Here is a 131,977-nt window from a genome sequence, read left to right as displayed (position 1 = left end):
GGGGCTGGCGCGAGGCCGTGGTGCAGATGCGAAGGGCGTGGAGACCGCGGAGCGCGCGAAGCCAAGCCGCGCAAAGCCGGGAAGCTGCGCAGATGAAAGAGGCGCGGGCTGAAGCGGCTCAGCCGGGAAGCCGCCGAGAAGTAGCCTCGGGGCGGGCAGCGGGAAGCTGCGGGGATAAGAGAAACAGAAGTTTGGAAGTGGAGTGAGAGAAATGGGAATGTTGGCAGACAGAAGTAAAATGGGAGAAATAGGAATGCCCGGAGATAGAGAAATAGAAAGGCCTCCCTACAATACAACAATTAGAAGGCTTGGATTCGGTCTGCCCGATTAGTGAGGCGATGAGCACCTGGGCGGCTAGCAGCTTATGCGCCGCAGGTCACCGAAGACAGGCACGAATTAACATCAGTAAGGCTTCCCCACAATGTAACAATTAGGAGGCTTGGATTCGGTCTGCCTGATTAAGGCGGTAAGCGCCAGCAAGCAACTCGACCAGAGTATGAGCTGCAGGTCACCGAAGATAGGCACGAACCAACACTAATAAGTCTCCCCCACAATAAGGCAATGAGAAGGCTTGGATTCGGTTTGCCTGATAGGTTTTGTAAGCCCCTGCAGGCAGAGCAGAGCATGCGCTGCAGGGCACCGAACACAGGCACGCATCAGCGCCTAAAAACCTCCTCACAACATGGCGAAGAGAGGACCCGGATTCGGTTTGCCTGATTGATAGGACTTGTAAGAGCCTGTGGCAACTCTAGCAAGTAGAGCAGAGTGTGTGCCGCGGGACACCGAAGACAGGCGCGTATCAACGCCAAAAATAAAAAGAAAGGGGGATCTGTGGGGAGCAATCCGGACTGGACTGAGTTACTGGAATTAAGACTTATTCTATGCATCTGCTCTCCCACAATATGGTGCTGGGAGAGAAGTAAACAGCTTCCGCGCAGCTGCCTCCAGTTCAACCAATTAACTGTAGGACTTGCTCCTGATTGGAGAGCAGCGTACTCGGCGTGTGGGCAGCCGAGTTGGGATTGGCGGAGGAGGACTATAAAGGAGGAGAGAGACGGCATGCACCGGGAACATCTATGGGGAACATCTAAGGGAACCCGTGCAGCCCCCGAGAAAGCCGGCCGGCGGTGTGCCGCTCCCCTGCGGAAGTGGGGAATGTGGCCAGGGGGAACTGCCCTTCCACGGAGGTGGAAGGGATAGTAGCCAACCCGGGAAGAACCAGCAGCAAACCCGGGGAGGGCCGAGCAGACAAAAGAACAGCACAGGGTCCTGTGTCGTTCCTCCATGAAGAGGGGGAGCGACAGGCTTCACTGCTGAATCCTACCAGACTTTTAAAGAAGAACTAACTACATTTCTTCTCAAGCTGTTCAAAACATCTGAAAGGGAGGGAGTCCTCCCAAAACTCCTTCTATGGAGCCAGCATCATCTTAATTCCTTTTTTTTTTAAAGATTTCATTTATTTGAGAGATAGAGTTGAGGACTGTGAGAGAGTGTGAGAGAGAGAGTGTGTGTGTGTGTGTGTGAGAGAGAGAGAGAGAGAGAGAAAGGTCTTCCATCTACTGGTTCACTGCCCAATTAGCCACAAAGGCCAGAGCTGGGCTGATCCAAAGCCAGGAGACAGGAGCTACTTCTGGGTCTCCCACATGGGTGCAGGGGCCCAACTGCTTGAGCCATCTTGTACTGCTTTCCCAGGCCACAGCAGAGCGCTGGATCGGAAGAGGAGCAGCTGGAACTAGAACCAGCACCCATATGGGATGCTGGCACCACAGGTGGAGGATAAACCCACTGTGCCACAGAGCTGGGCACACCTTAATTCCTAAACCTGAAAAAGATGCAAACAGAGAAAGAGGACAGACCAATTTCCTTGATGAACATAGACAAAAAAAATACTCAATAAAATACTAGCCAATCAAATCTAACACATCAGAAAGGTAATTCACTCAGACCAAGTGGGACTTATCCCTGGTATGCAGGGATGGTTCAGATTTCGCAAATCAATCAATAGGATACATCACTTTAACAAACTGAAGATCAAAAACCATATGATTATCTCAATAGATGCAAAGAAAGCATTTGATAAAATACAACACCCTTTCATGATGAAAACTCTAAGCAAATTGGGTATAGAAAGAACATTCCTCAGAACAACCAACACGTTTATGACAAACCCACAGCCAGCATCCTATTGAACAGGGAAGCATTCCTACTGAGATCCAGAACCACACAAGGATGCCCACTCTCACCACTGCTATTCAATATAGCCTTGTCTAAAGCTCTCCACCCGGACCATGTCTGCTCTCCATCTCTCCCGTCCTGCACTGCTTAACTTCTATTTTTGTTATTTCTCATTTCCTTGTGTTTTTCTCACTCCTGTGCCCTTATGATTCTTTTTCCTCTTTTTTTTTTTTTTTTTTTTTACCTGAGACAGTCATCCCATCTGCCTTTTCACTGCCATACAGGTAGCAGGAACCCAGATCCCTGAGCCAGCACCAGTGCCACCCAGGGTCCGCATGAGCAGGGTGCGGGAGCCAGGAGCCAGTGCTGAATGTTGAACTCAGGTCTCCAGTGTGGGACGTGAGCATCGTAACTGCCGGACTGAATGCCTACCCCAACCCTGGGATTCTCTGTCTGCTGTTTCAGTTAGAATTGAAATACAGATTAGTACTTCCTTTAATTTCAAAAATATAATTTAACATTTTTCTTCTCTTCACCCTTCTCTAAACTGAATTAAATTTCCACCTTTAAAGCCTGTTTAGCCATTCCGCAAACACTTCCTGAGTACACACTTTGTGGCAGGCATTGTCTTCAACACCAGAGAGCACTAGGGTTGCAAAATGAACCAAATAAAGTTCCCTGCCCTTAAGAAACTTACATGTTAGCCAGGGAGGCCAGCAAGAAAAATACTCTGCAAAGAAGGACTTGTGAGTGCAACGGCATCGTCGCTGAGTTGTGTGTTTGGGGCAGGTCCTGGAGGATAAGAGTCCTTACCTATATCACGCACTGAGGGACAAATGCACTTCTGACCTGAGGTGCTGAGGAGGAGGAATTAACAAACTAGTAGAGGCCAGAAAGGGCACATGCAACGCACAAATGCAAACCTGCGGATACTCATAGACCCCAAAACATGCCGTAAGCTAACCCAAGGATCGTTTGCATAGGGGTGGGGGCCGGGCTTGCTGAAAGGAGCCCTTTTAGAATACCTGCTGGCTCCATGGCTTCCGCCTTGGGGTTGGAGTGGCACAGAGCCCTAAAGCATGTGTGTCACCCAGTGGCTAGAAACAGTGAGTTGATTTATTTCTGGTGCCCAAAGCAGCAGCAGGCACTGAGAGTCCTCCTGGCCCAGATCTCGTGGGAACCACCAGAAGGCTCAGCTGGTGCCGGTCCTGTCTTTGCTTCAACCCTGCTTCTTGTCAGCCAGCTGGCCCTGTTCCCACGGCAAAGGTGCAGCACCAGCACGCTGGTTCTGACGGGTAAGCCTCGCAGCAGAAGGAACGCCGAAATCCGACAGGACCTGAGTGCCAAGAACTCAAGGAATAGGGGCGGGCGCAGGCGAGCGCTGTCTGCCCGAGGCTGAGCAGGGAGCAGCGGCGAGCCCGTGAGGCCTGCAGTTCCGTGACTAAGAGAAGTGGGACCCAGGACACTACAGTCAGGAAGCTGATGGCTAAGGGCCTCCCCAGCTTTGCTTCTGCACAAAAGCAGTGAGTCCGCTTTCACGGAAGTGAAAGAGATGGCGTCGGAGAGAAGCCGCCGCACCTCTGCGGGACAGCCGCCTTGGCCCCTGGTCGCGCCCTCACTCACTCTCCGGCTCCGCAGCAGCCTTGAGAATGGAGTCTGCGTGCCTGGTGCAGCCGAGCAGCCAGCCGGAGGAAAACAAGGCTAGGGCTCCCAAAGCCTCACTCTCAAAGACGATGTTACCAATGCGCTGAACAGCAGCACCGGATACATGAGGCAAAAACTGACAGAACTTGGAGAATTCAGCACCCCCCCCCCCCCAACACACACCACGAAGTGGAGAAAACTAGCAAGGCAGGAAACCAGGGAGGACGTGGCTGAGCTCGGCGCCGTGAGCCACCCGTGAATGACGGACAGCTACCGGCTCCAGGAGAACACACCTGGGCCAATCACCCGGGTCATCCGTGTTCCGGGCCTTACAATGCTTTAACGAGAAGCGAACAGTATCTGTGTGGGATTAAATCAGAAACGAGTAAGACTCTTACCGCACTTCAAACACAACACAGGCCAGAGAAGAAACGTGAAGAGAAATTTTTAAAACATTTTGAACTAAATGAAAAGATGTGTGGGATGCCACCCAAAGCAGAGCTTGGAGGGAAATCCATGGCACTGAACGCATGTGTTAGGGAAGAAGGAAGTCTAACATAAGCACCTAAACTGCCGCATTAGGAGAATCAGAAAAAGAAGAGCAAATGTAGGCCAGAGTGAGTCGCAAACAAATCATCAAAGACATAAACCAGTGAAACGGAAAATCATTTCTGTAGAGAAAGGCAACAAAATCCAAGCTGCTCCTTGGAAAAGATGGATAAAAATCAATGAACTGTTAGCCAGACTAAGAAAGTCAAAGGACAAAACCAAGCAATGTCAGAAGCGAGGGCTTTCCGCATAGTCCATCAACAGGAAACGGACACGAGCCCGGTCCCTGAATGGCACGGTCTGCAGAAACACGAGCCATCCGTATCCGAACAGCCCTGTGTATGGGCCTTCACGGGTCGTGGAGGGGCAGGTGCTGAAGCGTAGCAGGTTAAGCCACTGCTCGGGACACCTGCATCCCACAGCAGCTGCTCTGCTTCCAATCCGCCTTCCTGCTAAAGGATCCTGGGAGGCAAAGATAATGACTCAAGTGCCCAGGACCCTTCCACCCACATGGGAGACTTGAATGGAGTTTGATTCCTGGCTTCAGCCTGGCCCAGCCCTGGTTGCTGCAGGCATTTGAGGAGTGAACCAGTGAATGGAATTCTCTACCATTCTGCCCTTCAAGTAGAAGAAAATAAGCATTTTTTTAAAAACTTAAAATATAGAAAATGATACAATTGACAAAAAAAATCTGAAATCCGTGCACACATAACAACTGAATCAATAATAACCTTCTAAAACAGCACCAAGTCCATGTGGATTCACTGGTCCATTCTACCATACACAGAAGAAATTATACCAGTCCTCTATAATCTTCCAGAAATGGAAGCTTCTAGACAAGCTCTTCCAGCGATAGCTCATACGATGGGTTCCTAACTCATTTTACGAGGCTGGCATTACCCTACTAAAACCAAAGATACTACGAGAAAACTACAAACCAATCTCTCTTGAACAAAGATGCTGTAATCCTCAGTACAACAAAAGCAAACCAAATCCAACAATATAAGCAGAGTTATACACCATGTGCAGAAATGGCTCAGTATTTGTTTAATGTACTATGCTACAGCAGTCACATAATCACATCTAAATGGAGAAAAAGCATTTGACAAAACCCAACACTAATGCATGGTAAACAGTCAGTTAACTGGAACTTTAGAGGTACTCCCTCAGCTTAGTGAAGAAGGCATGGAGAAATCCTGCAGCTGGGGTCAGCACTGTGGTGCAGCAGGTTCTGGTCCACGCTACATCTGCTCCAGCTCTCTGCTAACGTGCCTGGGAAAGCAGCAGAGGATGGTTTGAGTACTTGGGCCCCTGCACCCACACAGGAGGCCCAGGAGGAGTTCCAGCTCCTTACTTTGGCCTGGCCCTCCCTGGCTGTTTCAACCATTTGGGGAGCCTTCGGGCTAATCCTCCACCTGCAGCGCCAGCACACCCGGTTCTAGTCCCGGTCGGGGTGCCGGATTCTGTCCTGGTTGCTCCTCTTCCAGGCCAGCTCTCTGCTGTGGCCCAGGAGTGCAGTGGAGGATGGCCCAGGTCCTTGGGCCCTGCACCCGCATGGGAAACCAGGAGAAGCACCTGGCTCCTGGCTTCAGATTAGCCGGCCACGCAGCACACCGGCTGCAGTGGCCACTGAGGGGGGGGGGGGTGAACCAATGGAAAAGGAAGACCTTTCTCTCTGTCTCTCTCTCTCTCACTGTCCACTCTGCCTATCAAAAAAAAAAAAAAAAACATGTTTAAAATGTTTAAATGTTAAAATAGAATACTAATGTTAAAATAGAATACTAAAGGGAGGGAACCAAGATGGAGGATAGAAATCATCTGATGTCAAGGCTTAATGTAGGGGCCAGTGCTGTGGTCCAGTGGGTTAAAGTCCCAGCCTACAGTGCTGGCATCCCATATGGGCACCAGTTGAGTCCTGGCTGCTCTGCTTCCAATCCAGCTCCCTGCTATTGTGCCTGGGAAAGCAGTGGATGATGGCCCAAGTGCTTGAGCCCCTGCACCCACATGGGGAACCCAGGAGAAGTCTTTGGCTCCTGGCTTCAGATTTCTTAGCTCCAGCAGTTTCGGCCATCTGGGGACTGAACCAGTGTGGGGAGCAACTGAGACTAGACTAAATTATTGGAACTGCTAGGACTAATTCTATGCATCTGATCTCCCACAATATGGCGCTGAGAGAGAGCAAACAACTTCCACGCAGCTGCCTCACCAATTCAACTAACAAGCTGCAGGAGCTGATCCTGCTCCTGATTAGAGGAGAGCAGCGTGCTCGGCATGTGGGCAGCAGAGCATGGATTGGTGGAAGAGGACTATAAAGGAGGAGAGAGACAACATGCACCAGGAAAACATCTGAGGAACATCTGAGGAACCTCTGAGAGCCGGCCAGCGGTGTGCCGCTCCTCTGCGGAAGCAGGGAAAGTGGCGGGGGTGCCGCCCCTCTGCGGAGGCGGGGGGCCAGCAGCAAACCCGGGAAGGGGCGGGCAAAGAGAACAGCGCAGGGTCCAGTGTCGTTCCTCCGGGAATGGGGGAGCGACAAACCAGCAGATGGAAGATCCTCTCTGTCTCTCCTTCTCTCTTTCAAATAAATAAAATAAACCTTTTTAAAAATAGACAATGTAAAGCTACTGTAATAGTGTTATTGACCCCCTCCCCCCAAAAAAGATGACAAATAGGTCAGTGGATAGAGCAGAGAGCCAAGAAAATACCAACAGTGCAGTCAACTGGTCTTTGACAAAGGAGCCAAATAGTCATTGCCACAAATGATACTGGAAATGACATCTGCTTGCACAGCAATGTTAAACACGAAACTTCCAAAGGTAACTCCAAGTAGATCAGAAACCTGAACGTAAAATGCAAAACTATCAAACTCTTAGGAGGAAATCTAGACGGCCTGGGGTTTAGCAAACCCATCCGAAGGTGTGATCCAATGCTATTCAAGATACACAAAGTGCTTTTAAAACTCCAGAACACAAATCTGGTTTTTTAAAATTAATTAATTATTTGAAAGGCAAAGGCACAGAAAGACCTTCCACTCACTGGTTCACTCCCCAGATGGCTGCAATGGCCAGAGAAGGGCCGATCTGAAGCTGCCAGTGCAGGGGCCCAAGCGCTTGGGCCATCTTCCACTGCTTTCTCAGGCCATAGAGAGAGCTTGGTGGCAAGGGGAGCAGCCCGGTCTTGAACCAGTGCCCATATGGGATGCCAGCACTGCAGACTGCAGCTTTACTGCTACAACACAGCGCTGGCCCCCACAAATCTGCTTTAAGAAATGGACCAGTCAAGACCTTAAGAGACGCCTCACCAGAGAAGATACACAATAGTTCCCCCGTTTTCTCAGTTTTGCTTCATGTGGTTTCTGTTACCAACTGAGGGCTGAAAATACGAAAGCTGTTCCAGCCAGCACGCATCAGCGCCCTGAGCAGTGTGATGGCGTCGCACACCCTGCACCCGCCCTTCGTCCAGCGTGCCCATGCTGTGCACACTGCCCACCCGTTAGTCGCGTGGTGGCCCTCCAGGTCCCTACATCAGTCACTACAGGACGCAGTGCTTGGTTCAAGTGACACTTATTTACTCAGTGGCCCCTCAGCGCTGGAGCAGTGACCCTGGCCACTGGGATTTGCCAGAGAAGCCAGAAGGGGCTCTTCCTTTAATGAGAAGGGGAAAGCCCACTCCCTGTTGAAGGGCCCTGTCATTGCCAATCAGGCAAACAGCTCCTGGGTGTGGCCCAGGCCCATCAGGCCCACCTGGAAGGCTACTAGGCAAGGTGACCTTCAAGTCGACTGGAGAGGCACAGCGGCGCCAATATCGGCTTTATCCTATGGAGTTAGTGCTGCCCTGACCTAGCCTCGGCCCCTCTGCCTGCCCTTTAAAAGCTTGAGATTGACTGTGACTAAACGGACATGTTCACCAAAACTTGTCCCCGGTGCTTCTTACTGAACAACGCCGTCACCCCACCATCCCGACAGTGCGCGGGCCTCTCAGGACAAGCCCGCACCTAACTTATAAACCATCAGAGGCATAGATGTATAGAAAAAATAACTAAAACTATACCTACAACTCAGTACTCCCCATGGTTTCAGGCACCCAGTAGGGGAGATGAGGGGGTACTGCCACCATGCAGATGGCGGATGAGCCAGGAACAGCTGCTCCCTGTCCTGCACCGTCAGGGAAAGGGAGGAGTGCTAGGACACCCACCCCTGTGAGAATGCTGAGAACCCAGAAGGCTGACGACAGCAGACGCCGGGGTGGAGGGGGGAAGGGGAACCCGTCCACTGCCTGCGGGAATACAAAAACAAACGCAAACCCCCTCTTGCGATCGCACCACTTGGTATTTACCCAAAGGAATGGAGAACTGACGCCCACACAAACACCTGTGCATGGATGCTTATAGTCACTTCATTCATAACTGCCAAGACATAGAGGGACCAAGATGTCCTTCAGAGGCGAATGGATGACCCGTGCTGCATCCGGACTACAAGTATGTGTTAAGAAACCAGGGCCCGGCCGGCGCCGCGGCTCACTAGGCTAATCCTCCGCCTAGCGGCGCCGGCACACCGGGTTCTAGTCCCGGTTGGGGCGCCGGATTCTGTCCCGGTTGCCCCTCTTCCAGGCCAGCTCTCTGCTGTGGCCAGGGAGTGCAGTGGAGGATGGCCCAGGTGTTTGGGCCCTGCACCCCATGGGAGACCAGGAGAAGCACCTGGCTCCTGGCTCCTGCCATCGGATCAGCGCGGTGGCCATTGGAGGGTGAACCAACGGTAAAAGGAAGACCTTTATCTCTGTCTCTCTCTCTCACTGTCCACTCTGCCTGTCAAAAAAAGAAAAAGAAAAAAAAAAGAAACCAGGGCCCGGCACTTCAGGTTAAGCCAGGTTAGTAGTGAGACACCAGCATCCCATATGAGTGCCAGTCCAAGTCCTGGCTGCTCCACCTCCCATCCAGCTCCCTGCTGATGCACCCGGGAAAGCTCTGGAAGGTGGCCCAAGTATTTGGGGCCCTGCCACCCACATGTAAGACCCAGGTGGAGTTCCGGGCTCCCGACTTCAGCCTGGCCCAGTCCGGGCTGTTGGGGCCATTTGGGGAGTGAACCAGCAAATGGAAGATATTTCCCTCTCTCTCTCTCTGTGTCTGTGTGTGTGTGTGTGTGTGCCTTTCAAATAAATAACTTTTTTAAGGGGCAAAACCAGAGACAGCGGAAACACAGGGCTTGTGAGGCTTGGCGGGCAGGACGCGGACGGAGCACAGGGATTTCCGGGGCAGCAGAGTACCCTGACTGGGAGGGGCACTGCCTGCCGCACACTAAAACTGCTTTTGTGTTTCCCTCCACTGTAATTATTAATGAGTCATATTTCATGGGCTGATGTTATGTATCATGTGCACACATTTTTTTTTCTTTTGCTGTACTCTAAATTCCTGTGCTAGCACACTGTGCACAGATATAAATGCAATAAACACACATGGTGCTGAGTGGCTTCCTAGCGTTCCCGTGTCAGGCCCTGGAAGCACCAGCTTTTATGTTTTATGGGAATTCAGACTGAGGCAGGGGGAAGCAGAGGTGCAGCGCTGAGAAGCCAGACTGGAACCATCTGCAGCCACGGAATCGGGCGAGGGAAAGCGAGTTCTCCTAGGGGCCGGGGCAGGCCCGCGGGAGTGAGGTACAGCCACGGCCGGAGGCAAACTCTGAGCTGCCCCAGTGTTCCGCCTGCTAAATGGGGCCAAGGCAGGAGATGAAGGAGAAGCTGCCGAGTGCATGGTAGGCATGCGGGGCTGGTTCTTGCTTTATGGGAAAGATTTAATGAGGTAATGAGCAGTATAGCATCTGAACTCTGCCGCTTGCCGGCTGTGTGTGACACGTGGACAAGTAACTGACCCTGCTGGAACCCGAGATGGTCCATCAGCGAGTGAGAGCCACCCTACTGTGTTCCAGGCTGGGGGAGCTGATGCGCCCACAGCACTGTTCCCTCGTGTAGGCTGCTCAGAGGGGACAGAAGCAATCAGCGTGAACTATCTGTTCTGTTAGTCCGAGTTCTCCCAGAAGCAGGTGTCAGGATAGGACCTCACAGGCCGAGTGTGAGTGGAGGAGATGCAGTAGGGGGTGGCAGCAGGGCTGTGTTACCAGACTCAGGGGCTTAGGAGGCAGCTGAAACAAACTGGGTTTGGGCAAGTCTCACAGCCTCTCCAAGCCTCATCACCGCTGTCCAACGTGGAAGGAGGCACCACGGGGTCCCGGTGAGGCGGCGGTGAGTGGGCGCCCGGCGGTGAGGGCTCAGGAAGCTGTCCCCAGGGCGCTCTGGCTGTGGACGGGACACCAGGTTGCTTCCCCACAGGGCTGGGAGAGCAAAGGGGAGCAGGAGCCTTACCAGCCATGACGGGGGCCTGAGCCGTGTGCAGTGGCCTGTCTGCGGTGTTTGGGACCCTGGATTAAAGGGGTGCAACTTCCAGAAGACAGCTAGTGGCCTCAGGCCATCTGCTCAGCCCCTCAATATGTCGATTTCCTCAACTGAAAGTAGGAACGAGAAAGATCCAGGGTGGCTGGAAAGATGAAATGAGTTACAGTGCCCGGAACAGTAAGAGCTCAATAAAAACCATTATCAGTGCAGCAGCGTACACGGAGGGAAATTTAAAACCGCCGCAAACTGAGACCCTGTCCCCCCCAGGAAGTGGGGTGTGTATCCTCCCCTTGAATGTAGGGAGGCTCCATTGCAGCAACTTCCCTCCCGAAGAACACAGCGGAAATCCCCGCTGAGCTGGTCTCTGGCCCCAGTCCTTAAGAAATTGGCATCTCCTCGAAAGATGTCCCTGGGAACCCTCAGCTGTGCTGGAGCCCACACCCTGGCGGGCCACTGGGCGGGCACCGAGGAGCCCCAGCTGCCCCAGCAGCGTGCCAGGGACGTGAGTGGAGAAACAGCCCGGAAGTGGGGTCTCCAGCTCCAGCCGCTCGGGCTGGGAAGAGGCAGGCTGCACAGCTGAGCCCTCCCCAAGTTCATGAACAAATGAAACGGCTGTCACTAGCCATCAGGTTTCAGAGTATTCCCTTTGCTTAGCAACAGATCATCACAACGCTGATTATCAGAATCTAAACACATGAAGCAGATGAATGGGCCGGGAGTGAGATGACTCATGTTTCAAACCGAGCCTGTTTCTGTTTGCTGTACAAACCATTCTGTCAGAGCTGCTCGGCCACGCGTGGCTACCGCTCGCCGCCTCATTTACTATCGGAGCAGGCAGCCGGGAAGGGATGAGTCTCCCAGGGTGTCTGGACCCACAGCATCTAGCTCCGCCCCTTTCGTGAGGACAGGACCTGAGGCCCGGAGAGGTAAGGGGACACAGGTGCCTGAGGCCACACAGCCATAGGAGGGAGCTGGGCTTGGTGTCCGGACTCCCAGCTCAGCCCTTTCACACTCTGCCCTCATTATTTGATGGCATGTTTATTTCTGCGTTATGTAACATTGCAAGAATAAATCTGTTTTGTGCGTGGGCCTATTTTACCCACTCCACATACACTGCCCCTCCTGGGACAGCTCTGAAGCAGAATCAGGGAGCAATCGAGTACAAGGGCCCCACTGTGGTGTCTGCGTTGCAGAACAGTGAGATTCAGACGCGTCATCACGTTCAGATTCCTCCAGCATGCCCAAATGCTGCCCCTTACCCTAGGCATATCTTTGTCCTTCTACTCAATCAGCCCAGTACTCGGACTTGGTGCCCCAGGCTCCCGTCCCGGCAGCTCCGCTGAAATGCCCGCTACCATTCAGAAGCCTCAGAGCCGCCTTTGTCCTCTGAAAGCCTCGGACGGCATCGGTGCCAAGCCCGCTCCCTCCTGGCCCCTGTGCAGTCAGGACTTTTCCCCTTTTCAAAGCGGATGTATTAGAACGTGCCCAGCTCAAAATAACTCCCAAGAACCTTCGTCTTTTTTCTTTTTTCTCTTAAATGACTATTTGTTGCAGGTTGTAAAAACGTGATTCTCCCCTTGACAAGCGCTCTCTTCTCGGGGGGCTGAGCCCTCAGCGCTGGCCATGCGGTGTGCCTGACTCACAGCTCTGGGAGCACGCCTGGTCTGCCCGCTGTGCGGTGCACCCCCCACCCCCCCACACACACACCCGCTCCTCCCTTCCCCCTCACTGCCAGAGTGCAGCCTCACTGCCTTCTATTTTTCTACATGTTTTAGTTCCACAGCTATGCCAAGACCGCTTGGAGGACAGCACTCCAACACAGCCTGACATTTAGCGGCTCTGACCCGCCGCGGTCGCTGAGCGCGCTAAGTCTGCAGCGTGGGCGGCCTCGCTGCACTGGCTCACCAATGACCCTAACAGCCAGAGCTGTGCCAGACCCAAGCCAGAAGCCAGGAACTCAAACCAGGTCTCCCACGTGGGTAGTGTTAGCTAGGAAGCCAGATATGAGCTTATGTGTGTGCGACAAAGGCCTAAAGAAAAGACATCTATGTCCAGCATATGCTGCATCTCAAAGTCATCCCAACAATGTTTCAGGGGCAGCCCGGTATTCGTATCCTGCCCTGCCCCCTTCTACCCGATAACCTGCCAGGTGGGGGTCCCTGCCCCTTCTTCCTGACAATCTTCCACAATCTCGCAGATGCAGCCCAGTATCTGCATTTCAAATACCCTGCTCCTGGACCTGCTCCGGACCCTGGGTTAGGACAGCGCCAGCTAGGCTTCCTCCTGTCTGATACCTTCAGGGGAAAACTCAGATAGGAGGAGATGTGTGAAGACAAAGACCCATCTCCTTAAAAACTCCCGGCCTCAACTGGACTGCGCGCTCAGCCCTCTGCCTCTTTGCTGAGTCGCCCGCCTGCCTCGGTGTAACCCCTCTACTCAACCATGTAACCTTGCTCCTCCCCCCAAGTCCGAGTGACTGCGCACTCTCTCTCAGGTCCTGTCTGGAGAGGTGCCCATCTGTCCTTACGGATGTCCCTGCCCTAATAAACCTGCTATTTTACCTCCCACTACTCTCTGTCTCACGCCTGAATTCTTTCTTGCGCGAAGACAAGAACCCTGCCATTCTCCGGTAACAGGTAGCAGGGACCCAAGTACTTGAGCCATCATCTGCTACCTCCCAGGGTGCAATATTAGCAGGAAGCCGGATCAGAAGCAGAGCCGGGCCTTGAGCCGGGAACTCCAATACCGCAAGCCACATCCTAACCACGGCACCAAATGCCGCCCCGGTACTTATCTTCCCTTGGTGACGTTGCCCTCCACATTCTATAGTTGCTAGCACATAAATTTTTAAAAAAGATGTATTTATTTGAAAGGTGGAGTTACACACACAGAGAGAGAGAGAGAGAGAGAGAGTCTTCCATCTGCTAGTTCACTCCCCAAATGGCTGCAACAGCCAGCGCTGGGCCAGACTGAAGCCAGGAGCTTCACCTGGGTATCACAGGCCCAAGCACCTGGAGCCATCTCCACTGCTTTTCCCAGGCCATTAGCAGGGAACTGGATTGGAAGTGGAGCAGCTGGTGCCCATATGGGATGCCGGTGTTGCTGCAGCACAAAGCCGGCTCTAAGCACAGTATTTTTCACAGAGCTAATGCTTAATTGTTACTCCTGGTTTTTTGCAAGATGCAAGCTATCCATATTTGAATACAAAACTTTTAAAGAATTAAGAGCCAGGATTGTTACTCAGCAGGTTATCCTACCACTTACAACTCTGGCATCCAGATCCAAGCACTGGCTCAAGTTCTAGCTTCTCTGCTTCCAATCCAGCTCCCCGCTAATTCGCTGGGAAGCAACAGCAGATGGCTCAAGTCCCTGAGCCCCTGCACCGGCGTGGGAGACCTGGAAGAAGCTCCTGGCTTCGGATTGGCACAGCTCTGGCCGTTGTGGCCAACTGGGGAGTGAACCAGCAGATGGACAACCTCTCTCTCTCTCTCTCTGCCTAACTCTGACTTTCAAGTAAATAAATAAATCTTAAAAAAACAAAACAAAACACACTGAGCATAATTTTATCTTTCTTTGATTATTCAGGAATCACTTTAGAGCACTGGTGTTTCTAGATTAGGGTATGCATTTCAACCATCACATTCTAACACCTGGAACAAAATGGAAACGTCTGACCATGCACACACTGTGCAGGTGCACCTAGTCCTAGGGTGGAAAAGCACAGACTGGTGTCTCTGCCCTGAGGGCCGGCGTGCTTTCCAACAACCCACCGGGAGCCTGTGGCAACAGACTCGGGGTTCACGTGGCAAGACTACACCCCAAGTCTTGAGCTTGAAGGGTACAACATCTGGGATTTCAGTCTCCCCAAATCAGGTGACATTTCCTGAAATTTTAAACACTTACGGTATAATAAAGCTGGTCACTGGACTGGTGTGGAAGGGCCAGTCCATGGGAGGTTCGATATGGACAGGTCCCCTGACCATAAATACCACCCTGTGTGTTTTATCCAGACTTCCTGAGAATCCTGCTGCCCGTGTTTCTTACACTGGAACTACATACACGGATTATTCTTAAAGTGACAGCAAATAAACTGGCTGAGTCAGCAAAAGTTGCGTATTCCCAAGAACTTTCAAGTTCACACAAAACCTGATGGCGGCAATTCTCCGGCTCCACGTGGCATTTTCCCAGTATCTGCCTTGAGCCAACGAAACAGAGCAATCCTGGCAGCTGGGAAAGCCACCCAGAACGGGTAACGGGCACAAGCCAGTTCTTCCGGCTGGCGATGGGGAAGCTCTAGCTGGGCACTGCGTCTGGCCTGGGACTCCCAGGCCCCAGCTCTGTGGCCGAGATGCGGCTGGGTCTCGGATGAGGGCTGGCCTTCCCCAGCCTCAGCCCCCTGCTCCGCGTGGAAGCACCTGGCTGCTTCAGGCTCTGGCGTGGGAGCTGCGGGCCGAGGCCTGTGTGTCTGCTCGGGGAGGCGCTCAGCACTGCAGCAGGGGCTCGTGCTCCCCAGGAGGCCTTGCTGGCTGCTCGCTGGACTGGGGTCCCCAGACCCCAGAGAGGCTGGTGGAGCCCGTACCGGTGGAGCCAAGAACTTGCTTGGCTGACAGCTTCCCAGGGGCTGCTACCCCCCGCCACTCACTATCAGAGCCCCTGTGGCCAGGCCTGATGTGGGCAATGAATATATTATTTAAAAAAAAAAAAAAAACTTATTTGAAAGAGTTACAGGAAGAGAGGAAAAAGAGACAGAAAGATATTCCATCTACTGGTTCCCTCCCCAGATGGCCTCAATGGTGGGCAAGGAGCTTCCTCTGGGCCTCCCACGCAGGTGCAGGGGCTCAGGCACTTGAACCATCCTCCACTGCTTTCCCAGAAGCATTAGCAGGGAACTGGATGGGAAGTGGAGCAGCCAGGACGTGAACCGGCGTCCGCACTGCAGATGGCGGCTTTACCCGCTACGCCACAGCGCCGGCCCAGCATACAGGAATTTCTAATCCAAGTTCTTGCCCCCCGCAGATGGGTGCGCAGATAGGAACAGAACTTACAGCGAGGAAATAAACACACATTCACGCGTAAGAGTGGGCCAGAGCTCCCTGCGAAGGAGAGAGAACTGAGCCAGTTACCTCCAGCGAGGGCGGGAGCAGTCCTTCAACGGCGACCCAGTCCGGGGTGCTCCAGGGCTGGGGACTGAGCATGCGCCCTGGTCCCGGATGTGACGGGTGCATGCTGGGAAGGTAGGTGGATCAGGCCCGCAGTTAAAGGAACAGCATCACTTTGCAGGGAAACGAGTTCAGCTCATCTAAACCTTAACATCATAACAGGCCTAGCACTTAAGACGCCTGGGTCCCATGTTGCCAGTACCTGGGTTCGATTCCCAGCCCTGGCTCCTGACGCCAGCTTCCTGCTAACGTCCACCCTGGGCGGCAGCAGGTGATGGCAGAGTGGTTGGGTCTCTTCCAGCCATGGGAGAAACCTGGGCTGAGTTCTGGGCTCCCAGGTTCAGCCTGGTCCAGCTCTGACCATCCCAGGCGGTCAACCAGTGGGTGAGAGCCGTCTCTCTCATTGACCTTCAGCCTGTCAAATTCAAAAACCGGTGTTCGGCCGGCGCCGCGGCTCACTAGGCTAATCCTCCACCTAGCGGCGCCGGCACACCGGGTTCTAGTCCCGGTCGGGGCGCCGGATTCTGTCCCGGTTGCCCCTCTTCCAGGCCAGCTCTCTGCTGTGGCCAGGGAGTGCAGTGGAGGATGGCCCAAGTGCTTGGGCCCTGCACCCCATGGGAGACCAGGAGAAGCACCTGGCTCCTGGCTCCTGCCATCGGCTCAGCACAGTGCGCCGGCCGCAGCACACCGGCTGCGGCGGCCATTGGAGGGTGAACCAACGGCAAAGGAAGACCTTTCTCTCTGTCTCTCTCTCTCACTGTCCACTCTGCCTGTTCAAAAAAAAAAAAAAAAAAAAAAACCGGTGTTCAGGGCGATTATAGGCCACTGGGGCCTGGGGTGCTGGTTATGTGGGAGTAGAAAGCTAACACAGGCAGAGGGCTTAGCAACAAGGGGAGATGGAGGCAGTGGCAGGGGTTTGGGGCGCTCACAGATCCTAGGGCACAACACATTACAGAGCACTGCAGCTCTCTCTAGTTTGCTCTCTGTCCCCTGTGGGCAGGGCTCAGGGCTGTGCCTCCCCGTGAAGCTGCTCCCCCAACTCTGACTCGGCCCAGCCTCTCTGTCTGAGCAGGTTGCCCTTTGCCCCCTGAGCTGGGAGGCCACCGCTAACCAAAGCTGCTCCCAGCCACTAGTCCCAGGGATATTTTCCTTCTAGAAAACGAGTTTTAGGACCAGCGCTGTGGTGTAGTGATTGAAGCCACCACCTGCAGTACCGGCATCCCATATGGGCGCCGGTTCTAGTCCTGGCTGCTCCACTTCCCATCCAGTTCTCTGCTATGGCCTGGGAAAGCGGTAGAAGATGGCCCAAGTCCTTGGGCTCCCGCAACCACATGGGAGACCTGAAGGAAGCTCCTGGCTCCTGGCTTCAGATAGGCACAGCTCCAGCTGTTGCGGTCAATTGGGGAGTGAACCAGCAGATGGAAGACCTCTCTCTCCCCCTCTGGCTCTGCTTCTCTCTGTGTAACTCTGACTTTCAAATAAATAAGTAAGTCTTTTAAAAACTGAGTTTTCCTGTCCTGTCGCCATCTTTCACTTTGCTCCTCCCTCTGTGCCTTCTTTTCAGGGCAAAGCCATGCTGTGGCCACCACGGCCACTTCCAGAGCCGGCAGGCAGCGAGAGGGGACCCAGCAGGCGCTTCCTGGGTGTAGCCTGCGCACTGGCCTCCCGGCCTGTCTCTTGGCTCAGGGCGACGCCAGGCGTTTCTAAGATAATTTCTGTGTCCCTGGGGTTTGGGAGGGAAGCAGGGTGGGCGGCCGACAGCCACATCCTGCCTGCCAGCTCCCTCCCGCTGCCGGTCTGCACGGGAGGGTGGGAGAGGTCCTGCTCCCGTTCCAGGGGGACTTCCCGGGGCGTGGGGATCCCAAAACTTCAGGAATTCTGAGTCATTCCTGCTTATTTCCTGAAGACTTGACTCATTCCAGGCCTTCGCAAGGAGCAGTGAGTCAGCGGGGGCCGGCGCCGGGAGGCTCCCCACACATCCCAGCAAGGAGAAAACTGGGGCAGGAGGTTTCAATGAAGCGCCCAGCGCCACGGCCAGGGCCAGGGCTGCAGGCCTGAGGTTGCCACCCCAGAATCCGCCCTCTGACCCTTCCTGCCTCCAAGCCCCAGGGGCTCCTGGAAGGCTGCAAGGCAGTGCGGACCTGGGTGGCCGTGTTCACCCCAGTTTCGAATTTTTAAAACTCAACCGCCACAACATCTAACGGACTATCCATGCTGCCCTTAGGAATCTGAAAACAGTCAGTAGGCAAGGAATGGAAAGACTTCTCAAAGCAGCTTTGCCACTCCCGCGCCGCCTCCGCAGCAGCGCCGCCTCTCGGCTTCACAGACCTCGGTGCCTGGGGCCGGCACGGGCGGGGCGCACGGCCGGACGGCGCAGGGCTGTGCCCCTCACACCTTCCCCACACTTTCCCGTGCCTCCCGCCTGCCCGGAGCCTGCCGCATTCCATTCACCGTGAGCTGCCGCGCTATTTTTGAAAGCTGTTTGCTGGCAGCCCTGGCGTTGCCATTTTGTGGATGGTGTTAGGGTACAGAGCGAGGGAGACCCCACAGGGCTGTTTCTAACGTGGCTTCTGCTCTGGTCCTTCCCTGAGAACATGGCTGGGCTTGGAAACCACTTACACATCCTGGGGGTCACCTGATCAGCGACAAGAGAACAAATCCAGCCCCCCCCCCCTTGCTGTGGTACTCGGGTCAAGTGGCCACCTGTGGTGCCGGCATCCCATAAGAGCACTGGGTCGAGTCTCGGCTGCTCCACTTCCGATCAGGCTCTCAGCAGAGAGATGGCTCAGGTACTTGGGTCCCCACCACCCACGCTGGATACCCAGATGGAGTTCCAGGCTCCTGTGGCCATTTGGGTAGTGAACCGGCAGATGTGATTCTCCCTCCCTCCCTCCCTCCCTCCCTCCCTCTCTCTCTCTCTGCCTCTCTCCCTCTCTCTCTTTCTCCTAACTCTGTTTTTTGAACAAATGTATCTCTAAAAAAAATAAATAAATAAATCCGGCCGGTGCCACAGCTCACTAGGCTAATCCTCCGCCTGCGGCGCTGGCACCCCAAGTTCTAGTCCCAGTCAGGCACCGGATTCTGTCCCGGTTGCTCCTCTTCCAATCCAGCTCTCTACTGTGGCCCGGGTGGGCAGTGGGAGATGGCCCAAGTGCTTGGGCCCTGCACCTGCATGGGAGACCAGGAGGAAGCACCTGGCTCCTGGTTTCAGATTGGTGCAGTGCGCCGGCCGTGGCAGCCATTTGTGGGGCGAACCAAGGGAAGGAAGACCTTTCTCTCTGTCTCTCTCACTAACTCTGCCTGTCAAAAAAAAAAAAAAAACAAAAACAAAAACAAAAACAAAAACACTGCTTTGTGGATATGTAAAACATACACCGACATTTATTTCCGTTTTAGTTCTTAAAGCCAACTGCCTACTGAGCCATCCGCTACAGGAAGGTGTGGTTGGGCAGACGCAGGTGCACGGGAGAAGCCAGAAAACGTCTCCATCCCCGACACCTAAGAGGACGAGGGCAGCCGCGTGTTCCGCGTCTCCCCAGGCTCCCGGGCGCGAGGCAGCGCCGGCGCCCCGGTGCCAGGCCGTCCGCACCGGGGGCGCACCGCATCCCTAGTCCCTCTCGTACCACCGGCCGTACAGGGCCGCCGTCACCAGCCCGGAAGACAGCCTTCTCTTCCTCAGGAAATAGCGGCCCCGGTCCCAGCCGAGCTGGTCGGGGGTCTCCAGGCGCATCCCCGAGGCCAGCAGCAGAGGGAAGACGTAGGCCGTGCTGAAGTTGCCCCACAGGTCGAAGTCGAAGCTCCCGGAGGCCTCCGTGACCTCCCGGCCGCACGTGTGGAGCTCCGAGCCCCCGCACTTGACCAGGGCGCACACCTGGAGGTAGTAGGCGCCGTTCACTGTGTGCAGGCCGTCGAAGACCCCCAGGGCGTACAGCTCGGGCGACGGGGCGGGCCGCTCGTAGAGCAGGTGACAGCAGAGGCCGCGGGCGCACACGCGGAGGTAGCCCGCATCCTCGCGGGCGGGCACCAGGGTGAAAGTGTCGTACATCATCTCGGCGCCGAAGGTCGGGGCCCCCTCGCAGCGGCCCTCCCGGGGGTCCCGCTCGCAGGTCGGCTCGCCCCGCGGGGCCTGCAGAAGCCGGCGGGGCGCGGGGTCCGCACCGACGAGCCCCTGCGGGCTCGCGGCCACCCGGGCGACGAGCAGGCGGCCACCGGGGTCCCCCGCGGCGTGGTGGTACCAGGACTGGCGCGGGGTGTGGATGCCGCTGCCCGTCATCCCCAGGGCCGGCTGGTGGATGTTGGCCGCCAGCACGTTGACGCCGAAGGCTGTGGCGAAAGCTCTCTGGATCTGGATGGCGGCCAGGAGCGGGAGCTGGTTCATCCAGGCCGTCGGGTAGGCCACGTGCCTCACCTGCGCGCCCAGGAGCAGCCGCACGGCGGGCTCAAAGAAGAGGATGTCGAAGCAGGTGAAGATGCCGAACCGGCCCGCGAACGGGGTCTCGAAGGTCGTGCGGTCCGCCGCCGCGGGCCTGTCGAAAGCTGCCTCGAAGTACAGGTTGTGCTTCCGGTAGCGGGCGACCAGGGTGCCGTGGCTGCTGAACACCACGTCCGTGTTGAACTGGTATCTCCCGTCCGCCGGGCAGCCGGGGTCGCCGCGCGCGCACGGCTGTTTGGTCCCGAGGTTGGCCACCAGGAACATCTGGCCCCGGATGGCCATGCAGCTCAGGCGCCGAAGGACCTGCGAGGGAGACAGGTGCGCGTGCACGCGATCGGAATCCTGCTTTACTGTGGCCGCGTGGTTTTAAACAGAAAAGCTCCTGCCGTGTGTCTCTGAGCTAAGAACAGCTGGCAAGAGGGCTGGAAAGCACGTGAACAGGTGAGTTCCCAGGACAAATCCAGAAAAGAGGCCCAACCTCACTACTAACAAGGCAGCGAAAGAATTAAACTCATGAGCCATCTTTGTGCGCCCGCTAGGACTGGCCCAAATTCAGAAAGTTATTCTATCTTGCATAAGAGAACGGGCACCCACCGTTACTACTGAGATCAAAGTCTTTTAAAGGCAAAACGTGGCACTCTTTAAGGTAATCTACCGTTTATGAGTATGCTTGGAAAAATTCGGTTTCTAGAAGTTTCATCTTAGAGAACAGCTGAAACATGTTTACAAAAATCACACAAACAAGAATACTCACTGGACAACTACTCAAAACAGTAAGAGTTAAAAAACAATAGGCACAGGGCCAGCGCTGTGGCGTAGTGGGCAAAGCCACCCACATCCCATGTGGGCGCTGGTTCAAGTCCCGGCTGCTCCACTTCCGATCTAGCTCTCTGCTATGGCCTGGAAAAGCAGTAGAAGATGGCCCAAGTGCTTAGGTCCCTGCACCCACAAGGGAGACAGGAAGAAGTTCCTGGCTCCTGGCTTCAGATTGGCGCAGTTCCGGCAGTTGTAGCTATTTGGGGAGGGAACCAGCGGATGGAAGACCTTACTGTCTCTCTGCCTCTCCTCTGTGTAACTCTTTCAAAATAAATAAATAAATCTTTAAAAAAAAAATCCAGTGTATCGCACAGCAGATAATGGGGTGCAGGGCAAGGCACTGAGGGCAGGGTCTCTAGGAAAGGATGGGGGTGGCCTCGGGGAAGGGGAGGGGGAACTTTCGCTTTTGTTACTTCTACTTGGCCAGGTTGTTCGATATATTTAGACTCTTGTATTTCTGTACAATAATACCAAGAGAAGTTCCCCGGATCCTCAAGATGACCAGCATTCCCTGATGGGATGAGTGGCTTGTGCAGTCTGGGGAGTTTGGGTCTGGCTTTGTGGACCCTAGAGTCTCCTCTGGGTCTCAGCCCGTTGTGGGCTTGGCCCAGCCCCGCCCATCCCCAGGGACCCTGAGAAGGCGGGGGTCCTCACGCACCTCCGTGTCGTTGTAGCGCTGGGGCTCCAGGCACGGGTTCCACCTGACCACCTGGGGGTCCGGCATGAAGTCCAGAAACGGGTAAATGGAGGTCCTCGTGAAGTTGAACCCGTGAATGCCATCCTCCGGAAACACTATGATCTGTACGCCCTGGAAACCCAAACAGCCAGGCATGTTCTGTTACCAGCAACACCGCTCATTTGCTCACGCCTCCGGGAGCCAGCAATGCAGAGATGGCGGCCCCACTCTCACCGGGGCTTGTGGTCTGGGGGCCGCTGCCTCACTGGGCCCGATTCCAAGGGGACAAGGTCCTCCAGGAACGACGCCCACCTGTGCCCGAGGGCGTGTCAGGCCAGCAGGCGTGGGGGGGGGGGGGATGCGGACCAAGGTGCAGGAGTCTGCGAGGCGCACCTGCAGGGAGATCACTGGGCCAGCCCAGGGCTGCTCAGCCTCCCCTGTGCCTCTGAACCAGCCGGGGAATTTCTGAACAAACTCTGAGGCTGGGGCCCAGCAGGCCGGTGGGTAGGAGTTGGGTGCGTGGATGTCAGCATGGAAACACAGACTCGCTAGAAAGACCAACTCCCCCACGGGGAACTGGGAGGCTCCCCGAGGACTCTGGCTTCCCTACCTGCCTTTGCCGCCTGGGCTCTGAGCACCACCAGCGCATTCTTCTCTTGCGCTCCACTCACACAGCTGAAAATGCCAAGGCCCAGAATGGCAGGTGGAGAAGGCAGGCCTGCAGGCCCGAGTGACCCACAGCAGCAGGCAGAGGCACGCACCTCTGCACTGCACTGCACTCTATTTCTCCTGGTTACCAACGCTTACAAGTTTAAGTGTAGAAAACTTGGGAAACAGACAAAGATATGCTGATCGTATGACCCAAGGATATTCCTATCCACTATTTTCATCATTACTCTCTGCACGAAAGGGTTCCTCAAAGAGTTCACGGAGGGGTGGGCCTTGGGTGAAGCTGTGGGATGCTGCTTGGGACATCTGCATCCTAGCTCCGCTCCCGGCTGGCTCTCTCCCTGACTCCAGCTTCCTGTCAGTGCAGGTCCCAGGAGGCAGCGGGGTTGGCCCCAGACACTGGGCCCCTGCCACTCCCAGGAGACTGAGTTCCCAGTCCCGGCCTGGCCCGGCTCTGGCCATCGCAGGCACCTGGGGAGAAAACCAATGGACAGCAACTCTCTCCCTCTCTACCTCTCAGATAAATAAGAATTTAAAAAAAAAAAAAAGAACTGTGGGATGCGGAACTAAAAGATAAGTTTGTTTTGGAAAAAAATTTTCAAAACCCAGGTATGCAGAAGTCTTCAAAAAGTTTACATATTATGGAAAAAATTTGCATTGAATTTAAAATTGTTTTGCGTCAAATAAAAAAAAAAACACCTGTTTTAAATCCATTCTCTGTGACCCTTCTGAAGTGCCCTCGTGTGTGTGTGTGTGTGTGTGTGTGCGCACATAACTGAGAGGACAATAAGTATGTGGCCCTGCTATCATTTGCAATGGCCACACTGTGTCTAAGAGGACACCCCGTTTATCCTCTGTTGCTGGACACTGGAAGCAGTCCCAGCTTTTTGAAATAAAAACTGTTGTGAACATTTGTATTCGGCATGAAAACTTACCGACAGTTGCCCACAAATCTTCAGGTGAGTACCTCTTTCTTCAGAATAAAACCAAGTGAAATTAGTGGGTCAGAAGGCATAAAATTTGTTAAGTTTTTAACACATGTTGTCAAAAAGCTTTAGAGAATGGTTACACCAACGTGAGCTCTCCCCAGAACAGTATGAGACTGGCTATCTCACTGCCCACTGATGAGAACAGAAAAATCATCACAATCGTGGAAACGGAGCAAGATGAAGAGTGGGCACTCGGTGGAGTGGCTACAGCGCTGCCCTGGGTGCCTGCAATCCAGATCGGACTGCTTGGGTGTGGGTCCCGGCTCTGCTCCTGATTCCAGCTTCCGGCTAAGGCTGCAGAGACTGCTCAAGTGCTCGGGTCCCTGCCACCATATGCAGACCTGGATGGAGTTCCTGGCTCCTTGCCATTGTGGGCATTTAGGGAGTGAACCAGTGGGTGGGAGAAGTTTGTGTGTCTTCTGTCTCGCTCTGCCTTTCAAATAAATAAAATTTTAAAAAATTAAAAAGTGCATATATTTCCAAATTACATCAGTTACTGTTTAACAAGCTCACTCAAGGATTATTTAATTATCTAGAGAATGTACTGTGGCTTGTTTTTATTTAAAAGATCACTTCAAAGATTAGAATTACATTGCCTTGTAGGACATTAGTTGTAAGTTTTTTTTTATCAATTAGCAATTTTTTTAAATGCTCACTGCTCTAATACAATTTCATTTATCAAAATCTTTTTAAAAATTATTTGAAAGAGCTAGAGAGAGAGGGGAAAAGACAGAGCTCGCCTATCAGCTGGATCACTCCCCAGATGGTAGTAACAGCTGGGTCTGAGCCAGGCCGAATCCGGGAGCCTAGACCTCCACCTGGGTCTCCCGCATGGGTGGCAGGGGCCCAAGTCCTTGGGCCATCTTCTGCTTCCTTCCAAGGTAACTTAGCAGGGAGCTGGGTCAGAAGTGGAGCAGCTGGGACTTGAACCAGCGCTCATGAGGGATGCCAGTGTCACAGGCTGCGGCTTAACCTGCTGTCCCACGACACCAGGCCTTCAATTCTCTTTTGATTCAGCTTTGCCATCTTGCTGGTTCCTTTATTAATTAATGAGTTCAATAAGGCGGTCTAATCATGGGGGGGGAGCCAATGTAATCCATAAACTGTACTTTGGAAATTTATATTTACCAAATTAAAAAAAAAGTCATGTTTTTAACTTTTTGTAACTTGTACTTGGATATCTGTTTTCCTTTATTAAAAATAAAATTCTGAGTGCAAAGAGTGGTTTCTGGTGGAGATGAACATTTAAGTTGTATTTACATATCACGTGAGTAAGGAAATCAAATTTCGTTGCCCGAGCACAGGCCAGCCAGGAATGGGGACGGGAACCAAACCCAAGCTGGGGCAGAGGGTGGCTGCGGCACGGCTGGGAATCCTGGACGGGGAGCTGTTAGCATGTCTGAGAAAGGGCAGCAGCAGCGACTTCTGATTGCCCTTGGGGAGATGGAGGACTCCTGCGGAGCGAAAGGCACCAAGCCGGCGAGCGCCCGGCCCAGTCCTCTTTAAACCGGACTCCTTTTCCTCCCTCCAACACCTCTGCCAAGAGAGAAGGGCTCGGCCGGCTCGCCCAGGAGCCTCCGCCCCACAGCCAGGCCCGTGGGAAACTCCGCTGTCTCAGAAGCTGCTCTGGCAAATACAACTGCACGGGAGCTGAAATATCTGGAAGCGCCACACGTGGAGGGGGAAGCCGCTGCCTTCTGTTTCCTCCCGGCAGGTGGTTAAACCGCAAAAGCAGGGGGCGTGCACCCGGAGGGCCGCGGCCTTGCGCATAGCATGTGCCCAGCGTCTCGGGAGGGCCGTGGTCGGGAGGAGGAGGAAGAGGGAGGTGCTGTCAGGTGCTGGAGCCACGTGGGCAAATGCTGCGCCAGGAGAATGCATGCCCTTGGAGGGTCGGTGTCATCCGGAGCTCTGAGGGCACAGCCCGGGTATTTTTACACTGACTTCAGCATAAACATAAATCAGGTGCGTGTCAAATATATGCGTGAATGACGTGAAAGAAACTGATACGCAGGATTCCTAAGTAGCCGTACCTGTGAAGTCCTGGCTCTTGGCTTTATAAGTACAGGCTGTGTGTGGGCAAAGGGCACGGATGCGGTCAGCAGCCGTCGCCCTGTGAATCTACGGGGCGACATGGCTGCCAACAGTGTCCCGGGGACCACATCTACAAGGAATCGCCAGGATTGAGAGGGCTGCACAACTACAGGTGGCAGCCGCGGGCACTGCTACAGCTGCTCATTGAGCGGGAGACCCTTCCAGAAGTTCCCGCTGCTGGAATGAGTGCACCTGCGAGAGTCAGCTCGGGGCCACTGCAGTGTCCCAGGAGAAACGGCCGTCAGGTTGGAACAAGAGCGAGAGGTGTCACCTGTCAGAAGAAACTAGGCCAGGTCTTCAAGCTCCCTTCCAGCACCACCCGTGTGTCTGCCATGAGCTACAACTTTAAAATGCAGGCGCCAGGCATCCTCCATTAGAGCGCCTTGGTTCAACTCCTGCCTGTGGTCCGGGTCCCAGCTTCCTGCTAATGTGCACCCTGGGAGGCAGCAGGTGATGGCTCAAGGAGTTGGCTCTCTGCTACCCTGTGGAGGCTTGATCGAGTTCCTGACTCCTGGCTTTAGCCTGACCCGGCCCTGGCCATTTCGGGTATCTGGGGAATCAACTAGCAGTTAGGAGCTCTGTTTCTGCCTCTCCAATAGATAAAATAAATTTTTAAAATGTAATGTGGCAGTAGCTGGGGGGGCTGCAGCTGCCACCCCGACCAGCTGCTCCGGAACAGGTGCTGTGTGGGGGACCTGTCGGCCTCACTGCGCCTCTCTAACTTCCACATTGAGTTTACCTCCTGGCCAGGCGAGGGCGGGGCTTCTCCAGCAACTGGGCTGGGGCAGCTCACCCCCTGGGGTACAGCCCGAGCCTCCCCTTGCTCACGGGTTTCCCAGGCCGGCCTTTTTCCCCCCAGGTGGCATCTGGCACGTACATTCCCCTTTCTAGAGCCCCGAGAGGCGCCTCTCCTTCGCCCCACCCTTCCTGGTGCGAGGGGGAAACACAGGCCGGCAGGAAGCCTCCACAAAGGCTGGCCCAGCCTTCCCTGTGTGGGTTGGGGTTGGTTCTGTCCGGGCTGAGGTCGCAGTCTGGCACAGAGGCCAGATCATCTGAAGACAGCACCCGGCAGGCTGGAGGGCGCGTGCTACTTCAGCTCAGCTTTGAGTGCCTCACAGAGCGTGAGAGCTCACAGGGCTCAGTGGTTTGCAGATTTTTCTGTTCCTTGGAATTCCAAGCAGAGCCTTAGAGGCATCCCAAGGCCCAGACCTCATCCCTCCCTGCCCCCAAGACTCTAGGCCATGGGAACCCACACTGGAGCCCAGGCTCCACAAACCTCAAGTGCAGAGGCAGCTCTTGGAGAACCTGCTGCAATGCAAATTCTAATTCAGAGCTATGGAGCTGCGGGTGCTGCTGCCCCACACTCCATCTCAAGACTGGCAAGGCTCAAGCCAGCCAAGCGACTGACTCAACTCAGCTGGGCCGATTTCCAGGAGGGGCCGGAGGGAGCCTGGGGCTATTACTAATACTGGGGCTATTACTAATACTGGGGTATTACAGAGCAACAGCGTGTGTGCTGTGCTGCGAAACAAGCCCAGCTCGTAACCTAGAGCGCCCCTTGCCTTGTGGGCCGCCGTCATCACTTGCTGCTCGTAGATGTCCAGGTTCTGGTTCATCAGCTCCAGGGCCTGCTTGCGACTGGTGAGCGCGAGAGGGTCAGGACTCAGGATGGGTTGGTGCTCGTACACGGCAGCCAGGTAATAGCCAGCCTCGTGGCGGTCAGCCGCGCGGTGCTCCCCGGCGAGGACGCCCCGGGCAGCCACGTAGCAGCCGAGGAGGAAGAGAGCGAGCTGACTGCTGGCTCCGGACATAATGCAGGCCATAAATCTGGAATGTAAAGGGGCAAGGGGAAAACAGCTGAGTAAAGAATTTAACTTTCACAGCTGTGATTCATTCATCCCCGCAATTAAACTCGCCCGCAGCGGCACTGCGGCTCAAAGCACTTGCTTCGTGTTCCTGACAACAGATTCCAGGTTTCTCTCCAAACACGTAGCAAGCTGTGTCTAAAATGGCTCGCCGGGCCCACAGGCTGGTTTTAGAATGTTTCCAAAACAGACCCACTGTTTGCTATGATTTTCAGTGCTCAGCAGGATGGCAGTGCGTCACAACTTGCTTTTCTAGCTGTGCCCTTAAGTTTTAAGCAGCGGCAATTATTCCAATGATTTGACATTAATTCCATGATGTCTCCTGCCCTCTCCACACACAACCCACCGCAGGTCACCCATCTATGCTGGCCATGGCTGTCATGAGCCTAAAAATACAGCTCAGCTCTCCTGGCTGCAAAAACGCAATGGATTAAAATTCTCCGTGCATTCCTTTGGTTAGTTCTGAACATGACGCACGACTTCATTCAGCGCAGCACTCTCTATTTGGTGCTGTGGAACCACTGACTCCTACTTAGTGTCAGCATCTGCACTCTGTTAAGGGACAGGCAAAAAGCAGCCTCCCACTCAAAGCACAGCTTCCCCCACCCCGCCTCACCCTGAGTTTAAGACATCATCCCTCGCTCAACCTTTGTCTCTGTGATGCCAAACCTCTGCCTCAAACGCCTGTCTGTTTAAAAATAAATTCCTCTGTCCCCTTTGTTTTTGGAATGACAGAATGTAATCTAGAAAACACCCGAATTTTCTAGAAAGTAAACCCAGGTTTGTAGCCCTTGCCATGGGTGCCAGGAGGTAAATGATCTTTCTGTCTTCTCCCCTCCCCTCAAGATCAGCCACGTTTATTTGCGACAGTTGTGTGCTTGCGAGTGTTCTACAGTGAATAGTCCAGCTCCGGAAAACGAGCCTGGCCGCCCAGCTGCAGTCGCTTCCCCTCCCCCACCCGCAGCACTCAGCCTGGCCCAGCTGGGCCACCTGCCCTGCTGAGATGTGGGCGTGCCCAACCGCCCAGGCATCTGGATTAAACAAAGACAAATGGTGGCATCACAGTGCGGACCTGAGCAAGGCACCCCGCTGCCCTGTCCCAGTCTCCCCTCCTAACCCCACACATTTCAGCTGGAATTCCCTGGTCTGCAGATCTCACGGGGCTCATTCAGAACCCTTGGCAAATTAAACGCTGAGAACCACAAGCGATCTACCACCCCGACCCTGCCCATCTTAAACGGTTAGTTCTCTCTCCAGGGAGCACAGGTGCCGCCCAAGTCCCCCTTCCAGGATCTGCTGCCTTCATCTGGGACCCTGTCTACAGCATCTTAGAATGGAAACGGGGCTTTGGGTGAGCTCTTTTATCCGAATTTTGCCTCAAAAGCAGAGCAGGGAACAAGGCTAAATGTCTGCATCTCATCTCTGTTTGCAGAGCCGGGATCACAGGGCTGGGCTGCGGGGAGTCCTTTCAGCTTCCAAGTCACGTTGACAGTGTTTATGTGGAAAGCAGTGGCCTGGCTAAGAAGCGTGGAAACTGAGGCTGAGCAGTCCCTGGTGGGGGCAGGCCAGGAGTTCCTGGAGCAACCGGTGACATCCACAGGGCCCCCTTTCTTAACTGAGAGCCTAGTCCACGGGACATTTGTTTCAGTCCAAGGAACTTGCAATTTAGCAAAGCAAGGGAAGTGCAGAGCCAGCAAGATCGCACTGTTTCTTTCTATTTTGAGAAGACACAATTGACATTCTTTGCACAAAGGTGGCAAGCTTCTGTGTGGTAAGCAGACTCAGCCAGGTAGTCGGGTTTCAGAGAACCACGGGTAAGGAGGTAGAAGAGACAGGAGTAACTGCAATAGAAAACCGTCTGCCCTTCCCAGGAGTGGGGGAAACACAGGAGACCTTTGAATCCGATGTCCAAGTGCTGGTTTTCCCTCTTTATCTGGCACCACAAAAACTGTCGCAGGAGAAACAGAGCCTGGCAGGGGCAAGGACCTGGAAGGGCTCAGCTGGCCGCAGAGGGGCTGCTGACTCTTAAAGGGTCAGCGCTAGAGAGGCCCAGGCACTCCCCGCCATGCTAGCCAGGATTTTCGGATCTGGCTCAGGACAGGATGTGTGGGGGACTGGGGTGCAGGCTCCCTGGGAACAGTGGGCTCTGGAAGTCATGCGGTTCTTGGAAACTCAACAACTGACCCGTCCTGAGAGCTGGTCGGGACCTGACAGTTAAGGAAATGGTGACCGGAGGGCCTGACTGGACGCCCAGTGGGGTGACGAAGTGCTCATCGCCACAGCATCTTCTGCGGCACGAGGCGGGCTGTGGCTCAGGAGGACACCTGCACCACCATTGCCCTGGGCTACACGGTGAACAGAGACCTCACGGGGCCCACGCTCAGCCATAATGGAATATAAGTACCAAGCGAGTGAGCCGGCAGTCGGCGGCAAGGAGAAGTGAACGCAGCCAAGGGGCAGGGGGCAGGGGGCAGGGCAGAGCGTGGCCTCCACCAGCAGGGGAGGGCGCGCCAGGGCACGGGGCCTGGCAGCAGAATCTGAGAGACAAATCACAGGGCCGCCGCTGGCTTCCCAGGTCTCCCTGCCTTCGCCCTTGTCCTCGCCCTCTGGTCTCCTGCAGCAGCCATCGAGGTCCAGGGCGCTCCCCTCAAAACCCTCCAGTGCCTCCCCATTTCCCACAGAGATGCAGCCGGGGTCCTTGCTGGACAGATGCCCAGAGAGAGGCTGGGGGCGGGGGCAGAGGCTGCTGGAGGCAACGACAGGAGCCCTGGCAGCCTGCAGAAGCTGTGCATCTCGCGTCACAGAACTCTTCCGCGCTGTGAGGGAAAGAAAGGGTTAATTGCACAGAAACCCGCTTGGCGGGCGTGTGGCCGCGTGCCAGCCTCTAGGCATTTTTACTTCCCCCCACCTTGCTAATGATTCATCTCCTAGCTGTGCCATTTATTATGTGTCTTTAGCAATAAAATGGAAGGTTATGATTAAGGCATTCTTAATAAGGTAACTTCACAGGCAGGTAGATAGATTTTTAAAAATTATATGTACACCTACTGATCTTTTTAATGAAACAGCTTGTCACTCTTTGTCAGGGAGAATGATGGAGGCAGGAAAAGGTGGCAGAGGAAGAACCCAGCCTGGGGCACCTGCTAAGAATCTAGAAATCAACAAAGTATCCGCTTCTCTGTAGAGATGACAGGATGCCAAGAACATTCTGTAAAGTCCCATGCCAAGAACATTCTGTAAAGTCCTATGTAGTTTGAAATCTAGTTTCATTGGGGCCGGCGTTGTGGCATAGCAGGTAAAGCTGCTACCTGCAGTGCCGGCATCCCATATGGGTGCTGGTTCTAGTCCTGGCTGCTCCACTTCCAATCCAGCTCCCTGCTATGGCCTGGGAAAGCAATGGAAGATGGCCCAAGTGCTTGGGCCCCTGCATCCGCCTGGGAGACCCGGAAGAAGCTCCTGGATCCTGGCTCCTGGCTCCTGGCTCCTGGCTCCTGGCTTCAGATCAGTGCAGCTCTGGCTGTTTCGGTCAATTGGGGACTGAACCAGTGGATGGAAGACTCTCTCTCTCTCTCTCTCTCTCTCTCTGTGTGTGTATACCTCTTTCAAACAAAATAAATAAATCTTAAAAAAAAACTAGTTTCATCAATTTTGTGATTTTCTCCTCCAAAGGAGAATGATGTCCATCCCCCACCTAATTTACATTATCTGAATTTAAAGAAATCATAAAAGAGACCTTTTATTTGTCTTTCCCAGAAAGTCTTTTCATGCCACTTTTTCTCTGGTCCTCCTGCTGCAGCAAGGACCTTAGATCCGTGTTAACCTCTCACCTACATACAGCCAGCAGGCCCCCATTTCTCTGCCCTGCAAATACAGCCCCACCCTGCCTGGACTGCTGGACACACCCTATCAGAAGAGTCCAGCCGTCAGCCTGAGCTCCTCCCAAGCTCTCTCCCCCCAACCCAGCAGCTCAGCCCAAGTCCAGCCCACGCCCCTCCCAGCCCACACTGTGATCTTGCAGGACCTTTAGAACAAGCCCAGGTCTCCCTCTGTCTCGGCAGCCCAGCTTTAGCTCAGACCCCCAGCCCCTTCCCGCACTCTGTACTATATAAACCGCTGCTCTGTAAGGGAGGGGGCTTGCTCTCTGCTGTGTGTTCGCAGGCAACTCTCTGCCCGCATTCACCCGCAGTGAGCCCCTCCCAGGCTTCATTCTTCTGAATACACCAGGTCTGGCTTTGGCTTTGTCTCTGCCTCTTTGCCACTGTCCATCTGGGTGTGCTCGCCATGAACCTGGCGGCGCCTAGACTCAGAACAAGCTCCACAAAGGGGTTAGCCTGGGTCACACTGACCCACCGACAAGAGTTCTGACATCCCAGCTGGAAGGTCGAGCGAAACTCTTCACACTTCCAGACAAAGAGGCTTTTCCCTTAAGTGCCCGGGCATTCTATGTAAAGCGGCGGCGGCTTTTTTTTTTTTTTTTTTTTTTTTCCACTTCGTGTTTCCTTTCCCCTTTGTAAGGGCAGAGAGAGCCCCTGCCACAGGGGACTCTGCAGGCTCCCTACTGCCATCCAGTGGACACAAAGCATCATTAACCCACAGGCAGGATAGGAGCCTGTGTATCACAGACAGTAAATGGGTGGTTCTCCCTCCTTTCTTGCTGCTTTTTGTTTCCAATGCTTTACTGGTCTCATTTATAGTGTGTGTGTGGGGGGGAACCCGGGAAGAATTGATTTTCCAAAATTTGGGTTTCATGAAAATTGTTTTTCCTTCCCCTGCACTCCTACAATGGTTGCATCTCACATACTCACAAGTCTAAATTTCTTGCGGTATCTTATTTTACAGTAGTACCCCCATATAATGTGACTGGGTGTAAAAAGTGAGCCTGCTCACCCACACTGTTACACATGGTGTTCTGCACATCCAGAATGAAGGCTCTCTAAGGATCTACAGCTGGACATCCTGGAGAAACACAACAGGTGTACAGAAAACAGGATGACCCAACAGCACACCTCCAATCACGGTGCAGTGCTCGGAACACAGCGTAAAGGTTCTTTGTCTGGTGGCCATGATGTCTCTAAGGGTGTGTGTGGTGGCTGCAACATCACCCTTGCACTCTTAGCTGCCAGCTCTCAGGAGAGAGGCATGGATGCCCACGAGGTAGAGCTACTGGATCATGGTCCCTCAGTCAGGACGACAATCCTTAATGGGATAGTCTAGAATCGCTGGTATTGAATGAAAGGAACAACCAAAGCACCCAGCACTAGAGATGACTAGAGGTCACCATCTCCCGGGGTGGGGGGAGGCCAGGAAGTGTGTGTCTGGGACAGGCATTGTCAAGATGGCCAAGAGAGAAACAGCAAACAGCAGGCAGTGATCCTTCGAAAACCTGCTGGGGGCGCTCTTGACACACGCACGGCGGGAAGATGTGTTGCCAGCACGCTGCTGGCCTCAGTGGTGCTCAGTGAAAGGGCGGATCACAAACCTGGCGGCCCTTTCTGCATGACCTTGCAGCTGCAGAGAAACGGTCGGCCTTCCAACTCCGTCTCTCTTCCTGGAGCCATGGAGCCTTTCTACTTCCTTCCACTTTGTTAAACCAGAAATTAGTCGCGTGCCTTTTCCCCTCTGGCAAAGGTGCCAGCCTTAGGCACAGCTGGCCCCTGGTTCTAACACGACTCTCAGTGCTCTGTGCATCCACTGGCCACCTTCCCTACGTCCTGGCACACAGACCCAAGCCCTCTGGTGGTGGGAGACGAGGTTGGGCAGGGCGGGCTGCAGTCTCTCCCAGGTTACCTACAGGAACTCCACTCCTTCCTGTTTCTCTCAGCACGAGAGACAAAGCAGAAGGGGCAGAATAGCTCCCTCTGGGGAGGAGGCTGCTCTTACAATACAAAGGGTGTAATCTCCAGAGCCAGGATTTCACTCACATGTGTTCTGTTCAAAAACCCACACTGTTGTCCGGCGCCGCGGCTCACTAGGCTAATCCTCCGCCTTGCGGCGCCGGCACACCGGGTTCTAGCCCGGTCGGGGCTCCGGATTCTGTCCCGGTTGCCCCTCTTCCAGGCCAGCTCTCTGCTGTGGCCCGGGAAGGCAATGGAGGATGGCCCAGGTGCTTGGGCCCTGCACCCCATGGGAGACCAGGAGAAGTACCTGGCTCCTGCCATCAGATCAGGGCGGTGCACCGGCTGCAGCGTGCCGGCCGCGGCGGCCATTGGAGGGTGAACCAACGGCAAAGGAAGACCTTTCTCTCTGTCTCTGTCTCTCTCACTGTCCACTCTACCTGTCAAAAAAAATTTTTTTTTAATTAAATAAATAAATAAAAACCCACACTGTTTTTGCCACCACACTCAAAATAATGGGAGGGAAAGTTGATTTAAATAAGTGATGTTCAGGTGGCTGAATTACAATAACCTTAGGCCATTCACAAAAATAAAGTCCAGATGAGGAGTTTAATACCAAATGTTAGGAAAACTGGCATAAATTAGAATTAGGTATCAGATATTTGCTGAATCAGCTTTCTAAAAACTGAAGCAGTTAAAATAACAGAAAAACAGATTGACCAATTAAAGTTTACATGTAAAATATAAACATCAAGACAATAATTATAAACTGGCAATAAATAAGAACAGATTTGAACAAGAAAACAAATCATAAACAAAAGCTTCGAAAGACTAAATTTATGTACAAAAATAAAAATGAAAACTGGTCCTATTAAAAACACTAAATTTGTAAAAACATTAATGTAAACGAGTAATGTGATAATGAATACATTATCTTACTGGTACAAACAGGTCATGGCCTACTCCTGAGACTTTACCTTAGGAAGTCATTCAAAAGGAGACAAAATGTATTAGATAAAAGTGATGGCAAACTATGACAGTAAAGAAATCCTGGTTCTGATATTTGTTATAAATTTGTTATGTTTTACACAGTGAATTCTATTCCTGTATCTATAAACTGGAAATAAGAATATGTGATGTAAATAGTACTTTGTGTTCAGTGAATTGAAGCTACAGGGCCAAGAACTCAATCTGAGTCTCTCAGGTGGACGACTGGGGCTCACGTTTGTGAGCCATCATCTGCTGCCTCCCAGGGTGAGCATTAGCAAGGGAGTTGGAATGGACAGGCACTGCAATCTGGGATACAGGCATCCCATGCAGTGTCTTAACCACTGTGCCATACGCCCTTCCAAAACAAAGATAAGTGGGGGGGGGGGGGTTGTAGCACAGCAGGTTAAGCTGTGGCCTGCAATGCCGGCATCCCCCAAGCACCAGTTTGAGTGCTGGCTGCTCCACTTCCAATACAGCTCCCTGTTAAGGTGCTTGGGAAAGCAGTAGGAGATGGCCCCAGTACTTGGGTCCCTGCCATTCACAATGGGGGTTCTGGCTTCTGCCTGGCCCAGTCCTGGCCCTTGCAGCCATTTGGGGAGTGAACCAGCAGAAGGAAGGTCTTTCTCTCTCTTTCTTTGTGTGTATGTGTCTCTCGCTCTAACTCGGCCTTTCGAATGAATACATCTTTTTAAAAGATAGTTATGAAGACCCTGATAATGAAATCTGCTTAAGATGTATTAAAGAGGAGGCCGGCACTGTGGCATAGTAGGCTAAGCCTCCACTTGCAGCGCCCATATGGGCGCTAATTTGTGTCCCTGCTGCTCCTCTTCCAATCCAGCTCTCTGCTATGACCTGGGAATGCAGTAGAAGATGGCCCAAGTGCTTGGGCCCCAGCACCCATGTGGGAGACCTGGAAGAGGCACCTGGCTCCTGGCTTCAGATCAGCCTGGCTCTGGCTGTTGTGGCCATCTTGGGAGTGAACCAGCAGATAGGTAGAAGACCGCTCTCTTTCTCTCCCTCTCTCTCTGTAGCTCTACCTCTCTAATAAATAAATAAAATCTTCAAAGATGTATTAAACAAACATAACAGGTGGGGCAGGCTTTTGGTGCAGTGGCTAAGATGCCCCTTGGGATGCCTGCATTCCAAATTGGAGTGGTTGATTTATGAGTTCTGGTTCCACTGCTTCCTGCTAACATGGACCCTGACAATCATGAGAGAGACCCAAATCGAGTTCCAGGCTCTTGTCTCTGACCTGGCAAATGCTGCTGTGGGCACTTGGGATGCCTTTCAAATAAAATAAAAATAACTAAAGCAGAACCAGGCATTGTGGCACAGTGGGTTGAGCCACCACTTGGGATGCCCACTCATATGGGAGTGCCTGGATCTGCGGCCTGCCTCTGCCTCTGATCTAGCTTCTTGCTAACACACCTGGGAGGCAGCAGATGACAGCTTAAGAATCTGAGTCCCTGCTGCCACTCCCGGGGGAGATCTGTTTGGAGTTCTTGGCACCTAGCTTTAGCACATCCTGGCCCTGGTCACTGCAGACATCTGGGGAATGAACCAACGAATGCAGGATTCCTCTCTCTCTCTCTCCTCTCTCTGTCACTCTTTTAAATAAATAAATAAATGATTAAAAAACAAATTTAAAAATATAATTGGAAATTTTCTATATTTACTGTGATAATAGCTAAGTAAAATTTGTGTATGTGAAAACAGGCTGGAAAAGAATGAGTACATAAAAACATGTGAATCAGTTTATGGAAGTTTAAAAGGTTTTCCTAGATGTTACATAGTTCTAATAGTAAGAACCTGAGGAAATGGATAAACAGCTGAGACTTCAGGCTTCTGGTCTGGCACATGAAGAGCTTGGACGTGGCCACTCCGTGGTAACAAGTGAAATCTGAACACACCGAGAGCCAACAGCTCCTCACACCTGCAGAATTGAGATCGCAGGACAAAGCAGCGGCCCCAGACAGGAGAGCACAGAGCTCCACAGTCAACCAGAGCACAAACCTCCCTGGAACCAGTACCTGGACAGGAAAACCTGAACCGTGGCTGACGAACTGCTGGAAGCGCAATGTGGACAAGCCTGTGAGCTAAAGACTCCAGAAGGCCAGTCCCGGACGGCGCACCAACACTGCTGAGTTCCACCTAGAGGAGCCCTCAGGTTCTCACAAGAAGGAGAGGGTTCCCCTCGTGCTGGCAGCAGGAGCAGGGGAGAAGCAGCCCGACCACTCTCTCCTCCAGCAGGCCCGCCCGCCATGAGGACAATTTCGCCAGAGCCAACCTATCGGGCTTTAGCAGAGCCTAACTGACCCAGGGGGAGAGAAGTAGTCTCTCACCCCTCAAGCCCTCCCCACACCCAACTCCAGCCTGTTCCAGCCACTCTCTCCCGCCAGAGGCAGGGGCGGTGGCTAAGAAGCACTTGTGAGGTCCAATCCAAGGGCACAGCTATGCTAAGACTGAGACCTACCCATAGGAATTTCTAGACATGGCAGGGATGTTGGAATCATCAGCTGGCGATCTAAAATAACTGCGGTGGACACGCGAATAAGGCTCTACCGAAGCAAACAGCACACAGGAGATGAGTAATATGAGCAGAGAGATGGGAATTCTAAGAAAGAATACTCGAGGACAATTTTGGAAACCTCCAATATTGAAAAGCAAAGGGGGAAAAAGGAGTAGAAAACATGGAACAGAATAGATCCAAGAACTGGGGCAGCTACGCACCATGAAAACAGACGTAACAGGAACGCCAGGAGAAGGGCGGGTAGGGACAGGAACGCTACTCAAAGCAATCATGATGGAGAGTTTCCCAGGTTGAATCAGCTTGGAGAACTCGGAGCAGGATAAACGCCTAACAAGACATAACAATCCACAGGCAGGAACACCATACTGAGGCTGCAGAGCATCCCAAGAAAGGGAAAATCCCAAAGGAGCCAGAGTGTGGGTGGGCGGGACACCTTCCCTACAGAGGAGTAAGGGGAAGCATCTTATCTGGCTTCTCAGACACACTGTAAACAAGAGGGAGTGGCATGGAATATTTAAAGAGTTGAGAGGAAAAAAGTGCACCAACCTAGAGTTCTATATCCCATAAAATTTATCTTCCGACGTGAAGGAGACGTAAAGGTACTTTCTGGGGCCAGCATTGTGGCTCAGTATGATGCTGGCATTCTGTGTTGGCGCTGGTTCAAGTCCTGGCTGCTCCACTTTCTATCCAGCTCCCTGCTAATACTCCCAGGAAAGAATCAGAAGATGGCCCACGTGCTTGGGCCCTTGCTACCCATATGGGAAATCTGGACAGAGATCCAGGTTCTGGACTTCAGCCTGGCCCTGCCCTGGCCGTTGCGGCCATCTGGGGAGTGAACAAATGGATGGAAGACCTCTCTTCTCTGTCCCCTCTATCTCTGTAACTCTGCCTTTCCAATAAACAAATACATTTAAAAAACAAAAAACCTAAAATGCAAGGAGAAACAGACAAATCTTATCTAGTCGGAGACTTCAATATCCCTCTCTTAGTAATGGACAAAACAAAAGGCAGAAAACCAGTAGGGGCATAAACTCAACACCACCATCAGTCACTTGGATATGATGGACATCTGTAGGCTGCTTCATCCAGCAACTGCACAATATACTTTCTCCTAAAGTTCACCTGGAACATTCATCAAAATAGAGCACACCAGGGGCCACAAAACTCAGCTAAACACATTTATGAGAATGGATGCCATACAATGTCTACCCTAAGGTCACAATGGAATTAAACTAGAAATTAGAAACAGAAAGATAGGGCCAGCATTGTGGCATAGTGGGTAAAGCTGCCACTTGCAGGGCCAGCATCCCATGTGGGCACTGGTTTGAGTCCTAGCTGCTCCACTTCCAATCCAGCTCCCTGCTAATGGCCTGGGAAAGCAGCAGAGGATGGCGCAAGTGTTTGGGCCCCTGCACCCACATGGGAGACCCAGAAGAAGCTCTTTGCTTCAGAATGCCCAGTTCCAGCCACTGGGGCCATTTGGGGAGTGAACTAGCAGATGGAAGATCATCTCTCTCTGTCTCTCCCATTTTCCATAACTCTGCCTTTCAAATAAATAAATAAATCTTAAAAAGAAAAAAAAAACAGATAAAAACAGAAAATCTAAAAACATTTGGAGACTAAATAACAGATGGATCAAAGAGGAAATTTCAAAAGAAACTTTATTTATTTTTAATTGGTTTTAACTGTTTATTTTATTTGAAAGGCAGAGTTAGAGAGAGAGAGAGATCTTCCATCTGCTGGTTTACCCCATATGGGATGCCAGTGTCGCAGGTGGCAGCTTTACCTGCTATGCCACAATGCCGGCCCCAAGAAATTTTAAAAAACAAGATGTAAAATAAGCAATCTAAGTTTCCACTTCAAAAGAAGACAAACAATTCTAAACTAATCAGAAGAAATAATAAAAATTAGTATAGAAATCAATGAAAGTTAAAATAGGAAATCAATAGAGAAAACCAATGAAATAAAAAGTAAGTTCTTCAAAAAAGATCAATAAAACCAGTAAGTTTCTAATCAAGCTAAGAGAAAAAAAAGAAGACAGAAATTGTTGATATGAGAAATGAAAGAGAACATAACTTCAGATTCCACGGATATTAAAAAGATAAGAAAGTGGGGCCATGTTTGATACGGTGGTTAAGTTGTTGCTTGGCATCTACAAATGTCATATCAGAGTGCCCTGGTTTGAATCTCCAATACTCCACTTTTGATCCAGCTTCTTGCTATTGCACACCCTTGGAGGCAACAGATGCTGTCTCATGAGCTTGGGGAGACTGGGATGGAGTTTCTGGCTCCTTGCTTTAGCTTGGTCCAGCCCTGGTTGTTGGAGAATGAACCAATGGATGGAAGATCGCTCCCTGTCTCTTTCAAATGAAGTGAAACTAAATTTATACAAGTGAAGCTGGATATCTTTTCCTTGATTACTGGTTATAGCCCTGATCTATTTTCCTTCTAGAATCTGGTTTTTTACTTTTTTTTGTTTAACTCTTTATCTAGTACAGCCATTAAGCCTTAGACTATAATTTTAAAATGTTATCTCAAAAAAATTAAGGTAAAAAGAAAATAAATGCAACATTTGTAAAAAGACAATAATGCACTATTATGAACAATTTTATGCATACAAATTTAATAACCTAGATGAAATTGACCAATTCCTGGAAAGACACAATCTGCTAAATTCACCAAGAAGAAGCAATCTGAATGTTATTAAAGAAATCAAAACTATAATTCATAAACTTACAAAATAGAAAGCAGTTCCAAGATGGCAGAGTAGGGAGCTTACTGCTCTAGTCCAGAAGATAGTTCTTAAAAAATGGAGAGAGTATAGTCTCAGGGAAGAGTTAGGGAGAAAAAGGCAGAGGAAATGTTACCAAAATTAGAGGGACACAGTGGACCTACATGGAGGGCGTGGACGCCCACATCTTGGGACTCCAGCAGCTGAGAGCCTCCACACCAGCATTGGAGAGTGAGGGGAGACCAGACCGCAGCGGCCCAAGCCACTGGTGATAAAGCTGCAGGAAGAGCCTAGAGGGAACCCGGCTTGGGGCCCTGTGGGAGATAGTGTACCTGCCAAACTAGAGGAGAAAAAAAAAAAAAAAAGATGGACACGTTTCTTTCTCATCTATCACTTTACAATGGCGTCCTGTAACAAGCCAATAGACTGGGCACCATTTTGGGTATATGTAACAGCTGCACCAGCTTGTGTCTGTGCCCAGCAACCAGCCAAGTAGAGACTCCCAACTCTGGTTGAGAGAACTAACAGGGGGCTAGGAGCTTGTGACTGTGAGAGGCTTCTGTACTGGGACTCTGAAAAAAAAAAAACAGGGTATGTGGGAAAACCCATGATATGGCTGGGAATGAAGCTGGAAATCAGCAACTCAGGAATCTCTAAAACATATGCAAACACATGGAGACTGAACAACATGCTCCTGAATGAATGGTGGGTCATAGAATAAATCAAAGGGGAAATCAAGAACTTTATGGAAGCAAATGAAAATAACAACACAACATATCAAAACTTATGGGATAGAGCAAAAGCAATGTTAGGAGGAAAGTTTATAGTGATTGGTGCCTACATCAAGAAATTAGAAAGTCACCAAATAAATGAACAATCAATGCATCTCAAGGATCTAGAAAAACAACAGCTAACCAAAACCAAAACTAGTAGCAGAAAAGAAATAATTAAAATTAAGAGAAATCAACAAAATTGAATCAAAAAGAAAATAAAAAAGATCAGCATAACAAAGAGCTGGTTTTTTTGAAAAAAATTTTAAAAAATTGACACACCATTGGCCCAACTAACCAAAAAAAGGAGAGCTTAAAAAGGAAATGTAACAACAGACACCACAGAAGTAAAATGAATCATCAGAAGTTACTACAAAGAGCTGTATGCCAACAAACTGGGAAACCTAGAAGAAATGGAGATTCATGGACACATACAACCTACCTAAATTGAGCCATGAAGACATAGAAAACCTAAACAGACCCATAACTGAGACAGAAACTGAATCAGTAATAAAGGCCCTCCCAACAAAGAAAAGCCCAGGAATGGATGGCTTCACTGTTGAATTCTACCAGACATTTAAAGAACTCCAATACTTCTCAAACTATTCAAAACAGTTGAAAGAGAGGGAGTCCTCCCAAATTCTTTCTATGAAGCTAGCATCACATTAATTCCTAAACCTGAAAAAGATCCAACAGAGAAAGAGAATTACAGACCATTTTCCCTGGTGAACATAGTTGCAAAAAATCCTCAACAAAATTCTAGCCAACAAAATCCAACAACACATCAGAAAGATCATCTACCCAGACCAAGTGGGATTTATCACTGGTATGCAGGGATGGTTCAATGTGTGCAAATCAATCAATGTGTTACACTGCATTAACAAACTGCAGAAGAAAAACCATATGATTATCTCAATAAATGCAGAAAAAGCATTCGATAAAATACAACACTCTTTCATGATGAAAACTCTAAGCAAATTGGGTATAGAAGGAACATTCCTCAACACAATCATGGAAATTTATGACAAACCCACAGCCAGCATCATATTGAATGGGGAAAAGTTGGAAGCATTCCCACTGAGATCTGGTACCAGTTAGGGATGCCCACTCTCACAACTGCTATTCAATACAGTCCTGGAAGTTTTAGCCAGAGCCATGAGGCAAGAAAAAGAAATCAAAGGGATACAAATTGGGAAGGAGGAAGTCAAACTATCCTTATTTGCACAAGACATGATTCTATATATAGGGGATCCAAAAGACTCCACTAAGACTACTGGAACTCATAAAAGAGTTTGGTAAAGAAGAAGGGTATAAAATCAATACAAAAAAAAAAAATCAACATCCTTTGTATACACAGATGTCGCTCCCCCTCTTCGTGGAGGAACGACACTAAGCCCTGCCTAGGCTTCATATCCGAGTCACGGCACCATTATGTCACTCCCCGTCTTCGTGGAGGAACGACACAGGACCCTGTGCTGTTCTTTCGTCTGCTCGGCCCTCCCCAGGTTTGCTGCTGGTTCTTCCCGGGTTGGCTACCGACCCTTCCACCTCCGTGGAAGGGCGGTTCCCCCTGCCACATTCCCCACTTCCGCGGGGGAGCGGCACACCGCTGGCCAGCTCTCTCGGGGGCTGCACAGGTGTTCCTTCAGATGTTCCCCTTAGATGTTCCTGGTGCATGTTGTCTCTCTCCTCCTTTATAGTCCTCTTCCACCAATCCCAACTCTGCTACCCACACGCTGAGTACGCTGCTCTCCTCCAATCAGGAGCAGGTCCTGCTGTTTATTGGTTGAACTGGAGGCAGCTGTGTAGAAGCTGTTTCCTCCTCTCCCAGTGCCATATTGTGGGAGAGCAGATGCATAGAATAAGTCTTAATTCCAGTAACTTAGTCTAGTCCGAGTTGCTCCCCACACACAGACAATGCCACGGCTGAGAAAGAACTTCTAAGATCAATTCCATTCACAATGGCTACAAAAAAAATCAAATACCTTGGAACAAATTTAACCAAGGATGTCAAAGAATTATAAAAAATTAAAGAAAGAAATAGAAGATACAAAAAAATGGAAAAATCTTCCATGTTCATGGATTAGAAGAATAAGTATCATCAAAATGTCCATTCTTCTGAAAGCAATTTACAGATTTAATGTTATACCAATCAAAATACCAAGGACATTCTTCTCATGTCTAGAAAAAATGATGCTGAAATTCATATGGAAGCACAGGAGACCTCAAATAGCTAAAGCAATCTTATACAACAAAAACAAAGATGGCACATCACAATACCAGACTTCAAGACATACTACAAGGCAGTTATAGTCAAAACAGCCTGGTACTGGTACGAAAATAGATGAACAGACTAATGGAACAGAATAGAAACACCAGAAATCAATCCAAACACCTACAGCTAACTTATTATTTGATCAAGGAGCTAAAACAAATTCCTGGAGCAAGGACAGTCTCTTCAACAAATGGTGCTGGGAAAACTGGATTTCCACATGCAGAAGTATGAAGCAAGACCCCTACCTTATACCTTACACAAAAATTCACTCAAAATGGATTAAAGATCTAAATCTACAATCAAATACCATCAAATTATTAGAAAACATTGGGGAACCCTGCAAGACATTGGCACAGATGAAGAGTTCTTGGCAAAACCCCAGAGGCACAGGCAGTAAAAGCCAAAATTAACCATTGGGATTACATCAAATTGAGAAGTTTCTGTACAGCAAAAGAAACACAAAAGTGAAGAGGCAACCAACAGAATGGGAGAAATTATTTTCAAACTATGCAACTGATAAAGGATTAATAACCAGAATATATAAAGAGATAAAGAAACTCAACAACAACAACAAAAATAACCCACTTAAGAAATGGGCCAAGGACTTAAACGGGCATTTTTCCAAAGAGGAAATCCAAATGGCCAACAGACACATGAAAATGTTCAGGACCACTAGCTTGTCAGGGAAATGCAAATCAAAACCACAATGAGGGCCGGCGCCGCGGCTCACTAGGCTAATCCTCCGCCTAGCGGCGCCGGCACACCGGGTTCTAGTCCCGGTCAGGGCGCCGGATTCTGTCCCGGTTGCCCCTCTTCCAGGCCAGCCCTCTGCTGTGGCCAGGGAGTGCAGTGGAGGATGGCCCAAGTGCTTGGGCTCTGCACCCCATGGGAGACCAGGAAAAGCACCTGGCTCCTGGCTCCTGCCATCGGATCAGCGCGGTGCGCCGGCCGCAGCGCGCTGGCCGCGGCGGCCATTGGAGGGTGAACCAACGGCAAAGGAAGACCTTTCTCTCTTTCTCTCTCTCTCTCACTGTCCACTCTGCCTGTCAAAAAAAAAAAAAAAAAAAAAACCACAATGAGGTTTCAACTTACCCCAGTTAGAATGGCTTTCATACAGAAATCAACAAACAACAAATGCTGGCGAGGATGTGGGGAAAAAGGTTCCCTATTCCACTGTTGGTGGGAATACAAACTGGTAAAACCAATATGGAAAACTGGCGATACCTCAGAAATCTGAATATAGTCCTACCATACAACCCAGCTATCCCACTCCTTGGAATTTACCCAAGGGAAATGATATCATCAAATAAAAGAGTCATCTGCACCTCCATGTTTACTGCAGCTCAATTCACAATAGCTAAGACATGGAATCAATCTACATGCCCTGTCAATAGAAGACTGGATAAAGAAATTATGGGATATGTACTCTATGGAATACTACACAGCAGTTAAAAAAAAAACTAAATTCAGTCATTTACAACAAAATGGATGAATCTGGAAAACATCATACTTAGTGAAATAAGCTAGTCCCAAATAAACAAATCCCCTATGTTCTCCCTGATCTTTGACAACTAACAGAGCATCTAAAAGGAAACCTGTAGAAGTGAAAACAATACTATGAGAAGCAATGACTTGAACAGCCCTTGTCTTGACTGTCAAGAAACAGTTCATTATTTTATTTTATTTTCTACTTAGTACCACTGGTTGAACTCTTTACTTAACATAGAATTAATTATAGGTGTATAAAGTCAGTTGAAAATAGATCCCAGTAAAAAATAAGAGCGGGAATAAGAGAGGGAGGAGCTGTACAGTTTGCCACACATTCCCACAGACTTATCCCTAAGGATAAAGCTAAAAACTTTCCATGGGACTCTAAATCCCTTAAGCTGGGTAGTACTAATGCCATCTTACATGTTAAAGTGATGATATTAAGTGTGTAATCGATCATATAGATAGGACTAAGTATCAAAGGGGTCATATAAATAAGACCAAGTGTTTGGTAATAATAATAGATAGAATTAAAAAGGAGAGAATGTTCCAACATGGGAAGCAGTCCACACAGCAGATTCATAGAATGACAAATGCCATAAACAGCACTCTGACCTCAGAATCAGCCCTTAAGGCATTTGGATCTGGCTAAAAAGCCCATGAGAGCATTTCAGGCATGGAAAGCCAAGACACTGTGGCAAAAAATGTTCTATATGAAGGAGCTCTGTGATTGAGACCCCAGTGGAAAGAAGGGGCCATCGAATAAGGAGGTACTTTTCTCTGAAGGGAGGAGAGAACTTCCACTTTGCTTATGGCCCTGTCTAAATACTGATGGAGTTTGTGGACTCAAAAGGTTTCGATTGCCTTGGCAGCTCATGGTAAAAGCCTCGGGTGATCATTGACATCATAAATAAGAGTCAATTGTTAAATCAACAACAGGAGTCGCTGTGCACTTACTCCCCATGTAGGACCTCTGTCCTTAATGAGGTATACTATGAGAATTAACTATAAAGCTTGTTTTCAAACAGTATTTCATACTGTGGGGGGGGGGTTGGGGGGTGCAAACGGTGGGAATCTTTACTTAGTATAGAGTTGGTCTTCTGCATATAAAGTTAATTAAAAATGAATCTTAATGAAGAATGGGATGGGAGAGGGAGTAGGAGGTGGGATGGGAGGGTGGGTACAGGAGGAAGAATTGCTATATTCCTAAAGCTGTACCTATGAAAATTGTATTCACTACATAAACGCTTTCTTTTTTTTAAATTTAGAAGCATTTATTAGAATCAAGGACCTCCAGCCAGAGCGGCATGGATGGGGGCTTCCAAGAGAGGAAAACCCAAAGGGGACTGGTGGCAGTTGGCTTTAAGTACAATTTCGAAGGAAACAAAACTTGACAATTAGATTGGCATCCAGTTACCAGGTGGGGACAAAACCATCAAAAGACATCATTTACAATTCTCCATCATGTCTGGCCTGCTAAGGGTGGGGTAGAGAACTTGTTTTCACAATAAGCTGTGAGCTCTGGAGGAGCTTCCTTGCTATTCTCATGGAAGGAGGGCAGCCTGTTTATTCTTGCTAAAAGTGATGTCTTGGGGAAGGAAGCCAACATTTTACATGCCAAATTCCGCTGGGATCCCTGACTATCTATTAAAACATCTGACTGCTCACATTCCCTCCTCCTGGAGATGGAAGCCCTAACATCTGTTGGGGGAACTGGGCGATGATCGATGATCACTCTGGCTGCTTCATGCAGAAAAGGGGCATCTTTGGGAAGGGGAGTCAAGACAGGGTTGCAGGAGGGGCGGGGGTGGCTTCTCAGCAGGAGGTGGCTTCTCCAGGGGGATGCAGTGCCAGCTTGCAGAAACTGCTTCCATCAGAGGTTTCACGTGCATGGCCACCTAGAATTTTACGTTTTTAAGTCCAGAGAAAACAAATCTATTTTTTTTAAAGTTTTTTTTTGACAGACAGAGTTAGACAGTGAGAGAGAGAGACAGAGAAAGGTCTTCCTTCCGTTGGTTCACCCCTCAAATGGCCGCTATGGCCGGCACACTGCGCCGATCCGAAGCCAGGAGCCAGGTGCTTCTCCTGGTCTCCCATGCGGGTGCAGGGCCCAAGGACTTGGACCATCCTCCACTGCCTTCCCGGCCACAGCAGAGAGCTGGAGTGGAAGAGGAGCAACTGAGACAGAACCAGCTCCCCAACAGGGACTAGAACCTGGAGTGCCGGCACCGCAGGTGGAGGATTAGCCTAGTGAGCCGCGGCGCCAGCCGAGAAAACGAATCTAACAAGCAGTTTAAACTCACGGGATCTAAAATCACAGGATCTAAAACCGAGGACAGAGTCATTACTAGAGACCCTAAGAAAAGTGTCTAAACCATGAGCAAGTTTTTTCATTGAGAGGCAAATACAAACTGACAGAAAGGGCTTGAAAGTAATCAGGTGGGTTCAAGGCCTTGTCAGTTATGAGGCTCAGACCTATCTATATCTCTTCACATGGGGTACATAATAAAGGAGGTATCCTATGGACTTCCGTTACCTAGCTGGCCTGGGAGGAGATTGCCTTGAAGAGAAGGTAGGTGGCATACCTAAAAGAAAAACATTTATTCGTTAATATACAGCTGCCTGCAATGTTGTTGACCTTACTTAGCCATCCCCTCGACAGCAGTGGTTACTGTGGAAGCTGGGCTGAGTGAAGGGCTTTTCAGCTTAGAGCAAACAAGGGCTGTGGCTTTGACCTGGAGCCCTTAGACTGCAGGGCAGGTCCATTCCCAGTGACCAACTCTTGGCTCGCAGAGCCACCAGGGCTCTTCATAAGCTTACTTCTGCTGAAGAGCTGGATTTCTACATCGAAAATGCAGTCCAATGCAGTGGACTGGCCTGTTGGGTCTCTTTGATGGCAGATCACTGTGTAAAGCCGCCATTAACTGACCTGAAATCTATCTTTACATTGCTTCTGCAGCCTAGCTGCCTCTTCCTCTTGGTTTCTATTAAGCAGACCAGAGGAAACCTTTAAAAGAATACAAGTCAAGGGGGTGCTCCTACCCTAATCTTTGGTGGCCTAAACTAGAAATTTGAAGTCACAGGCATGTTTGGATAGTGGTTCTTCTTTGAGGTAGACAATGCCCATGAGGAAAGCTATTCCAAAAATGATGACCACGTTATTTATTAAATTTTAAGTCATTAGTAAAACTCTCTCCCTTTGTTTGGTTAAATAAAAGGGAGGTAGGGGCCAGTGCTGTGGCGCAGTGGGCTAAAAGCCCTGCCTGAAGCGTCAGCATCCCATGTGGGCGCCGGTTCTAGTCCCGGCTGCTCTTCTGATCTAGCTCTCCGTCATGGCCTGGGAAAGGCAGTAGGAGATGGCCCAAGTGCTTGGGCTCCTGCACCTACGTGGGAGACTCAGAAGAAGCTCCTGGCTCCTGGCTTTGGATCTGCGCAGCTCTGGCTGTTGCAGCCATCTGGGGAGTGAACCAGTGGATAGAAGACCTCTCTTTCTGTCTCTACCTCTCTCTCTAACTCTGTCTTTCAAGTAAATAAAATAGATCTTTTTAAAAGGGGGGGAGAGGTTGCCTGTTTACTTTGCCATGGGCAAAGTAAATCTAGCTGTGGAATCATAATTTAAGCTCTCATTTTGGCTATGCTATTATTACAGAAAATTATTATAGAAAAATGTTAGAACTCTAGAGAGTTCTTCAGAATAGAATTAGCTTCCTATCTTGAAGAGAATAGAGAAATGAAGGAAAAAGTTAGGCTTCCCAGATCGCTTACTGACAATAACAATATCAAATGAAAACCAGCAAACAATTTTAACTGTTAAGTAACAACTTATGAAAACATTAACCTGATGGTCCAATGCCTTCCATAAATTTCAAGATAATAGTGTACATATTTGGAAACATTGCTTAAATATCTAACACAAATGCAACTTGTTTGACAGCAAACCCGTTAACAAATTTGTAACATCTGGTACAGAAATTTAGGTCACATGAACCAAAAAGGTATCTTTGATTAACTTAGCAGTTTGGGTTTATGAGTGACATTTTATCTATAAGCCAATTAAAACAGAACTCTTAATAAATTTTCCCGTGGTGCACACGTGCAACATAACATACAAGATAGAACGATAGAGCAGCTTCAGTAACAGTTTTCTAAAATCTTTAGCTGCTTTTTAAATTATTATTATTACCATCATCCAATTAGAATTACTTTCTGCTCTTAGTAACCTGAGTTAACCATACTTTTTAAGTTTGAACCTGTAGCACACTATTGGTTTTATCTGTTTACAGAACTGTCCCAGAGTATTGAACACAATAGAGGTCAGGGAAAAGAGGTCCTTTGGAATCTGAAAGGACACGTTTAAACACAGACCCAACAATGTTTTAACTTCATGAGCAGCAGCTCTGATTTTTAAGGTTTGGAGAATACAAAACTGTAGATGACAAAGGCCATGTTTAAAATTATAAACTCATTAACCAACAAGAATAGGTATTTGCTTATTCCACACAGCATTTTTGAAAGCACCTGTAGGATTTTATCAAACATTTAACCTTTTTAGGCCTCTAGGCCTTTTTCGTTAAGATAATCATCATGTCTGATAACAATACAAGATCATTAGAATTTTGGACATTTGTATCAATAGCATTTTACATTATCATAATAAAATTTAGCACTGCTTCACATCTTGACAGTACCTTTAATATAATCCAAATAGCCGTATTTGTTAAGGCTTAAAATACCTGGTTGAAATAGGATCCCTTTACATCATGACATAATACGGACCAAATTTGACCATCGATACAAAATGATTACTCAAATGCTTTAAAATAAGCACATATTTAAACAACCTATACTCTCATTAAAAATAAAAAAAAACTCAGTTGTTTTTAAACAATTAGAATTTCACAGAGATATTAAGAGAACACAGTAGATAACTTCAACAGAACACAAAACTTGTCTATGGTCATCCCAAGAATTATAAATAAAACTTAAATTAGTTAGCACATGGAATTATCCCATAACTTGGAACAATTTTAACAGAGACAGAAACTAGGGAAGAGAAAATAGCTTACTGGAGCTAATTAGAAAACTGACAGAGTCACCAATTAAATAAAACTATTAAAAGGAGATGCTGCAGATTTTTTCAAAAAAACAGATTTTTAACACTATTTCAGAATATTTACTCAAAACAAGTTTGGCAAGTTACAAAGCAACATTTTTAAAGGCAGTGATCTTCCTAGATTCAAAAGAGAAATTTCTTTAAAACCGATGTTCAGTTACAGTTGAATCAAATTCTATTTACCAAAGATATCATTTTAGATTCTAATTGAATTTGAGACTACTTTTCCTTTTACTCTAAGAAAAAAACACCTTAAGCCATGGATGCTTATCCGCAGTCAGCTACTGGGGACTGCTTCTGGAACCAAAGGTTTAGCAGCTGCGAGATGGGTCTCAGGGGTTACTGTAGACTAGGGACCCACATGCCAGGGACAGGAAGTCCACGGGAGATTGCTCACCATTGTTATTTTTTTTTTTAATGAGAGAGAACATCCACCAGAGCAGGTGGGCACCCCTCCAGAGATTCCTAAGGAGAAACTGGTAGGTGATTTCAGAGAGGGCGGGGTAGACAGAGGAAAACTGGAAGCCCTGTAAAGAGACAATAACCTAGGCCGGCGCCAGGCTCACTAGGCTAATCCTCCGCCTTGCGGCACCGGCACACCAGGTTCTAGTCCCGGTCGGGGAGCCGGATTCTGTCCCGGTTGCCGCTCTTCCAGGCCAGCTCTCTGCTGTGGCCAGGGAGTGCAATGGAGGATGGCCCAAGTGCTTGGGCCCTGCACCCCATGGGAGACCAGGAGAAGTACCTGGCTCCTGCCATTGGACCAGCACGGTGCGCCAGCTGCAGCGCGCCGGCGGCGGCGGCCATTGGAGGGTGAACCAACGGCAAAGGAAGACCTTTCTTTCTGTCTCTCTCTCTCTCACTGTCCACTCTGCCTGTCAAAAAATATAAATAAATAAAGAGACAATAACCTTATACTCCAAAATCCAAAGCCAATACTGGATGTGTCTAATAGTGAGGCTGTCAGTCAAACCAGTCTCAGGAATGAGGAGTCAGGTCGGGAGGTGTCTCAAGAAGTCATCATGTGGCCGGCGCCGCGGCTCACTAGGCTAATCCTCCGCCTAGCGGCGCCGGCACACTGGGTTCTAGTCCCGGTCGGGGCGCCGGATTCTGTCCCGGTTGCCCCTCTTCCAGGCCAGCCCTCTGCTGTGGCCAGGGAGTGCAGTGGAGGATGGCCCAGGTGCTTGGGCCCTGCACCCCATGGGAGACCAGGAAAAGCACCTGGCTCCTGGCTCCTGCCATCGGATCAGCGCGGTGCGCCGGCCGCAGCGCGCCGGCCGCGGCGGCCATTGGAGGGTGAACCAACGGCAAAAGGAAGACCTTTCTCTCTCTCTCTCACTGTCCACTCTGCCTGTCAAAAAAAAAAAAAAAAAAAAAAAAAAAAAAGAAGTCATCATGTGGATTAATCCATATACATCAATAGCATCTGAAGTTATTGGACCTAGATTCTTGCCTAGAAACCCCCACGCAAAATTAAAACTATGGGGCAACTGTCATCTGATAAAAAAAAACCTCCTCCACTGGGATTACAATCAGCAGTCACAAGCAGTAAGGAAGAACCCTGGTGGCTCACTGAGTAGACCCAAGGACTCTGTGACGCTCTGGAAAAGAATTCAATACGTATCAGGGCACATGCAGGGAAATAGAGGGGAGAGGTCTATTCGGAGACTGAGTTCTGAGACGGGGAGTCAGAGTAGAGGGGCTGGCACTTTTTACAACTCACTTAAGCTAACTTCTCTGTCCTCTAGCTTGTAAGCAGGCCAGGTGGTGGTGCAGAAAACAACAAGGCATTTTTCTGTAAGCGCAGGGGCCAAAGAAATAAAGTAGATGGCTTGCCTCCTGGCTGGAGTGAGAGCATAAAAACAGAATTTTGCTTTAGGTCTTATGTCTTTTGAGTTTGAGACATCTCTCAAAACTCTCTCACTGCCTGCGGTTGTTAGGTAGGAAGTCAGATATGAGCTTATGTGTGTGTGACAAAGGCCTAAGGAGACATCTAGGTCCAGCATATGCATCTCAAAGTCATCCTGATAACCTTCCAGGTGCAGCCCAGTATCTGCACTTCAAACATGCCCTGCCCTTTCTACCCAATAACCATCCTTCCTCTAAGGTGGGGCGACCCCAGCCAGGCTTCCCCCTCTCTGATAATTTCAGGCAGAAAACTCAGAAAGGAATTTTTCGTATTTATATCCAAAAAGTCCTTTGTTCCAGGAGGAGAAGAGGGGAAGGCAAAGCCCATCCCCTTAAAAACCCCGGCCCCAACTGGACAGCGCACTCAGCCCTCTACTTCTCTGCTGAGTCGCCCACCTGGCCTGCCAAGGTGTACTCTCTCCACTCAACCATGTAACCTCGCTCTCCCCCAGTCTGAGCTACTGGGCACTCTCTCTGAGGTTCTGTCTGGAGAGGTGCCCATCTGTTCTTACAGATGTCCCTGCCCTAATAAACCTTGCTATTTGCTTTCCACTTACTCTCTGTCTCACGCCTGAATTCTTTCTTGCGTGAAGACAAGTACCCTTGCAGTTCCCCGGTAACAATGTGTCCTGAGGTGCACTGAAGCCCACAGGGAAGGGAGGAGGTTAGCACGAATCACCCACTCTCGCTCAGCCTTCTACGCCTGTAGCTTAGGGTATATATTTGTCAGAAGAGCACACACAGGGAGTGATCAGGTCCCTTACTGGCAGTGTGCTAGACTGGGCCTCTGCCTGGTCCAATATACACGGTTGCTTTGTTCTTATACATAAGAAAATAACTGTTGTTCTATGCCTCTCCTTGAGTCCAGTCTACAATGAGCTTTCATGGCGAGAGCCTTAGCAGAGGTGTTTGTAAGCTAGAGTGCCAGCCCTGGCTGCCACCTATGTTGGTGACTACACAGGTAAAGTCACAAAGAAGCAGAAGGGAAATATAATTCTCCCCAGTACAACTCCTCGGAGGTATCTGACAGTGGGGACCCACAAGAGCAGACTGGAGAAGGAAGGTGGGGGTACCAGAGACATGCTGAGAGTTGTCTGTGCCACGTGGGGACTGCATCTAATGGCAGTCTAGATCGAGAGGCTGCCTGTCTGCAAACAAGGTAGTTAGACTTTAACCCAGAACTAACGAAGAAAATATCTAGGAAATACCCACTAGTGAGACCAGGAAATCGAGTTTGTAGAAACTGTGGTGACTTCATGGGGTATAGAAAGCATCTAGAGAAGCAAAGAGAGAGTTGAAGATCTGTCAAAGTCTGGGGTAAAGGAAAAACTCACTGAGGCATGGAGCCGGGAGCCCATGGCCTCACTCCAGGCTGTGCCCAGTCTCACCAACAGATTAATCCCCAGAAAGGAAGAACAGAATGCAGTTTTCAGCCGACATCCTAACGGCCCATTGGGATCTGGCGTCCAGTCAGGGAGTCCTTGAAAAACACCAGAGAGTGGCCTTGGCCTGAATTTCAAGGTTACTCCAAACCTTTCTCCAGTCCCGTGTGTTGGGCCGATCACCGTGAAAGGAAGCTGAGTTGGGCCAGACCAACATTCCCAGAACTAAGATGAGAAGCATGAAGTCTGGAGCCTCTGGCTTTGCAGCTCGGGAGGACTCCTTAAAAGGGCAGGGGAAACTGCGTTTCTCGGCCCAACACCATTCCCACAGTGGGAGCCTAGTGCCCAGCCCCGAGACGATCTGAAAATGCGGGAGTGTAGCCCCAGCCAGAATCTATCAGTTGTCTCAGGCCTTCTTCTAGTCCCTCGCAAAGGGCTGGTCTATGCAAGAGGGAGTGGAGGTGTTAGGATAGAGTCTCAGCCCAGGGGATTGATCTGGCCTTAGTCAGCAAGCCTAGCCTCTGAGTCTCAAGACCGAAGCCGCACTAATCACGTTTAATTGGCTGACAGGGACCTGGTGTTTCGAGAAAAATGCGAGTTACTATGAAGGAGAGGAAGGCTCTAGGAAAGAAAAGCGACAGCAGTCCACATGCTCACCAGTCCAGTGGGATGATCCGACGTTGGATCCGCATCGTGTAGGAGCTGCAATCTGAGTCATGACACCAAAAATGTTACCGGAAAACGGCAGTGGAGAAATTACTGTTACTTCGGTTCTTGTCACACATGGAAGAAGAATTTCCAAGCGAACGACAAAGAGATTTAAAAGTATTTATTAGAATCAAGGACCTCCAGCCACAGCGGCATGAAGGGGGGGCTTCCAAGAGAGGAAAATCCCAAAAGCTTTCTTAAAAAACAAAAACAAAAGCAAAAACACAGAAAGCACCGGACATGGGGTGTTCAACAGTGAATTCTACCGAACATACAAGGAGAAATTATACTAATTCTTGACAATTTCCTCTGGAGACAGAGCAGATGAATGCTTCCTAACTTATTCAATATATATCAAAAACTCATGAACACAGATCCAATAATCCTTAGCAAAATACTCACAAACTAAATTCAACAATGTGTAAGAGGAGTGATACACCAGGGCCAACTGGGATTTATCTTAGGTAAGCAAGGGAAGTTCAACATTCAAAAATCAATTTATGGGGCTGGCTCCATGGTGCAGTGGGTTAATCCTCTGACTGTGGCACTAGCGTCCCATGTTGGCACCGGTTCTAATCCCGGCTGCTCCTCTTCTAGTCCAGCTCTCTGCTGTGGCCTGGGAAAGCAGCGGAGGATGGCCCAGTGCTTGGGCCCCTGCACCCGCATGGAAGTCCGGGAAGAAGCACCTGGCTCCTGGCTTCTGATTGGCTCAGCTCCAGCCGTTGCAGCCATTTGGGGAGTGAATCAGCGGAGAGAAGACCTTTCTCTCTGTCTCTCCCTCTCACTCTCTGTAACTCTATATCTCAAATAAATAAAAATCTTTGAAAATCAATTTATGTAATTAATATATTACAGCAATAGGCTAAAGAAAAAAAGTCACATGGTCATACCAATAGATGCAGGAAACGCATCTGACAAAATCCAAAACCTACTGATGATAAAAACTGCGTAAACTGGGATTGGAGGGAACTTCCTCATCAGAATAAAGAGCAAAACCTACAGCTAACATATTTAATGGTGAAAAACTAGAATCTTTCCCACTAAGACCAAGAACAAGGCTTGGGAGCTGGCACAACAGGTTAAGCCACTGCCCCTGATAATGGCATCTCACGTGAACGTCAGTTCACCTTCAGGCTGCTCCACTTCAGACTCAACTCCCTGTTAGTGTGACTGGGAAAGCAGTATAAGATGACCCAAGTGTGTGGGCCCCTGCTATTCATGTGGGAGACCTGGATGGAGTTCAGGCTCCTGACTTGGGCCTGGCCCAACCCTGGCCATTGCCGCCATTTGGGAGTGAACCAGTGGATAGAAGATGTGTGTGTGTGTGTGTCTGTTTCTTCCTCTATCTGCAACTCTTTCAAATAAATAATATTTAAAAAGAAAAAAAAAGAAGACAGCATGAATGTCCCCTATCACCACTACTCTTTGACATCACACTAGAAGACCTAAATCCTCCGCCTGCAGTGCCGGCACCTCGGGTTCTAGTCCCGGTTGGGGCGCCGGATTCTGTCCCGGTTGCTCCTCTTCCAGGCCAGCTCTCTGCTGTGGCCCGGGAAGGCAGTGGAGGATGGCCCAAGTGCTTGGGCCCTGCACCCGCATGGGAGGCCAGGAAGAAGCACCTGGCTCCTGGCTTTGGATTGGTGCAACCCACCGGCCGTAGCGGCCATTTAGGGGGTGAACCAACAGAAAAGGAAGACCTTTCTCTCTGTCTCTCTCTCTCTCTCACTGTCTAACTCTGCCTGTCAAAAAAAGTTTAAAAACATTAAAAAAAAGAAATAAGAAAATGAAATAAAAGGTACACAGACTTTGAAGAAAAAAATAAAAACTGTATTATACACCTATGATATGATTATCCACATAAAAAAATCTAGGAAGATCTACAAAAAACAAAGAAACAAAAAAATATAACTTCCCTCTGTAACTTACAGGTGATTATACCAAGGATGAAGACTACAAAGTTAACACACACAGGTCAACCACTTTCCTCAATAGCAGCAATGAGCAACAGAATTTTTAATTAAAAACACAATATCATTCATATTTATACCCCAAATATAAAGTACTTGGGAATAAATCTAAGGAGAATGTAAAAGTTCTATATGAAGAGAACTATAAAATCTGGATGAAAGAAATAAAATAAACAGAAAGATAGATATCCATAGATGGGAATACTCATACTGACAAGATGTCAATTCTTCCCAACCTTGTATATATATATTTTTCCCAATGTAATACCACTAACAATTCCAGCAAGTTATTTTTCAGATGTCCACAAGATGATTCTAAAGTGTCTATGGGGTATGGCACTGTGGCGCGGAGGGTTAAGCCACTGCCTGCATTGCCGGTATCCCATGTAGGCACTGGTTCCAGTCCCGGCTGCTCTACTTCCAATTCAGCAGCCTGCTGCTCTGCCTGGGAAGGTGGTGGAGGATGGCCCAAGTGCTTGAGTCCCTGCCACCCATGTGGGAATCCAGAGGAAGCGCTTGGCTCCTGGGTTCGGCTGGGTTGAGCCCTTGCTGTTGCAACTATTTGGGAAGTGAACCAGCAGACAGAATCTCTCTCTCTCTCTCTCTCTCTCTCTGTGTGTGTGTGTGTCTCATTCTCATTCTCTCTCTCTGTACCTTTGCCTTTCAAATGAATAAATAAGTATTTATGGAGAGGCCAAAGACCAACAACCATCAATACAATATTTTTTTAAAGATTTATTTATTTATTTGAAAGTCAGAGTTACACAGAGAGAGGAGAAGCAGAGAGAGAGAGAGAGAGAGAGAGAGAGATATCTTCCATCCATTGGTTCACTCCTCAGATGGCTGCAACTATCAGAGCTGCGCTGATCCAAGTACTTGGGCCATCTTCTACTGCTTTACCAGGCCATAACAGAGAGCTGGATTGGAAGTATGGAGCAGCTGGGATTTGAAGTGGCACCCATATGGGATGCCAGCACTGCAGGTGGTGGCTTTACCCACTATGCCACAGCACCGGCCCGAATCAATACAATATTGAAGAAGAAGAAATTCAGAGGAGTGATACTTCCTAACTTTAAGATACACTATAGAGTTATAGTAATCAAGATAATAAGGCATTCGCCAAAGAATAGACAAATAGGTTATCAGTGAAACAGAACAGAGAATCTATAAACATATCCATATAAACACAATAACTGATTTTTGACAAAAGAACAAAAACAATACAATAGAACAAAGATCGGTTTTTTTTTTTTTTTTTTTTGACAGGTAGAGTAGATAGTGAGAGAGAGAGAGACAGAGAGAAAGGTCTTCCTTTCACCGTTGGTTCACCCTCCAATGGCTGCTGCAGCTGGCGCACTGTGGCCGGCGCACCATGCTGATCCAAAGCCGGGAGCCAGGTGCTTCTCCTGGTCTCCCAGTTGGGTGCAGAGCCCAAGCACTTGGGCCATCCTCCACTGCACTCCCGGGCCACAGCAGAGAGCTGGACTGGCAGAGGGGCAACTGGGACAGAATCCGGCGCCCCGACTGGGACTAGAACCCAGTGTGCTGGCACTGCAGGCAGAGGATTAGCCTATTGAGCCACAGCACTGGCCAACAAAGATAATTTTTCAACAAATGGTGCTGGAAGGGGCTGAGGTTGTGATGTAGCAGGTTAATCTGTCACCTGCAATGCTTGCATCCCACATGGGCACTGGTTTGAGTTCCAGCCACTCCACTTGCAATCTAACTCCCTGCAAATGCACCTGGGGAAGCAGCAGATGGCCTGAGAGCTTGGGCCCCTGCACCCATGTGGGAGACCTGGAAGAAGCTCCTGGCTCCTGGCTTTGGCCTGGCTGTTGTGGATTTTGGGGAGTGGACCTGAGGATGGAACAACTCTGTCTCTCTCTCTGTCTTTCCTTCTCCCTCTCTCTCTATAACTCTGTGTTCCAAATAAACAAATAAATCTTTAAGAAAAGAGTAAACTATGCCCTGTGGGATAATGAAGTGCCAATGCAAGCTTTCCAGCTGTACCAAGTGTACCATTCTGGTCCAGGATGTTGACAACGGGAGAGGCCATGCCTGTGTTAGGGCAGGAATATAAAGGAACTCTATGAACTTTCTGCTCAATTTTACTCTGAACTTAAAACCTCCCTGAAAAATAAGTTCTTTTAAAAATAAAAGATATGGGGGCCAGCACTGTGGTGTAGCTGGTAAAGCTGCAGCCTGCAACAAGGGCAGCCCATATTATAAGCACTAGTTCGTGTCCTGGCAGCTCCACTTCAGATCCAGCTCCCTGCTGATGGCCTGGGAAAAACAGCAGAAGATGGCCTAAGTATTTGGGCTCCTGCCACCCATGTGAGAGACCCGGATGAAGCTCCTGGATCTTGGCTTCAGCCTGGCCCACCCCTAGCCAGTGCGGCTATCTGGGGACTGAACCAGAGCATGAAAGAGTCTCCTCTTTCTCTCTCTCTCTCTCTATCTCTCAATCTCTCTCTCTCAATCTCTCTCTCCCACACACACCCTCCCCCTCTATAATTCTGACCTTCACAATAAATCTTCAAAATAAAAATAAATGAATAACTGAAACCCAGAGTGATAACATGGGACTGGGAGATTTCCCAATCTTGATATCCAAAGGGCTTAGACTTTGAGGTCACAAGTGGCAGAAGGCCATGTCCTGGGGTTAGAATGAGATTTACGGACACAGCTAGAAAGGTTAAGGAACTATTCTCTCAGTGGACAGGTGGACTAAAACAAACACCTGCCTGCCTGCCTGCAAACATGTATATCTTACTTTGGGCTCTGAATGGGGAAAGAGAGTAAGCCATGCAAAGTCATAACAAAAGCTTTTCCTTATGTAGGTTCAGGATTCAAATTCAAGCAACAGATGATCCAGGTAACCCCAAGATGAGAAATAGGCACAAAGTAGTCTTAAGATGTTACCAGTCCTCAGAAGCCTGGAACTCAACCCTTATCCTCTCTGAAATAACTCTTCTTCAACTCGCTCCACTTAAAAGTCCCCCAATCACAGCACAAGTAAGCCTAAGTTCACAATTCAAAATTACAAAACACAAGACAAACTATCATGCCAGAGAGCCAAAAGAACGTGGCAAAATCAGACCCCCAACAACTGCAGGTGACAGTAAAGCTACTCCAAATTATCAAGCCCTTACATTGAGCACGATTAAAGAAGTACCCGGTAGAACCTAAAACTGGTTTGAAAAATTAGATATGGTCGGGGCCGGCGCTGTGGTGTAGCCAGTAAAGCCTCCATCTGCAGTGCCAGTATCCCATATGGGCACCCGTTTGAGTCCTGGCTGCTCCACTGCCAATCCAGCTCCCTGCTATGGCCTGGGAAAGCAGCAGAAGATGGCCCAAGTCCCTGGGCCCCTGCACTCACGTGGGAGAACCAGAGGAAGCTCCTGGCTCCTGGCTTCGGATCGGCTCAGGTCCAGCCACTATGGCCAACTGGGGAGTGAACCAGTAGCTAGAAGACCTCTCTCTCTCTCTCTCTCTCCCTCTCTTTCTCTGTGTATCTCTGACTTTAAAATAAATTAATCTTTAAAAAATTAGATATGGTCAAACTAAGCCAGACAGAAAGATTTTGTGGCATGGGAGTTAGAGCTGGGAGAAAAAAATGCTTTAGAATGTATCCCAGAGATGACAAAAAGAAAAAAGAAGAAACACAGAAAATGTATACAATGTTCCATCATATTTAATTGGAATTTCAGAGGGAGGAAATACAGAAAATAACACATTTGAAGGAGTAACAGCTGAGATTTTCAGCAGTGAAATACAGAAATCCATAGATTCAGGATACCCAAGAAGAAATCTACAGCTAGACACAATGTAAAGAAATTAGAGAACATCAAATAATTTGAGAGAACAGAATCTCGGAAGCATCCGGAAGGAAAAGAGACGGTGACGCAAACAGAGGCAGACTTTTCAAGAGCAACCACTGAAGTGAGAAGACGCTGAGCTCAGTGAGCTAACAGAAATAACTGGCACTCAGTGTGGCTTTGTTCACCTTCACGTAAACCTCCTGCAGAGCACAGGAAGAAAACAAAAAGCTCACGGTCTTTTAGAAAATACAAGAAAACAAAGATTACTCACTGGAAAGTCGCCAGAAAATACATAAAAATTGTGACTAAACATATTTCGATGAATGGAGGAAAAACATAATTGCTTCTATAAAACAAAAGCACAGAATAATAATAAAAGCATTAAAAGAATATGGAGGTGGAGGAGGAGGAGGAAGGGAAAGGGGCGGGAAGGATGCGGGAAGGGAAGAGGGGGAATGAGGAAGGCAGAAGGGGAGGGGAAGTGCGATGTTATCTGGCAGAGCTCAGGGAAGAAGTAGGAGAAAAAAGAAAGACATCAAAGGAATCAACGCAAATACAGCAGCAGCAGAAGGAAGTCAGATGATGCCGTAAATGGAGAGTGATAGTTCAGGAACTAGAAGAGTGGAAAGACAGAACTGAAGAGGAATCTAGGGAAACTTACAGCTATAGAGGACAGGTGAATGAGATCTGACACGTGCATAACTGGAAAATCCATAAAAGAACAAGAAAATAATGTGCCGTAGACACATCCTTAGGTGACTCCTTGGATAATCTCCCTTCCTTCAGTGCAGGTAAAAACTGTTTTGCTTCTAACCAATAGACTATGGCAGGGGTGAAGGTATGTTGCATATGCAATTAAAGTTCCCAAGCCAGTTAATCTTGCTAACCAAAAGAAATCATCCTAAGTGTGCCTGATTTGATCAGATACACGTATTAAAAAAAAGGAGTGTCCTGAGTTCAGACACACACTCTCCTGCCGTCCTTGAAGGAAAAGAACTACTAGCTGTGCAGCTGCAAGGAAATCAATTCTTCCACCAGCCAGCTTGGCTTGGAAGAGAACTCGGCCACAGATAAGACCCCGAGCACAGCGAACACTTTCACAGGGGCCTTGTGAGATCCTGTGCAGAGGATCCGGCTGAGCCATGCTTACCCTCCTGACCCATGGAAACTTGAAAGATAGTAAATCGGGTCTTGTTTTAAGCTACCAAATGGGTGGTACATTTTTGTACAAGAAGAGATCATATATAACACAGCAGAAAAAGAAACAAATATTTAAAGATGTCACTGGGGGTGGGCATTTGGTTCTGTGCTTAGGACACCAGTTGGGACTCTCACAGCCCATACTGCAGTGTCTGGGTTGAGTCCCGGTTTCGCCTCCATTCCAGCTTCCTGCCAGTGTACACTCCGGGAGGCCGCAGGGGATGGCTCACGTGGTTGAATCCCTGCCGCTCATGTGGGAAATGTGGACTGAGTTTCCAGCTCGTGGCTTCGGCCCGGACCAGCCAGGTTACTGCAGGCAACTGGGGAAGTGAACCAGTATGTGGGAGAACTGTCTGTGTCTGCCTGTCTCTCTGCCTTTCAAAATGAAATGAATGAATGACTGAGTGGTATAACTGAAGAAAACAGAAACAGAAGCCAATCTGAATTTATAGATTGAAAGAACAAACAAAACTCAAGAAAGAAAGGAAAAGACCATGGGTACCAGCAGACGGCCTAGTAAAATTCCAGATCAAGATAAAGAATCATTTGGAAAGCTAAACAAAGAACAGGGGCATTTGTAAAGGCAAAAAAATCAGGCTACCACTGGATTTTACCTCAATCACATCACGTGCTACTAAAAGCCTGCAGAGTCATTTTGGAGATTTTAATACTATTTCAAGTAGTGGGTCAAGTGTAAAAGTAACAGATAATAGGTTTCTTGTAAAAATGCAAAGGAGAAAGTTCTACCTACCAAGAGTTGAATGGAAAAACTATAGTAAGAGCTTCGAATTGAAAATAAACGTGAGGATTATGTTTGTAGAACACAATGTAAAGGGGGCAGGTGTTGTGGTGTGGTGTAAGCCACTGCTAGGGATGCTACACATGCATGATCCAGGTGCTTGGGTTCCTGCCACCCATGCAGGAGACAGTAAGGAAATGTCTGGTGGTCCATTTTCAACACAGAATGGAAAATTACTGTTGGCTGATTTGCAGATGTAGCAAAAATCACTAGCCAAACAGGCTGTTACTGGGGAGGGAACTCACAAGAGGCAATGATAATGGCCGGCACCGAGGCTCACTAGGCTTATCCTCCACCTGCGGTGCCAGCACCCCGGGGTTCTAGTCCTGGTCGGGGCGCCGGATTCTGTCCTGGTTGCCCCTCTTCCAGTCCAGCTCTCTGCTGTGGCCCGGGAAGGCAGTGGAGGATGGCCCAAGTCCATGGGCCCTGCACCCACATGGGAGACCAGGAGAAGCACCTGGCTCCTGGTTTCGGATCGGTGCAGCGCGCCGGCCATAGCAGCCATTTGAGGGGTGAACCAACGGAAGGAAGACCTTTCTCTCTGTCTCTCTCTCTCTGTATAACTCTGCCAGTCAAAAAAAAAAAAAAAAAAAAAAAGAGGCAATGATAAAACAAAGGACAGGGGAAGGTAACTTTGTAACTTAGGTGAGTGGGGAACGACCCTTATACCCCCAACAGTACTCAGGCAAGGAGGAACCTGGAGAGGGACCTGTGTGCTAGGATGCAAACTGCTTGCTGTAACTGCTCATCAGACACCCGATCTCCCAAGGCCGATAATAAAGTCTCACTTTCACTGCAATTCTTCAGTCTGGGTTCATCTCTGGAGTAGACAGGCAAGGGTATTTCCCAGAGCCTGAATGGAGTTCCTGGTTCTTGGCTTTGGCCTGGCCCAGCCCTAGCAGGTGCAGGCATTTGGGAAGTGAACCAGTGGATGAAAGATAAATCTCTCTCTCTCCCCCTCTCTCTCTGCTACTTTGCCTTTCAAATAAATACATCTTAAAACAACAAAGGAACACAATGCAAACATTACAAACTCTGCAAACAAGAGTGAGGGAAAGAATACAAAGCATGCACGTCGAAGGAGGGAAGGGTGTTATGGTGCAACAAGTTAAGTCCCCACCTGGGACACCTGCATCCCCTATCAGAGCACCTGGTTCCAACCTTTGCTACTCTGCTTCCCATCCAGTTTTCTGCTAGTGAGGCTGGGAGGCAGCAAATAATGGCCTACATACTTGGATCCCTGCCACCCATGTGAGAGAGCAGGATGGAGTTCCAGGCTCCTGGATTTGGCCTGGCCCATCCATGGCTGTTGTAAGCGTTTGGTGAGTGAACCATCAGAGAGAAAAGTGATGTCTCTCTCAAATAAATAAATAAAGTAAAAAAGGGGGGAGGAGTGAACTAAGAGGGTGGGTAAGTAAGCAAGCCACAGCCAGGTGCAGCACTGAGGACACTACTTGGAACACCAGCTTCCCTAGGTTCAAGTCCCAGCTTTGCTTCTGATTCCATTTTCTGCTAATGCGTAAAACTGGGAGGCCTGGGAGGCAGTGGTGATGTTTCAATAGTCAGGTCTCTGCTACCCACATGGGAAACCCAGATTAAGTTCTAGGCTCATGGATTCAACCTGAATGAGCCCTGGTTGGCTATTGCAGGCATTTGTGGAGTGAACCAGTGGGTCGAAGAGCTCTCTCACTCTCTCAAGATATCAAATAAATAAAAATATTTTTTAAAAGAAAGTTATCAGGGCCGGCACTGTGGTTTAGTGGGTAAAGCTGCTGCCTACAGCACTGGCATCCCATATGGGTACCAATTCGAGTCCTGGCTGCTCCATTTCTGATCCAATTCTATGCTATGGCCTGGGAAAGCAGTAGAAAATGGCCCAAGTCTTTGGGGCCCTGCACCTGCGTGGGAGACCGGGAGGAAGCTCCTGGCTCCTGGCTTCGGATCAGCACAGCTCTGGCCGTTCACTGGGAAGTGAACCAGCAGATGGAAGACTTCTCCCCCCACCTCTCTGTAACTCTGCCTTTCAAAATAAATAAATAACTCTTTTAAAAAAGGAAACTATGGTGTTAAAATGACTACTGGGTAATGTATGTTATGCATGTGTTATACATGTAATACATGTTGTATGCCTATCGGGAAACTTTTGTTAAGAGCTCTGTTTAAATTGGCTTATAGATAAAAGACGCTCATATATATAAACTGTTAAATTAAGCCCAAAACATCTCTTTGGTTCATTTAGAAATAGGTTGTTTTAAACTTGCTTTTTTAAAAATGGGTTTTTGCTTTGGGTTTGGTGGTCAAACAACCTTCAAAATGCCAACCAGAACCTCAGAGAGGCTCCTTTTATCTGGGGAACCAGAGGAGGCTCGCCAGCCTTGCACATCACCTCAGCTACCACCTACACCTCCCACAGCCCAGGGCTTAAAATATTTCCTTCTTTCAAATAAAATGAGTTTTAAGAAAAGTACCTTGGGCTGGGTGCTGTGGCTTAGCAGGCTAAGCCTCCGTCTCTGGTGCTGGCATCCCATATGGACACCAGTTCGAGACCTGGCTGCTCTTCTTGCAATCCAGCTCTCTGCTTATGGCCTCAGACAGCAGTTGAAGATGGCCCAAGTGCTTGGGCCTTTGGGAGACCTGGAAGAAGCTCCTGGCTCCTGGTTTTAGATCCAGCCATTTGCAGCCATTTGGGGAGTGAACCAGCAGAGGGAAGACCTCTCTTTCTCTCTCTGTCTATAACTCTGCCTCTCAAATAAATCAATAAAATCTTAAAAGAAAATTACCTCTAGAATGTTAAAAGGAATGTCTCAACTCTAAACTGAGTCTACAACCTTGGGACTTCTAGCTGCATTCCTGGAACTCTCAAATGAGACTAAAATATGGCAGGAAATTGGCATCGTCTTTTTCATAACCTAAAATCCATTATTGAACTCTAAAACTAAACTTCTGTTGTGCCTGCATAAGGGCCGAAAGGGATACCTAAAGGGTTAAACCCCACCCCCTCCCCTCCCCTGCTGTTGAAGCTTCTTTAAGGGGAGTGGGGAGGGGGAGAGTGAGGGAGAGAGAGATGACAGTTTAAACTTTTTCTCTGGTTCCTGGTATGTTAACTCCATCCCTTTGCTGGCGGGGGGGGGGGGGGGGGGGAGAGCCAGCTGTCTCTCAGCCTGCGGTGGTGACACTCAGAAGTCTCCTGGATGTAAGTTAACAGTCTCCCAGGGCCAGCGCTGTGGCATAGCAGGTAAAGCCGCTGCCTGCAGTGCCAGAACCCCATATGGGCGCTGGTTCAAGGCCCAGCTACTCCACTTCCAATCCAGCTCTCTGCTATGGCCTGGGAAAGCAGCAGAAGATGGTCCAAGTCCGTGCACCTATGTGGGAGACCAGGAAGAAGCTTCTGGCTCCTGGCTTCGGATCAGTGCAGCTCTGGCCATTGCAGCCAATTGGGGAGTGAACCAGCGGATGGAAGACCTCTCTCTCTCTGTCTCTCCTCTCTCTGTAACTCTGACTTTCAAATAAATAAATAAATCTTTTAAAAAATTAAACATTAAATCAAAGTTAAAGCAATGAGGTTTTTTGTTTGTTTTTTTTGGGGGGGGGGGTTTGGACAGGCAGAGTTAGACAGTGAGAGAGAGAGAGACACAGAGAGAAAGGTCTTCCTTTATCCATTGGTTCACCCCAAGGCGCTGCGCCAATCCGTAGCCAGGAGCCAGGTGCCTCCTCCCGGTCTCCCATGCGGGTACAGGGCCCAAGGACCTGGGCCATCCTCCACTGCACTCCCGGGCCACAGTAGAGAGTTAGACTGGAAGAGGAGCAACCGGGACAGAATCCAGCGCCCCAATCGGGACTGGAACCCGGGGTGCCGGCGCCACAGGCGGAAGATTAGCCTATTGAGCCGCAGCACCGGCCAGCAATGAGGTTTTAAAATGTATGGATATCACTGTGGCACAGCAGGTTAAAACTCTGGCTCTCTGCTATGGCCTGGGATAGCAGTAGAAGATGGCCCAAGTCCTTGGGCCCCCACACCCGCATGGGAGACCTGGAAGAAGCTCCTGGCTCCTGCTTCAGATTGGTGTAGCTCCAGACATTGCAGCCATCTGGGGAGTGGACCAGTTGATGGAAGACCTCTCTCTCTCTGCCTCTATCTGTCTTTGAAACTCTTTCAAATAAATAAAATAAATATTTTAAAAAAATTCTCACATTCGAGATTTTCATTTCCCATTTTCGTTAACAGACCAAAGAGACCTAGATTTGGTGTCCTCTTGAGGTAATCTTTTCTGTTCTCTGTGTCCTTAAAGTTCTGAATGTTTAAAACAGCTGAGTTTTTTAAAGGATTATGGTTTAAATATGCACTTAAAGTATTTACATCACCATTTTGTAACAATGATTACATCTAATCTATATTACATCATGATGTTAAGGGATCCCATTTCAACCAGATATTATAAGCCTTCTTGGCATTGGCCAGGGGTGTGTGGGGCGGGGGGCGGAGTACAAAAACAAGCTGGTTATAAAAATTAAAACATTGTTGGTTCTGTGTTTAAACATTTCCTCCTCTAGTTTCCCAAGAACTTTTTCTGGTGATTTCTATGGAATTCAATACTTTGGGACAGCTCTGTAAACATGTTACTAGGAAGTTAGAAATTAGCCTATGTGTGTGAGAGGGGCCTAAGGGGAACCAAGTACCTGCAGAAGCTCACCTTGGAAGCAGCCCAGGATTTCACACACAAAGTCCTGCCCACGCCCAGGTAATGTTGGTCTAGGTGGTCTCGGCCCTCCCTCCAGGAAGGCTCCCCCAGAAAAGCCCTCCTCAGCACCAAAGTGTTTACCTGGCCTGATAACATTGTGCAACAAAATCTCACAGCCTTCTCCCAAAGGAAGGCACCCTCAGGGAAGTGCCTCTGCTGGGTGCCAGGTGGGCTACCCAGTTTGACAGCACCGAGTAGTGAAACCTGGCGAGGTATTTCATCTAATTCACACTCAGCAAACCCTCTGTCGTGGGGAGGAGGAGGGGAAGGAGAGACTGCAGGGAGAGCTGGACCCCTTTCCCTTATAAACCTGTCTGAGTGCAGACTGTGTACTCAGCTCTCGGCGCTGTGCTGAGCCAGGTGTATCCTCTCCATTAAACATGCTGACTCTGCTTTCCCCAGTCACTGGGCACTCGCTGCCAGGTTTGGTCTGGAGAGGTGCCCCCCGCCCCCATTGTGACGGACGCCCTACCAACTCCATTACACCTTGCTATTTATTTTATTTATTTTGAAAGACAGAGTTACAGAGAGAGGAGAGGCAGAGAGAGAGAGAGGTCTTCCATCCTCTGGTTCACTCCCCAGATGGCTGCAATGGCCCGAGCTGCACTGATCTGAAGCAGGAGCCAGGAGCTTCTTCCGGGTCTCCCATAGCAGAGAGCTGGGTCGGAAGAGGAGCAGCCGGGACTAGAACCGGCGCCCATATGGGATGCTGGCACTTCAGGCCAGGGCCTTAACCCGCTGCGCCACAGCGCCAGCCCCTACACCTTACTATCTTACAACTCTGTCTCATGTCTGAATTTTTTTTTTTTTTTTTTTTGGACAGGCAGAGTGGACAGTGAGAGAGAGAGAGAGAAAGGTCTTCCTTTTGCCATTGTTTCACCCTCCAATGGCCGCCACAGCAGGCGCGCTGCAGCCGGCGCATTGCGCTGATCCGAAGCCAGGAGCCAGATGCTTCTCCTGGTCTCCCATACAGATGCAGGATCCAAGGACTTGGGCCATCCTCCACTGCACTCCCGGGAGCCCTGACCGGGACTAGAACCCGGGGTGCCAGCGCCACAGGCAGAGGATTAGCCTAGTGAGCCGCGGCGCTGGCCCTGAATTCTTTCTTGAGCAAAGAACCTACCCCACCCATCGCAGCTAACAAACAGATAAAGCTAAAGTCTAACAATAAAAAAGTACGGTTAATTCAGGTTATTAAGAGCAAAAAGTAATACTAATGACTTTTTTTTAAAAAAACTATTACAAAAACCTGTTTATTATTTTGTCCTATAATGTTATATTAGACATTTGCAACCATAAGATATGATGCAATGCACATTACTCAGAGTCCAATTTAGCTTCTAGGGTTGTTCTTTGGCAAGATCATAACCATGCTTATCTAATATTTTAGTTTCTTAGGTAATTTTAGTTGTTATAAACAAAAGTTGGTAAATGTAAAAGATCCATGTTTCCAAATACATGTATTCTTGTCTTAAAATTTACAAAAGGCAGTGGGTCGTTTGGTAAATGTTTTTATAAGTTGTTGATATTTGACTGTTAACACTGCTTGCTAACTTTTCACTTGATATTAAATTGCTGAGGGTAAACAATCTGGGAGGCCTGACTTGTTACCTCATTTCTCCTCTATTCTCTTCAAGATGAAAACAAAACAAAACAAAAAAACTCCGCTTTAAAAAAATAAATGTTAAAAAAAAAGTTTGTGTGTTGAAATCTTAATTCTTTAATGTGGCAGAGTTGGGAGGTGGGGCATAGAGGGAGATGCTTGGGTCATGGAGCCCTTGCCAATGCATTAATGCCTTTCTTGCAGGAACAGGTTAGCTGCACATGCCTTGTGCCCTCACACCATGAGGCCCTTATACCATGAGCTACCCCCCTACCATGAGGCCCTCACCAGAAGCACAGCAGATGCTCCTGCCATGCTCCCGGACTTCTCACCTCCATTACCGTGAGCCAAAGTAAACTGCTTCACCTTATAAACTGCTCAGTCTCAGGTATTCTGTTATAGTACAGAAAATAGACGGTCCATTTCCTAAAGAATGTATATGGTGGGAATTATAAACATCAAATTCAAGATTTGCATTACTGCTATGTTACCAGGGGTTACATCCCAGTTCAACCCTACACCCTGGGAATCACTAATTACTTAGAGATTCAGCCTCAGATGACTTTTTTTTTTTTTTTTTTTTTTACTGACACAGAATAGATTAAAAGAAAAACAAAACAATAAGGTCCAATTCAAAAGGCTACAGCAAGGGGTTGCGATGAATGCAATGGGGAGGGACATACCGGAAGCTTCCCTGTGTTTGTAATATTGTGTTTCTTAAACTAGGGGGTTGGTACATTCCAGTTAAATGTCTGAGAGAGGTTCTAAGCCTTACATACATAACACAGTAAATCACAGCTCAAAGATCACAATGTAGAAAGACGTTAACGGGTTTACCCTCATCACAAAGACACAAAGACGGTCCTCCTTGCCTGGGGTTAAACCTCAATCCAACCATGCATCTTGGGAGTCACTCAGAGATTCTCCCTAGAGATGACTTTTGCTGACACAGAGAACAGAGTAAATGCAAAACAAAACAAACAGGTACAATTTAAAAAGCTAAAGCCAGTGGCTATGATGAATGTTACTGGCCAAACAGGAGAAACAAATAAAAACAGGAGGTCTTTCACCACCAGCACCAGGTGCTAGCCACCCTCTTTGGAGGGCCACCAACAGTAGCATTCTATCATATTGAGAAACACTATACTTTGGTTCCCAAATCAGTTGAGATAAATCTCTTATGTCCTCATCACACTATTCAAGGTTGTCACCATTCCATGATGCCTTTTTTTTTTTTTTTTTTTTTTTTTTTTTTGACAGGCAGAGTGGATAGTGAGAGAGACAGAGAGAAAGGTCTTCCTTTTTGCCGTTGGTTCACCCTCCGATGGCCACCGTGGCTGGCGCACTGCGCTGATCCGAAGGCAGGAGCCAGGTGCTTCTCCTGGTCTCCCATGGGGTGCAGGGCCCAAGCACCTGGGCCATCCTCCACTGCACTCCCTGGCCACAGCAGAGAGCTGGCCTGGAAGAGGGGCAACCGGGACAGAATCCGGCACCCCGACCAGGACTAGAACCCGGTGTGCCGGCGCCGCTAGGTGGAGGATTAGCCTATTGAGCCACGGCGCCGGCCCCATGATGCATTTTTACACAGAGTAAATCTCCTTGTCACAGCTGTTTACTAAAGATGTCAAACTATCCCTTAACTTGCTTGGGAAAAACGTCAAACTCATGATGGGTGAAGCCAAATTCAAACAGGCAAACAGTGTTCCTTCAGTTTGTTTTTCATAATGCTCCCTGCTCCAGGGCCAGGTCTCACTGGCACTGAAATCCAGAGCAAAGGTTAATGGCTTAAAATCCAGGGTAGGAGTCCAACCTTTCTGTAAGCCACAAGGTACCTGGGAACGGCTCTCAGTGCCTATTAACTGGGCACAGGCAGGAGTTTTAATTATCAATTTATTACCAAGCCTTCCTTGATAACAAAGTTGCTTCACAGGTTTTGCCTTAAGCCTATCTCTGAGCCTTGGCACTTGCAGCCCATAAATTTAATGAGACGCAAAACAAAATCAACTTAACCTATCTTTATTATATTATTTTGTGTACTCCTTTGTCTGTGTTGATTTATTTCCTACAGCACATTTCCTGCTGTGCAGTTGTCAGTGTTGGCTTTTAAAACACAGAGCACTGCACACACATCCGTTTCTGTTGTTGTTGGCTTCTTTACTTAAAAAATTTATATATTTATTTTGAAAGTCAGAGTTACAGAGAGAGAGGGTCAGAGAGAGAGATCTCCCATCCGCTGGTCCATTCCCCAGATGGCTTCAATGGCCAGCACTGGCCAGACCAAGGCCAGGAGCTTTATCAAGGTCTTTCACACTGGGGACTAGAACCAAACACTTGAGCCATCTTCTGCTGCTTTCCCAGGCACATCAGCAGGGAGCTGCATTGGAAGTGGAGCAGCTGGGACTCGAACTGTTGCCCTTATGGATGCTCAGTTGCCAGTGCTGGATGCCAGCATTGTAGGTGGCACCTCCACTCACTACACCACAATGCCAAACCCTTTGTTATTTTTAAGACTTTCAGTTTTGGGGCTGGCACTGTGGTGTAGTAGGCTAAACCCTCGCTTGTGGCGCTGGCATCCCATAAGTGTCCCAGCTGCTCTCCTTCTGATCCAGCTCCCTGCTTAGGCCCCTGCATCCACATAGGAGACCCGGAAGAAGCTCCCAGTTCCTGGCTTCAGATTGGCTCAGCTCTGGCTGTTGCGGCCATCTGGGGAGTAAACCAACAGATGGAAGACCCCTCTTTCTGTCTTTCCCTCTCTCTGTAACTCTGCCTCTCAAATAAAATAAAATCTTTTACAAAAAAAATTTCAGTTACAAGTGTTTCTTCTTTCAATTTAGCCAACCGTGTCTTCATCCATTCTATATCACATTAACCTTAATTCACTCTTCACTTGATAACCAAACATTTCAGCTTTCAATATAGCTTGTGTGTGAGAGTATTTCTAGACTCAGGTAATGCTATGCTTTAAAATAATCACAAGGGGGGGGGGGCCCTGCCACGGTGGCACAGTGGGTTAATGCCCTAGCCTGAAGCGCTGGCATCCCATTTGGGCGCCAGTTCGAGACCCAGCTGCTCCACTTCTGATCCAGCTCTCTGCTATGGCCTGGGAAAGCAATAGAAGATGGCCCAAGTCCTTGGGTCCCTGCCCCCACATGGGAGACCTGGAAGAAGCTCCTGGCTCCTGGCTTCGGGTTGGCTCAGCTCCAGCTGTTATAGTCATCTGGGGAGTAAACCAGCAGCTAGAAGGCCTCTCTATCTGCCTCTCCTCTCTCTGTGTAATTCTGACTTTCAAATAACTAAATAAATCTTTTTAAAAAAGAAATTAAAATGGACGATCACAATCTGGGGCTACAGTTACTGGCTGGGCCAGCGTTGTGGTGTAGCGGGGGAAGCCACAGCCTGAAATGTCAACACCCCACATAGGTGCCAGATGTCCTGGATGCTCCACTTCCGATACAGCTCCCCACTAATGGCCTGGGAAAAGCAGTGAAGGATGGCCCAAGTGTTTGGATGCCGGCTACCCACGTAGGAGACCTGGAAGAAGCCCCTGGTTCATGCTTTTTGCCTGGCCCAGGCCTGGCTTGTGAGGCCATCTGGGGAGTGAACCTGCAGATGAACGATCTCTCTCTCTCTCTCTCTCTCTCTCTCTCTCTCTCTGCCTCTCTTTTGGTCATTCTGCCTTTCAAGTAAATAAATAAATCTTAAAAAAAAAAAAAAGAAAGAAAGAGACTCACTGGCTGCAGGGGCTGCGATCTCTACAGTGTATTTCCTCAAGGCACTACACTTGCAGCTATTTTCTTCATCCAGACAGAAGAAAGCCATTAGATAGCACTTTCTCAGTCTCAAAACCAGAACACCACCCACCCACCCACCCCCAATAACTGGTATGCAGACTCCTTAATGACTGGCTCTGTTCCTGGAGAGCATGGGATCAATATTTTTTTAAAAGGGGGGGGCGGCGCTGTGGCATAGCAGGTAAAGCAGCTGCCTGCAGTGCCGGCATCCCATATGGGCGCCGGGTTCTAGTCTTGGCTGCCCCTCTTCCGATCCAGCTCTCTGTTGTGGCCTGGGAGAGCAGTAGAAGATGGCCCAAGTCCTCGGGCCCCTGCACCCATGTGGGAGACCGGAAAGAAGCTCCTGGCTCCTGGCTTTGGATTGGCACAGCTTTGGCCATTGGGGCCAATTGGGGAGTGAACCAGCAGATGGAAGACCTCTCTCTCTGGCTTTCCTCTCTCTGTAACTCTATTTATTTATTTATTTATTTATTTAGATTTATTTGAAAGAGTTACACAGAGAGAGAAGGAGAGGCAGAGAGAGAGAGAGAGAGAGAGAGAGGTGTTCCATCCGATGGTTCACTCCCCATTGGCCACAACGGCTGGAGCTGAGCCAACCCGAAGCCAGGAGCCAGAAGCTTCTTCCGGAACTTTGGCCATCTTCTACTGCTTTCCCAGGCCTTAGCAGAGAGCTGGATCAGAAGAGGAGCAGCCGGGACTCGAACCGGCACCCATATGGGATGCCGGTGCCTCAGGCCAGGGCTTTAACCCACTGTGCCACAGCGCAGGCCCCAACTCTGACTTTCAAATAAATAAATCTTTCTAAAAAATTAGATCTATTCCTCCCTTGGAGAATAAAGAAATAAACAAACAAACAAAAGCAAACAAAGCTACAAAATTCCATGATTACTGCCAATGAAAATAATCAACCATGCAGTTAATGCTTACAAACACTGTACAAAGGGCACGGGATTACTACAGACCCTGTGATCCCACAACCACAAAGGCTTGTCCAGGAGTTGCTCCTCACCCGTGAACCCTGAGGGCTGAGGACTCCTGCCACAGCACAGCTCACAGCCCTGGACTGGGAGGTACAAAGGTGAACGCAAGGCTAAAGATCTCTGGCTCCTTTTTGCTAAAGGCAGGGACGCAGCTAGCAACGAATTCACCCTTTTGCAAAACTAGTTGCTCTGAATCCTGGGGCTTGTTCCAACACCGCACTTCACACTGCGTAGCTCTGTCAGCGAGTCTTCTGAGTCAGTGACGTAGATCCTGTGAACTGACAATCATCTAGACAGCCTTCGCTGCCAATGTCAGAGCAGAGTGAGTCCAAAGTAACCAACAGTATTACTCTGCCTATAGTTAAGCAATCATATATTTAATTACTAACTCATGCCTCCAGCACGAGTCCAGAACCAGTGGTTCTCAACGTGGGGCTCTGAGTCAGAGTCCATAGGTGGCTACCTTGCCCTGCAATGCGGATGCACCAGATCTGGGATGCACCAGGCCTCATGGTTTGGAAAAGCTTTCCAGGTGATTCCGATGCAGTGGTGGCAGGGGCTGTCACACAGGCAATGATCTAAACCACACTCTATGGTAGAGGGGACAAAGTCTACATTTCTAAAACACTGTGCCAAGAAATGCTCAGAGCATACAAAATACATGCCGCTTCTTTCTGGAATGTCAATTTTACTTGACAGAGGGAATTTTAAATGCTGGTGCCGGCATCCCATATGGGCACCAGTTCGAGTCCCTGCTGTTCCACTTCTGATCCAGCTCTCTGCTATGACCTGGGGAAGCAGAGGAAGATGGCCCAAGTCCTTGGGCCCCGGCACCCATGTGGGAGATCTGGAAAAAGCTTCGGCCGTTGTGGTCATCTGGGGAGTGAACCAGCAGATGGACGACCTCTCTCTCTCTGTAGCTCTGCCTTTCAAATAAATAAATAATAAATCTTTCAAAAAATAAAAAGTTATTTTTATTGGGGATGGTGGTTACATACATACGTGAATATCTACGCCAAAACTCACCTGACTTTTAAGATCTATGCACTGAATTGTACATTATATCTCAACAACTGTTTTCATATTAAAATGTGGATACAGTCTGAATGCAAAATCTGCATTCACTTTTTACATGTATTCTGAGACTTCAAAGAAATCTCCCTCTTAGCTGGGACCCCCATATCCAGGGAGTGAATCCCCCATACCCATTTCCACTTCTCTCTCCCCTGCTTGCAGTGGGCGCCCAATGAAGGACCCAGCACCAGTGTGAAAACCTTTGGGTGCTCTTCATTGGTTTCACGTTGCCCATAACCCGCTCCCCCTCTCTGCTTGTCTCCTTACCCAACGATACCTCAGATCCTACACAAAATAAGAAAGCTCCTGTCTCAGTTACGACTGGTGATTTGACAGACGGTCCGATGAGCAGGAGGCCGCCCCAAGGAACCGCACCTGGCCAGAACCCTTCCCACTCAACGACAAGACTGCCGGGTGCGGGGTGTCCAGGGGGGCTGACCCTGGAGCCAGCAGAAGCCGCCCTCCTGACTTCGGGAAGCGGGGTGGCCCGCAGCAAGGGGGACAGGTTCGAGGTGCCCCACGCCAAGTTCCAGAGGCGGCTCGGGCGAGATCCTCTTCTCCTGCTCTGCGGGTTTAAGGAACGCTGCGCACCACCGGCTTCTTGGGTGCAAAAGCGACTACAATTTCAGAAGCACGCGCGCCGGGACACGCGTAAAAGCCCCGAACGGTGGACGCGGCGGCCCCAGCCCGGGAGCCCGCGCGCAGCCTCCTCAGCCGCCAGGCCCGGCGCGCGCCCCACGACGCCCCCGGATGTGCGCATGCGCACCTCGCAGTCCGCGGGCCTCAAGAGGCCTCGGGCGGGCGGACCACGGCGGCATCGCCCTCCTCAACTCTCCGTCTCGGCTTCTTACCTGGATGGCACGGGCCTCAGCCCTCCGCAAGTCCCGCCTCCCCCGGCGGACAGCGCCTTAGGTGAGAGGGCGCGGCTGGGTGAGGGGCGCGCGCACGCCCTCGCCCCGCCCCCTCCCGCGCGCTCTTTAGGGCGGCCCGTCCGAAAGGGCGCTGTCCCGCAGGGCCTGGGCGGCGTGCGTGGCGAGTGTTCGGCGCGTGGCTGCGGGCTGCGAGCGGGCCCAGGACTAGTAGGTGGAAGATGCCGGGAAGCGACCTGCAGGAGCGCGGCGAGAGAAGCGACGAGCAGGTGTCCGGGGCTAAAGTCATCGCCCAGGCCCTGAAGGAGCAGGTGCGTCCGGCGCCCTGGGGACGGGGGCGGAGCCGGGCCGGGAGACCCCGGGGGCGGCGCGGCGCGGCGGCGTGGGGGCGACCCGCGGCTCTCCCTGTGGTCTTCGGCCTGCAGGATGTGCGGTATTTGTTCGGCGTGGTGGGCATCCCAGTGACCGAGATCGCCGTGGCGGCGCAGGAGCTGGGCCTCAGGTACATCGGGATGAGGAACGAGCAGGCGGTGAGTACGGGCGCGGGCAGCCGGGGTCGCCGTGGGGCGCGATGGCGAGCGGTGCGGGTGTCGCTGGCCCGCTCGGCGTGGACTCTGCCCTGCACGTGTCAGCCACTGTTGACTGCCAGCTACTGGCAGTTGGTTTGAAAGTGAGACGCGGAGGGAGAGACAGAGGCAGACAGAGAGCTGGATCTGGCATTCACAGGTTCACTTCCCAAGTGCCCGCAATGACAGGGCTGGGCCAGGTCAAAGCCAGCAGCCCAGAATTCCATCCGGGTCTTCTACGTGGGTGGCAGGGGCCCAAGCACTTGAGCCACCACCCACTACCTCCCAGGATGCTTTAGCGGGAAGCTGCATTGGAAGCAGAGCAGACAAGACTTGAACCAGACCCTCGGCTAAGGGAGGTGTCCCAAGTGGCGCCTCAGCCCGCTGTGCCACAGTGCTCATCCAGCTTTGTATGTTTCTTTTTTAAATCTTAGAACTAGTGGGTCTTGGGAGCCGGCATTGTGGTGCAGCGGGTTAACCCACTGCCTGTGACGTTGGCATCCTGTCTTGAAGTGCTGGCAGCTGGCTGCTCTGATTCCCACCCATTTCCCTGCTAATGCACCTGGCGAAAAAGTGGAGGATGGCCCGAGTGCCTGGGCCTGTGCCATCCGTGTGGGAGACCAGGATGGAGTTCTTGGCTTTTGACTTTGGCTTGGCCCAGACCTGGCTGTTGTGTTCATTTAGAGAATGAATTAGTGGGGGAAAGTGCTCTCTCCCTCTCTCCCACTCTCTCCTTCCCTCCTTTGTCTCTACCCCTCTCTGTTACACTGCCTTTCAGATAAGCAAGTAATATTAAAAAGAAAGTGGGTCTTGAATTTGTGTTGCTTCTGCCTTATACTTATCTCAGATGGAATAACATTCTATTCACTTTCATCTGTATGAGAAGTGAAGTTAGGGATCTATTAATGGGATCTGTATTTTACTGATTTTTCTACTGCCACGGCTTCTCATAACAGCAAGCATCTACTGAGTATGTACTGTGTGCTGCCTAACCTGTTGGGGAGAGGAATACAAAGAAGGAACAAGGTTGTCTTGGCCTTCAAGCTGATCACTGTCTGGGAAAGTGGGGGCAAAGTATGCATAAGAAACCAGTTTCTAGCTCTCACAGTAGATGTGTCCATGTAAGGAGGCGTAGGAAGTAGTGGGAAGACTGACTGGAGACGTGGTGTGTGTTCATGCCAGTCCAGCAAGATAATTTGAAGCGTTGGTGGACTCTGAGACCGGTAGCCTGCTGCAACACTATGAGGAATCTTCTCTAGCTAGAAGAGGAGTTTGGACTGTTGTTCTCGTTTGTTTTTTGACAGTGGGAGAGACTACAGATTTCTCTAAAGAGGTCGGAGATAGGAGCAGGTTACTATGGAAAGTTGGGATTCGAGGTAGCATGACGTATGGGCCAGCAGAATAGGAACAACAAGTTTCATTGCAGTCCCTCACGCGTAGGTGAGGCTTGTTTAGGTCCCAGGGGCTGTGCTGGGCACTGGATGCAGAGATGAATCATGTTTCGTTCCTGTCCCTGAGGGGGGTATCATCTAGCTGTGGAAGCAGATGGAAGCAGATGATTTTATTATAATGTGGTAAGTGCTGTGATAGGGAGATGTCCAGGGTACTGAGCATTAGCCAGCTGGGAATGAGAGGATGGGTTCTTCCGGAAAATGGTTCCTAGTACTTGTTTGTTGACTGTTGCTGACAGTCAGACAGGGAGTAGAGTGAGAGGAGCCAGAGAGGAGGGGGTATGAGAACAGGCGGAGAAGGAGCTCAGGAACATGTGCTGAAGAGAAGGTATAGTTATGACTCGCTGTCTTTCTTCAGATCCTGAGTCATTAAGACGTGTAGTGGGGCTAGCGCAGTGGCGCAGTAGGTTAATCCTCCACCTGTGGCCCCAGCATCCCATGTGGGCGCCGGTTCTAATCCTGGCTGCCCCTCTTCCGATCCAGCTCTCTACTGTGTCCTGGGAAAGCAGTGGAAGATGGCCCAAGTGCTTGGGTCCCTGCACCCACGTGGGAGATTGGAAAGAAGCACCTGGCTCCTGGCTTCAGATTGGCTTAGCTTGGGCCATTGCAGCCATTTGGGGAGTGAACCAACGCAAGGAAGACCTTTCTCTCTGTCTCTCCCTCTCACTCTACCTCTCAAATAAATTAATTAATTAAATCTTAAAAAAAAAAAAAAAAAAGACGTGTAGTGACTGATCGCCAGCAAGCAGGTGCATGGCCAGGAAGTCAGCTGTTACAGAGCGCTCACTCTGTGCTTCACTATTCCAAGTATTTTACACCTGTTAACTGATTTCATCCCCACTACAGTATCCTGACCTAACTCATTTTCGAGGTGAGAAAGCCAGTGTATAGAGTGACTCGCCAGAACTATATAGGAAGAGTGAGGGGAGCTGGGATGTGAATAGAAACAGTTTGGCTCTGGAGCCTGTTAAGTACTGTGTGTACCCTCTGCCTGTGAGCAAAGGAAGCATCGTAGAAAAATGGATTTTTAATGGTTCTCAGTGTTAAAATAAGTACTGTTACTGTGGCACGTGTTTTAGGTACTTGCATCTCTTAGGAGTTGTCTTATGATCATATTGTGAGAACTTGGCCATGTGCATTAGGAGGTAGAGAGGGGGCCAGTGGGGAATAGCAGCACAGAAGAGCAGAGCCTGTATGTGGCATTGTAACCCACCACGCCACAGCACCAGCCTGTTTGGGTGGCCTCTTAGTGGGCATGTGGCAGAGGTGCAGAAAGACTGCGATTCTTAAGCATTTCTTAGGTTTAGGTCTTTAATATAGGTTTATTTTTATTTATTTTTAAACATTTATTTATTTTAAACAATTACAGGGAAGGAGAGAGAAAGAATCTTCCAACCTCTGGTTCATTCCCCACATGGCTGCAACAGCCTGGGCTGGGCAGGCCAAAGTCAAGAGCAGGTCTCCTACACGGGACTCAGGTACTTGAGTCATACCTGCTGCTTCCAAGGTGCATTGGCAAAGAGCTGGATTGGAAGTGAAACAACCAGTTCCAAGTGTCGGCCTCAACCACAGTGCATCACAATGCCAGCCCCTAGTGTAGGTTTACTTAAATTTAGTATATTATTTCACTTAAAGCTGATTGAAGGCTAAAGAATATCTAATATATTATTATTATAAGGAAATGAGAAGAAATAACACTGGAAAAAATGATATCCCAAACTAAAATGAATTTGAGAGAGCACTTAGCATTTTTACAGCTTGTTTTATGTTTAGATTAGTGCCTCCTTTTTGTTAAAACTAACTTTATGCAGGCTATCAAGGAATTTTCAACAAATCACCACAGAGAAAGCATACAATGTATGTAACTTGACTATGTGGAAATAAAGTTGAACTCGGTAACGGAGAGATCAGTAGAAGATTTCAAGCATTTGAAAACTAAACAATACACTTTTTGGTGCTTTTTAAATATTTGAAAAGATTAATAAACTCTATAAATATCAAGATTGATCAATAATAAAAGAGAAAACACAGATTACCAATATCAAGAATAAAAAGGGAGACACCCCTACAGACTGTAATTAACCAGTGGGTTGAAGAAGAAATCACAGTGGAAGATAAAAGTATTGTTAATTAAAAGATGAAATGTCAGGCTTGTAGGATATAGCTAAAGCAGTTCTTACGGGGAATAGGGAACAGCTTTAAATGAGTCTATTAGTAAAGATAATAGAATCTGCACTCTAAGCTTGCATTTTAAGATGGTAGAGAGAAAAAAGCAATCAAACTCAAAATGAATGGGATAAAATAAGAGGAAAAGTCAACCCAGTTTCCTGCTAATGTACCTGGGGAGGCAGTGGAGGATGGCCCAAGAACTTGAGCCCCTGTCACCCTGTGGAGACCTGGATGGCGTTCCTGGCTCCTGGCTTCCCTCTGTCCCAACCACAACCGTTGCAACCATCTGAGGAGTGAACCAGCACACGGAAGATCTCTCTCCTCTCTCTCTCTTGCTGCTGTGCCTCTCAGATAACTTGAAGACCTAACAGATAAGACATCATATTTGGAATGTACAGATGGAACATTTCTTGTTAAAATAGAAAATGTTCCAATTCTTCCTTTACCGTTAGGTTCTAGTGTAGGAAATACTGGTAACTCTAAGGATCCTGGTATGCTTAATTTCCACTTTTTTTTTTTTTTCTTTTCTTTGTAGGCTTGTTATGCTGCCTCCACAATTGGATATCTGACTGGCAGGTAAGCAAAAATCTGCTTAATTTCAACTACTTAGATGGTTTTGGATGGAACCATTATATAATGGTTGAAGAATTTGTTGACTTGAAAAGATTATAGAAGGTGGCTTTTAAAAAAGAAAAATAAATTTAGAACTTAGGGTTGGATCAAAAGGATAATGATGCCAGAAAAGTATTTTAGGATAGAACAAACTGTCATTTTGCAGAGTGAACCACCAGTGGTCAGAGAGTGAATTGATGTGTTATACCTCGTCTTGGATCTCCTAACTGCTGTGGCATATTTAGTTCAAAATAGTTTTTCCAGGGAGTGAACCAGCAGAATGGAAGACCTCTCTCTCTCTCTGGCTCTACCTGTCTCTGTAACTTTCTTTCAAATAAATAAAATAAATCTTTGAAAAAAAAAAAACTGTTCGAAAATGAGATTCCTGGGGCTTGTTCTACTGGTTCAAATTTTTAGTGTGTGTCCATGCTTCCTAAGAGTATACTCACCACTCTTTTATTAAAAGTTGATAAACAATATTTACTTTAGATTACTTGGAAAATATATATAAAGTATATAAAAAGGAAACTAAAATCATCTATGATCCAACAACTGTTAAAGAATTTTTGATATTTTTCCAGTTTTTTAAAAATATGTTAAGCAGAATTGTTGACTCTTACTATAATTTCTGTCATACTTTTTTATTTAAAAAAATTTTTTTTTTCATTTGAAAGGCAGAGAAACAGAAAAAGATCTTCAGTTCACTGGTTCACTCCCTAGGTACCCATCACAGCCAGAGCTGGACCAAGGTGAAGCTAGGAGCCAGGAACTTCTCCAGGTTTCCTACATGGGTGCACGGGCCCAAGAACTTGGGCCGTCCTCCATTGCTTTCCCAGGCACCTTTGCAAGGAGCTGGATCAGAAGTGGAGCAGCCAGGACTATGCCACAATGCCGGCCCTGAAATTTTGTTATTTGAATGGACTTCTAGAGCTGCACTATCTAGTATAGGAGCTCCCAGCACATATGACTATTTACATTTAAATTATCTAATTAAAATTAAATAACATTTAAATTACAGTTGCTCAGTTATAGTAAACACCTTTTTTATAGTTCTTTTTGTTAATCTTTTCCAATTATTATACATGATTTGTTCATTTATTTATTTGAGAGAGTTACAGAGAGAGGGAGAGACAGAGAAAGGTCTTCCATCCGGGGTTCACTCACCAAATGGCCTCTATGGCTGGAGCTAATCAGGAGCTAAGGCAATCCAAAGCCAAGAGCCAGGAGCTTCTTCCGGTCTCTCACACGACTGCAGGTACCCAAGCACTTGGGCCATCTTCTACTGCTTTCCCAGGCCAGAGCAGAGAAGCGGCTGGAACTTGAACTGGTGCCCATGTGGGATGCTGGCACTGCAGGCTGAGGCTTTACCCGGTACACCACAGCACTATTTACCTTTCTTCTGACTTAAAGTACTTGAATAACTGTTTACCAATTATAGTGAAGACTTGTATGTCCTGTGAAGTCAGGAAGGTTTCCATACTGCTTATAATAAAATAGATTTTGTTGGGGTGGGTGCTACAGCATAGCAGGTTAAGCCTCCAACTGCGACGCTGCCATCCCTTATGGGCGCCCATTCTGGATCGAGCCGTTCCACTTCCACCCCAACTCCCAACTAATGACCTGGGAAAAGCAGCGAAATATGCTTTAAGTCCTTGGGCCCCTGCACCCATGTGGGAAACCCATAAGAAGTTCCTGGCTCCTGGCTTTAGCCTTGCCTAGTCCTGGTTGTTGCAGCCATTTGGAGAATGAACCAGTGATTGGAAGATTCTCTGCTTCGCTTCTCTTCACTTCTTTCTTCTCTTCACTTCACTTCTTTCTTCTCTTCACTTCTCGTCTCGTCTCGTCTCGTCTCGTCTCGTCTCGTCTCTTCTCTTCTCTCTCTCTCTCTCTCTCTCTTTGTACTCTGCCTTTTGAATAAAAAATAATAATAATAATAATTTCTGTTTTTCTTGTAGGCCAGGAGTATGCCTTGTTGTTTCCGGCCCAGGTCTCATCCACGCTTTGGGTGGTATGGCAAATGCAAACATGAACTGTTGGTAATCAATCAAATTATTATTATTGATAACATTTCCTTAAAGTGTCACTGCATGAACTGAGTAGAGGTGATCTAGAAAGATTTGGCAGAGAAGTCTAATTCACAAACATAATGGAAAGGTGATTAATCGGAGAGTAAGGAGGGGAATGGGGAATAGGGAGACAGGATGAAAGATACAAAGTATAATTTATGTAGGATAAATTAGTCTGTAAACCTAATCTTCCCTCCTAGTACCTTTGTAGCAAAAATATTGTTAACTGTATTGTACCGTGTACTAGAAATTTTCTAAGAGAATATATTTTAGGTACCTTTACCACACACAAAATGTAGTTATGTGAGATGATAAATGTTAGTTTAGTCTATACTCATGTGAGTATATGCATATCAAAATGTTGTATGCCTTAAGTACAATGGAAAAAGTATTTGGAAGAAAATTTTTAAATGCCAATAATTCTTTAACACTGTTAACCTTTTAGAATATCCTTCTGTAAATACTTAAGTATGTGTTTGTACAAATATGTATGTATTTAGTTTTGTTTACCATAAATGAATAATTTTAAAGAATTTTTTTATTTAAAAGACACACAGACACAGAGATGGAGAAATTCTTTATCCTCTAGTTTACTTCCCAAATGCCTGCAATGGCTGCGACAGGCAGGGACCCAGCTACCTGAGCCGTCACCTGCTACCTCCCAGGTGCTTAGTTAGCAGGTAGCTGGCATCAGGAGTAAAGCCAGGACTGGAGCCCAAGCGTTCTGATATGGGATGTGGACGTCCAAAACAGTGTCTTAACTGATGTGCCAATCACTGGCCCAGGAATTTTTTTTTTTAATTTTTTTATTTTTTGACAGGCAGAGTGGACAGTGAGAGAGAGAGACAGAAAGGTCTTCCTTTGCCATTGGTTCACCCTCCAATGGCCGCCGCGGCCGGCGCACTGCGGCCGGCACACCGCGCTGATCCGATGGCAGGAGCCAGGAGCCAGGTGCTTTTCCTGGTCTCCCATGGGGTGCAGGGCCCAAGCACCTGGGCCATCCTCCACTGCACTCCCTGGCCACAGCAGAGAGCTGGCCTGGAAGAGGGGCAACCGGGACAGAATCCGGCACCCCGACCGGGACTAGAACCCGGTATGCCGGCGCCGCTAGGCGGAGGATTAGCCTAGTGAGCCGCGGCGCCGGCCAGGAATTTTTTTTTTTAAAGATCCCAGCTAAGTATGTAGAACTGTCTTAATTCCTCAGCTTTTCATGGTTGTAAAGATAATTGGATTCTTACATGTATTGAGCTTGCATTGTAAGCTGCTTATTATTTGTTCTCTGACCTTGCCCTTTACTCCATATGGTATTTTACAAACAAGATCAGGTTGAAGGAGATTATGCTGTAATCAGTTCATAACATATTTAATCTTCTCAGTGGGAAGGACATTGTTTTCTGGATTTTAAGATTTTATTTATTTGAGAGGCAGAGTTACAGACAGAGAGAGGGAGAGACAGAGAGAGAGGTCTTTTCCATTCACTGGTTCACTCCCCAAATGGCCACAACAGCAGGAGCTAGACCAAACCAAAGCCAGGAGCTTCCTCGGGGTCTCCCATGTGGGTGCAGGGGCTCAAGTACTTGGGCCATCTTCCACTGCTTTCCCAGGCATATTAGCAGGGAGCTGGATGGGAATAGGAGCAGCTGGGACAGGAACTAGCACCCATATGGGAGGCTTGGCCTGTTATGCCACAGTGTTGGCCCCATTTTTCTTGTTTATCTTACCCTGTGGTTTTTTTTTTTCTCTCTCTCTCTTTATTATCTTGCAGGGTAGTAATAAGGAGGAACACCACTCACTTTGCCATTTCCAAAGAGACTAAGAAAATGTAAACTTTCTCTTCCTGTTACCCCAAAAATAATAGGAGAGGAGTAAAAAAGTGTTTTATGTCACTGTGTCTGGAAGTTTAGCATCCAAAAGGGGCTTGATGTGATTACTAAGTACACACTGAACAAGTTGATCTCTATTTTTGAAGGAGGTCCATTTATTATGCATTTTATATTTCTCTAAAATTAAGAAAGGTTCTTTGTATCAGATTGCTTCCTAAGTGTTTTTTTATGATTGATTTGAAAGGCGCACACACATATACACACACACCCATACTTGAACCAACATCTGCTGTCTCCCAGGCTCATTAGCAGGATGCTGAATTGGAGATGGAGGTGAGATTCTCTCTCCGGCACTCCAGTGTGGAATCAGTATCCCAAACAATAGCTTAACCCACTGTGTCAAGATACCCAGCACTGAATCTAATTTTGTGTTTAAAGGAAAATGTGTTTTTCTCGTTCCTCATTTTGTGAATGTTATGCATTGGGCACCCTGCTGATGTTATTTCTGATCCCCTTTTGTTAATGACCCATTTCAGGCCCTTGATTGTGATCGGTGGTTCCTCTGAAAGAAGTCAGGAAACTATGGGAGCCTTTCAGGAGTTTCCTCAGGTATCCAGCTCCATAATTTCTGTCACAGTTACACGGTCAGGGGAAAGCTATTAAACACTCCTGCCTGCAAGGTCAAAATAATACTAATATATAAATAAATCAGAAGTACCTGAGGCAATTTAAAGGCAATTTCCTTACTACAAGACAATCTTAGGGCAGATGTTAAAAAAAAAAAGAACTTAAGCCTTGCTTAGGAGAAAACAATCAATACCCATTTTGAGATGATTTTAAATTCTGAAAATAATTTCCTCAGAGAGCCAAGCAGTAGGAACAAAAATGATTTTGAATTATGCTTGCCAGAGTTTAGGAAACAAAAATTGAGAGAAAAAATCCTCAACATGATTATAAGCAGATCTGGACAAGATTATTTTCAAAGGAAGAAGGAAAATATTTCAAAATTAAAAGAAACTTAAAAAATTTGTCAGAAGAATGTGTTTCAACTATGGTTATAGGTAGCAGATAGGTGAGAGTAAGTGCAACTTATGAGGTAAATATATCTGAGTATTATGGGACAAGTTAAGAGCAAAGTTAAAATCAAAGTCTATTGGTAAATCAGGAATCACTGTGAGAACTTCAAATTGTAAACAAAATTTTATAGTTGATAAACTAATGTACACTGGCATAGATCAGTTTATTATATTCTTGGAAGAGAATTCAGTTCTACTTAGTGGTAGATAATAAGTTATTTAAAATATACTGATATATTGAAAATATAGGTAAAGTAGAAAAGCTAATCAAAATGAAATTTCAAGTTACTACAAAAACTGTATAGATGAAAAAGAAGGATCATGTCCATTCCAAGTATCTTCTTCCTGAAAAGAATAATTGTTTATGGGGCCCACGTTGTGGCATATTGGGTTAAGCTACTGCCTACAGTGCCAGCATCCCATATGGCACCAGTTAGAGACCCTGCTGCTCCACTTCTGATCCAGCTCCCTGCTAATATGCCAGCGAAAGCAGTGCAGGATGACCCAAGTCAGTGGGCCCCTATACCCATGTGGGAGACCTGAAAGAAGCTCCTGGCCTCTGGCTTTATCCTGGCCCAGCCCTGGTCGTTGTGGCCATTTGGGGAGTGAACCAGCAGATGGAAGATCTCTCTATCTCTCCCTCTCTGTTTCTGTAACTCAGCCTTTAAATAAAATAAATCTTTTTAAAACATGGTTTATTAAATTAAAAGGAAAGATTGCTGATTTAAAACCCAAATGTCTGGTTTTATTTTTGAGATTATTTATTTGAAGGCATAACAACAAAGAGGGAGAGAGGGAGACAGAGATCTGCCATCCACTGGTTTACTCCACAGATAGTTGCAGCAGCCAGATCTGGGCCAGGCTGAAGTCAGAACCCAGGAGCTCCACCTGGGTCTGCCACATGAGTGATAGAGGGCTGAGCGCTTGGGCCATCTTCCACTCCCTTCCCATGTACATTAGCAGGAAGCTGTGTTGAAAGCAGAATAGTCAAGACTCGAACCAGCATTCCAGTAAGGGATGCTGGCTGGCATTGGCTTAACCTACTGCACCACAACACTGGCCCCCAAATACCTGTTTCTTGTTGAAGTCCTTAAAACTAAAAGTCATGACTGAAAGTTGGGGGAGGGATAACTCTTACCTTTGTCATGCATATGGGACCAAGACTACCAACTGCTACATCAATTTCACAGCAGAAGGTATCAAGAGAAACTCTATATAATGCTTCAGGACACATGAAGAATTATTACTGAACTCACATGTTCCAAACAGCATAGCAACCAAATATGCCAAAGGAGAAGTTGCAGCAGTATAAGAACAGATTGTTAATAGAGCAAGATGTAATAGATGAAGTCTTGTATTCCTAGCTGTGGAACTGCTGGGTCCAAGGGTACGCTCACTGTGATTCTGCATAGACCTTGTTGCCCTCCCTTCACTTACATTCCCTCCAGCAGTTTATGAGAGTGCCTGTGTTCCTGTGTTGGGATACATGATAGATATTATGAAACCTTTTATTTTTTTTTTGCTAATATGAGAAATTAAAATTATGTCTTGGGTTTGATTTGCAACTTCAGTCATACTGAGGCAGAAATTTGTACTTTGAATAGGTTTTAAAGAAATACTCTAGGTAATAAATTTCTCCAACTTGCCTCTAAACACAATAAAAAGTAATGATTTAACATTTCTGTGTTCCTTCAGAAGAGTAATATGCTTGTTAGCTGAATTTTAAGTGATTTTTATTTTCACTTTCCATATAGGTTGAAGCTTGTAGATTATATAGCAAGTTCTCTGCTCGGCCAAGCAGCGTAGAAGCAATTCCCTCTGTTATTGAAAAGGTACAGTACTTAGTAACAAGTTCTCCAAGTCAAATACTTTTTCTCATTTGCTCATACTTATGCTATTTTTATTCTCAATAAAATGAATGATGATTAGGAATATACTCAGGCTATTAAAAATGACTTTTTTATATGTTTATTTTTCATCTACTTGAAAGGCAAGCAACAGAGAGAGATGGGGAGAGAGAGGTGTCTGGTTCACGCCTCAAATGCTCACAACAGTCAGGGCTGGGCCAGACTGAATCCAGGGCCTGGAACTCCCTCGGAGTCTCCCATCTGGGTGGCAGGGGCCACTTGTGCACTCATCCACTGCCTTCCAGAGTGCACTAGCAGAAAGCTGGACTGGAAGCAGAGTAGCCCGGTTTTAAACCCTGCACTCTGTTCTGGGCTTCAGTTGTCCTAAGCGATGGCTTAACCTGCTGTGTCACAATTCCTACCACAAATGACATTGGTAAAAACAAGCTATTTACATTCTTTTTATTTAAGATGCATTTATTTTTATTTGAAAGAGTTACACAGAGAGAGAGAGAGGTCTTCCATTCACTGGTTCACTCCCCAGATGGTCGCAACAGCCAGAGCTGCACTGATCCAAAGCCAGGAGCCAGGAGCTTCCTCCTGGTCTCCCACATGGGTGCAGGGGCCCAAGGACTTGGGCCATCTTCTGCTTTCCAGGCCACAGCAGAGAGCTGGATGGGAAGTGGAGCAGCCGGGTCTTGAACCGGCGCCCATATGGGATGCTGGCGCTTCAGGCCAGGGTGCTAACCCTCTGTGCCACAGCGCTGGTCCCAAAAAGCCATTTACATTCTAATGTTCACTGTCATTAACGTTTAATTATGGAAACAAAGAGGTAAAATAAATTATTTTGGGGAAAAGTTTCTCTTTTACTTAATTGTATAAATTATTTTAATTATACAAAAGAGAAATGTATGATGAACCCCTGGGCACCCTTTCTCTTATGCTGTTTTAAAAGGTTATTTTTAAAAATTGGGACTGGGGCTGGCGCTGTGGCATAGTGGGTAAAGCCACCACCTGTGGTGCAGGCATCCCATATGGGTGCCGGTCTAAGTCCCGAGTGCTCTACTTCCTATCCACCTCTCTGCTGTGGCCTGGGAAAGCAGTAGAAGATGGCCCAAGCCCTTTTGCCTCTGCACCCGCATGGAAGACCCAGAAGAAGCTCTTGGCTCCTGGCTTTGGACTGGCCCAGCTCTGGCTGTTGTGGCCAATTGAGGAATGAACCAGCGGATGGAAGACCTCCCTCTCTCTGCCTCTCATTCTCTCTGTGTGTAACTCTGACTTTCAAGTAAAATAATAAATCTTAAAAAAAATTGGGACTAATACATATAGGACTATCCATTAGTTAATGAAACAACATGTTGCAAATTAATTTCAGCTAACCAACGTTTATTGTGAAATTACCTTTGAGCTGTTTCAAGTGCATGAATTGGAGAAGCCATTTGACACATATTACAACATGACAGTTTCTGAGAACTCTGCCAATCATGAGGCTTGAGAACCAGGTGAAAGTACAAGTTACAGTCTAAAACTTGGCAGGCACAGCCTGGTGAATAATTTCCCAAACTGAAGTGTAATAGAACATGAATTTTTTTTACTATTTTATTTCAGAGGTAGAGAGAATCTTCCATCCACTGGTTCATTTCCCAAATGCCTGCAACAGGTGGGGCTGAGTGGACCAAACCTGGGAGCAGGGAACTCAAGTATAGGTGGGCAGGATCCCAGAGTCTGCACTGCCAGAAAGCTGGAGTCAAGAGCTGGAGCTGGGACTTGAACCCAGGCCGTTTGATATGATCTGAGCTTCTTACCTGGTAGGCTAGGTGCCCACCCCTAGAACATGAATTTTAAAGTGTTAAGTGAATGCTTGTTTTCTTTTCCTTCTTGTAAACAAAAATACCTTTAAAAAGATTCAGACTCACTGGAGGATGTTTCAATTTAAATTATAATTGATTGTTTCTCCAACAAAGACTCTTCAAAACTTTAAAACAGTATTCATTTCAAAGTTTTAAATCAACTTCAAGTGGAACACAATAATAAGGATTGAGATTTTAAAACTCTTTTTATTTATTTATAATAAACATAGGCAGTAAGAAGCAGTATTTATGGCCGCCCAGGTGCTTGCTATGTTGACATACCTGCAGATTTTGTGAACCTCCAGGTGAATGTGGACTCTATAAAGTGAGTAGTAGTCCTATCCAAATTCTTTCTTAATCGTGTTATCATAATGCTTACCTTTTTTGAAGAAGTTTTATGGCAGTTTGTAAGTTAGTCTCCATTTGTCTTAACTTGTGACGATTTAGTAATTAACTTCAATCCTACTTAAAGGGGTTAATTCTCTTAATTAAGATGGTATTATTTAGTAATTGTATTTGAGTTTAATTACTAAATTAAATACTTGGAACTTCCTGAGTTCTTTATTTGAATTTATTCTTCCAGCGATCGTAAATATATATTCCCATAATTTAGTGTATATTATTGAATATAGTCACGGTATAAGCCAAGAGGTGAGGTGCCTGTTGAAGAATTACTAGGACTCAGCATAAGAAATATTTGTCTACTGTGTCTCTCAGTGACTTAGTTACTCCAGCACAGATGTTTCTTTGTTTTGTCATGTCCCCTCATTTCTCAAACACTTCATGAAAAGGAGTATGAAAAACACTTTTTTATTGACATCTAAATCACCCCTGATTAATTTGCGTGCTTGGACTAATGTATCAACCTAGGTGCCAATTAGTGTTTCCCTGCTGTTGTAAACCAAATGGTTCTTTTTTTTTATTTATTTGAGAGGTAGACTTAACAATCAGTGAGAGGGAGAGACAGAAAGGTCCTCCCTCCATCGGTTCACTCCCTAGATGGCCGCAACGGCCAGAGCTGTGCCGATCAGAAGCCAGGATCCAGGTGCCTCCTGCAGGTCTCCCATGCAGGTGCAAGGGCCCAAGCACTTGGCCATCCCCCATTGCCTTGCCAGGCCATAGCAGAGAGCCAGATAGGAAGTGGAGCAGCTGGGACTAGAACCGGCGCCCACATGGGATGTCAGCACCACATGGGATGCCGGCACCACAGGCAGAGGATTAACCTACTGCACCACGGAGCTGGCCCCCGCAAATGGTTCTTTAGTTGCTCTCAAAAGTCAGTGGGTCTGCTGTGCACTCCGTATACCAAGAGTGATCTCTCTGTGGCAGAGCCAGATAAAAAGGACATCTCCATTCTGCATTCAAGCTGCTTAATGCCTGAACATGATAAAATAATATTGGGGAGGGGACAGGCAGGCCTCAGGGAAGTTAACTCTGTGAACCTTCTTTTAAATTTTTGTAAAAGTTGACTACTCCTTTTTAATACATAGTCAAATATTTGGAGATTATTAAATGTCTAAATTTTGTATAGTATGATTTTTATTAAGACAAATACCACAGTGAAGAAAAGCATTTTCAGAAATACTTAACTGTGATAGCTTTAACTCTTGTACTATTAAAATATTCATTGATTCTGTGAGTGGAAATAGAGTGAAGAGATTAAATGTATGAGATTTCAAATAGAATGACTATTCCAATCTGGCCTCTGCCATGTGCCACCTGCAGACCTTAGGCAAGTTCTTTTCTGAGTCTTTTTTGTCAATGCTGAAATTGAAATAATGGTAATACCTAGCCTCAATGTTTTGAAAATCACATGAGAGTAATTGGTACATAGTAAGTGTTAGGTACTAGCTTTATTTATTTATTTTTAAAGATTTCATTTATTTATTTGAAATGCAGAGTTAAAGAGAGAGGAGAGAGAAAGCTCTTCCATCTACTGCTTCACTCCCCAAATGGCTGCAACAGCCAGAGCTGGGTCAGGGTGAAGCTAGGAGCTTCTTCCAGGTCTCCCTTGTGGGTGAGGGGCCCAAGGACTTGGGCCATCTTCCCTGCTTTCCCAGGCACATTAGCAAGGAGCTGGATTGGAAGTGGAGCAGCTGGGACTTGAACCAGCGTCTATATGGGAGGCTGACACTGCTGGTGGTGGCTTAACCTGCTGTACGACAGTGCCAGCCCCAGCTATTAGCTTTTAGTATGGTGTCTGCTATTATTCCAACAGCTTTCTCGCTACTATGGTGCAAAGTCATGAACCCAGATTTCCTGTGGATAAGTTACCCATTTGACTTTTAGATGATTTTAGGGAATACATGTTCATTTACTAGATGGAATAGTGATATTATTATGGTTGTATGGGAGAAGGGCCTAATCTCTAGAGCTGCATGGGCAATTTTCTAAGGGTGAACTTTCTTCATGCTTACAATCTACTTTAAAATGATTCAAGAAAAAAAAAGTCTATGTATGAGGTAAAATAGTAAAATGATATTAGTTTTTCAAATCTGTGGTGGATATAAGGGGTTTATTGTGCTATGTTTTTCTATTATTTTTATGTATTTGAAATTTCACAAGAAATGTTGGAGTCGGCCTCTTTTCACAGAGCTCTTCCATTCTAGGTACAAGGAGTGCTGCCTGCCCCCGCCCGTTAGCATGGCAGACACCTCTGCCGTGTGCCAGGCAGCATCGGTCATTAGGAGCGCCAGACAGCCGCTGCTCATCGTCGGGAAAGGTAGCACGCAACCTGCTGGGCTTTTGCAAGAATACAGGATACAGGTTCTTTTTAGGAGTTGTCTTCATTTCTTTTAACATCTGCTTTAACGTCTGAAATTGGAATGAGCGTTCTATTCATTTAGCATTGTCTGTTTTGAAGTTACAGAATTGTTCTCCGTTTTCTAGAGATGTAACCCTTTTTTTTTTCTTAAAGATTTATTTATTTAGAGATGTAACCTTTTTAGGAAACATTTACCCATTACATTTCTTTTGTTTTATGAATGAAATGTGGATTTTTTATCCTGTAATAAAATTTTGAAAATCAGCAAAGTAGAAAGAAGAAATCTCTTCATTGGAAATAATCATTTTTAACAATACATACTTTTCTATTCCCTCCCTCCCTTTTTTGAGGTAGACATAGAGAGCAAGGGAGAGAGAGAGCCCCCATCTGCTGGTTCCCTTCCAGAATGCCCACAGTTGGGGCTGAGCTCCCCAGGGTCTGCACTGGCATGAAGCTGGAATCAGGAGCCAAAGCCTGCAATAAAACTCAGGCACTGCAGTGTGGGAGGTGAGCATCTTAACTGCTAGGCTAAGTGCCTGCTCCCTCGTACTCCTTCTTTAAATGCATGTTTTACATAGTATGACCCCATTGTACAGACAGTATTATATTCTAGTCATTTAACATTGTAATTTTTTTCATGGTCTTAAAATTATTTCCTGAATATAATTTTTAATGTTTATTCATGTATAGATTAACACTTTACTGTCAGATGTTTAAATTTTTGTCAGTTATTATTTACTTGTTTAGAGAATCTATGAAAAATGTTTGTGCCCGAAGCATTTTCTGTATTTAGGATTTAAGATAGATGCCCAGCATGAAAATCAGCCAAGGTTTAAGGCTTTTGATATGTGCTGCCAAATTGCTTTCTTCCAAGGTACTGACCAACCAAATTTTTTTTTCCATTTTATTTGAAAGGCAGAGAGAAATAGAGAAAGAAAGAGGTCTTTCATTCACTAGTTCACTCCACAGATGCCCACAATAGCCAGGGACGGGATAGGCCAGAGTAAGAAACCTGGAACTCAGTCCAGGTCTCCCATATGAATGGCAGGGACCAATTGACTCCTGTTGGCATTTCATTGTAGTATGCACTTCCTGTTCTAAAACTGAGGTTTCTGGGATCATGGTAGTCAATTACCAACTACTTTGAAACAAACTACATAGAATATAAAAATAGTATTAATGAGAATGGTGGACAACAGGAAAAACTATTAGATCAAAGTTGAGTTGAACACATTATGTAACAGCTTAGCTCTATGCCTTGGGAAAGCAACTGCTTTGAGATTCTCTTATCTGACTTGTAATATAGGGTATATGGATGAGTATTGTGGTGCAGCAGGTTAAGCTGCTGCTTGGGATGCTGGATCTGAGCCAGGCTGAAGCCAGGAGCCAGGAACTCTGGACGCCCACATGGGTGGCAGGGTCCCAAGTAGTTGGGCCATCTGCTGCTGCTTTCCCAGGTTCTGGGAGGGGAAACAGAGCAGCCAGGACTGAAGCTGGCACTCTGATATGAAATGCCTATGGCACCAGTGGTGCCTTAACCCTCTGTGCCACAATGCTAGCCCTCACCCCCACTCCATTTTAAAGAGACAGAGACGCACATACATAATTTCCATTAATGGCCAGGGCAGGACCAAGGCTAAAGCTAGGAGCCAGGAACACAATCCAGGTCTCCCACATGAGTGACAGGAACAGAGTTACTTGAGCTATCATCTGCCGCCTCCCAGGGTCTGCATTAGCAAGAAGCTGGGATCAGAAGCCAGAGGCAGGCAGTATGGGATGTGGGCATCTTACTGCTAGGCTAATTGTCCACCCCCCACAGTCCTCCTTCTTCTTTTTTCAAGATTCACTTTATTTATTTGAAAGAGTTACAGAGAGAGGTAGAGACAGAGAGGGAGAAGGTCTTCCATCCATTAGTTCACTCCCCAAGAGGCCACACAGCTGGAGCTGAGCTTGGATCCAGGAGCTTCCCCCAGGTCTCCCACGTTGACACTGGTGCAGGAGCCCAAGGACTTTCCCAGTTGGTGTTAGCAGGGAGCTGGATTGGAAGTAGAGCAGCTGGGACTCGAACTGGCACCCATATGGGATGGTGGCACTGCACTTGGTGGGGGGCTTTAACTTGATGTACCACACTGCCCCCGCCCCCATTCCTTCTTTAACACACATTTGACAAATTCTTATAAGGCAGGGATTATATAAAACGTTCATGAAGGATATTGAGAAGTCATGGTTCTCCCTGTGGAGGAAACAGACCTGGTACCAAATGCAGGATGTTCTCAAGTGGAGAGCACCGCGAGGAAGGTGGTTCTCAAGGAAGGCAGCAGCAGGGCGTGCAGCTGTTAGGAGACGACGACCAGAAGGGGTGACCCGGCAGCTGCGCCTTTGAAAAACGGTAGTTCACCATGCTCAGAGGGCGAAGGCAGCCTAGGGAGAGAGAGCGGAAACTGCACAGACATTGGGGCAAGAAGGAGAATACAAGAAAACTTTCTGGAAGAATAAAAGGAACTCCTTCTACCTCATGTAGGAAAGAAATCTCAGGTGATTTTGTAGGAGAAGCATTATATTAGTGAAAGTACACTATGCTGAGAGTCAGTAGAAAAGTGTACATTCCAAATATGGGGTAATATTCTAGTCCTGTGTGGCCGGCGTCGCGGCTCACTAGGCTAATCCTCCGCCTTGCGGCACCGGCACACCAGGTTCTAGTACCAGTCGGGGCGCCGGATTCTGTCCCGGTTGCCCCTCTTCCAGGCCAGCTCTCTGCTGTGGCCAGGGAGTGCAGTGGAGGATGGCCCAAGTGCTTGGGCCCTGCACCTCATGGGAGACCAGGAGAAGTACCTGGCTCCTGCCATCGAATCAGCACGGTGCGCCGGCTGCAGCGCGCCGGCCACGGCAGCCATTGGAGGGTGAACCAACGGCAAAGGAAGACCTTTCTCTCTGTCTCTCTCTCTCACTGTCCACTCTGCCTGTCAAAAGAACAAAGAAAAAAAAAATATTCTAGTCCTGTGAAAGAGTATGAAATGAAATAGCTAAAAAAAAAAGTGGCCTTTGTGACATTAGAAATGGAAACATCTCTATCTTTCACCAATAAGTTGCTTTCAGTGACATAGGAATGTGGTTATTCCACAGACACACAGCTGTGAAAACAAATGATGTGTGTCTCGCCTGGTACCCTTGTTAACATCTCAGAACTGTAGAACCTAGAGAAAGATCTGCAGAGCTCTAGGAACTTAACACCTTTTAGAATTTCCAAGCCTGAACTAGGAGTCTCTGCAAAACAGGTTTTCTGGTCATGGAGAGCAATCTATGAGGGTAGAGAGAGCCTCTCTCTTTTGGGACAAAGTCCTTTCCTGCCAACCTGGGCTTCCCAGTAAAGCTAATGTATTCAGGGAATTGTGGGTAATAGTTCCGTGGGGCCAAGGCATTAAGTGGATATGTGACTGCAGGAAGAGATGCAAGATGTAACTTCTCTGAGGGGGGTAAACATCCTTCAAAATAGTTAAGGATGTCATTGGGCAGAAATGAGAACGGTTGCCTTCTTCAGCATTTTAAAGCACCAAAGATAAAAACCATAGTCACGGTTTGTTTTGAGTGTGAGCCTATGGGTAAGCAAGGGCCAGGGCAAGGGGGAGTATTTGAGAGGATCTACAGATCCTTTTACACGAATTGCTTTTATAGGGCTCGGAGCTTAACTGAGTCTGTTCAATCCATTTGCATTGGTTGCAGGTGCCGCTTACGCCCGTGCAGAGGAGAGTATCCGGAAGCTGGTGGAACAGTGTAAATTGCCATTTTTGCCCACCCCTATGGGGAAAGGTGTTGTCCCCGACAACCATCCAAACTGTGTAGGTGCAGCCAGATCCAGGTATGTGGCATTCCAGATTTTAAGTTAAATGGCTTGGCAGGTTTTATGCTGATTTAAATCATTTTTTGACCTTAAAGGATCTAGAGGGAAATTAGGAAAGAATAATGTAATTTGAAGCTCTTGTTGGACTCTTGAACACTTCAAAGATGTCTAGCTATTTTGTGGCCCACATGGTTTCAGATAAGAAATCTACATTCAGTTCATGTTTCCCTACATGTAATACATTTCTCTCTTGCTGCTTTCAAGATTTGTCTTTTCAGCAGTTTAATTATGATGTGTCTGGACATTGTTTTCTTTTGCTTTGTCGTCTTTTTTTTTTTTTTAAATATTTATTTTATTTATTTGAAAGACAGAGTTACAGACAGGTAGATACAGAGAGAGAGGTCTTCCATCTGTTGGTTCACTCCCCGGATGGCTGCAACGGCCAGAGCTGCACCGATCCGAAGCCAGGAGCCAGGAGCTTCTTCCTAGTCTCCCACATGGGGCCCAAGGGGCCATCTTCCACTGCTCTCCCAGGCCATAGCAGAGAGCTGGATTGGAAGAGGTTGCTTTGTCTTCTTTGAAGTTATCTAATTTTTTTTTAGCCTGTTACATCCCAAGTCTTTAATTCTGCAACAATTTCAATGACATATTTATTTCAGGGTTACCATACATTGTATATTTATTGCTCAATTTAAGTTTTTATAGGGTCCTACATGTGGGACAGTGGGACATTGTGGGTTACTTTGAAAGCCAGGCAGAGAGAGCTCCCATCTGCTGGTTCAGTGCCCACAGACCTGCAATAGCTGGGGGCAGAGCCAGCAGTTCAGGCAGGTCTCCCACATGGGTTGCAGGAACCCAGTTACTTGAGCCATTACCACTGCCTCCCAGGGTTTGCAATAGGAGGAAGCTGGAGTCAGGAGGCAGAGCCAGGCATCTATCACGGGCGCCCTAATGTGGAATGGATCGTCTTAACCGCTAGACTAAAAACCTGCTCCTTAAGTCTTCTTGAATCTGTAAATTTATGTCTTTTTTTTCTAAATTTGGAAAGTATTTCACTGTTATTTCTTTAGATACATTTTTCTATGCCACTTTCTCCTGTCCTTTTGGAATTCCAGTTATAAAAATATTAGACATTTTGCTATATTGTCCCACAGGTCCTTGAATATCTCTTCAGTTGTTTTCAATCCTTCTGTGACTTGAATTTTAAAAATTTTCTATGTATTTGAAAGGCAGAGAGAGGAGGAGAGGGAGAAAGAGATCTTCCCTCCACTGGTTCAATTCCCAAATACACACGAGGGGCAGGGACTCAAGTGTTTGAGCCATTGTCTGTTGCCTTCCAAGGTGTGTATTAGCAGGAAACTGAAATTGGAAGTGGAGCTGGGAGTTGAATTCAGGCACTCTGATATGTTATGTGGATGTCCCAAATGGCATCTGAACCATTGCACCGACTGCCTGCCCAATTTTGTCTCATATTTTCTGTTTCTCTATTGAGAACTTCTATCCTTACATTTATTTTAGAGTATTTTCCTTTAGCCTCATGGAGCATAGTTACAATGACTGCTTCAAAGTCTTTACTAATTCTAGCATCTGGATCATCTTGGATTGGCATCTATTCATTATCTTTGCTTTTGAAAATTGGTCACATTTTGAAAAAAACTTTCTGTACTGAATAATTTTGGACTGTATCAGAATTGTTAACTGTTATGAACTTGTGAGTCATACTAAAATCCCCTGTTGTTGATTTTTGTTTGTTTTAGCCTGCAGGCTAGGTTAGGTTGGCCCAGTTAGGTTCAGACTGCATGTCCTGGGGATAGGAGTTCCAGGATCAGTGCGGTTTCAGAGCCTTTGCTGTGTGCTGCATTGGGTTTGTCTGCCAATGCCCAGCTTGGGTGAGCCCTAGGCATGTGCTGGTTCATATCCAGATTATTAGGGATTTCTTTCCTCTCATCTCTATGACCGCCCAGCTCCCAGCTCCTACTCTTGAATTCCCAGAAGCCCCACCCTCCTTGGTTTTGAAAGGCCGAGAGAGATCCATCAAGCCACTGACTCACTCCCCAAAATGCCTGCAACAGCCAGGCTGGGCCAGGCAGAAACCAGGAGCTAGGGACTCATTCCAAGTCTCCCACATAGGTGGCAGAGACCCAAGAACTTGAGCCATCACTTGCTGCCTTCTGGGGTGTACATTAGCAGGAAGCTGGGTTTGGGACTGGAGCCAAGACTTGAACCCAAGAGCTGTGATGTGGGATTCAGGCATGTCAAGCCCCCGCAAGTGGAGCCCCTTTTCCTGGCCCTTGATGGGACTGGGGCTGCGCCCTGGGCAAGCTGAAGAACAAAACAAAGGGAACTGCCTCACACTGTGCAGACCACAGGGCGTCCTTTTCCTAATTTCTTCTGCCTGAAAGATCACGTTTTTCTGGGAATTTTAGCTGCTTGGGAGCCCTACAATGCAGCGCTACAGTGGGACCGCCCTCAGCAGGCTGGGAGAGAGACAAAAAAAAATCTGAACCCTTCTGCCCACAGACTTCAGTTTGTGTGGTCCCCTTTTCCTGATCTGCTGGCCAGAAAGCCAGGAATTGTCTACCTGCAGTTCTGGACAAGGGCTGGCTCCTGGCAGCTGGGCAGGGGAAAGCTTGGAAACTCATCCACTGTGTGGGTTGCACCTTCAAACTTTAAATTCCCCTCAGAACCTGCCTACTGTTGTTTACTTTTCAGCATCCTGGGGTGGTTGCTCTTTCTGTTTTGTTCCAGGCTTTCCACTGTAGTCAGTGGGAGAGCTGAAGCTGTATGCGTTTATCTAGGCTTGCCTGGCACTAGAAGCCTCTGCTTTTTAGAAGTAAACTTTTTGTTTTTTAAAGATTTTTTATTTATTTATTTGACAGGTAGAGTTACAGACAGAGAGAGACAGAGAGAAAGGTCTTCCTTCCGTTGGTTCACTCCCCAAATGGCCGCTACGGCTGACACTGCGCTGATTCAAAGCCAGGAGCCAGGTGCTTCCTCCTGGTCTCCCATGCAGGTGCAGGGGCCCAAGCACTTGGGCCATCCTCCGCTGCCCTCCCAGGCCACAGCAGAGAGCTGGACTGGAAGAGGAGCAACCGGGACAAGAACTGGGTGCCCATATGGGATGCTGGCACCGCAGGCAAGGATTAACCAAGTGAGCCAAGTGCTGGGCCCTAGAAGTAAACTTTTAAGACATATTTTTATATATATTATAGGGTTTTTTTCCTATTAATTTCTTGAAATTTCTTTATCATGAGTACTTAGGTAACCACCATTCAACTTTATTTAGTATAAATATTAACGTCACATTGCTATAGGACTTCTTAAAAATTTTTTTTGTTATAAAAGTTTCATGTTTCATGTATACCAATTTGGATACAAAGTGGGGCTTCCCTTCCCTCCCACCCACATTCTAACCCTTCCCCTCTCCCCCTTTCAGATTCCCACTCTTAATTTTTTGCAAGAATCTATTATCAGTTTACTTAGTATCTTATAGTTAGCTCTACCAGTGCTGTGGCATGGTGGGCTAAGCCTCCACATGTGGTGCCAGCATCTCATATGGGCACCGGTTCTAGTCCTGGCTGTTCCTTTTCCAATCCAGTTCTTTTACATGGCCTGGAAAAGCAGTAGAAAATGGCCCAAGTGCTTGGGCTCCTGCACCCCAGTGGAAGAAGCAGAAGGCTTTGGATCGGCCCAGCCCTGACTGCTGTGGCCCTTTGGGGGAGTGAACCAGAGGACTGAAGACCTTTCTCTCTCTCTCCCCTCTCCTTGTAACTCTACCTCTCAAATAAATAAATAAAGTCTTAAAAAAAAAAAAAAGGTGAAGGTCGTAGCTGGGATTGGAGCTCTAGCATGCCCATGCCAACTTGGGTGTTGCCCTGGAAACTCGCCCCACCCTATAGCGGTGACCAGAGCCCCCTGGCCATACCTACCACACACCTCTCAGCATTCACTGAAAGGGCAGACATTCCATGAAGCCACAGAAGCATAACCCCAAAGATAAAAACCAACAGAAGCAAAAATTAAAAATCAGCTCCACAAATGCTGAAAAATAAGAGCTGAAGTTCAATAAACAAGAAAAAGTAAGTTACCGTGACCCCCCCCCCCAGAGGAACACAACATTCCAATATTAGAATGCGAAGTTGAAGAGATCGAGGAAATGCCAGAAATGGAATTTAGAAAATTAGTCATAGGATTACTAAAAAAAAATCAGAAGCAAATCCACAAACTAAAGAAAACGATGCATGATATGAATGAAAATTTTTCCCAGGAAATTCAGAATATAAAGAGAAATCAAAATGAAATTTTAGAAATAAAGAATTCAGTGATGGCCGGCACCGCGGCTCACTAGGCTAATCCTCCGCCTAGCGGCGCCGGCACACCGGGTTCTAGTCCCGGTCGGGGCGCCGGATTCTGTCCCGGTTGCCCCTCTTCCAGGCCAGCCCTCTGCTGTGGCCAGGGAGTGCAGTGGAGGATGGCCCAGGTGCTTGGGCCCTGCACCCCATGGGAGACCAGGAAAAGCACCTGGCTCCTGGCTCCTGCCATCGGATCAGCGCGGTGCGCCGGCCGCAGCGCGCCAGCCGCGGCGGCCATTGGAGGGTGAACCAACGGCAAAAGGAAGACCTTTCTCTCTGTCTCTCTCTCTCACTGTCCATTCTGCCTGTCAAAAAATAAAAATAAAAATAAAAAAAAAAGAATTCAGTGGCTCAAATAAAAAATGTGGTGGAAAGTCTTAACAGCAGACTTGATGAGGCGGAAGAAAGAAATCTGAACTAGAAGACAAATATATGGAAATCTTAGAGTCAGACAGAAAACAAAATAAGAAAATAGAAAACTTAAAAGCAGTGTTGGAGATCTATGGGATACTATCAAACAACCCAACGTACGGGTCTTAGGAGTTCCTGAAGGAGTGGAAAGAGAGAAGGGACTAGAAAGCCTATTTAGGGGCCGGTGATTTGGCTCAGTAGGTTAATAGTACGCCTACGGTGCCAGCATCCCATATGAGCACTAGTTCTAGACCCAGCTGCTCTCTTCCCATCCAGCTCTCTGCTATGGCCTGGGAAAGCAGTAGAAGATGGCCCAGACACTTGGGCCCCTGCACCCATGTGGGAGACCCAGAAGAAGCCCCTACATTCGGATCAGCACAGCTCCAGCTGTTGCAGCCATTTGGGGAGTGAACCAGCAGATGGAAGACCTCTTTCTCTGTCTCTCCCTCTCACTGTCTCTCTCTCAGATAAATAAGATCTTTAAACAGAAAAGCCTATTTAATGAAATAATTAAAGAAAACTTCTCCAATTTGGAGAGAGAAGGGGATGTTCAAGTAGAAGAAGCACATAGAACTCCTAATAGACATGACCAGAAAAGATCCTCACCATGACACATTGTAATCAAACTTTCCACGGTAAAACATAAGGAAAAGATTCTAAAATGGGCAGGAGAGAAACCCCAGATTACTTTCAGAGGATCTCCAATTAGACTCACAGCGGACTTCTCATCAGAAACCCTACAGGCTAGTAGAGAATGGTGAGATATAGTCCAAGTCTTAAAAGAAAAAACACTGTCAACCCAGAATAATGTACCCCACAAGGTTTGCATTTATGAATGAAGGCGAAATAAAGACTTTGCATAACAAACAGAAATTGAAAAATTTTGTTGACATTTGTCCAGCTTTACAGAAGATGTTTAAGGATGTGCTACATAGACATACAGAAAGCTAGCCATCATTATGAAAGAATGAGAAGACAGAAAAACCACCAGTAGAAATACAAAAGAAATCCTAAGTAAATAATAGGAATATTTAATAGCTATAGGATTTTTTAAGAAGAAATTACAGATTTATTTGCAAACTCTTGTATCTTTTTTTTAAAGATTTTATTTATTTTATTTGAGAGTTACAGAGAGTGAGAGAAAGAAAGAGAGAGAAAGAGAGAGAAAAACCTTCCATTGGTTCACTCCCCAAATGGCTGCAACGGCTGGGGCTGTGCTGATCCAAAGCCAGGAGCCAGGTGCTTCTTCCTGTTCTCCCATGTGGGTGCAGGGGCCCAAGGATTTGGGCCATCTTCCACTGCTTTCCCAGGCCACAGCAGAAAGCTGGACTGGAAGAGGGGCAGCCGGGACTAGAATCTGGTACCCACATGGGATGCCGGTACCGCAGGCAGAGGATTAACCTACTGCACCATGACGCCGGCCCCTCCTGTATCTTTTTTTATATTCCTTCCCTTCCTCTCCATAGTTCACCACTGTCATGCACTTGGTGTTTTTCATATTCTTATGCATGGACTAAAATTAACTTAGGCTTTTAAATGTAATGCTTGCTCTTTAGTCTTTAATTGTTGTTCATTTAATGCTATCTTAATAGGTCATACCAGTCCTTTTTATTCAATTATACTTTGTACAGTAATCAAATTAACAACATTAGTTGAACCAAATTTATCTTCGTTCTAGCTAAGTTTTTAAAAATAACATTAATGACATTGATAATGTAAAAAAGACCACAAGGTGATATACATTATAATCCAAGATTTTAGGAGTTTTAGAGTGTTAGCACACAAATATATCCTGTAATTTAGGTTTTATCTGTTAAATTGAGTCCCATGGGACTGATGCAGTGTAAGAAGATGATTTTTTTTTTTGACAGGCAGAGTGGACAGTGAGAGAGAGAGACAGAAAGGTCTTCCTTTGCCGTTGGTTCACCCTCCAATGGCCACTGCGGCCAGCGTGCTGCGGCCGGCGCACCGCGCTGATCCAATGGCAGGAACCAGGTACTTATCCTGGTCTCCCATGGGGTGCAGGGCCCAAGTACTCGGGCCATCCTCCACTGCACTCCCTGGCCACAGCAGAGAGCTGGCCTGGAAGAGGGGCAACCGGGACAGAATCCGGCGCCCCGACCGGCACTAGAACCCGGTGTGCCGGTGCCGCAAGGCGGAGGATCAGCCTAGTGAGCCGCGGTGCCGGCCAAGAAGATGATTTTTGAGTATTTATTTGAAATAATAACTAATGAGAAAAATTGCATTCACACTAAAGAAGACAGAGGCAATAAAAACAGGTACTGTATGGCATGATAGGAAAAAAGCCAAGAAGCAAAAAAATGAGAAGTAAAGGTCAAAACAAAACTTAGAGAAATTATAAGACTTCAGAAAGAGAGAGACATTTATATTGGATTAATAGTAACAGCAACTGTATGCATTATAAGAGGCATATCTGAAACACAATGAATGCAGCTTAAAAACCAGACTGGGCAAAGATATAGGAGGGCAAACATAAGATTGCCAGGCTGGCTATGTTGATGTCACTATGGATACCAAAGTAAAAGTCTTCAAATCATTAGAAGTTATGTTGACAAAAGCAATAAGGTGTATAAAGTAAAACCACCATAATATGGTTAGTATGATATTTTAGAAAGTAATTTGGGAATATGAATCTATGGTCTTAAACATACCTGCTTCTAGGAATATACATTCCTAGAACATCTGCTTCTACCAGTCTACATTAAAATTCAAGCATAAAGATGTGTAGCCCAGTACTCTTAATATCAGAAACTGTTTAGAAATTGAGAAAATATTAAATAAATTATGATATATGTGTTCAATAAAATATGTAACTTTTAAAAATTATATTTAAGACAAATATGAATGACTAAAAAAGTTTATGAATAGCAAAAGTTCATGAGATAGTTTTTTAGTATATAAACTCAACTTTATAAATATATACTTAACATAGAAAAAAAAATGAAAAAATTTGCCAGGATATTAGTAATAGTTTATAAATTGAAAGTATTATGGCTTTATTATTTTTTTTCTGTATGTTTATTTTTCTATTTTTTCCAGATTATCTGCAATGGACTTACATTAACTTCAATGATAAAAAGTAGTGAAGCATAGATACAGCTTATAGTATTTTTCTGCTTAACTCATCTTTTAGATTATTAAATAAAATAATTCAATGAATTATTTACCTTAGAAGTGGATTCTGAAGTCTAATGGAAGTTCCAAATGATCTAGGCTTTAGAAATACTTTAGAAAATAATTTGAGCTGGCGCCGCGGCTCACTAGGCTAATCCTCCGCCTTGCGGCGCTGGCACACCGGGTTCTAGTCCCGGTCGGGGCGCCGGATTCTGTCCTGGTTGCCCCTCTTCCAGGCCAGCTCTCTGCTGTGGCCAGGGAGTGCAGTGGAGGATGGCCCAAGTGCTTGGGCCCTGCACCCGCATGGGAGACCAGGAGAAGCACCTGGCTCCTGCCATCGGATCAGTGCAATGTGCCGGCCGCAGCGCGCCAGCCGCAGCGGCCATTGGAGGGTGCACCAACGGCAAAGGAAGACCTTTCTCTCTGTCTCTCTCTCTCACTGTCCACTCTGCCTGTCAAAATAAATTAAAAAAAAAAAAAGAAAGAAAATAATTTGAGTAATTTTTTTTTTTTTTTTGACAGGCAGAGTGGACAGTGAGAGAGAGAGACAGAGAGAAAGGTCTTCCTTTGCCGTTGGTTCACCCTCCAATGGCCGCCGCGGCCAGCGTGCTGCGGCCGGCGCACCGCGCTGATCCGATGGCAGGAGCCAGGAGCCAGGTGCTTTTCCTGGTCTCCCATGGGGTGCAGGGCCCAAGCACCTGGGCCATCCTCCACTGCACTCCCTGGCCACAGCAGAGGGCTGGCCTGGAAGAGGGGCCACCGGGACAGAATCCGGCGCCCCGACCGGGACTAGAACCCGGTGTGCCGGCGCTGCTAGGCGGAGGATTAGCCTAGTGAGCTGCGGCGCCGGCCCATAATTTGAGTAATTTAAGTAAGAAATAGAGTAATTTAAATAAGAAATATAAATATGCTTTTGTTATATCAAATTCTTTTTTTAATAGGGCTTTACAACATGCTGATGTAATTGTGTTATTTGGTGCCAGACTAAATTGGATTTTACATTTTGGACTGCCTCCAAGATATCAGCCAGATGTGAAGTTCATCCAGGTACCCAGAGAGGGGCGATCTGAAGTCAGAGCTGTCTGCAGTCCATTGTTCTCCCTGTCTGCCATTATCAGTTCTGCTTTCTACTTGGCGTTCCTTTCTCTTTTTACAAAAGAAGAACTTTATAAATTCTCTAACATAATTATAGGTACCAGAGTAAGCTTTTTCAAATTGATGAAACACAATGTGCCACTTTACTTCTACTTTTCAAAATCAAGTTTAAAAAAGAGTTTAAAAGTGTAATTTGCCTTTTCTTCACATTTAAAGGTAGAGGAAAAAAATTTTTAAGTAGGATGGTAGTTTAGAATGAAACATTCAATATTGTTAAGGAAGGAATTTTGCCCTCCAACACTTTCTTTACCCTCTGGTTGGAAATCTCTAATCCACACTGATTTTAGCTGTGTCATAAGCCAAGTGTCTGGAAGGACACCCTGACTTCTGTTTGAAGACTCGTGGACCATTATGACCTTCTTTAAAGCCACGTTCCTCAGAGGTGTGGCATGCAGACCTGTTTGTCCTACACAGTTGGCCCATTCCATTTGAAGTTTGATGACCCAGATGTAATTGCTGTCTTATCCCACTCTACCTTTTACTTTTCAACAACCCAACTTGTAATAATTCCCTTTCCACATGGGCCCATTGAAACCTAGTGCCACAGACAGGCAGGACTGTGAGTTGCACTGAAGGATGTTGCCACCTTTTGGTTGCCCAGCTGATAACAGAATAAGATGCATCCTCTTTAGGGCAGATAAATTATTCCTCCTTACAGAAGCCATTTCACTTGTGATAAGCATCAAGAAATGAAACTTCTGAATAAATGGCAGCTAATGCCGTGCTGCAGGAGTCATCCTCCAAACATGGCCCCTGGGCCAGCAGCATCAGTATCACCTGGGAAACCTGTTAGACGCGCACCTTTCTGAACCTCGGCCTACACTTACTGAAATCAGAAACTCTGAGGTGAGCTCTGGCAGGCCATGGTGTACCAAGCTCGCTGGTGATGCAGTCAGCAAGTGTGCCCAGGTGTCAGAACCCCTGCTCTAGGTGGACATTCCAAATGTAGCTCAGTAGAACCCCATTATTGATTACATTCAAAACCATGGTTGGTTCGACCAGATGCTTTCCTGTGGCTGTAAAGGAATGATCCCCAGATTCCATAGAGTTTACAGTGAGGGAAGATGCTGAGGTTCTGTATACTACTGGTGATATTCATATAGCGTTATGGATTTATTTCTGTTAAGGAGTTTCTTACATATCAGTGTTCCTTGATGTATATTGTAGTTCATTTATTTAGGCTTAATTAATTTCTCGAAGAGTTTTAAGAATAAGCATGTTTTGTTCCTCAGCTGTGTCTCTTTCTTAGGTTGATATCTGTGCAGAAGAACTGGGGAATAATGTAAAGCCTGCTGTAACTTTGCTAGGAGACATAAATGCTGTCACTAAACAGGTAAAAACTTTTGCCTGGGTTTTAATTTATGTAGATTGGTTTTTGTTCTTTGTAATGAGAGGAAGACAGATCCTGTTCTCTGCTTCACTCCCCTAACACCCACAATAGCTGCTGCTGGGCCAGAGCAGCGCTTTGAGCCAGGAATTCAATTACTTGAGCCAACATCTCTGCCTGCATTAGCAGAGTCTGCATTAGCAGGAAGCTGCAGTCAGGAGCCAGGGCTGGGAATGGAACCCTGGTACTCTGCTATGGGACACTGTGTCCTATCCAGTAGGCAAAACGCCTGCCTGGGTTGGTCTTTAGGGAACAGATATGATATTTGTCTTGATTCACTTGGTGACAGGTCTGTTAATGTCTATTTTAAACCAAATTTAGCATGGAAAACTACTCTAAAATATAACTTTGGAACTTGGTAAATATAACTTCTATACATAGCTAATGTTTACATACGTTACGTTTTTAGAAGGTAGTTGAAAAATCTAAAGTCATTCAGTAGGGAAACAGCGGTTTACTGAGTAGGACCCAGTGATTTACTGAGTAGGACTGCAGCTTTAAAAGGAATTGAACTTAGAGCCAATAGATGATGTATGCACTGGAAAAGTCTGCCTTATTATTTCCTTAGGTAATAGTGTTTCACTCTTCAAACTGTAATCTGACTTGTCAAGTTTCTTAGTACTAGTGCATAATTTCTACATTTCACTGTGACAGGAGTCATGTTTGTCACTTGATTTTATATGACAAATTAGTATGATCTTGATTATTCCATATTAGGAGCAGTTCCTACTCACAGATTAAGTCACTGGAGCATTTAGTCTATCTCCTGTATTTATCAGCTTTCCTGCAAGAGTTGTGGAGAGGGCAGTCTTCCTTCTAGTGTTGAAGACTGAGGAGGCCATTAGATCCCTTCCTGCGAGGTGAGGAGGAGGTAGCACTTCACTCTGTGCTGTGGGAACCCCAGCATCCAGGAGGTGTGCACACTGACACAAACAGAAGCTTCCCGTGCTTCCCATGTCTCTTCTGTCAGCTGTTTACTGCCTAGAATGACGTGAAGTGTAGGATGGATAGCAGGACTGCTTTTTAAGAGAAGAGATTTTTATGCTAATTTGGTTTATTTTCAAAAAGCAAAGAAAAAGTTACACGCTTTCTTTTTCAGCTTTTAGAACAATTGACTAAACCACTGTGGCAGTATCCTCCAGAGAGCAAGTGGTGGAAAACTCTGAGGGAAAAAATGAAGAGTAATGAAGCTTTATCCCAGGTAATACAAGACTCCCTGAAACTCAGGAGTGCTCAGGCTTATGGCTCCGTGAGTCCTGCCAAAATGTGATATTTGCATTCCTAAAAATCACTTGCTATGCAAAATCAGGCAGTAAAAGGCTGATGAGAGAAGGGAGTTAGGGGCCCTTCAAAACCCTTGTGAAAATAGAAGTAAGAAAGCTACCTTGAGAGACAGCTGACGTGTCTCCAGGACTTGGCATGGGAAGCCCGGCTTGCAGCTGTGAGTTACTGCAGTGGTAGGAGGGGGTGACCTGATGCCGGGCAGAGTTGTCACAGCGGATGGCGATGGGTGTGGCTCAGCGTCCTCAGTTTAATGTGGCCACAGAACATCACAGTTAGGTGAGCTTTTGGAAACTTAGATCATGTTTTCTGCTTTCAAGATAGAGACTCTGCAAGGCATACAAGTATAATTGATAACTGTTTCATCAAAATGGAAAACTTGCTCTCTTAGCTGCATCTGCTGTGAGAAAGAAGACCATTCTCTGCAGACTGGGGACACTTCAGAAAATGTCGACATTGATCTGTCTGAAGGGCTGTGCACAGTTCTGAAAGGCCCCAGAGGAACCCTGCAGAAGGATTTCAGTCACGTCAATGGAGCGAAGAAGAGGAGGTTCCAGGCTACAAGTGGTGGGGAAATAGAAAGGAACTGGGGGCCATGCACGCCGTCTGCAGTCACGTACAGAATGTGATCAAGGGGGCTACCCTGGGTCCCTACAAGTTGAGGTCTGTGTGTGCTCACTTCCTCATCAACGTGGTTGTTCAAGAGAAAGGGTCTGTAATTGAAATCTAGGATTTCTGGAGTGAAAAGTACATCTGAAGGATTCAGATGAGGCTAGGTACTGCTTGTTCAGAATCTCAAGCCCAGAAAGATGAATTAGCCCTTAAAGTCAGTGACATGGAACTCATTTCAAACTTAGCTGCTTTGATTCAGCAGGCAACAACAGTTAAAAACAAGGATATGAGAAAAGTTTTGGATAGTATCTATGTCTCTGGAAAAGGAACAGTTCAGCAGGCAGATGAATAAGATCTAAAAGTTGTCCAGCTACAGAAACAGGAACCGAGGTTATAAGTCTAATTTGTGGTATTTTAATAAGGCAATAAAAGATCTATTGATTTGGGGATAAAATGAAAACTTAATCCAGTGGATAGCCTTCTTTTTCATTTAATTTTTCTAAAGATTTATTTGAAAGTCAGATATCTCAGAGAGAGATAGAGATAATCTTGAAATCCAAAGTTTCAGAGAGACAAAGTCTCTCTTAGGGAGAGACAGAGAGGTATCTTCATCTGCTGGTTCACTCCCCAGACGGCTGCCAGGAACTTCATCTGGATCTCCTCGTGAGTACAGGAGCTGAAACACTTGGACTACCTTCTACTGCTTATCCCAGGCCATTAGCAGGGAGTTGAATCAAAAGTAGAACAGCCAGTGGGGGCCAGCATGATAGGGTAACAGGTTAAGTCTCTGTGACACTGGCATCCCATATCAACGATGGTTCGACACTCGGCTGTTCCACTTCTAGTCCAGCTTCCTGCTCATGTGCCTGGGAAAACAGCAGAAGATGGCCAGTGTACTTGGGCCCCTGCACCCACATGGGAGACACAGAAGCAACTCCAGGCTCCTACCTTCACCCAAGCCCAGCCCCAGCCTTTGAAGCCATTTGGGGAGTGAACCAGCAGAGGAAAGCTAGCATGCATGCACACTTTCACTTGCTCTCTCCCCCTCCTCTTCGACCTTCAAATAAATAAATAAATCTTTTTTAAAATTAAGTCTTTATGCCTCTATGTATAATGAGGAAGTCTTCAGATAATTCACATAATTCATATTATGAAAAAACTGTGCATGAATTTCAACATTTCCACCAAAAAAAAAAAACAAAAACAAAAACAAAACAACCCTGTCAGTCATACTAACTTGTGAACATGTTTGAATGGGATCTAATTGGAGGCAGTAAGGAGGTTAAGACATCAGTTTGAGAAGAGCCCCTATCACCCCTATCACACCAACGTGACTTCTGCTAAAATTGAAGAACAAACATCAAATTGATGGGGAAGCTTAGCGGGGGAGAATAATGAAATAATTGATGCTTTATGAAAAGTTTTGGGGACAGCGCCCCAAAGAATCCATTTACAAATGGGTAGCTCGAGAAGGGATGAGGTGATGTTCAAAATGAAGCCCACAGCTGCAGACCACCACATGAATTTGTGAGGAAAAGATTAACCTTGTTGGTGCCCTGCTTGAGGACAACCAGTGAGTCACAGCAGAAACAGCTGGCTCAGCGTACACAATTCTGATTGGAAACGTGGAGTAAACTTTGTTGCATGGGTGCTACAACTTGTGTGTCCAGATCAGCTGCAGACAAAAACAGAGTTTTCAATGGAACTTTTCACTATGTGGGATTAAGACTACGACGTATTTCTTCCAAAAATTGTACAAAAGGTGGAACGTGGCTCTACCAGCGTGATCCTGAAGACAAGGCTCAGTCAAAGCAATGGCCGCCAAGAGGAGGAAGTGGTCCACTGTATGCGCAGGCAGATTGGTCAAGAGCACAGATCATGGCAGAGTTTCTTGGGCTGATCAAGGCATTTTGCTCGTTGGCCTTCTGGAGGGCCAGATGATGATAACATCTGCTTAACAGGGGAGTGTTTCAAGAAAGTTAGCCAAGGCTGTGGCAGGAAAACGTCACCAGAGTCGTCCTCTACCACGACAATGACTGCTCATCTTCTCATTAGACAAGGCCAGTTTTTCAAGAGTTAAGAGAAATCATTGGGCATCTACCCTACAGACCTGATTTGGTTCCTTTTGTTTTCTAATCTTAAAATCTTTTAACGGGCACCCATTTTTCCTCATTAATGTGAAAAAAGACTGCACTGAATTCCCAGAACCCTTAGTTCTTTAGGGATAGATGGACTAAGTGGCTGGTGTCATCACTTCCGAGAGTGTCTAGAACCTGATGGAATCTATGTTAATAATCAAAGTTTATATTTTTATTTTTTAATTGCATTTACTATGAACTTTTTTTAAGGTTTGTTTTTTGTTTGTTTGTTTGTTTGTTTTGAAAGGCAGAGTGATAGGGAGAGAGGTCTTCCATCTGCTGGTTCATTCTCCAGATGGCCACAGCAGCCAACGTTGGGCCAGGCCAAGCCAGGATACAGAAACTCTATCCAGACCTTCCATGTGGGTGGCAGGGACTCAAGTACTTGAGCCATCAACTGCTGCTTCCAGGGTGCACTGGCAGGAAGCTGGACTGGAAGTGGGGTAGCCTGAGCTCTGATACGGGATGTGGGGATCCCAGATAGAGGCTTAACCTACTACGCCAAGATGCCAGAACCTCCATGAAGTTTTTAAGCCCCTCTCCCACAACACACACACACACACACACACACACACACACAGTACTTTCTCTTTGTAAGGACTGTTTCTGATGCTTTCACTGTTTTGTGTATTCCTATGTGTCCTAGCCCAACTGATTGTAGTTTCCTGTTTTCATCTAGTGTTTCCCACTGATAGAATCCTGAATAAGCAGCATTACATTCAAGTTACTCTTATTTTGCTCCCTAATATAGCAATCATGTTGGAATACAGTCACATTTTTAAGTCAAGCATTATAGCAGGATTGATTATACCTGATTTCTGCCTTACACTGGAACTTTAATCAGTATCTATTTCTCTTATCAAGAACCATTTGGGACCAGTGTTGTGGCATAGCAGGTAAAGCTGCTGCCTGCAGTACTGGCATCCCATGTGGGCGCTGGTTCAAGTCCCAGCTGCTCCACTTCTGATCCAGCTCTCTGCTATGGCCTGGGAAGGCAGTACAGGATGGACGAGTCCTTGGGCTCCTGCACCTGCATGGGAGGCTGAGAAAAGGTTCCAGGTTCCTGGCTCCTGGTTGCTGGCTCTATACCATAACTAATACTTTCTTTTTCCTAGAACTCACCTTAGTTTAAGATGGGAAGGACTCCTCTCTGGTACAGGGGTAAAGGGGCATCCCTTACCTGTCTTGGGAATGATCGCCAGCAAAGGAGAAGTAGCAGTGCTGAAGCCTGTGTGATTTTCTTGGCTCTGAAAGACACATGCCAAACAAAAACATTTACTGTGGAGTTCTCCCACCATTCAGGGCTCTTTAGAATGGTAGGAGTAGCCTGTCTCCTCTGCTCTGTGGTGTGGAGGGAGGGGAAGAACCAGATTTTTAAGTTGTTTTCTAAAATCTAGACTTTTTTTTTTTAAAGAAAGTCTTATTTATTTGAAGGCAGAGTTACACAGGGAGAGAGAGAGAGAAAGAGAGAATATGACATGGTGGGGGGGTCTTAAATAGCCTCTTAAACCACTAAGCTAATGCTTGTGTCAGACATTTTTAAGTTTGTGGCCATATTTCAGACAAAAATATTCTGGAATAAAGATGATTTTCTAGGGTAGTGTTATCCTAAGAGTTCTCAAGATTTTCTAGTTTAATCCAGGGTTTCCCAGCTGTCTCTACATACTGTAGGATTTTTCAGAGCCTATAATACGCTAATGTGGATCATACATCTCCAGGAAGAGGGATAGCCCCCAGTTGACAGTGTCTCAAACTGGGACTATGGGACATGTTTTTTGTTTTTTTGTTTGTTTGTTTTTTAAGATTTATGGGGCCAGCGCTGTGTCATAGTGGGTAAAGCCATTGCCTGTAGTGCTGGCATCCCATATGGGCACCAGTTCGAGTCCCGGCTGCTTCACTTCCAATCCAGCTATCTGCTATGGCCTGGGAAAGCAGTAGAAGATGGCCCAAGTCCTTGGGTTCCTGCACCCATGTGGGAAACCTGGAAGAACCTCCAGGCTCCTGGCTTCAGATCAGCATAGCTCTGGCCCTTGTGGCCCTTAGGGGAGTGAACCAGCAGATGGAAGACCTCTCTCTCTCTCTCTCTCTCTCTCTCTCTCTCTCTGTAACTCTACCTTTCAAATAAATAAATATTTTAAAAAATGATTTATTTATTTGAGAGGCAGAGTTACAGAGAGAGGGAGAGACAGAGAGGTCTTCCATCCACTGGTTCACTCCTCAGATAGCTGCAACAGCCAGAGGTAGGCCAATCTGAAGCCGAGAGGTTCTTCAGGCTCTCCCACATGGGTACAGGGGCCCAAGCACTTGGACCATCTTCCACTGCTTTCCCAGGCTATAGCAGATAGCTGGATTGGAAAAGAAGCAGCCAGGACTTGAACCGGCACCGTATAGGATGCCTGCACTGCAGGCAGAGGCTTAGACTACTACACCACAGCACCTGCCCCAGAAAATGTTTTTGTTGGCTTGTCCCCCAGGATTGTTCCAAGGCCAGTTAGCTTCTCAGGAGTGGCTGTTGTACAGCCTTTGGGAGCCTTGTGGTCTATAGGTTTTGCCTGTTTCCAATAAGTTCAATGGTAGCTTATTGACTGTTATCCCAGTCTTATTTGATTATATTCTCTCTACTGTTTTAGGAATTAGCATCCAAAAAATCCCTGCCTATGAATTATTACACAGTATTCTACCATGTTCAAGAACAACTCCCCCAAGACTGTTTTGTGGTAAGTGAAGGAGCAAATACTATGGACATTGGACGCACCGTGCTTCAAAATTACCTTCCCCGCCACAGGTAAGGCTTCTAGGAAAGAAATTAGAATCACAGTGTATTTAACTTGAAACCACAATAATGTGGATAAAGAAAACATTTGAGAATCATCCATGCTCACTGTATAATAATCATCCATGCTCACTATATAAAGACTGTATAATAATCATCCATGTTCACTGTATAAGGACATATTTCATAAAAATAATTCTTTTTTTATTTATTTATTTTTATTTTTTACAGGCAGAGTGGACAGTGAGAGAGAGAGACTGAGAAAAAGGTCTTCCTTTTGCCGTTGGTTCACCCTCCAATGGCCGCCGCAGCTGGCGTGCTCCCATGCGGGTGCAGGGCCCAGGGACTTGAGCCATCCTCCACTGCCTTCCCGGGCCATAGCAGAGAGCTGGCCTGGAAGAGGGGCAACCGGGACAGAATCCGGCGCCCCGACCGGGATTAGAACCCGGTGTGTTGGCACCACAAGGCAGAGGATTAGCCTATTGAGCCACGGCGCCATCCTAAAAGAATTCTTAAGCAAGGTTTTAGAGAGATGTGATGGGCCTGGTATGCCCACGGTAGCATGTGACAGTCTGTGTACTGTGTTCCAAGGTCACATTTACAGTCTCCAAGCAATCCCATGTGGCTTTTTTTCTCTCATTTTGCCCAACCTTCACAGATTAGTTCCTCACCATCTAAAAATTTAAGAACACATTTTACAGTTCTTTATTTTTCCATGAACCGTGTGAATACGACTAGGTTTGTGCCAGCCCCAGTCTGTGACATGCCATGGAGAGTTATTTTAGCCTTGTTCCCCAACAGGCTTGATGCTGGTACTTTTGGAACAATGGGAGTCGGTTTGGGATTTGCTATTGCAGCTGCTCTCGTGGCTAAAGATAGAAACCCAGGACAGCGGGTCATCTGTGTGGAAGGAGACAGTGCATTTGGATTTTCGGGCATGGAGGTGGAAACTATCTGCAGGTAAAACAGAATCCTGAACTGGAGAATTCCCTCCTCACCAAGGCTCGCTTCCCTGACACACTTGGCACACATTCAGCACTCGCAGGACAACCTGTGCATACGCTGCAGAGATGAGTGTAAATGAAGCCAGTCTCCTCCCCAGGACAGTGCTCATGGCCTCCTCACTGCATGCCAGAAACCTGTAGAACTGAGAAGCCGCTTTGAGGTCACTGTAGGGGAGCCGGGGGGGGGGGGGGGTTGTTTTCTGTAGGGAGATCTGGGCCAGGCTGGATTTAATTAAGGCTCTACCACAGGTGACTTTGCTAAAATCTCTTCACCGAGCTTCAGTGGCCTCTCCTCTAAAGTGGGAGTAGGAACAGTTCTCACCAGAGGACGGTTGTGAGGAACAGGTGAGATGACCCGGGAGACTTCAAGTGACACTCAAGTCAATGTGAGCCATTCAGATTAGTGTGCGGATGAGGGGAGGATGGGCATTGTTTTCCCTGTCTATATTAAACTGTGAAAAATCCATCCTGTTCTTAGCCAGGACTGTTTATGAGGGCTTCTGTAAATGTTTTGGGGTTTCCAGAGCTTTGTTTCTTTAAAGATTTATTTATTTGAAAGGCAGAGTTAGAGGCAGAGAGGGAGAGGGAGATAGATAGAGGCATCTTCCATCTGCTGATTCACTCCCCAAATGGCTGCAGCAGCTGGAGCTGAGTTGATCTGAAGCCAGGAGCCAGGAGCTTCTACCAGGTCTCCCACACAGGTGCAGGAGCCCAAGGACTTGGGCCATCTTCCACTGCCCTCCCAGGCCATAGCAGAGAGCTGGATTGGAAATAGAGCAGTCAGGACAAGAACCGGCGCCCATATGGGATGCCGGAACTGCAGCCGGTGGCTTTATCCACTACACCACAGCACCGACCCCCAGAGCTTTGTTAAATCAAACTTTCAAGATCAAAGGAAACCATGTGCCTGTTAGAGTCTATCAGTGGCCAAGTAACAACAACATGAGGAAGTCAGCTTTCTCTAGAGGAATGATCCCTCTCAAGTGTGGAGAGGAATCATGAGCACAATCCTTTTATTTAACATTGCACAGTTTGGTTTTGTCTTAACCCTCTTCCCTCAGACATGACATCTGTAGGAAATAAAGCCCACACTGTTTCAGGTATCAGTCATCAGCTCTGTTTGTCGTTGTCGTTCCATCGGGGACATTGTCGTTTTTCTCTACTGATACTCCATGCAATGTGTTCCTAGTGGTTTGAGTGCAGACTGTGTGTGCTCATCACTTGTGTATCTGTTAGGGTCTAAAAAAAGCCCACCACCTGAGGAACGACTCCAAGAGACTTTTTCTCTCATGCAACCAGCAAAGGGTTAAATTTATTGATCCAACATGTTGGGGCCCTCTGACAAGGACAGAGGAGCAGTGAGGAACTACAGCATAGGGTTTATAAAGGCAAAAACCGCAAAATCGGGAGGAGGGAGAGAATACACGGTTGCTAAGCGGTTGCTAAAATCTTACAATCAGCAATTATGATTTTAAGACATAGACAAATCACATCTTCATTAGCAGCCCAGGTAACCCAGGTGCAACCTTTCTACTTTTAAGCTTGAGCAATCATGCTAGGGGGTTTTTGTGCGTTGCCAAGGGTGATGTAGTGCACTGCTATTGTCCGACTATTTGAGATCATAGTTTCAGACCAGAGTCTCACGGGGGGGGGGGGGGGGGTGCTTTCCCAGAATGCAGTCTCAAGTGCTCCAAAATGGAGTCCCTACTGTCAAGGTGCTACTTTACTCTGTCTTATTTTCACAGCTGTACCAGGAAGGTTTAAACCTGTAAGCTTAAGCTTAACTTTTGACACCCATACATATACAATTTTAACTCTTCATTCCCCACTCCTTGTTGTGAGGATCTCTAATCTTAGAGATTATTTGTTTTTGTCTCTTTTAATGTGACATATTGTTGTCTTACAACCATGAGTTTAACATTTTTAACTTGTTCCCACATGAAGGTGATGAGTCTATTTAACACACAAGGTCCTATGGTTACAATTAGGAGTAGAACAATTAAGGGTCCTGTTAGGGCTGACAGTAGAGTAGTAAGCCATGGGGACCGGCAGAACCATGACTCAAACCATCCCTGTTGAGTTTTCCTTTCCCGTTGCCATTTTTCCAGTCGTTTTTTGAGTTTGGCCATGGAGTTTCTAACCAGTCAGCATAAAAACAACATTTTTTTTCTTTAGGGCCACGCATAACCCACCCCCATGAAAATGAGATTTAACCCCCGCCTGTTCTGTAATACTGAAATGCAGATACTGGGCTGCATCTGGGAGATTGTGGAAGATTTGTCAGGCAGAAGGGGCGGGCATCTCCACCTGGCAGGTTATCAGGTAGAAGGGGGCAGGGCAGGATGCAAAGGCCAGGCTGCCCGTGAAACATTGTCAGGATGACTGAGATGTAGATGCATATGCTGGACACATTAGGCCTTTATGTCACACACACATAAGCTCATAACTGACTTTCTGCCTAATATTTTCCCCTCAAGAGGTAATACCCAAAATTCTTCTTTGGGATTATGGATGGAGTTCCGTTTTCTGTAACTTCTTCGAAGCTGGCATGTGGGCGTCGAGGGGGATTTGGGTATTTCCTCTTGCTACCTGTCTTATGGTGTGCAACAGTGGCCTTGGAAAGACTGTGTTGCTCGGTCCAGAGGGCTGCTCAGGTCGTCCAGTGGAATGGGCTGGAAGTCTTGCCTGATGACCATTTGGAGTTTAACAGCTTTTAGTCTGTTAGAGACAAAACGAACAAGGGCATTAAAAACACACGGTGCAAAGAGAAGCATCAAGATCGCAGAAGTTAGTGGGCCAAGGAGAGGAAATAGCCAGGATTTCCATGACCAGATGTCAGGCCAGAAATCCCAGCCCTGCTTGGCCTGGTCCTGGAGCTGTTTGGCTTTTTCCAGGAAAAGTACAAATCTGGGTTTGTGCCTGTCTAGTCTGATTGACCCAGAGACAATTTTTTTTTTTTTTTTTTTTTTTTTTTTTTTATATTTAGTAGCCAGTTTTGCTAGGAAGTTAAGCCAATGTACAAGACTAGAGTCTCAGGCTGGGAAAAGGACAGACTAATGAATTATTTACATTTAACCATTTATATTATGGATTATTGTGCACCCCCCCCTCAAGAGATAGCCCCTTTAAGTCCTCAGTGAGGACCTGTCCAAATCGGTGTAGGGCTATCTGAGTCAGCTGTTACTGAAAGCCCTGTTTTTAGGAACTGGCAGGGAGGGCTTTCTAAGCTTAATGTTATTGGATAGACTTTTAAGGCCTGGCTGGGTGTGTGAGGCCCAGACCTATCCATGGGGTGCTGGAAGAGAATTGAAAGAGATGCAAATCTCCTTTAAGGGAGGCACCCTGTTGACTTGCATTACATGGATGGACTAGGAGGAGAGCTGAATAGGAGGCTGATGGAAATAGGCAACTTGCATTTTACTGACCCTAGGCCATCCCCTCAATAGCAGTGGCTGGAGCTGGAAGCTGGGCAGAGGCTGGGCAGAGCCAAAGGCTTTTTAGCTCGGGGCCACAGGGTCAGCGGTTCTGAACCAGGAGTCCTTCGACACCCAGGGCAGTTCTGTGTCCAGTGGCCGTGCTCTTGGCAGGGCTGACAGAAGGCATTTGCTGTCACGACAGCTGCTTGCCCAATGCCCTGTCTCCTTATATCAGCAACAGGTGCCATTTGGGGTGCACTGGCCTTGCTGGGTCTCCTTGATGGCAATCACCATGTAAAGCAGCCATTGATTGGTCTGTTGCCTATCCTCTGCTGCTAGCTTGCTCCTCGTTTTCCTGGTCTCTAATAAAGTAGACCAAGGAGGCAGCCTCTATGATGTCAGTCAAGGGGGTGCTCAACCCATTCCTGATTTTTGGAGATTTTTTTTAAATATCAGGGTGAGCTAGAAAAACTATGGTCATGGGCAAATTCTGACACTTTGTATTTTCCTGTGAGTTAAGACCGTGCCCATGAGGAGAACTATGACCCTTTAGGTAAGATCAACTGTGGTGACCTGCTTGCCTACTTTGAGGTCGTCAGTGTAACTTTTTACACCGAAAAATTGATCTAGTTGTCATATTATTTTATAGTTTAACCTTTTTTGTTGTTGTTGTTGTTGTTTGGGGCCCTATACTGTGGCCAGGCATTATTACAGAAAAGGTCAGTCATCCCTTACATAAGGTCTGGGGATCAAACCGTACATCACAGTGGAGAGTCCTGCAGAACAGTAGTAACTTCCCTTCTGGAAGAGAAAAGAGGAGAAGTGAGGCAGCGAGTTGGGTCTCTAGCCTGACTTTTTGGGCTTTTAGATTTAACTGGCAGTTTAACCAGTGTTTACTGTGTAGCCTGACTTAGAGGAGAAATTGTGGCAGAGGTCTCTGCCATTCTTTGGCTTCTGGGTATTTACCGTGTAGCCTGTGGACACTAGAGTTTTCTTGGGTTTTTGGAACCCAGTTTTCTAGCATCTGCCACATAACCATAACTTAACAGAGACAGTAGAGTACACAATGGATTAACATGAATTTTATGTCTCTTGTTGTCGAATAACAGAAGATCAGACTTTAACTTTAGGTTAGTGTAATTTTGGCATTAGCACTCAACTCTGTAAACAATATTTTAAAATTGTAAACATTTTAAAACTTTTTATGATTTGTTTACACCTTTTGAAACTTTATACCCGTAGTTTCTTTTACATAGCCTTGAATTGTCATGTATGGACAACCTATGAGAATACATGTTAACAAACTCAAACAGTTTTTTTTTTTATCAAATTTGAGATGTTAAAAGTATATATAATATATTTTCCCAAGTTTTACTTAGCACTGATGCCTAGATGTCTTAAGACACTGAGTTATTAATGAATACCACACCATTATCTGAAATAGAAGTTAAAATTACATTTTTATGTTTTTAAGTAACATGAGGATAACACCTCCTGGACAGCAAACACTAGTGTATGTTTACAACTTTGAAAAGATCTTCCTCATTAAGAGAAACAAGTTTAAAGCATATCAAAGACATGTAAAACTGAGCAAGCAAGCCACTGAGCAAACCGAAGGGTGTTTGCATTACCTCAATTTTCTGAACCAATCTGCATTGGCTTACTTTAGTTAACAACATAAAGGCTTGTATACACAGAATTTACTCTTATTTTTATAAGACCACTTTAGCTGGAAAGCAAAAACATAAATACAGTATAGGTTAACATTTTAATATATTTTATATAATTTGAATTGACCCAAGCAGCTGTTACTTTAACAAATTTAGAGTCTCATTCTTTGAGAGTTCCAGGGATCCGGCTGGAAGCCCAAAGTTGGAAGACTCGGTTTAGAATTTAAGCTGTCAGAGAGTCAAACCATTTAGCCAAAATTAGTACATTTCTGATCAGTTGGGTAATCACTCAGACATTAAAAACAGATAAACAATGTAAACAACTTTACATTGTAGTTTTCCCAATTAAGACTCTAATGGCAATAGAAAAACACGAAACCTTCAAGACAGGTGAATGCTCTCAGATGAATAACCCATTGTTTAGGTTTTTATTAGCTGCAAAGAGAAAAACCCATCAGGTTGGTAAGGGTTAATGGCTTAAGGTTCTGGCTCCCTTAGGTAAGACCAGCAGTAGTATTGAATTGGAAATTCCTCCAGGAGAGGAGAGAAAAAGCAACCCTGGGGTGGGGGCTCTGCCTAGAGATATTTGGCTATGCCTGCCTGGGTGCGGCAGGCCACATGAACTAGAATACAGTGCAGAGAAAGGCTGTGGTCCCCCATTTACAGGGAAGACTGCACACACCGTGGCCTGGCAGGACTAACCGTGGGGTTGGGTAAGTGTGCCATTTTACTAAGAGTGTTGGGAACCTCCTATAATTTAACCAAAGCCATATCAATTAGGACTACTGAAGACACTCAGTCAATTACAACAGATAGTTAACTTTAGCTTTTTTCCAGATTTAGTCCTTAGGCAATCAAAGCTTAGCAACAGTAATACTTCACAAAAAACTTTAAGACGCACCAGAGCTACCATAAGCTGCAAAGACTTTCTACCAGGTTGGAAAGGGTTAACAGGTAACAGGTAACAGCTTTTCCCGGGGTGGAGAGACCTGTGGAATTTCCCTCTCCCTTTCTCCTGGCCAGTGGTACAGGAATGGAGATGAGGAGAGCAAAAGAGTGGAGGAGGGAGCCCCTGGGAGAAGGAGGAAGGCAGAAAGCAATGAAGCTCCTCATGTCTGGGGGCTGAGTGGGGTTTGAAATCTCCTATCGCTCAAGGTTACCCACTACCTAGTTGTCTGAGTTTACCTGAAGGGCCAATATTAGCCTCGACCGAAGCTAAGCCCTGCTCGCGTAGCAGTAGGCAGCGTGACCAGGCGTCCCTCCGAGAGAGAGACCTGATCCTCGGGTCGCAGTCCGGCCGCCGGGAAGCCAAAGCGAGCTCAGGGGGTCTCCAGGCTCTCAGCCAACTGCCCTTCCTAATTTCCCTCCCGTTCCTTACAATCCCTCTGGAGTTTCGGCCGTAGCTAAGCCGTGGCCGGGGGGACTCCACGTTCTTGGAGAGCTGTGGGGTGCCGGACACTCAACGGTCACTTCCACAGATCCGGTCCCGCTTGAGGGAAGGAATACTGACCTCCGATGTCTTCTTAAAATCCCCGTCTGGGTGCCCATGACAGCCAGGCTGGAGAACGGCCTCTTTCACTCGGCTAATGAGTGGTAAATGGAATGAGCCCTCCGGGGGCCAATCCACTCTGAGAGCGGGTCATTTAGAGACACAGAAAGACTTTACCTTTTTGACTGACAAAGAAAGGTTATGTGCCTAGTGGCTTACCTCTGACCAATGATTCAAAGTTAGAGACAAAGGTGTAGACACAGTCTGGCCCATGTTAGCAGACAACACAATGTACACAAACAGACAAACAGCGTAGAGAAGCAGCATACAACGACCACACAAATGTCTACCAAACGGGTGCCATCACGGCATCCCAAAAATGCTTAACAAATACAAAAGACTAACGAGCTCGATCAAATACCAAAGTTTCGGCAGTACAAACAAAATGTGAGTCTCTGCAGTCTATTTCCCTACTGCAGGCAACCCACCAAACAGGAAACACTGAGCGTCCCCAGTTCTCCCTTTCTCCCGGGGCGTCCCCTGGGATGTGGTCTGTGGCTCTGGAGCACGTCTGCCCGCCACAGTCGGGTGGAGCTCTCGCTCGAGCCCGACAACCACACTGCCGATTACAAACAAATAACAAACCTCACCAAACAACAAATCAAAGTGTACACGTTCAATCAAAACAATAGGTGCCTTACTCACCCCGAGAGATATCCGTTGGAGGCGTCCACAGGCAGCAGTCAGATCTCGGTGGGACCTCCAAATGTTAGGGTCTAAAAAAAGCCCACCACCCGAGGAACAACTCCAAGAGACTTTTTCTCTCATGCAACCAGCAAAGGGTTAAATTTATTGATCCAACATGTTGGGGCCCTCTGACAAGGACAGAGGAGCAGTGAGGAACTACAGCATAGGGTTTATAAAGGCAAAAACCGCAAAATCGGGAGGAGGGAGAGAATACACGGTTGCTAAGTGGTTGCTAAAATCTTACAATCAGCAATTATGATTTTAAGACATAGACAAATCACATCTTCATTAGCAGCCCAGGTAACCCAGGTGCAACCTTTCTACTTTTAAGCTTGAGCAATCATGCTAGGGGGTTTTTGTGCGTTGCCAAGGGTGATGTAGTGCACTGCTATTGTCCGACTATTTGAGATCATAGTTTCAGACCAGAGTCTCACGGGGGGGGGGGGGGGGTGCTTTCCCAGAATGCAGTCTCAAGTGCTCCAAAATGGAGTCCCTACTGTCAAGGTGCTACTTTACTCTGTCTTATTTTCACAGCTGTACCAGGAAGGTTTAAACCTGTAAGCTTAAGCTTAACTTTTGACACCCATACATATACAATTTTAACTCTTCATATCTGCCCCAGCATCTGTGAGCTCAGCAAGGAGAAAGGGGCTTTCAAAACAGTGCAGCCAGGAACCACCCCGAAGTGGTGCCCCAGAGAGATTAAGTGTGGAAGGTGCTTTTCCCGTGACGACTGGATCTGTGAAAACCAGGATTGAGAAAAGCTCGGTGACTTGCCAGAGGTCCAAAGCTAAACAGTGGTAGAACCAGGTCTACCAACCCCTCATCTTGTGTTCTGTCTACTGCTCCATTTCTGTTCGTCGATACTCTTTATTAGAACAATAAATGCTTAAGTTGTCTTCTCCCTCTAACATTATAAAAAACTCATAGAAAATTTTAAGTTAAAATCTCAGCCCCAAGAAATTGCTTTAGAATGAAAAATGATTTCCTTTATATTTTGCTCTTTTAGGTACAACTTGCCAATTGTTATCTTGGTGGTGAATAATAATGGAATTTACCAAGGTTTTGATGCAGATACTTGGAAAGAAATGTTAGAATTTCAAGATGCTACTGTACGGTAAGAAATCCAGAACTGTGTATAGTCACTTTCTCTCATCTATTTTAACCTTGCTTTATAAAAGTGGCTGTTTTACTCTGGCCTCAGAATCAGCCCTTAAGGCATTTGGATCTGGCTAAAAAGCCCATGAGAGTTTCTCAGGCATGGAATGCCTAGACATTGTGGCAAAAAAATGACCTAAATCAAAGATCTCTGTGTGATCCCGGTGGAAAGAAGAGGCCATCAAAGAAGAAGGTACCTTTCTCTGAAGGGAAGAGAGAACTTCCACTTTGATTATGGCCTTGTCTAAATAATGTCAGAGTTTGTGGACTCAAGAGGCTTCCATAGTCTTGGCAGCGCATGACAGAGCCTCAGGTGATTACTAACGTCATAAATCAACAACAGGAATCACTGTGCACCTGCTCCCCATGTAGGATGTTTGTCCTTAATGTCCAAATGAGAATTAACAGTACAACTAGTCTTCAAACAATACTCGATATTTCGTATGTCTGTGTGGGTACAAACTGTTGAAATCTTAGAGTTGATCTTCTGTATATAGATAATTAAAAATGAATCTTAATGAAGAATGGAATGAGAGAGGGAGTAGGAGATGGGATGGTTTGCAGGTGGGAGGGTGGTTATGGGGATAAGAACCACTATAATCCAAAAGTTGTACTTTCGAAATTTATATTTATTAAATAAAGTTTTCTATAAAAAAAAGTGGCTGTTTTGGCGTGTGCTTACATGGCATGCGCATTGTTTGCTTTGATTGGCAGCCCTCCTAAAAGTCAGAAACCCTATCTTCATGGTTCTTCTTTGCACGACAATCTAAGTAGTTTATGATCAGGGAGCCCCTGAGGAGTTGGATAAATGAGTATAGTGTCTTTAGCCTTGTTAATGAAAGGGCTTATTGTGAAATGCTTCCATTCCTGCTGTTCCTACTACGCTGTGTAGGAAAATGGATGCTTCTACAATGTGTGATCCACTGATGTGTGATCCACAGATCTTCCCTCTTTTTGCCACTAACCAAATCCTGGCTGGCTGATGGCACAGCCAGTCTGACAGTGACAGTGTGGTAGCTGGCCATGGGGTACAGGACAGGATGTGAGGGAGCCTGGAGGTGGAGGAGGGGGTGGGTTGTATTTGTTTATGCCTCACTTCATTTGTTGTTTTGTTATTGTTTGGTATCATTTTACTGTAACCATCCCATTTTCTTTTGGGTTCATGGTAGTAGAATATTGTAGCTTGTGCCATATAGGATGTTACTAATTAAATTTAAATCAGTTCAAATTAAATGAAATTTAAAATTGAGTTCCTTAGTTCTAGTCACGTTTCAGGTGCTCACAGCAATAGGTGGCTAGTGGCTGCTTTATCAGATGGCACAATTATAAAGCATTCCCACCATCACTGAACGTCTGTTGGACATTGCTGCATAAACAAAAAACAGAGGGAAAATTCACTGTACTGGCTTCTCAGCCTTGAGTGCTGGACCTAAAAGTTTATGTTTTGGCTTAGCGTAAGTTTCCTCATGAGTAACTTCAGGCAATGACTGCTTTCTGAATCCTTTCCTAGTTCAATGTCACTGACTTCATGGCTTGCTTTTTCTAGGGCCCCTCCAATGTGTCTCCTGCCAAACTCCCATTACGAGCAGGTCATGACTGCATTTGGAGGCAAAGGGTATTTTGTACAAACACCAGAAGAACTCCAGAAATCCCTGAAGCAGGCCCTGGCAGACACAACTAAACCCTGCCTTATCAACATCCTGATCGAGCCGCAGAGCACGCGGAAGGCCCAGGTACAGGCGGTCGCTGAGCAGAAAGCGGGAAAGGCGCCTCACTCCCACCCCCTCAGAAAATGAGCTGCCACACGGAAACTCGGTTAAACACAGAGTGTCTCTAAACCACTTCTGGTTTGGTAATTTTTTATTTAATCAGTATTTGCTGATATACTGTTTGGTATGCTGCATTAGGTGCTAAGAATAGCAGTAGTTGAGGAAATCCAAGCTGAGTTGTCACTTCCATGAACGTACAGGCTGACGAGGGAGAGGGACCGTGCATAAACTCACGACCAAGTGCACACGATGGGGCGAGGTGATTGCTCATAAAGAAAGGAACCCAGTTCTAAGCAAACGAATGACAAAGGAATCTGATTTGTACTGGGGTTAGAGGGAAAGCTTCTCTCAGAGGAAATAAACTCTGAAACCGAGACCCCAAGGATGAGTAGGGGTAACTCAGCAAAGAGAAGGGATGTGCAAAGGGTCTGTGGCAGTCGGGGGCAGGGCTAGTCTGAGGAGCCGAGGGAGGCCAGAGTGACCAGGAGACGGGGAGAAGGCACAGTCGGGGATGAGCTGGTAATAGAATGATTTGTGCAGTTATGTTCAAAGGTAGTCACCTTGGAGTGGGCATAGTGGCACAGCAAGTTAAGCCACTGCTTGGGTGCCCACATTCTGTATCAGAGCGCCTGGTGCACGTCCAGGCTACTCCAGTTCTGGTCCAGCTTCCTGCTGGTGCATCTCTTGGGTGACAGTAGACAGTGTCTCAAATACGTGGAGCCCTACCATCCACATGGGAGTCCTGGATTGAGTTCCAAGCTCCTGTCTTTAGCCTAGCTCAGCCTCAGCTGTTGTGGGCATCTGGGGAGTCAGCCAGTACATGAAGGATCTCACTTCTCTGCTTAAAAAAAAAAAAAAATCTAGAATTTAAATTAAAAGTATGTATTTTCATTGTATTTGAAAGGCAGGGAGAGAGAGAGAATATATCTTTCATCCACTGGTTCACTGCCCAAATGCCTGCAACAGCCAGGATTGGGCTAAGCCAAAGCCAGGAATTCCATCTGGGTGTATCATATGGGTAGCAAAGACCCTAGCCTTCAGTCATGACCTACTGCTGTCCAGGGTTCGCATTATCAGAAGTTGGACTGGAAGTGGAGTAGCCAGGACAGGCACCGAGGCACCCTGGTAGGAGGTGCAGGCTTCCCAAAAGCAGCAACTTAACCATGGCACCAAACACCCACCCCTGTGACAAAAACTTGATTGCTAAAGCAAACCTAGTGTAGATTACAGCCGTCAGGTGAGTACAAGAGGCATCGTGTGATCCTCTCCCATCCCAGGGTAAGTTATTTCCTATACTGAATCTTGTACTCCAGCCCTGAGAATGACCCACCTGTCCTCCCTATCACATCTCACATGTCGCCCCTCCCGCACTAACCTGCTCTTACCCACATCTCCTGTGTCACACCTGGCACATCAGCCCCTCCTGTGCTGACCTGCTCTTACCCACTGCCCCCGTGCTCACAGCTTCATACCGGCTGGTTTTCCCACAGGTCGTTTTACCACATGCTTTGTCTCGGTTACACATGTATCCACCGTGAGGGTCTTTTTAAACAAGGCAGGAGATGACTGGGTTGAACACTTACTTTGGCATTCAGTAAAATGTAAATCAACTAATTTGGAAACCAGATTATATCAGATTCTACTTAAAATCTTTGTAAAAAAGATACTGGAGACTTTGGCATTGACCCCTAATGGAGGGTCCGAGATGGTCCAGAAGCAGCCTGGTGACGAGGGAGATGAGTGCAGACACCCAGCCAGGACGGGGACAGGCAGGCGGCACAGGCTGGGGTTCCCTGGAGCAGGCGGACAGCTTTAAGGGAGGGTTGGCCACTTGAGAATGTACTCCGCGCCCTCAGGGGCTCAGCGGTTTCCAGCCAGACGTACAATAGACACAGGTTTTAAAACCTCATGCCATCTTATTAATTCCTAACTGGAATGAATGCTTCCCAGCAACTGGGATGTTAGTTTTGTGACCAAGGAAGCCCTCCTGCTGGGATCAGGATGGAAACCAAAGCCACTGTGAGCAGCTGGATGAGCGCACACAGTGCTGAGGGCTGTGTCCGTGTCCATGGAGCCCTCGTGAGGTTCCCCTCTGCCGGCAAGGCCATCCTCTAATGACCTGCTTCCCGCGAGCCGTTCTGCAGCCTTCCTGTCACTTGTTTGGGCATTGCTGGAAAAAGACTGTTCTTGCCTTCCTCCTGTACAATTCCAGAAGTATCCTTTTATTTCTTACATTTATCACCTCAACATTACTTGTCTTCGTTCCAGTGGAATCCTGCACATGACAGTGTCCACGCTGTTGAATTTTCACTAACTGTCCATCTACCACGTGTCACTGGTTGGTGGTGTGGGCCGGCTGCCTCCTGCTGTGGGGACACCGCACCTGTGCACCCGGGCTTCCTGCCGCCTTCGCAGACTGCGAGCACGGCCCTCTGGGCCTCCCGTATCTGCTCTCTCCTTCCCGCCTCTTCTACACTCTAGTCGTTCTGTGCCTGATTCCTGTTAGTGGAGGAGGACTCAGCACTGCGTTTTGCAGAATGAGGCAGCAAGGTTCTCTAGTGGATTCTTTAGCTGCTTTTGGGGAAAAGCACTGAACCAAAGACAAACTTGACTTTACCCCCAGGGTGGGAGACTTTCCATTTCAGAACAAGAGTGAGGGTACAGTTTGAGACGGTTGTTTTGTTTTGTTTTACTGAATGTTTGTTGTCTTCTTTTTCTAGGATTTTCACTGGCTGACCCGCTCTAATATGTAAATAAAGATGCTGATGGGTGGGCTTGAGGAGTTTTTTTCCTGCAAGATGGAATTTTATTTTTTGCAGCAAAATTGTAATAATTTAGAATTGTGCAAAGAAAAATTTAAAAAATTTCTAAATGACATTTATTATAAAGGAGTTTATCAAAAATGGAAATACTAGTATTCTACCACAGAAATAATCATTTAGATGATGAAAGACAAAAGGTTCTATAAATAGTATAATTGCCTAAATGTTGTTATACACTAGTATTTCTTTAAATGTACTCTCAAAGTTACATGTCTTTTAAAAACATCTTCTGGGGCCTGGTGCTGTGGCGCAGTGGGTAAAGCCCCCTGCAGTGCTGGCATCCCATATTGACACCAATTCAAGACCCAGCTGCTCCACTTCTGATCCAACTCTGTGTTATGGCCTGAGAAAGCAGTAGAAGATGGCCCAAGTGCTTGGGGCCCTGCACTCACATGGGAGACCCAGAAGAAGCTCCTGGCTGCTGATCGGTGTAGCTCCGGCTGGTGCAGCCATTTCTATATGGGGCGGCTCCTCCTCTTCCAATCCAGCTCTCTGCTATGGCCTGGGAAAGCAGTGGAAGATGACCCAAGTGCTTGGGCCCCTGCATCCGCATGGGAGACTCAGAAGAATCTCCTGGCTTCAGCTCATCTTATCTCTGGTGTTGCAGCCATTTGGGGAGTGAACCAGTGGGTGAAAGACCTGTCTCTGCCTCTCAAATAAATAAAATTCTTAAAAAAAAAAAAAAAAAAAAAAAAAAAAACTTCTACAGAATAAAACTAAGAATTATCTTAGAGTCATTTTCATTAAGTTGGGGTACACATTTCATATTCCCATTTCATATTTTATCTTGACCACCCTGTACCTTCCTCTCTCCCCAGTAGTTAGTAGGTCTTTTCATTTACACTTAGTTGGGTTGTTTGTTTTTTTTCTTGGAAAGAACTTACTAAAAGAAGTTGCAGTACTCTCAAACTAATAAATTGCAGGGCCTTAGAGTATGCATTCCACATTGAGACCAGCAGCGTTAGCCTTCATATATAAAGAACCCTTATAAATGAGGAAAGTGGGGAAAGAGCATGAATGTATAATTCAAAAACATACAGATGGTCAGTAAAGCTTATTGTAAATATGAATGTGAAAGTTATGCTGAAAGTCATGTTTCTCCACTTGGCAAAGCACTTGGAAAATTATTCTCAGGGCTAGTGCTGTGGCACAATGGGTTAAGCCACTGTCTGCAGCACCGGCATCCCATATGGGCACTGGTTTGAGTTCCATCTGCTCCACTTCAGTCCAACTCCCTGCTCATGTACCCAGGAAAGTAGAGGAAGATGACCCCTGAACCCACATAGGAGACCTGGAGGAACCTCCTGGCTCCTGGCTTCAGCCTGGCCAGCCTTGGCCATTGTGGCCATTTGGGGAGTGAACCAGCAGATGGAAGCTTGCTAATTCTTACAAATAGATCTTTAAAACAAAATTCTTCGTGCAGATGAAGGTGAAATGAAAGATTCCTATGCCACTTGCTGAAATTGGTGCATTTCAGGAGAGTAATTCTAGCAGTGCTTGTTCTTGGAATCTTAAAAATATTCATACTCTATAATTTCTGGACCAGGAAACCTATTTGAGGAGTTTAGCCTAAAGGAATAATAAAATATTTCATCAAATATTTATATGAAAGGCCATTCTACCTAGTTTTATTTAGGAATAACCTGAGTGTTTAATAATAGGACATCAGTTACAGGAATTATGGTCATTATAAAAATCACCTTAATTTGTATCTCAGTTTTTATTAATGGAGAAATAAACACAATCCATTATATGAAAAGGGCAAACCACAGAATGGAAGGGGGGCAAATGAGGAAATGGAATGCACAGGTAAACACAGGAAGAGAGATGGGCACAAACAGACCAAAAGCTTATTACATATTCATGATGGGATCATAGGTGATTTTTATTTTTTCCTTTTACAAAAGTATAAATTATATGATTACCAAATATTTTTAAAATATTGAAGTATCAGCCATGTTCAGGGCCATTCACGTTTACAAGGGTAAAACAGGATGAAGTTGGAATGCTGACATCACGATTTGTTCTTTAGTACACATTTCCCACAGATGTATGTTTTGCAGTTGTATGTGAATTGACACATAGGATTTTATATCAGAATTCATCTGTGTGCACTCTTACCAGACTTGCCTACATTGGCTAGTTTGGGGCACAAATAACCACACTCAAGTGATGGACTCCAGGGAGCTAAGGTTTGCTCCTGACGGGCCCTGTAAGCAGGCCTGCTCTGCATGTACTTTGAAGTTGCCTGGCCAGCATAGGCCGAAGTGGAGATGAAAACAAGCATTCAGATGTAGCTTCTATGATCTCCCCAGCGTCCTCCTGCCCAGAGAGGCCTGCTTCTGGCAGTCAAGTGTGACACCAGAGTTTGACACAGGGTGATGTGGGGTATTACTAAATATTTTTGACTTACACTACGTAAATCTGTGTGTAAATACTTGATATAACCTGAGAAAAAGCCCCTGTGCTAACTGCATTAGCTCAAAGGGGAAGAGGTGCTGCAGGTCACTAGGCTGTCAGCAGAGGGCAGTGTGAATCCTTAAAGACCAGAACAGTCTAGGAGCATTTTAATTGACAAAACCCATGGACGGCTTATTTGTGGAAATGATTTTGAAATTAGTCTCTTCGGAGGAGTTTTTCCTTGGAGGATAAGATTTTGAGTAAGCCCCTCTAAAGTGAATGCAGCCCCTAGTTTTAATAACTTCTAAGTGATCCTGACATGTGATACTCAAGTTCTTTCTGCATTTGCACTTTAGAAAGATGGTGGTGGTTTTCTTATTTTAGGAACACTTAGCATCGAGAGTTGAGATCAGTGGGAAGTAATTTCTTTGATTAGCTCCTCTATCGATTTTCAAGATACTTCATCCCTTGTGTGGTTCGCTATGGAATTCAAAAGCTATCCAGAAGCTGCTAGCCTAATGCCTTGGCCCACAGAAGTCTCCAGGAAACACCTCTGCATTTTTGAGGTGAGACTCAGGAGAGATCACTGATTGGAATCCCTGTCCTACGATGAAGGGGAAAGTGAGACAGCGCTTTGCCCTTATCAAGTGAGCCTTGCTTTCCCAAGTACTTTAGACATGGCCTGAAAGTGGGCAATGCATTTTTTTTTTTTTTACTTCCTTATACATCCACAGTGTTCTGCAAGGGTTCACTAAACAACAGTGGAATGAGAACTTGTAATAGTTAAAGTCAGCTCATGGAGGTTTTGTATGGTTATTTCATATACGCATCTAGGAGTAGCCCAACTTATTGAAGTGAGTATATTTTTCTTGGACAAAAGTCTCAAATTTGTGACAAGGAAATGATAGGACTTCTGAACACTGAAGGAAATAAATGAAAATATTGAATCTAAAAATATTTCTATTCCTTTACTATTTTTAAGACCTCAGCTAGGAAACAGGGAAACACTGCATTAAGGAAGAAGTGGGCCATGACTCAGAATGACAGTCACATACCACCACATAACAACATGTTGGTTACCAGGGACCACATATATGATGACTGTCCCATATGATAATGGAGCAGAGAAATGCCCATCGGCCAGTGATGTCATGGCTATGGGAATGTCGTAGTGAAACCCACTACTCGTGTTCATGGTGATGCTGATGTAAACACCTGCACTGCAGCCCCCCAAGATCCCAGTGCAAGAGTGGGTGTTTGATGCGGTGGTCAGTGCCTGGTGCAAGTCCTGGTTCCTCCACTTCTGTTCCAGCTTCCTGCTAATGCACACCCTGGGAGGAAGCAGATAATGACTTAAGTACTTGGGGTCCTGCCACCTACATGGGAGACCCAGATGGAGTCCCCAGTTCCTCCTGGCATCAGCCTGGCTCGGCCGTGGCTGTTTTAGGCCTTTGGGAAGTGAAGCAGCAGACAGAAGATCTTCTTCTGCCTCTTTCTCTCTCAAAATAAATTTTTAAAAGTATAACATATGTACTATGCAATTATGTACAGTACATATTTGATAATACATGACTTGCTGATTTATGTGTTTACTACTTTTTATTATTTGAAAGTGAGAGGGGGCCGGTGATGTGGTGCAGCGGGTTAAAGCCCTGGCCTGAAGTGCCGGCATCCCATATGCATACCAGTTCTGGTCCTGGCTGCTCCTCTTCTGATCCAGCTCTCTGCTGTGACCTGGGATAGCAGTAGAAGATGGCCCAAGTCTTGGGCCCCTGAACCCACATGGGAGACCCGGAGGAAGCTCCTGGCTTCATATCGGCACAGCTCTGGCCATTGCAGCCATCTGGGGAGTGAACCAGTGGATGGAAGACCTTTCTCTCTGTCTCTACCTTTCTCTGTAACTCTTTCAAATAAATAAAATAAATCTTAAAAAAAAAAAAGTGAGTCAGAAGAGAGAAAGAGAGAGAAAGATCTTCCAACCACTGGTTCAGCCCCCCAGAAGGCCACAATGGCCAGGGAGGGGTCAAGCCAAGGCCAAGAGCCAGGAGCTTTGTCCAGGTCTCCTATTTGGCATCAGGGGCCCAAGCACCTGGGCCATCTGCTGCTTCTCCCAGGCCACCAGCAATGAGCTGGACTGGAAGCAGAACAGGCAAAACACAAACCACACCACACTATCAGCTCGTATATTTCTTACTGTTATTTTAGAGTGTACTCATCTTTAAAAAAAAAAAAAAAAGAACTGTCTACTATAAAACACTAGGTCATGTGGTCCTGACAGTGGCCGCCTGCATCTCGTGTTTACCAACCTCACAGCTGCATGAAGAGGCCATATTAATGGCCGACAGGCACGTGAAAAAGTGCTCAACATCACAAACCAGGGAAAGGCAAATCAAAACCAGTGAGATTTACATCACTCCAGTTAGAATGGCTGTTGTCAAAGACGACAAAGAATAGCAAACATTGGCAAGGATGTGGAGAAAAGGGAGCGTTGCACACTGTTGGTGGCACTGCGGAAAACAGGACATAAGATCCTCAAGAAACAAAGACCTACAGTACGATCCAGCAATTTCGCTACTGGGTATACACCCAAGGGAAATGAAATCAGAATAAGAGGCATCTGCATCCCCGTGTTTATTCTAGCATTATTCATAATGGCCAAGAAATGGAAGCAACCCAGAAGGCCACTAATCCTGCCATTGCAACAACATGGATGGAACTGGGGCTCATTATGTTACGTGAAATGTGCTAGACAGACAAATACCACATGATCTCCCTCGTATGTGGAGTCTAAAAGTGTTGATCTCCTAGAAGTTGAGCGTGGAAGGGTGGTTACCAAAGGCTAGGAAAGGAAGGATAGGGCACTAAATTATACATATATTTAACAGGTGCTAAATTATAATTGTGTAGAAGTTCTGGTGTGGTATTGCTTAGTAAGGTGACTATAGGCAATGATTACATACCACACACACACACACACAGACACACACGACATACAGCTAGAAAAGGGTGCCAGTGTTGCCGCACAGGTTAAGCGGCTGCCATGACACCAGCATTCCTTCTCAGTGTCAGTTCACGTCCTGGCTGCTCTGCTTCTGACCCAGCATTATGGCTAATGCACCTGGGAAGGCAGCAATGATGGCCCAAATACTTGGGTCCCTGCCACCCAATTGGGAGACCCGGAGGAAGTTCCTGGCTTCTGTCTTGGGTCAGGCCTAGCCCTAGCTGTTGAGAATATTTGGAGAATGAACCAACAGATGGAAGATCTTTCTCTCTCTGGTGCTCAGTTATTCAAATAAATAAATCTTAAAAAAGAGATTTTGAATGTTTTTATCATAAAGAAATGCTAAGTGAGGAAATAGATATGTTTATGCCAATTTGAAAAGAAACAATGCATACTGTATAGAAACATCATATGGTACCACAATGTATAATTTTTGTGTATCAGTTTTTGAAGACGATATGTCCAGGGGCCCAGTGCTGTGGCATGGAAGGTTAAGCCTCTGCCTGCAGTGCAGACGTTGGCATGGTCCAGCTTGGGTGTGGTGGCCATTTGGGGAATGAACCAACAGGTGGACAATCTGTCTCTCTGCCTTTCAAATAAATAAATCCTTAAAATGAAGAAACAAGTACTACTCGCACTACCCAGAATCACACCAGAGAGCGCCTGAGGCTGCTCCAGTGTGGCGAGAAGGGAATGTGTGGCTAAGGCCTTAGAGTCAGTTCTGCAGGAAGGAACAGGTCAACCGCAGGGCTGCTGGGGATGTCCCCAGCTGTTCGGATGTGGCCTTGCAGAGATGGGGGCAGGGAGATGGTGGACATGAGCTGGGGAGCCCGTGGAAGAGGGTCACTCAGAGGCAAGTGGGGGTTACGGGCTGTGGGTTAAGGGGTGGCCTATGCTTGCTCCAGGTCAGCAAAGCCACAGCAACTGTCACTAGGAATTAGCCATCCCTGGGTGGGGCAGTCCCTCCAGGATCAACAGGGCCCAAGTGTCACAGCACCAGAATTACAGAAGATAAAATGATTTGGTTAATAAGGAGTGGCAGTAAATGAATATTTATTAAACAGCCATATAAATATTAAATGAGTCTTTGGAGAACACAATCTTAAAATATTGATTGCATTCAAGATCAAGTTATATTTCAGTGTACTGATGTTGTTTTTCTGCCTTTGGCAGGTTTTTT

The 131,977-nt window shown here is 47.1% G+C and overlaps 2 protein-coding genes, 1 long non-coding RNA gene and 1 pseudogene across 6 annotated transcripts; 2 read left to right on the top strand and 2 right to left on the bottom strand.

Annotated features, from left to right (window-relative positions):
• Positions 1-19,259: 19,259 nt before the first annotated feature.
• Positions 19,260-74,163, bottom strand: BTD (biotinidase). The gene is made up of 4 exons (XM_051818486.3): positions 73,998-74,163; positions 27,144-27,408; positions 21,815-21,964; positions 19,260-20,643 (listed from the first exon to the last, which is right to left on the bottom strand). Exons 2-4 carry the CDS (start codon positions 27,402-27,404, stop codon positions 19,516-19,518), a joined length of 1,539 nt encoding a protein of 512 aa, XP_051674446.3. The 5' UTR covers positions 27,405-27,408; positions 73,998-74,163; the 3' UTR covers positions 19,260-19,515.
• On the top strand, positions 73,897-126,116 carry HACL1 (2-hydroxyacyl-CoA lyase 1). 2 transcript variants are annotated; one of them, XR_016233314.1, is made up of 19 exons: positions 73,897-74,058; positions 74,160-74,326; positions 74,441-74,545; positions 78,737-78,777; positions 80,769-80,849; positions 83,239-83,311; positions 85,533-85,610; positions 87,706-87,800; positions 90,085-90,197; positions 90,594-90,746; positions 93,960-94,095; positions 102,917-103,022; positions 104,380-104,463; positions 105,617-105,718; positions 111,179-111,333; positions 112,123-112,281; positions 120,657-120,764; positions 122,352-122,538; positions 125,295-126,116. XR_016233314.1 is itself a non-coding variant. In XM_002716184.6 (18 exons), exons 2-18 carry the CDS (start codon positions 74,237-74,239, stop codon positions 125,325-125,327), a joined length of 1,746 nt encoding a protein of 581 aa, XP_002716230.6. In that variant the 5' UTR covers positions 73,908-74,058; positions 74,160-74,236; the 3' UTR covers positions 125,328-126,116. The 2 variants fall into 2 exon arrangements, 1 of the variants encoding a protein (XP_002716230.6); XM_002716184.6 differs by lacking the exon at positions 90,594-90,746 and having other exon boundaries at positions 73,908-74,058.
• Positions 106,155-111,244, top strand: LOC149127177 (large ribosomal subunit protein uL6 pseudogene; annotated as a pseudogene). Its single transcript, XR_016232154.1, has one exon. The product of XR_016232154.1 is annotated as a large ribosomal subunit protein uL6 pseudogene (transcript).
• On the bottom strand, positions 113,605-118,915 carry LOC149127176 (uncharacterized). Of its 2 annotated transcripts, none has more exons than XR_016233315.1 (2): positions 116,397-118,915; positions 113,605-115,043 (listed from the first exon to the last, which is right to left on the bottom strand). It is a non-coding gene; the product is annotated as an uncharacterized LOC149127176 (long non-coding RNA). The 2 variants fall into 2 exon arrangements; XR_016233316.1 differs by having other exon boundaries at positions 116,502-118,915.
• Positions 126,117-131,977: the final 5,861 nt, after the last annotated feature.

This window comes from Oryctolagus cuniculus, chromosome 4 (genome assembly GCF_051225735.1).
Source record: "Oryctolagus cuniculus isolate XC-2025 breed Fujian yellow rabbit chromosome 4, ASM5122573v1, whole genome shotgun sequence".
NCBI classification, from domain to species: domain Eukaryota; kingdom Metazoa; phylum Chordata; class Mammalia; order Lagomorpha; family Leporidae; genus Oryctolagus; species Oryctolagus cuniculus.
The sequence above is the reverse complement of the archived record's forward strand: the minus strand, read 5'-3'. Positions and strand labels throughout refer to the sequence as shown.

Excerpts from the sequence above, each read along its gene's own strand:
- BTD (XM_051818486.3), bottom strand. The coding sequence starts at position 27,404 with ATGGCCTGCATTATGTCCGGAGCCAGCAGTCAGCTCGCTCTCTTCCTC. Across the intron at positions 21,965-27,143 it reads TGATGACGGCGGCCCACAAG|GGCGTACAGATCATAGTGTT; the intron begins GCAAGGGGCGCT and ends TTGGGTTTCCAG. Across the intron at positions 20,644-21,814 it reads AGCGCTACAACGACACGGAG|GTCCTTCGGCGCCTGAGCTG; the intron begins GTGCGTGAGGAC and ends TCTCCCTCGCAG.
- HACL1 (XM_002716184.6), top strand. The coding sequence starts at position 74,237 with ATGCCGGGAAGCGACCTGCAGGAGCGCGGCGAGAGAAGCGACGAGCAG. Across the intron at positions 120,765-122,351 it reads TTTCAAGATGCTACTGTACG|GGCCCCTCCAATGTGTCTCC; the intron begins GTAAGAAATCCA and ends TGCTTTTTCTAG. Across the intron at positions 122,539-125,294 it reads AGAGCACGCGGAAGGCCCAG|GATTTTCACTGGCTGACCCG; the intron begins GTACAGGCGGTC and ends TTCTTTTTCTAG.